Source organism: Micropterus salmoides, unplaced genomic scaffold (assembly GCF_014851395.1).
Source record: "Micropterus salmoides isolate LMB-PRFRI ecotype aquatic unplaced genomic scaffold, ASM1485139v1 Ms_hic_scaffold_16, whole genome shotgun sequence".
In the NCBI taxonomy this organism is placed as follows: Eukaryota; Metazoa; Chordata; class Actinopteri; order Centrarchiformes; family Centrarchidae; genus Micropterus; species Micropterus salmoides.
In genome coordinates, this window is record NW_024040707.1 from 20,422,150 (window position 1) to 20,566,328 (window position 144,179).

Here is a 144,179-nt window from a genome sequence, read left to right on the forward strand (position 1 = left end):
CAATAGGAACAAGACATTTATGACTCTTCGGCCACGGAAAAAATGGAAGGTTCACACTCAGGACACTCACAGCTCTCGTACTCCCACCGACACACTGGGAGAGATGCTGCCCTGAGCAGTCAAAGCTCACATTTTTGGGCTGTGTCTGAAAGGCCAAAGAAAAGGTCTCCCCTGAATCCAACCAGGCTGTCCCATTTGGGGTGATTTAAATGGCCTGTTATTGCCTCTCTCAGCCATTGTCTCTACTGGCATCCCAGTCTTATGATAGTTTTAATTATTAGTTTCACCAACACTCAATGGACAGGGGCCAGAAGAATCCTGACTTGGTATTTCAGTGGCACGTAAACATTAGTAGTGATAACCCAGGCAACCAAAGTGATATATTCAGACTCACATGCGCCAAGTAAGGCAAATTTAGGCACACGTTCTGTGTATAAACGGTTGCTAAAAAATCTAATGTAATAAGAGGGCTCATCAGTATATAAAGGGGTCTTTTCCCCCCAATATGCATTAATTTATAATTTCACTCCAAAAGTGTAAAAGTATTGCATTTAATTACATAGAATTGTTGAAAAGTATTAAAGCGTGCAGCAAAACTAAAAGGTTAGTCGTAGTGAATGTGATGATCAATGCCAGTGTGTTATTGATAATAGTGATAAATAGACTATTAATAGTCTATTATATGTAGCAATATGTATGAATGTAACTTTTATGTAATGTATCTATACCGATGGCTCATTTGGGGTTTGACTGTATCTGTAGTTTGTGTTGTGTTCTAGGGCTCAAGACATTCACCTTAGTCTGGGGACAGATTAACATGTGGCAGGTCTTAATTTCAAATTACTCACTCTACAGTTAAATACAAATGAACTCTAATGAAATAATAAACATATTGAGATCCATGTAACAAGTATGCAAAAGACCAAGTGACACCATATACACACAAGAAAGAAACTTAAATTTAGTACTTCAGAAGATGGAGACAACTTTAAACATCATTTCTTGATTCTATTATTTGTACATGCTAGTGGATTAGTCACATTATTTGATCTCAGAGTGATTATTTTGGGGGATCATTCAAGCTGCTGCTCTGTGTTGAGACCAAACACAGTCTTGTGACCTCATAGCCTTCAGGCCTGGAGTGCCACCTGCTGGTGTCACATCAGAAAAGCAGGCAAAACTGTGAGTTGGACAAATTCACAATTTAAAACACGCTGTAGGATCAGATGTAAGAAATCTAGGTTTATTTTTTACTATTTACTTTTATTCTTTGGCTTCTGGGAAATATATACAAGATAATTTCAGTTCCTAATGTTCTTTTTTTTGCTAAATAGAAAGGTGTGTAATTAGGTGCACCTGTCAGTAAAAGCCTCTTTTCATGCTCATTACACCTTCATACTGCCAATTAGGAGCATGGATGTACCGAAACCTTTTCATGAGTCTCCCATTTCCTCAGTGATATCCATTGTACTCTTCAACTGGCCCACTGCTATTTGAACCCCATATCCAGACCTTTCCCAATTAGACCCACCTTCCACTTTGAGGTTTACTTACTCCAAGACGATGGAGAAAACAGAGTCTTTTAACAAGTGGGCCCCATACTCTTGTTCACATGGGGAAGTTTACCCACATCTGTCTCAGCACCTAACCCCTGGAAGACAAGGGGTCAGTGCCAAAGCCAGAGGTCAGCACTTGTCCCATTGTGAGCTAGAACCAACATGAACCCCAATTGAACACAGCGGTCAGCGGGAAACAGTGCCCGATTGGTTCTTAGGGCCACGGATGTGTGAACTGAACAGGAGTTGAGCTTTGAGGCGGCTTGCTGCACGAAAGCGTTTGAAAGGGACTCTTGCGGTTTCTTAATTAAGTACAGAACAAATAGTTGTCCTGCTTTGTCTCGTCCTTTCTGCATTATCAATGGCATGGACACAAATAGAAAACAAAGATGTGGTTTGAGAATTTCCAGGTGTGCACGGATGCGTGTGAAGCAACTGGGGGGAGTGTCGCCACGTAAAAGATAATACAACAAAATTAAGTTTATATGGCACTCAAGGGGGAGGTCTGCGTGAGAACAGATCTTGTTAGGAGCGTCACAACAGATCTGAAAAAACAGGCGTCCAGGTCAGGCCAGACTTGCTGCAGTGACCCAGCAGTATTCTACCAAATGATAAAAAAAACAGCAGTCTCACTCCCTCTCCCTGTTACTCCTGCATTCTCTTGCTCGCTTTATTTCACTCATATCAGCAAGCCACCATCCATAATTGACCTGATTCCCAGATTTCTGTCCCTCTGACCACCCTTGCCGTAGCATAAAAGTGGGCAGCATAGGTGGCAGAAGACTGCCTGGCTGAAGGAAAAAGGAACGTAAAAGAAAGTATTCTTCTAACGTCTTTGAAAGAAAAAGGGAAATCAGCATAATGACTACCACACATTCAGTCTCTCACGCACACATACACACACTCCTTCCTCATGCATGCCCTCCTCCCACTCCTGTCCACATCCAAATCTTGATTAACCTCCTCTCTCACTCCCCCTTTCCCACCCACTCACATTCACACATACACATGGACACAAAGTGCCTCGGAGGCCCCCTGACAGATGGGGAGAGGGGTTTCGGGGGGTTCCTCTGAACAAATGGCACCCTGGTTTAGTGTGGTGTTGTCAGGGTTTGAATTGATCCCCGGGACTACAGAGGCTTCTCTCTGCCAGTGTGTCACAATGGCAACAAGTGTGTAGAGCTGGGAGCAAGCTTGTACGGGCATGGGACCCATACCTCATGAATGATAGCTTAGCAAATGGCCCTCCTTTCACTGGCTTTCATTGTAGGGCCATCTCTCGTTTTCTTTCATACCCTACTCAAAAAACTTGCCCAGCTTTGTTAGTTTTATTGGGTTTGATTGGTTTGAGATTCTGAAACGTGTTGGTTTTTGTGTGATTTTGTATGTGTGAACTTTGGAGTACAGCGGGGGAGTGTGTGTGTTGGTGGTGTTTGGTGGGTGGGTGGAGGGGTATTTTTGTACATTTTTGCTTGTTAAATTGATGGGTGCTGTGGTCTCACGGTATGCCCAGTCTGTGGAATGATGTAAAGCTATCTGTCATTGACGAAAGCCTGTGAATGTGATTCAGTTTAATATGAATGGCACTTCCTGGGAGGTCGTGATGTTTTTCACTCGGTGAGATAAACACCATGTGTGCAATTTTCACAACGTTCCATAAATTCAACCAGATACACAGGAATGAGACGTTCACACAGTTATAACAGCAATATGTCCTTTGTTAGCTCAGATGCTGCTAAAGACTACCTTAAAGTGCGTCACTGCTGTAAGTAAAGATCTGTTTGTTCAGAAAAGGCATAAAATCCCAAGCATTTACTTTTGTCTTTTTAGTCTGAACTTCGGATATTTGTCTAATATGATCTTTTATATCAACATAATGAGCGCCTGTCTCCTCTAGAAGATAAAGCCTGGCTGAAAGTCCACCATGACCCCACAGCTGACCTCGGGTAGCAGTTTACAGGCTCAGAAACAATAGTCCCATTGGTAGATAACAGCGGCATCATCCCTCCAGGCTCATTTCATCACTGTCACTTCTCTGTCTGGTTAATGTTTCACTAGTCCTCTATTTTTTTCCTCCTGGGTCTGCGAGAGGGGGAGAAGGAAAAGGAGCAGAGAAGGGTTGGTTAATGACAAAAGGACAACAGAGGGTGATTGATTGATTGGTAAACAAACAGGCTAGACAGGCAGTGGCAGAGCAGAAGGGACCCGGAGAGCCGAGCCTCCTTATCTACCACATGTGACATGTCTATCCATCAAACCTCATTATCATAGCTGTATCAAGAGGTGTTGATGGGGCTGATTACCTGCCTGCTATCAAATCTCAAGATGTTACGAAACGAGGATGAAATTCTCAGCCTGTCGCAACCATGGAGTGTTCTATGTTGCTTTTCTGATTGAGTGTGTTTTTCTTTGTCAGATGCACAGTAAATAACTATCCACTCACAGATAGCTCTGCCACCCATGCATTTGTTTGTTTTATCAAACCACAGGAGCAGCCAGAAGCAGCACAACTTGAAATGAATGATGATTTAATGGGGTACTCATTTTATTATAACACTTCTCTTTATATTTTATTTGGGGGACTCACAAGAGGCAGATTTAAAAAGAAAACACAATGGTTCACATCAGGGCAGCAGAGGCCAACTTATCCTGACCATAAGTCTCTTATCAGGCTCCCAAAAGCTGGATCCTACATTTCACATAAAGTGAGTGGATTACACCTTTAATTAGACTATACTTGCCTAAATGGTCACCCCACACCTCTAGTTGTAAATGCAGAATTCTCAAGCACAAGCTAACCCTAATGACATAATCAGTGTTATGTATTCAAACTTTGGAAAGCTCCCACAGAAGACATTAAACGACTGTTTTCTCATGCTTAATAGTACTGCTCGTGATGAGCAAACGTGATGTTTACAGTTGGAGGAATGTTCCTTCCTTTGTCTTTTCTCAAGGACCCAGCAACTTATTTTTACACCTCATTTACGTTACAGCACCTGTTTCATGCCTCCTAGGGTAGCCTGTGACCACAACCGGTTCTGATGTGAAGCCCTGTTCAACCTGTTCAAGAGTCTGAGAATTTAATCTGTTTGTTGCTTAACTATGCTGCTAGAAGTCAGTCATGGTATTGGTAGATACTGCATGATGAAAGTGTCTGAAATTAGCATTTGCCAATTGCTAAATGGCAGTAAAAGTTGTCTTTGGTGGATAAATCAGTAATAGCCACATCCTCTTTTGAAGAAAATGCAATTTCAAAGCCTTGGCTTAATCAAACTCTTTAAGGTGGATTACACATATGACCCTGTGAATCCGCAAAATGCCAGTTTGAAATCAAGATTCAGTTCGGTATCTACTTGATGAAACTGCTCTGAAACTGGTAGGATTGCACACAGTACATTATTTATTATGGCTGGGGAAAATCGCTTTGCAGGTAAGTGAAAAACTAAATTTTGAACTCTGCCTTTTAACTGTTTAACAAGTGGGCCACACCCCAGGCTATGGTCTGGGCCAAAGAGCAAAGGTACACATCTCATAAATACCAAGGTGTCAGGGCAATGTGCTCCCTTGCTCGCTTTTTGTCTTGTCCACTCTGCATAGCAATGGCAAGAACATTGCAACATGTTGGAATAGTTGAGGTGGAGGGGCAAGCGTGTATTGTTGAAGAGGCAAGGTCTGCATATTAAGAAAACACGGAGGGAGAACAGGCAAGTGAAAAGGCCTTAGAATGAGAATCAATTAATTTTCATTTACCTCCATTAGCACTGGGCAGGGATTTGCATCTGTGAACCCATTGCCAAACTGGCAGTGGCCTTTTTAGTTGAGGGAGAGAGCCACATTAAGCTAATGATGGGGGGCAGAGGGAGAGACAATAGGCTGTATGTGTGGTAGGAGAGGCCAGGCCGTCCTCTTCTCTCATTAGCACCACAGTGCCCTGCACTGCTGTCACACAGCGAGCCACACAGGCAGATCATTAACCACTAGCTGGGATGTGAAAAATATTCTGCCTTGTTCTCATCTATCAAGCACACATTTTTTAGTTTGAGTTACTTTTACTGTGAACATCTGAAATGCTGCATATTGGAGCAAAATACAGAACATACAATGGCTGTTATTTTGGGATAGCTTCATCCTAAACATATCATAATGTGTGGATATGTTCCTTTAAAGTGACAACAACATTACTGAGTGGTACGTTCTAAATAAAAGGAATAGGAATGGGGGAAATAGGAATATCAAAAAGGAATATTGCATCTACATTAATCATTATTCAAGGTTCAAGGATCAAGGTACTGAGTACTGCTGCTAGGATGCTGCACTGTAGCTGAAGAAATGTGTGTGCATGTGTAACTAGAGACAGTAGACAAAAAGGCACAATTTAACTGCCTTGACAATAAGCATCACAACACTGTATAATTGGTAGGCTACAATACTGTAAGCTCGATTTTTATCTAGATTTAACTCCATTATCGGGAAATGTCCAAGGACCCTATTGATATGCAAGGAAATATTATTGTTCCTCCTAATAAATCACATTTTTGACTGCTTAAACATGCTCAAAAACTCACGAAACTTTGCACACAATTCAAACGTGGTGGAAATTTATGTGTCACATTTGTCGCATATGGGTGTGGAAAATATGCTTGCTTCCGCCCCAGGGCCACATTTCAACAAAATGTACAAAATTTTTGCAAATCTGCACCACATTTAACATATTGGATAAGAATCCCACCGTGAATACATCCATGTGCCAATGTTTATTCAGAGTCATAGCGATACCTACTGGCAACAGGAAGTTTTACGCTGTGATGTATTATGGTGCGTTCCATTTGACATGGGAAGTCGGAAATTCCGAGTTCCCAGTTGGAACTTTCAACTGGAGCGCCCCCTGAAGTCGGATTTCCGACTCGGGAAGTCGGGAGAATCGCACTACCCCGACTTCGTGATCCAAGATGGCTGTCGGGGTATCAACAGTTAGTTGATAAAGCTGTAGTTTATACTATTTATTAGCACTTCTGTGTACTTGTGACTCATATAAATGTTCGTACACAAAGTCTGTGGACGTGTTGCTACAATGTTTAACTTAGTGTGAGTAAATACACAATGCGTTTTTTTAATCAACCGTCGTATCAATAGCTAACCCAAACAAACCTAAACAAACAGCTGGCCGAGCGAGGTTTTCCGACTTGTTAACTGGAACGCCGTCAACTCGGGTGTGACGTCATTCCCTGCTCCGACCTCCAAATTCCGAGGTAAATGGAACGCAGCATTACTCCTAGCAGGTTGGCCACACCCACCTGAAAACAGTCTCAGAAGAGCCTTAAGACGGGGATGGTGCAATGCTAAGAAGCTTGTGAGAACGACCGCAAAGCTTGGTGCTTCGCCATTAAATTGGAAATTGTTATAACTTCATTGTACATGCTCAGATCTGTACCAAACTGTTTGATAAGGATATGCACATCCGCAAGCTGAAACTAGGGGGGAGGCTTGAGCTTTATAATTGGACTATTGCCTCTTAAGATACAAAGTGATATTACGAGACAGGACGGGGCTAGCTCGTTAGCATGCTAACTTCAGTAGATATCTCTGTAGCACAATACATAGACATCTTTGACACACCTGTTACATCTTTATTCTGCTGATATTGTTTTGTTCATAGTGTGTATGTTAGTGTTGTCTATTCTGTAGTTTGTGTCTGATTTTATTTTATGATTATTTTATTATTGTGTTATGGTATTATTGTATAAGTAAGCACATCGTGAGCAATGTACAATCCTGAGTCAAATTCCTCGTATGTGTACACATACCTGGCAATAAAACTGATTCTGATGTTAGTTTTTGAATGTTTTAAACAGCTAAATCTCTTAAATTATTACACATTAAGCCTTTAATAACTGTATATTATATTGCATATTTAATAATATGCTGTCATTAACCAACAACTGAGGGAAGTTGGGTGGTTGTTTGTGGATGCCTACAGGTTGAAAAAATGACCTGGTCAGCAGTTCTGTATCTGTAGGAGTAATCCAGATGAGAGAGGCTAATTTACACTTTCCCATCCATTCACACGCATTATATTTTTTAACCAAGAGAAGAAAGAAAAATATCCCCCTATTCACTCTCACTTTTCCCCCTCTAAATAACCCTTAACACACAGACACTTTAAGACAAACACAACAAATATATATGTATAAAATATATATAAAACAACATATAAACATATAAAGCAACAACGAGTAACATCAATGCAGTGAAGCAACCATACAAATATCCATTATCCCACCATTGTAGCCTTAAAATCTTTACATTTTAAGGATTTTTGGATGGACATTGGCAACAGATTCTGTAGTCATAGCATGTGTACATGCTGATAAAAGGCTAGGTTTAAAGTTCTTGCTTTTAAATGACTGCTATTAGCCCTATTAGTTTGTGTTGTTTTTCAGCGGCGTAGCCTACATCTAATGTTGGATATTATCAGAATAAATTAATTCATTTATTATTTACTCTAAGATAAACATACATCAGGAAAGCACATAGGTGTAAATTGTGAAGCATATCCATAGCATATGATTAACATAATTTTCATACACAAATCATTCAGTAACCCCTTATTTCCGGTATGGAGACATCTGCATTTACATTTTTTCCCCTTTATTTGCTCTGAAGATATAAGACAAAATTTCAGACCTGGTAGTCAAGTTGACAGAAAGTGTTTCCGTGGCTACTTCAGTCTAGGCACTAGAGCAGTGATCCATCCCAATACGACAAATCTACAGGAAATCTATATCTATCTAAGACTGTGATTGCTACAGCTTGCAGTCTCTAACCAAATGTCAGAGAGTTTATAGTTTACATTCCCTGTTTTTCAATGTGGGAATTAGCGGCACGGGGGTCAAATTAAAATAGGATTAGACATGAGGGCCTGGTCGTCTTATTACAGCACTACGGTACAGAGCCTTGCCTCCACGCGTTGGGAGGAACCTAGACAGAATGAAATGAAGCGGAAGGTATGAGCTGAGAGGAGGATGAAAGACAAAACGTTAGAAGGGAGCAGACAGGGTCACAGATGTGACATTACACTAACAATAGGAGCGCCGGGGGTAAAAGTGTGCAGACATCCCATCGTGGGCAAAGCTGTCTCCCAGCTGTTTGGTTCACCTGTCTATTAAAAGGGAGCATATTTCTTGGTGTCTACAGAGGGAGAGACAGATTTATTGGGCCTACAAGGGAGAGGCCTTAAAGTGGATTGATTATTAGAAAAGGGCCAATAAATCACTTTTTCTCTTGTGTTGGGAGTTCCGACTCTCCACTTTGATAAATCAGAACAGAAATTAATATACATTTTTAGCTCATTGTAAGTGCAGCAGATTATTAAGCAAATTGTCAACAGCAAGACAAAAGTAAAGGGGTTATGTGTCATATCTTAGATGGACCTCTATCTGGGAAGCTCTGTGATATTGAGGACCACATGGTGGGGGCAGACAGATATTGAAGTGACCCCCAGCCCTTTCCTGTACTTGGACGGCCCCTTTCTAAAACAAAGTGCACATGACAAGAGGAGAGGGGAGAAATCAGATGGCTTAATTGTTCCTTGACAATTAGACCATCACTCAAGCGAACATTGAGCAACCAAGCAAAAGTAGCAAAGGGAGGAGGCAGCTGAAGAAAGGGATGAAAGAAGAGGGCACTAAAACACCCACTGAGTAAGTGGGAAAGAGGGAGAGGGCCCTGCTATTGAGGGCCCGACAGGGCAAAAGGAGCACAGAACAGTTTACAATCCTGTACAGTGCTGTTCTGCTCCATTAAGTGGCATGGAGGGCAGGGCTGGGACAATGGGCTTCTGTCCCAGAGGAGAAGGCCAGCAGCTCCAGAGGAGTCCTCCTTTTCAGCCCATATGGTTGTGGCCCCCTCACAGGATGCTCCTCTCACCGCGGCCGCATGCTCAGCATCTGGACACATCAGGTCTCTCCTCAGTGACCACTGCAGCGTTAGGGAGGGCAACGGAGTCTCCCTGGTAACGCTGTGGTGATACTCAAGGATTCAGGGCAGCACTCAAGAGATTAAGGAAAGGAAGTACTTCTGGATGGAGTGAAATCCCAATTTTGTTGGATTTAGAGTCACAGAAATCACACAGCAGATGCCCCAACAGGACTGAAATACTGGTAGGAAGAAGAAAACCAGAATTAGCCCCATGCAGATAATAAGCTTGGTTTAGTCAAATGAAGCTCACAAATACATCCAATAAAACCTTTGTAGAAAGTGTTTTTTGACGACAAAATTGTTGCTATTCCCATTTATGGTATTATGATGTGAAATTACACTATTTTACTAAATTAGATACTCAATAGAAGTTAACACTGTAATACTTAATAATTCTAGACACTATTCCAGATTGCAACTATAGCTAACTGACAACCACATGCATACTTTTTTCAAGAAACGTCCAAATGCTTCTAAATAGAAGCAGATGTATGTCTAAACCATTTACATTACTTTAGCTAGGGTATTTTCCTCCATGCTCAGAGCCACTGTGACTCCTGTCTCCTTTGGACCAGTGACAAAGAGCTGTCAGAATGATGGATTATGAAGCTGCTGCCTGAATTTCAAACAAGGGACCTGCCTTTACTCCTGTCCATCCTTAAACAGACCCACAAACCTCCCAAAAGAGAAAAAAATATAAGCCGAGCGGCTGAGAGAGAAAAGAAGATGGGGGTGAGCGTAGAGAAGAAGAATCTTAACAAGTGTTTACCCTCTTTCTGTTGCCAAGCTGTGGCGCAATAACCTACCGTAGCGAAAGGCAGTGCCTGATCCAGGAAGAAAGGCCTCAGCCTGCAGGGTCAGGGGTCACTAACTCTGCCATTGTCTCTGACAGGGCAAGCACACTTCAGCTTTTCTTCGGCTTTCAAAGGCCTGTGATGGGGGTGGAAAGATAGGCCTGAAAACACTGGGTCAGGACCAGGGGCTCTATGGTAGTCCGGGAAGAAAGATTTGGATCCCAAAGGTTAAATGAAGAGCGAAAGGGCCCTTCTGTCCAATTACCGAGGGACAAATGCTTTCTGTGACCCATCAGGGTCAAAGTTCAGCAGAGCCATTGGTAGCGGCACACTCTGGCTTTTTGTGGATCAGATGAGATGAACCTCCGCGGTGTTTATTTAAGTGACACTCTGACCAATAGTAAAAGTATAAATAATTCGGCTTGTGTTCTGCCACTTAGCAGAATTAATTTATAGACCTGGGCTGAAGCAGGCTGGAGCAATTAATGAAAATGCTGAGAATTCATGTAGTGCATTATGTAGTGGAGATATGTAGTGGACTAAGAAGTAAGTATTATTGCTTTGACTAATTAAAATAGGTTCTGAGATGCAGTCATGGAAAATAAAAGTTGTGCAAAGTTATGCGTTGCTGAATGAAACTTGCCATCAAGTCCCCCTTCCCAGTGCTTTCAGCCAATCATGTGCCCATCTCAGTCTCAGCCAGCACTTGTGGTGTTAATACCTGCTGTTACAAAGGACCAGTGGAGCGGCATGGTGAGAGTGTCGCATATCCGGAGATGGCTGGATTAGATTGTTCCTGGACCACTTCCTCCTGAGCCCATGGGCAGCCAGGGATTATGTCAGTGAATTTAATCATCTGCACTTGTTAGGTTAACAAGTACAATCATATTACAAGATTTAGCCCAACTGCTTTCTTTTTCCAGGCTCTTGCATAGTAAAGAGTTCAAGACTTAGCGCTGAATTCTTAAATTATATAGTCATCTGTCATATGTTTGTATCATCTGTTTATTTATTGTTCACCTGAAAACGATGTTTCTCCTTGTTTTGAAGGTTGGCTTGCAGGAGTCTCCATTTACAGCTAAACCTCTCAATCACAGTTAAAGAAGTTATGTATATGTTTAACAGGCAAGATCAGTTACTTTGCATTTATTTTGCCATTATTTTAATAGAAATGAATGACAGTAGAGTGGGGTTCACCTTCTTCATACTTCTCCTGCAAGATGTATAGAGAAAGAAAAGCAGTCTTAAAGGGTCAAAACTCCACAAGTACATGTGTTGCTGGATCTGTTTAAAATTTACATAAAGGACATGCACTTTGCACAAAATTGAATCCTGTGTTCATACAAAGCCCACTAAACCCTGGCAGCACTGAGTCATAGCCAGGTCACCACTGCAAAATCTCTCAGAAAATCCAAAAATGAACCTGAGAACAATCCATCAAAGCCCTGAGATGCGGCCGCCTGGAAAACACTGAGCACCATGAAAGCTTTAAATCTCTTCCTCTGCAGAATCCATTTTGCATGGTTCTGCCACACTCCACCATGGGGGTGCTTGGGCTGGATACTAGGCGTAGTACCACAGGAATAAATTATGCATCCAGTGTTTGTGTGTGTATGTCCTTGCATGTGGTTTCTGTGAGTCTGTGTTGTGGAGGATTTTCCTCTTTCTGGGACTCCTCTCGGCAGGTCTTCTCCGTCCCTTATGACCCAGCATAAGCCTGTTGGACACACATTGGAAGGGTGAAGGGGAGTCACTGGGAGTGAGCCAAGCTCCCAGGGTTTTACAGGCCCTTAGAAGGAGCAGGATGACCTTTAATCAGGGATCAGGATCCCAGCTGCAGCTGGAGGCCAACAGGAGCCCTGATTATGCCGGAGCCCCCAGGTCACACTCCCAGCTGGCCATCCACCTTGAGCCAGGACGCGGGGGCAGCCTTAGGCTGGATGAACCTCTCAGTGCAGGCATGAGGTGTACATTTATGGTGAAGTCTTAACATTAATCTGCAAGATCTTCATCCACACAGTCTGAATAAAACCCACAGACATGAGTTTTGATCTGATTCTGTGTTATAGCCAAACAGACCTCTTTCACATGAGGGTTTTATTGGATTTACTAATTCTCAGACTCAACTTACACTTTGCGTATTACAATGGAAGATCAAAAGCAACAATTCAAATGTTCTGGCTATGATTTAGTGAAAAGCTTTTGGATGAACTTGCTTTTATTGTTATCATGACTGAAGGTAGCGCCAAGGCTGTTGGATGCATTGCGGTGATGAGATGTAAAAATGAAGGAAGTAAGATACTGCAAGCTCCACTACGTGGGGGTCGATGTATTTGCCAGATGAACCAGCACTGAATTCACAAACACCTGGGATGAGCACACACATTTTGTTCTTGCATTTTTCTTTGATTAAGTACTCGAGAGATATGGTATTACACTTCCATAAAGTTAAAGTAAAGCAGCAGAGGCCAAAATATCCTGACTGTTAGTCTCTTGTGTGGGTGAATCTCCAAAAACAATGGATCAGACAAGATAAGACAAGATATTTGTATAACTACGAAGGATGTTTCTATTTTTATCGTGTTTTGTTCTTTTTGCATTCCTCTGTGCTGCTGTGCCAACTTGATTTTCCCTACGGGAAAATCCTACATTCCCCACAATACAATTCAATAGCATCTTTCATTAGGCCTATTCTGCGTCCTCAATAAAACTGCCCTAAAAATTGTTTTAAGTCTATTTGTTAAACATCCCTTCTGAGCCAAAGAAGACATTATATAAGTGTTTCCACAGGCTGAGGTTACCACTATGTTTTTTTGATTTAAAAAAAATCTCCGTCCACACCAGCGTTTTAGCTACAGAATTTAGCTCCGTCCAAACTAACATGACATTCCTTTCTCTCTTGCTAGCCCAATCTTTTTATCTAAAAAGAACATTCACATCAATTATCCCTTTCTGTGCCAACCACACACACACAAACACAGACAGACAACCTCTCCCCACAGACACACTACCCCACACACTCCTGCCATCTAGGGGAATGCAACCCCCTTCTCTCTCCATCACCCACCCCGAGGATTAGCCCTGTACTCTACCCCCACCTCTACATTACGATCCCCTCTTGCCCTATTATCATATTTGATCCACCCCCCCCCCCCCTTACGTATTCACCCTCCCACATGCACCACCAGCAAGGCATGCCCCCTTTTCTTTGGCCACTCTCAGGGAGAAGAAGAGGAGGATGAAGAGGCAGGGGCTTTCACGGGGAACAATCTGCCAGGGAGATGAAGAATGAGCGGGCACTCAATTAAGGGCTGCCCATTGAGGCTACGGAGTGAGCCTGAATGTGGGCCCCTCCAAAGGAATGGAGTCCCATGAATAGATTGTGGGCCTTCATGAAATATTAAAGAGCGGACAGATTTCCCACAATATTTGTACACCTCCCTTTGTGGGGATTTCTCCCTCCATTGAGCCTGAAACTGTTAACACATCCGCTCTGAAGCACGGCCCGCGGACTGCGCTAAAGAGCCCCATGGTCCAAGCATCAAACGCTCCCCACCGTCAAATCTCTCTCTCTCTCTCTCTCTCTCTCTCTCTCTCTCCTGTTGCACTGTCTGTCTCTTTGTCTTTCTCTCCCTGTCTTTCCATCCTTTGCTTTCTCAGTCTGTCATCTTGCCCATGAGCTATTCATGGAGGGGATTACAGCAGTTTTAATGACCACCTGTCCTTGCTCCAGCACTATGCTGTGCCATGCAAAGCCAAGCAGCAAGCATCCCCATGGAATTAAAGGGTCATATTGCTAACTGGTGACCCTTGTCTCCGCCAACACTAGCCTAGACAGCCAAAGCCACCCAGACAGGTAACAAGCACAATCACTCCAATCATTAATCGCCTCTAACAAAAACAAAGCTTTAAGATGCAGAACGAGGAACAAAAGTGGCTTTAGCTGGCTTTAATCAACGTGCTTATTAGTGTAAAACACTGCATTACTGCACTGAATAGCAACCCAGCAAAAGTTAACAAGTGCTTTCTCCTGGCATACTCATCTTGTCACTGTTCTTGCTCTCTATCCAGTTCCCTCTCTCCTTCTCTCTCTCTCTTTCTCTCTCACAAACACACACATGAGCACACACACACACACACACACACACACACACACACACACACACACACACACACTGCGTTCAGGCTGAGTGGAGCTGTATAGAGCGAGATGGCTATGTGGTTAAGTAGGTGGTTAAAGCTGCTATTAGCATCAGAATGGCCACATATTCCTGCCATGAGTCAACATTAGTTCATGTCAGAATTGTGGGGTGGAGGACAAGCTGAAAACTAAAGACTCTGACTGCAAACAATAAGTGTACTTCGTTTATAGTTTAATTCATGGGGTCTAGATGATTTTATAAAGTAAGTAGCAAATAAGAGAGTTAGTGGAGCTCAGTTTACAGGTCAGTACTGTGGTTTTTTGATGTTGACATCAAAGCCATTTTCCCCTTTGAGCCAATATGGACGTGCATGTATTTGTTCATATTGTTCAGCACAAATAATACTGATATGTTCCTTAAATTTTCACTTAAGATGATTGAGCGTTTTGTTTTCAGACATCACATACTGTGCTCTGTTCCTCTGCATCTGCTTGTTCTTGTGCCAAATTGAGGCCATATTAAAGTTGTATTGAGCAAAATATGAAAATAATGAATTGATTCTTATTCTGAATTTTTTTATTCACCTTCATAGGGCTTTCTCATGAAAGACATTCTGACACAGTGCAGGAAAAAGTGTAAATAATAAAATGATAGATGAATGAATTACATTTAGTTCATTACAATCATTTCAGTTTTAAGGTCCTAGTAATGTGCATGCTGTTTCACTAGGTTTGGAATTTCATGGCATATGGGACACTTGAATAGAACAAATACATTGTTAATGTTACTAGTAACGCTTGTGCTTTTCCTGATATGGCAATTCAAAATATACACTCACCAGCCACTTTATTAGGTACACCTGTTAAATTGCTTGTTAACACAAATGGCTAATCTGCCAATCACATGGCATCAACTCAATGCATTTAGGCATGTAGATGTGGTCAAGACAATTTGCTGAAGTTCAAACCGAACATCAGAATGGGGAAGAAAGGAGATTTAAAAGACTTTGAATGTGGCATGATTATTGGTGCCCATAACAACTCGTTACAACCAAGGTATGCAGAATATTATCTCTAAACGCACAACACGTTGAACCTTGAAGCAGATGGGCTACAGCAGCAGAAGACCACAAATTTCGCACAGGCTCACCAAAATTTACAAATTTGGCACAGGCTCACCAAAATTAGACAAAAGAAGATTGGAAAAAAGTTGCCTGGTCTGATGAGCCTCGATTTCAGCTGCAACATTCAGATGGTAGAAACAACATGAAAGCATGATCCATCTTGCCTTGTATCAACAGTTCAGGCTGGTGGTGGTGGTGGTGTAATGGTGTGGGGGATATTTTTTTATATTTTTTGCACACTTTGGGCCCCTTAGTGCCAATTGTTTAAATTCCTACCTGAGTATTGTTGCTGACCATGTCCATCCCTTTATTACCACAGTGTACCCATCGTCAGATGGCCACCTCCAGCACAATAGTGCACCATGTTACAAAGCACAAATCATCTCAAACTGGTTTCTTGAAAATGACAATGAGTTCACTGTACTCCTGTGGCCTCCACAGTCACCAGATCTCAATCCAATAGAGCACCTTTGGGAAGTGGTGGAACGGGAGATTCGTATCATGGATGTGCTGCCGAAAAATCAGCAGCAACTGCGTGATGCTATCATGTCAATATGGACCAAAGTCTCTGAGGAATGTTTCAGCATCTTGTTGAAAGTATGCCACGAAGAATTAAGGCAGTTCTGAAGGCAAAAGGTGGTCCAACCCGGTGCTAGTCGGGTACACCTAATAAAGTGGCCAACGAGTGTATATTTTGGTGTGAAAATGTATATTGTACAGGTTTAACTGAAATTATAAGTCATATTAAAATAACTAAAAGCAATGAGCTATGAAAAGTTGAAATATCTGCTGAAAAGGGCCTTTTGCATTGGGGAGGTGGCAGAAATCACAGTATCTCCATGGCCTGAAATCAGAAGTAAGTGAGAAAATGTTTTTCTTTTCATAATTTGGGTGAACTGACCTTCTACTTCTTCTACGTGTTTGGGTTGTGTCCACCAGTCAATAAGTATAACATTGTGGGTGAAGAGAATCAGCAGAGAGCATGTGGTTGCATGAAGCTCTGCTGCCCACTCCAGCAGAGCCCCAGCAGAGCCCCAGCTGTGGAGCACGTTGGAGAGCAGGCCTCTTGGTCTGGCCTCCATATGCTGGGGTCTGGGGTCCAGGCTGTCAGCGTAGCTCCGGCACATGGAGGGCAGTTGGGGGGCACAGGGGTGGGGGGGTTCTGGGGTAGTGGGGGTGCAGCCGCTCCACCAGCATTGTACCAGGAGGACAAGAGCTGAGCAGGACCCAGCAGGAGAGTGGGGGCCTTTTCTAAAGAGCGATCAACTGGAGCTCCTTTTCTCACACCCCGCTCACTCAGCACTGCTCTGTATCTCCTCCTCGCCCTCCCTCTTTACTCTACCCTCCCCGCCTTTCCTTGGCAGATTGATACACTGGCTGAAATGTGATTTTCTTGTGTCTCTTTTCTGAAACTGCATTCTTCCTCTCGCATCCCCTTCCCACCCACTCATCCCACTAACCTATTCTCCACTGGAATTAAATCGAGCCATGCCGCTTTGTTTTTCAATCATCTTGTCCACATCAAAGTCACTCATGAGAGGTTGGTAAAAAGGAGGAAGGGGCCAGGGACGAGACAAATCTCTTTGGCTTTTCCCTCACACAATGCTTCTCATTTGAATTCCCCCACATATTGCTGATTACCGTTCTGAATGGTGCCCCTGATGAAGTGTTGTTTTTGTGGTTCCTCACATGAATTCCAAAGACCCCAGGGATACATTTTCCTCTTTTTGTCTTTGACTTCAAAGTTATCTGGAACGAGACGTGTAGGAATGACAAAACTGAGGGGTCACCAGGTCCAACACTGGATGTTGTTTACCAACCTTCTCACCAAGTCGAGGAGCATTAAAACTATGGAGCCACCATGGGGCATTACACAAAACATTTTTCAACCATTCAAATTTTTATTTGTACTGAATTCATGTAATGGGCAAAACATTCTTCTTACTTTTGCTTGGGTAAAAAGAAGGCCCCAGATGTGGGCTCATAGTATGGGGGTTACGAAGGCATAAACCTGCTGCATTTTCTGTATGTTGAAAAACAAGTACATCGGCCCTATGAGTCTGTTGTGCTGCATTCATTGGTGTGATACCACAAGATAAACCAAACCTGTAATAACAAAATACATTATGATAAGCATTATTGTTCGATTCCAGTATGTTTTAGTTTGCTGTTTATGATCATCTTCCTTGATTTTTAGTGTGCACTGTGGTTACCAACAAACTTAATGCATTACACTACAACAAGCATTTTACGCGATCTCTCAACACATTGTAGTGACAAAACAATCCTGACAATCAACATCAGCAGGTTCTACAAAAATTTAAGGGATTCACGGGTTCATTCTGCATCCTTGAAAAGTGTCAGTCTGCTGCCCTCTGCTGACAGAATTTAGAAATGCAACTGAACCAAGAAAGTTTGTCATGACTTCACTCCATTCCTTGTATAAACGCAGAAACTTTTTTAAAATGTTATTGCAAAATAGTTCATACATTTTTACATGTGATTTTAAAGTGATACACGAGCACATCTTTGACATCAAGATGTATAATAGATGTAATCTCATGTGATCCTTTGTCATACTACTGACTTTACCGCTAATAATCACACAACTATGTCACTTTGATTAAAGACTGGTACTGTGCATATATTGCTCTTGTATAGTTTATTTTTATGTTTTATTATTATATAATTTTATAGTACTTCATTTTTCTTTCTTTCTTACTTACTTTGTCTCTATCTTTACTTACTTCTCTGCCTTTGTGCTGCTGCAACACCTGATTTTTCTTGCCTTGTCTTATCGGTAAATTTGAAATGTTCATTTTATTAACATTGTGATTGGGTTTGAAGGTGGCCTTGTGGCCTTTTCTGACCCTCCTCCTCAGCATTTCATCCATGGTGCACTGACATAGTTGTTCTTTCTATTCACCTCCACAAGATGGCAGTGGAGAGCAACAAATGGACGATTGTATGGCGTAAGTAAATGACAATACCAGAGGCTTTCAAAGAAAAGAAGGTGGATAGTGTGCAAATCCAACCCCAACTTTTTAAAAAAAGAAATGCAAAACAAACGCAAAGATGATGAGACAAATGTATATCATATATTCTGTTTGGGCAACAGACCTTTCCTTAGAACATTATGTGTTTAATAAATTGTTTGGGGACAATGGATGTTATCTTGTATCTTGTGGTCTCCTAACTGTAGGTGGAGATGTCATTTTTTGTCTGCGTGTATATAGCCTGCTTTGGTTCACATGGATGTTTGCCTGACAAAGTCTTTGCAACAAAACAATCCATCAATTAACATTTTGGAAACTTGAAAATTCCAGTGAGTGCACAACCTCTCCGTTTTGAATACTAGAGCTTTTACTTATTGGGGAATTGGACTAAGTAGGAAAAACATTAACCTTGTTCTTTTTAATAAAATGAATCTGTAATCTATTTTTAACACAGCAATAAACGCAAGTAAGTCCATCCATCCATCCATCGTCAACCGCTTATCCTGCGTACAGGGGCTGGAGCCAATCCCAGCTGACATTGGGCGAAAGGCAGATTACACCCTGGACAGGTCGATAAACGCAACTAAGTGCAAGAGGGAATTGAAATAACTGCTAAATAAATAATATTCTCATGTGGGAACACGCAGGTTGATAATTCAAGCAAGGCTGGTATTTGGCAGTGTCCTTATCATATAAGATCTTTGTCACGTAAATCATGCCAATTTAGAGGCTCAGTTGAGATAGAAATCGTTTGTCAGCAAGATGTCACACACCTCATCACTATCTGAGATCAGTATTCCCAGCTGTTCTGTGGAAATAGGCAAGAGCATACTGTGGTAAAACTTTGGACAACAGATAAGAATAAAGGGCACACATGTGGCAACAGGTTGATCTGGAGTGAGGAAACAAGTCAAACAGAAAGCTTGTCTGTTTGATTCTGTTCAGTAATTATTCGATAAGAAGCTGAACAGTCACTGTAGATGAAATAATCAGCAAATTTAAGTACTTTACCTGATGAAATATTATCTGTGAGAATTTTAACCTCTATGTGGATGATCATTTCAGTAACAAACAAGCTGTCAGCATGCAATCTGTCACTGACGAATCCATTTTAACTTTTTCTTGGCAGACATCCTATTTTGGTAATTGACAGGAGAGTGCAACAATGTTGTTTTTACTTTTGACTGAGACATTTGGTCTCCACCATAAAGGCAGGTATCAGTCAATGATTGATAATGGCTATCATAAGAGACCTATTCAAAGAAAACCATACAAACCGTGAAATAGTAGACCGTGGAAATGTTTGGCGTCAATCAAAAGATTCACTCCATGTGACAAAATATGTCAGACAACAATAAACAAAGATCTGACAAAGTGGCAATCACATAACGTCCTCTTCTTCTATGAGTTCGGAGGCTCTGTTAGTGTTTTAACCCGAGATTAGGTATGCAAACAACAGAGAAGTGGTGGTTGGAGTTGGGAGTGGTTTACTTGAGATGTGGGCTGCAATGCCAGACTGGCACAGGGATACCTGAGAGAGAGCCACACCTAGCACTAGGAATTCAGCCAACAAGCAGTGCCAAGGAAGTGAAAGAAATTATCACATTTATCACCTGTGATGTGTCCATACCGAGAATCATGTTCAGAATGGTGTGCCAAACAACATTTGTTCCTTGAAAACATTTTGATCAGCCCTTCTTATCTTTATCTGTCTGAGTGCCCATCACATTAGATCAAGTGTGCTGTTTGGTCTGTCACTAACAGAGGGAAGTCAGGTTTCTTGTAATCCATGGATTATGGACATCTGGGAGTGGTGCCTAAAATGACTACTGTAAGTCAATGCAGCTGCAACACATACTGTCATTTCCTTTTATCACTGATCACAGCTTTGCAGGTGCCCTAGTGAGTCAGACTTCATTACTGCTCACCCCCCTTCAGTCAAACTATGCATGTTTATTTTCTGCGCATAGATTTTATTCATCTCCTTATGAAACATTTTAAATGTCACTGGAAGAACCTGACTAAAAACAAAATAAAATCATTAGGTGGAAGTATGATCAATATTATTACATACTGATCATATAGTAACCTTTTTCACAGGTGTAAATAATAACATCAATGATGGCTGACTTCCATTTAGTTGCTTCAGTTTCAGGGTCCTGGTATTTTACACGCTAGCTCACTGTCACAGCTTACTGAGACACCTGACTACAATGGAGTCATTGTTAATGTCATTAGTAACACCTTTGCTTTTCCTACTGCGAGAAGTCAAAATGTCTGCTGTGCAAAAAGCTAACCGTGTAAATGTAACTGAAATAATACAAAATTTCAGCCAAGAGCAAACAAATGATATCAAGCGATGGTATTACTTTGTTGCATTGGCCCAAAATTGATTTGTAAAAATGCATCACAAATAATGAACAACTTTTAAGCCTGAGCCACCAGGATGGTAATACATCCAGTGATCTGTGTAGTGACATTCTTAACAGGCCAATGGAGAAAGAATTTCAAAGCCAGGAGCAGAGAAAAATGATGAAAATCATTCATCTCACTTACAAATGTCAGAGTATGCTGTTGCCTCAACTTCAACAGTATGGGACCATTTGCAGCCTTGTAGCACTGGCACATACCTTCAACCTTTCCACCCATGTCAGCCTGCAGGAAGAAGAGAAGTAAAGGTGTTGAGCCAACTGATCTGTTAAGACGAGTTGATGTTCAGGACTAGTGCAGCTGTGTAGTCACCTTCTTTGCATAAAAGGTATTCATGGTATGACTGTGGGGAAGTTCCCCAAAGTCAAAAGTTGAAAGTCAGTCTTTCAAGTGCTCATCCTGACTGCTGGTAACTTGAGCGATACTGGAATGTGAAATATTCCATTACCAGTAAAAACACATGAAATGTATTTACTTTACTGACTTATGACTAGCAGAAAATTCAACTCTAGAATACAAATATATATATTAGGAAGAATAGACCCTGAGTATTGCAGCATTAACGTATAAATATCTTTACCATGTTGGATCAGGTTGGGCAGTTAGCTACTTAATTTAGTTAATTTGTACAAAATAAATGTGCTACTGTGTAATTTATTATCTTTATAAACTATTCTAGCAGTGACAATCTGCATTTAATTAAAAACAGATTTCCCATCATTTAATAGAAGAAGAATCCTTATTTGTTTATAGTTCCCTTTTCAAATGCTAATTTTCACTGTACACTGATCTGAAAAAAATCATTTTCAGCCATTATTTTTACAGATGATGTCAATAATGGTGGTTTGATTTGACCACGCTAATGCACAATAGCAAAATGTAGAGATATTTTGCAATAAACAGCATACAAAACAGTCAATATAGAGCTGTATGTTTTATCAGCTTTGTCAGGTTCTTGTTTTAAATATAGCTTCTCAGTCCCTGACCACATACTAATGTTTGCTTTTTCTTAAAATTACTGCTTTGTTTGTTAGTCAAACACAAGTACACATAATCAAATTATATTTAACTGATATTTTGGCATTTATTTTCCATAGCAACAGTGTGGCGTGTTTACTGTAGCTCTCATTCAAAAGAAATAACCAGAGAACCTCAAGGTCAAAGTGATTTTTGAAGCTCTATTTTAGAGATGTGCTCCAGGGGCTGTTATTCAAGCTTCAAGTGTTTATTGTCAGATGTTCAAGTTTCCCTGTACACTGAAATTCCTAATTTGCAGTCCACATCGAATGCCCACAATAATAAATTTAATAAAATATATGTATAAATAAAAATACAACAAAAATACAATAACTAGAGAAATAAATGAGCTTCAAATCTAAAAATGTAAATATCAGATGTTAAAAAAAACAAATATATAAACTTCATAGGGCAGTAATTGTGTGAATTGATGTGGAAATAGAGAAAATGCTGTATAGGATACTTAAACTATTGCAATTTATTTAAAATAAAAAAAGAAAGACTTTAAATACTCTGCATGTTCATAAGATATTGCACCCATGACATTCTGTAGTCAGCTTAAGTAATTCACTTTAAATGCGAAGGCTGTGTATCACTTGAAAACACGGCTAGAGTTCTGAATACAGCTTGAATTATTTTTTTTCTGGGTCAGACTTGAGGGCTGTTTGAGGATGTTTGTGTGATGTAACTCCTCATTTCTCCTGTTGTCAAACCCCATCAGTCATGATCTTTGTTTTTGGCAGTTTAGCTGCATTCTTCTTTAGTCTCAGATAGCTTAAACTACACAGATTGTGTTTAGCCTGGCGCCTCGCTTCACTCATATGACATCAGGAGGTAAATCTAGCTTTCTCAAAAAGGACAGTGGGCTGTCCAGTTTCATTTTGTCATTTTTTATTAGTTATTAAAGGAATGAGAAATCAGAGAGGGACGTTCAGTAGAGCAAATGAGACAAATGTCTGTGGGGATTAATTCCTGCCATCGTGTGTGCACAATTTGCTCCAGAGTCAGGAAAAGTAACTCTTTGACCTAGCCATGAAGTCTGAAATATCTCCTAAGCAAAAAGATCCTGTGATTGACTATACCATTTTCATCATTTCTACCTTGATGACATGCTGAATCTTGTTTCCAGTGAATCAGAATCAGATTTGCCAAACTGGGTTTTTACATACACAAGGAATTTGCATTGTCATATTGGTGCATAACTATAAACACAGTAAAACATTTAAATAAAGATGAAAGCAATAAAATAAATGTTGTGAAATGTTAAATGAAAAAAAAAAAACTGAAAAATTAGTGGCCTGAAACGTTCCTTACGGAAACCATGCATCAGAGTTTACAATACATTTCTGAGGGTTTGAATAATTGCTCTGGATAGAATTGTTGTTAATAATGATGGACTACTTCAAAAACAAAAAATGAGTGGTAAATAGGCCTACATCATCTTCCATATTCTGAATAATTGCCTGTACTTTCTTCTGGTTTAACAAAGGTATTCAGTGTAACTCCAATTAATTACCCTTACAGTGATAACAATTGCCAACCCAAAATGCCCTCTAATCCTTGCCAAAGGTGTAGTTGCTTTTCCACTTGTTGCTCACATTTTGAGATCTGTGTTTCCCTATCAGTTCAGGGGAGACAGGCTGTCTGGCGAGAGCAGGTGATCATTATCTCCCATCCTCAGCGGACAGACAGGCTGTTCATGCCTCACTGTATGTGGGTGGTATGCCGGGCTTTGATACCTGCAAGCTTCAGTACTTACCTGTAGCATACCAAGTGCTGGAAATACCCAACAAGAGTACAAATCAATGCGCGCGCGCGCGCGTGTGTGTGTGTGTGCGGGCGTCAGTGCACCCAGCTTAAAGAAAAGTCTAACTTATTAACACACACTTAACCAAAAATATAAGGCAAGGTTTGGTCATTTCAGAAAAACTAAAAAGCCCTTTACAATGATAAAAAAAGTCCGCTATGTGTCCATATGTTGCAAATGTGGAACATTAAATAAAATGGAGGGGTCTTTGATCATCTCCCTCCAAAGTGAATATTTTGATACCTGCTAAAACACAGTTTGCGTGACCCCTGTTTCAACCTAAACAGACTGTACAGTAGTCCCATACAGAGGCATAAACAGTGTGAGAAACCGGCGAGATGAAAGAAGGAGATAACCGCTGCGCTCTGCGCCTGTGGGAGGAGTGTTTGCACCTGCGGACACAGCCACATCGCTGCCTTGCTTAGCGGCAGACTACAGCTTTTTGCCCACTAACAGGACTCACAAAGCGGATACCTTAGCCATGGATGCAGAGGAGAAATCCCCCGCAGACCCGGGGATGCAGCCCCTGGACACCAGCTCCAACTTGCCCCCTCCTGAGCCCAAAGGTGCGGAGGAGACCGGCCAGCCGCAGAAGCCGCCTTATTCATATGTGGCTCTCATCGCCATGGCCATCAAGGACAGACAAGACAAGAGACAAACCCTGGGCGGAATATACGACTACATCATCTCCAAGTTCCCCTACTATGAGAAAAATAAAAAAGGCTGGCAAAATAGCATTCGGCATAATTTGTCTCTCAATGAGTGTTTCGTCAAGGTGCCCAGGGAGACCGGAGGGGACAGGAAAGGCAACTACTGGATGCTGGACCCCGCATTTGAGGACATGTTTGACAAAGGGAATTACCGGCGGCGGAGGAGGGTGAGGAGACCCTACAGACCCCCTAGCGTGCCTTACCTGTCCGGGAACCCCGCGGACTATCCCGAGCCACTCTACATCCAGCCTTACATGAGCAGCTCCTGGAGTCTGTGCCAGCCCAGCTCGTCCCAGCCGAACGGATACCCAACACCCCAGGTCATCCCTGGTCACACCCGCAGCGTGTCCCCCAGCGGCCCGGTGAGCTCGTACTGCCCGCCCCCCCACTTCCACCACTCTCCGTACGGCGCTTACCACCGCCACCCGCCGGTGCTGGTGCCCCACAACGGGTGTCCCTACGGCGGAGTGACCCAGCCGGTGAGCCCCGACGGAGGCACCGTGTCCGTGGCGTGTAACTACCAGCAGTTCACCTCCTATGCGAGGCAAGCGGAGGCGCCTCTTGCTCACTCGTATGACCTGTAGGGGTTTAAGCTGTACTAACCATTGACAGCCAGTTCACAGACTCGAAGTTCATCTGTTTCACCATTTCAGTTCAGCTGTCATAAGTTTGTCAGGTAAAGCTAGCCTAGCTTAATTGTTTTGTAGGCGAGTTTGGTAAGGTGTAAAGTTGTTGACAAGTGATTAACTGTTAAATAAGCTGTTTGTTGACTTTTTTTTTTATTGATGTGCTAGTTTCAAATGCCAAGGAATTTATTGTCAGTAGCCTCATTGAGTTGCTTCAGAAATGGCACCGACGTGAACTGCAGGTTGACAGCTGATTTAAATCGAAAGCTTAGTTTAGTCCATGTCTCTTTTAATAGAGAATTATTTTGCAACCAAATAAACTTTTGTTTTATTTTTTATTTTTTTTATTTTTTCAAAACATTTTTTCTTTACATTTCTTATTTCTATCCTTTTTCATTATGCCAATACATTTGTAACTAGGTTATTTATTTATTTTCTCTGGTTTTATCCCCTCCCCGAGCTGCTATGCAACAGTTGGTGACAGGGAAGCACTGGTCAGTTTTCTTATTCGATTATGAATGTTTAGGCTACTTGATGTTAAATACATCATGTTTGTTAAAATAAAATGTTATTTTTGCATCAAATACTCTCATTGATTTACTTATTCGTCTGACAATGTTTTAATAATAATGATAATAAATGTATGTAGCCTAATTCATTGTAATAGCCTACTAGTGATAAACAATGTTACCTCTAGGCTATATGAGCATAATCTTCCATGTCAGAATTTGAGACCTATAGTTTATCTCAAGGTAGCCTATCAGCCTTGTTGAAATGAAGAACCATCCTCAAAACGTGGGCAGATTAATTTGGTAATTTCAGTGTTTTATCTTTGCCATGCATTTGATTTTTGACATAAAACTCGCACCTTATTGACAGATGTCAGTTAGCCTACTTGTCTTTAAAGTGACACACGTCATATAGCCTAGGCCTATACAGACTATAGTTAGGACCTGTCTCCATTACAGTTTATCATTAGGCCTACTGTAATCTGGCCTGCTATATTGCTGTTTAACGTTTAATTTGATCTTTAAATTGCGTGATTTATTTTTATGCATATTGTTTGGACATTTTGGATGGGAGATTAAGAACAAAGAGGTGCCAGGTGATAGGATGCAGCTAAATCTTTTGTTTCAGAGGCTAATTATTTTTGACAACATACACATTGAAAGGCCGATTAATCTAATTTCTATAAAGAAAGGCACTGTACTGTAATAGCCTATCAGGGCTTCAAACCATGCGAGGACAGAAATTGTCCCCTCTCACATTCCAACACTATCAAACTCCCCGTCTACAACACTACGCGTTGTTTAGAGACAAACCAAGGAGTGATTGATTTCGATACTGATAAGCACTAAGACAAAAAACACTCGACTTATGGCTAAACATGTAAAGTTTAAGTAATAGTTTAATCATGACATGGGTGTTTTTAGTGAATAGTCCAGTCGACAAGAAAGTATGAATTAAAGATGTTGGAACGCGTCCCGGTTCTACGTAATTTCCGTTTCCTTTACATGGGCGTGAACAAAAGGGGGTCGCTTGCCGCGTGTTTTGCTGTTCGGTTGGAACCACTACGTTTCTCATGTTTTGTTCGATACATTGCTGATAATTTCAGTGGAAATGGAGGCGTTTAATCAGCTTCTTTCGGAATATCCTGAACTAATGTACAGTGGAGTTGGAGCTACGGCGTTTGTCGCCGGTGGAGCGCTGATATACAAAATTGCCACCAGGTAACTTCAAGGTTTTGCACCGCGGCGTTGTGCTTTTAGCCACATTTACGGTGAATTAGTACAAGTTTTCAAACAGCGTTTAACATTTGCATTGGTGGTTCAGAATGGTGACATTCAGGAAATAATTTTGCCAACAAAAATGTCTAAATATGTTTTATATGTCCTAAGAGGGACCAATTTTTCCACGATAGCCGAGTGCTAAGTTTGCTAGCTATGATGCTAACTAACTTTAATGCTTTAACGTTACTTGGATAGTTTTGAGGTAATAAAGTGAAGATAAATCGTGATTTACTGTTTGAATGCACATATCTATTTGTTCTTGATCTTGCTGGGAACTATTGCATGCATACGTTAATAAATATGTGATTGTTTTGAGTCTATGCTTGACCAACCTGCAGGGCTTCCCAAACTTTTTCATGTCAAAGAATCTGAACCATCTCCAAACAGACTGACGTGATCTTAGACTATGTACTCCACTTCCTCAGTATATAAGAAAAATAGTGCCTCGTTAATATAATTGTAATAACGTTACTTCAGTGACCAACGGTGGGAAACATTGGGAAATCAAAGATGTAACGTTATCCGGTTTGAATAACAGTGTAATGTCATAAGAACTCCACTTCTTACAGAAAGAAGCCGACTTTTGCAAATGTGAACTGCTGGTTCTGTAATCAGAACACAGTGGTGCCCTATGGGAACAGGAACTGCTGGGACTGTCCCAACTGTGACCAGTATAATGGCTTCCAGAAGGTAAGTTTTAAATTACACGACACATGTGAATTGTTTTCTTGGCATGTCAGTAAACTGTATTTTTCATATTCTTCATTTTTGTTTATCTGTCTTGTTTTCAGAATGGGGATTACAACAAACCCATCCCGGCTCAGTACATGGAGCATCTTAACCATGGAGTATCTGGTAGTCTTCCCTCGTCTGAGACACCCAAGACACTGCAATGGGTCAACTGTCAGATGCTGCTATGCAGAAAGTGCAATAACAACCAAACTGTAAAGATCAAGCAGTTGGCATCATTTATTCCAAGGGATGACGTATGTGCTGTGCTATTTTCCATTCACTGCAACACTATATTTATTGCTACCTTGACTGACAACTGTAAACACTTACTTTATAATTTTTGTATAATTTTTAGGAAAACTACGATGAGGAAATTGAAGCTTACAAGCACCACCTGGAGCAGACCTATAAGTTATGCAGGCCATGTCAGACAGCAGTGGAGTACTACATCAAATATCAAAACCGTCAACTTCGAACAGTGCTCCTAAACCATCAGCTGCGACGCAGCCGAGAATCGGACAAGGGCTTCGTAAAGGTCAGTGTGATCCAAAGTCCAAAACTAACAACTGTCTGAATAAATGAATTTTTAATTTACATTAAACACTGTAAGGCTTGATGTGTAACCATATGCTGTTGCATGCATTGCGATGCAGGAACAGTTTGTCGCACAATCACACTTCTGTAGGAAAATGGTTGACTATAACAATGAATGACATGTATATAAATTGCACTGAAATTCTGTCAGATAACATTCTCCATCACTGTTGCTCACTGAGATGATGATGATGATGATTATAAAGAAAAGAGCCTTCCCACTGTAGCATTTCATCAGAAACGACATCCTCACATTGTTTACAAATGTTTTTATCTTACTGAACATTACTTTATGCCACCACAAGATAGTACAGTACCCACAGGTCTTGCCACCTTCGTCTTCTCATATTAAATATTCCTCCTCTTGATCTCATCTGTTTATGTTGCATGTGCTTGTTCTGTAATTACAAACTGAACCTCCTTTTTATGTGCACATGCCCAAAGCCAGAGGTTAACACAGCCAGCTGTCAACCAGCTTTGTAATACCAGTTATACAGCTCCACTGATGTCAGGCTTTATTAAAGGTCTGTAACTTTCAGAAAGGATATTCAGATGGAACTTATTCATCTGGAGGAGGTTTTGTGATTTTTAAATATAACATGTTTTTATTAAAGAATTGAATATGGAGTGCGTATGGTTGTGAAATATTGTTGTAGGCAAAATGTGTGTCAAAATACCAATTTAAATTGAATATTGTCGTGGTGCAGAGATGTCCTGGCCTACACCTCATAAGACTTTTGAAAACATCTTTGTTTGGTACAGATCCTTGCAAAAATCACACTATAGCCATTTAAATATGTATTTCAGTGAAAATGAGAATAATTATGTAAAATTAATCTTTTCCTCCAGTATTGTTCAAAATTATTCAGCCCTAGTCAATTGCATATTGTCTGTTTTTAGGATAATATGTCAACATTAGTCTTTTCACAGCTTATTAAAATGTGTTAATGTTATGAAAATGTAACAAAATATTCACAAAGAATACATTTTCTTTCTCCTTCAGAGCTCCTACTCTGCGTCTTCTCCCGTGGGGGTCATACTCTTACGGGCCCTCACCTTCCTCATATGTGCTTTCCTAGTTGCTACATCTTTAAGTGAGTTGAGGGACCAGCCTACTCCGCCTAGTGGCCCACAGACATTAAGTGGTGGGGTAATTCCTCCAAAGCCTAACGTCTCCAATGAATCCCACCTGAACAACGAAAGCAGTGGAGGCGTGCCTGCATGGCAGGATCTGCTGGAGCTGCTCCCAGGCCAGGCCATTGAAAATGTCAAGCTGGTGTGGCAGCATGGAAGGAACAACCAGCTGGCTGTAGTCTCTGTTGGCCTGTTGACATGTCTCACCGCTATCTTCTTAGCAGGACCTGTGAGGTAAGCACTCATCACCCCTTTATTTTCCCTTGGAAAGGTCGTCACAGAGAAGCTTAATTTAGTCGGAAGCAAACTCTTCAAGATTATGTGTCTTTTTTTCAGGTTGAGGAGAATTGATGCTGTGGCCTCTGTCCTGTGGTTCCTCATCCTATGCCTCTACCTGGCTGAGAGCTACTTGACTGGAGCCTTGGGCTGGATGGACACAGCCAAGCTCAGTGCCATCTCCCTCTGTTGCCTAGTCAGCTTTGCCGCTGCTATGGCTACTCGCAAACCACTGGGTCCAAGAAGAGCCAGATATCGAAGGTCAGAATCTGAGCAGTAATGTTAAAATTGTGTTTGACACATGGGATTTTATAAAGAGTCCTCTTTCCATGAGAGGTGTGCGTTCATTAGAACCAGATCAAAGCACATTAATCGGAGTGGTGTCATTACCAGAACAAGGAACATGCTTTTTTTTTTAAAATTCAATGTCCATTTTTAACTTTAAGACCCAAATTTTCTGGCGTGTACATACGACTGATATGACACGTGAATAGCAAACATAAAGGCGGGGGGGGGGGACAAAAGACGTCCTTAATCGCATCAAAACCTCACCTTCAAGCGCACATGGCCAATAGTTGCATGATGTGTGTAAAATTATGGAGGTTAAAGTAATTTTGCAGCTAGGGGTATTGTTTCAAATTCATGCTGTTTATTAACCTTTGCATTATTACATTGCTAATGCCATATTAACCAGAACAAATGTGTAATGGACTGACCTTGAGGGTGAATAGAAATATGCAGTTAAAGTCATTTTTAAACCAATATAGTGGGACTTTAACATTCAACTACCTAACTAATACTATTAGCATTTTGGATGTACTCATTTATTTATTAACACTATGGTGTAGCTGTAGGTTGAAAGTACAGCTCATTGCCTAAATACTCATTTGTGAAGACACCGCAAGCCACACTCAAGATTTCTTCACATCGTCTTCAATTTCTGAACAAAGGGTGATCTTGGACATTTCCAAAAAGTGTTCATCGTGAGTACTTTGACACCACTATGTATTTATAACCGATTTCCATAAGGAATCTCTAAGGAACACTATCTGTGCTGAACTGATCAGTTCGCAGGGCAGCGCTGGAAGGTTTTTCCATGTGTGATATGTAGTTATCTTTTTGAGTAAAGTGGCTCCATTGCATTTTTATTCTGACAGCCACTGTGTACAAATTCTTTGTGTAGAAACAGTTGTAACAGAAGCCGTTTGCCAAAATGCTAAAACATGGTAAATCTAAACGCTCAGCTGTCAGGGAAAAGTAGTCACTAGTTCATCAGCTTTTTTCCCCAAAATTCTGTCATTCAGAGGTCTTGCTGTTAGCTGCTCTTCTCCCATCCTCATTGCTGTGATCTTGTTTCTCTGATTTCCATTTGGATTTTGCTTCAGGTTTTCCCTCTGCCTTGAATTGATGCGTGAATTTGCATTGTATACGGCACTTTTATTATGCTTTAGTTAGTCTGTTGTGCCGAAAGCTAATGCTTAAAACTAGTGGCTACCTGACAGATACTTAATTAGTTTGAGGTAATCATTTCTAAGTAGTATTTTCTGGCAGCCAGGTCGTATCTGTGCTTGAACTCTGCAACTGAATATAGTCATTGGTCGGACATTTTTCAAGTGTAATGTAAAGCTCTAAGCAAGTGCTCTGCTGAGTGTAAGAATCAAAGTGAAAAGAGTCAGTGTTGTTTGATGATTTGAAAGAAGCTTTTACCTCACATGTTGCACTTGTGCAAGATACGCCAGTGCACTACTCTGCACTATTACTGGACTTGCACGGCCTTCGGTTACGTCCAAGTAGGATGTACTTTCATCCTAACATAGTTTCAAGTAAGCCTCAAGTGAAAGGTTGGACTGTCATCTTTTTCATATTCTATTGGAATACAAATTTGCTATGTTTAAAATGTGAAAATGCATTTTGCAGCTAAAAAAAAAGACTTTGCACTCATGTATCGCTTCCTTTGATCACTACCAGTAATACTAAACTTTCCTTTTCAACATTTTAACATGTTGATGTATTAAAAACACTGATGGACGTACTTTCTGCATGTGCTAACATTTCACCTCTTATTTATTTCTGTTAACCTGTTTGTTTTTTTACTCTGAAGTTATTTTGTGAAGGGGGTGTTTATTTGACTGTAACGTGAAAAGGTATTAGAAACTAATAGCTGTAGACAGTGAATGTAGATCACATTTAATGGGTAGAGTACTGTATCTGTGGGATTTGAAAATGTAAAAATACTCCTGTAGACTAAGTTATGTTATCAAACCAGCACCTTTGGTGCAAGAGTCATAAAGCTTTAAATTGTGAATTTTGGTAACAAATGTGTTGCCAAAGGTAAGACATTCAAGATGCCATTTGTAGGTTATGAGGAAAGTATTACTGCTCATACAGAGTAATTTCCATGTTTTGAAGCTGTGATTTTACTTTTCTGCCTCTGGAAAAAAAATCACATGCAAATATTGCAATGCTTGCAATAGTCCTATAGCAGGATGAATCTGTATTATTCATCCATATTTTTACCTTTTCGTCTGTATATCTAAGGTACATATTAAAATTGTATTATCTTTTTGTTTTACATGCTGTGCTAAAAAGTTTGTTCCCTATAAACCACCAGTGTGCATGTTTGTGTTAAAATATATAGCCTGAGTATATGGCTATTTGTGTGGTTTTAAGAGAATTCTTGTATCTACCTGCTGTATGACTGTTAACACTTTGTGTCAAGCATTTATCTCTAGAAACACTACATTCAAACTTGTATGTTAATCCATACATTTCATCTGCCATATGCAACTACAGCATTATACCATTGCCTCAAACATATGTTGTGGTGTTTTTTAACAGTGATAGTTGTAGAAATACTTTATATTTTTATTTTACTAATAGTTCTGTCAATCTTGATGATTTTACCGCACTGTTACTAGGCACATCCAGTATGTAGCTAACAAACATGGTTGTGTCATACCTAAATGTTTTATCAATGTATGTTGTAGAAAGACTGACTCAGTACTTAAAAACAATGAGAGCTTACTGTGCCAAACATCGGTACTTTTCACAATTCACAATTTAAGCAATAATTTGCTATGCCAAACTATATTATAAATAAGCTAATGAAATGTATCTCAATTTGATCAGATACTATGTGTTTATATACTCTGTAGCAGCCTCAGAAATGGATCTCCATCCATGCTGAAAGGTTTCCTGCAACACACCCAATGAAACAGTGTATTTGTGCCTAAATGCTGTAATTGGGTGTATTGCTTTTAATGACAGGCTCCAGTTTAAAGACTTTGTATGAATGCTTGCTGTACATGGATTATAATAAAGAACTGGTCAAACGATATGCCATCTCTGTTTGTTTTCAACACAAACACACCATCTTATCCACTGCGCTATGTTTCTCTCCAGTTTTTGTAACAGTACCCTGATTACACAGCATTGGGAGTTAAAGTTTTAAAAAAAAGTTAGCTTAAATTTAGTGAGGTCTCCTGTGATTATTTCTCTAGAAAGACCAAGCTTGAATGCCCCTGAGTAAACCTTATTCTGACACGTAATGTGCCATTGACAGTGTGTTGTGGAAATATGAATGAGTTGAGCTAAACTGCTGGGGCAACTTCTCCTGTAGCTGTAGTTCTGTTGGTGCCGTCAGCTGCTGTGTGTTGTTGTCCAACAGCTGCAGTGACAGCCTTCTCCATGCTGCACTTGTTAATAAAGTGCTCACATTAAATGGATATCGGAACAGTATGGTACAAATTTTGTGCACTGATTTGACTTTGGGCACGTCTTGTACCTGTTATGCAATTCAAAGTTTATATATTTTCATGTCAGTGTTTTAATTAAATTAATATGAAACATAAATCACACTTTACACTTGAAATCGTAAATTGAATATTCTGTCCTTACCGCACAATTTCTAATGTTCTTTGTGCTGCCTGTTTCTGTAACAAAACAGTTTGTGTTTGTGCCAAATGATGTGCTTTTTCTGCTGTGTAAAAACCTTTTGAATCAAATAGTAGCCTGTTACATTGCTCTTGTTTTGCAGATACCTTGCAGGCAACTCTGCAGTCCCCCCCTTCAGCAGCCATCCTCCTTTGTTCTCTCCTGACCTGGCAGACTCTTTTGTCCCCATGCCGCCCCCCAACCTCTCCCTGCTCATCAAACGCCAACATGGTCCTCGCGAGCGCAAGGCTTCCCCTTCCTCTCTGCCTGGGCGCCTCAGCAGAGCCCTTTGCCTTGGCACCATCCCCTCCCTAACCAGGACAGGTAACTAAAATTATTTATTCCGGTTTGAGTTTGATAATCCTCTTGATACTGTTAGATTTTTGTAGGCCTTTTAGCATGATCTAAAAATGACTTGTTTGATGAAATTAAGTTCCATTTAATTGGTTTGTCAATTTCCTTTTTAGATGGTGAATTTTTTTTGAGTTATTAAGTTTATTAAGTTATTTTCAAGTAGCTTCCTTCAGCAAAAATATTCAGCCAACTTCTGCCTGCAGTTCTTGTTGCGTGGCTTCCCTTAGCTGCTCAGACATGTTTGATCTTGAGTTGCTTCTTGCAATGTTGTTCCTTCCATGCAAACAAGATTTATAATTGATAAGATTCATTAGCTTTACTTTCTGTTTCTGCTGCTTGTCACACAATTGGGTCTCTCTAAAGACTCACTGTTATATTGGGAAAAATATGTCGTATGTATGCAGTGTATGGTTTATGATGTGCACACACAACAACCACAACAGTTCAAAAAAGACAAAACACTTCTGTATTGCAATTTACTTATTTCATTACTACACTTGGATAAATTTGCATTAAGCTCATTTTGGCTGATATTTCTCTGTTTGAGTATATTTTATGGTGACATTTGGGCAAGAATATGCATTTAATGTTTATTATAGAAGTAATATGATGCTACAATGAATCAGTTGGTTGATGGACAGAAACTGTATCAACTATTTTGATCAATTAATCATTTGTAATTTTTAAAACACAAATTATGTAACAATAGTTTCAGCTTCTCAGTTGTTTTTGCTGCTTTCCTTATTTTAAGTGATTGTAAACTAAGTATTCGTGGATTTTGGTCTGTTGGTTGGACAAAACAAGTTACAGGCATTAAGAAATTGGCTTCACTATTCTGTCCCTTAATAGACCAAGCGATTCATCAAGAAAATAGTTAAAGTTGCTGCCCTACCTGCATGTGTTATGGTTTTGCCACTAGGGGGCAGAATAACATCAAAATCGCCTGACCACCACCACATATCACTAATTTAGGATTGTTGAACATTTTGGTTTAAACCTTGCCTACTTTTAATTTTATCACACCCAACAACATTAGCTTTTATTTGGACTGGCCAACAGACTGATGCAGGTTTAAGGAAAGCCCTTGGTCATGGTTCTTGTGAATGGTGTGATTTGCATTTCTCTTCATTTTCAGATTCTGGTTACCTGTTTAGCGGAAGCAGACGAGCCTCACAATATAAAGACTCCCCGCCCTCTGGTATTAAAACTCTTTGTGATTTTTGTGATGTCCGCTCAACTCTGTATTTTAAACAATTCCTAACCCTTTCAGAGCACTTGCTTGACATTTTCCTCTGCTTTTGTGGCACAGACTACTTCTCACTGAAGTCTGCGAGCCGCCCATCATCTCCAGGCCCCTCTCCGACTCCTTCGGTAGCTGGATCAGTTACATCCAGTTCATGTTCTGCCAGACAGCGGCGTCCCCTCATCAGTCCTGCTCGCCTCAACATCAGCGGCCGGAAACTCCGGCTTTTCTCTGCAGAGCCAGAGCCCACACTCATGTCCCCACCTTTGTCCCCATCACATTTTCATGTAGAGCCAGCCTCTTCAACTTACAGTGGCTGCTTTTCACCTGACACATCACCCTTCCAGAGCCAAAACGGTAAGTACAGCTGGGGGGTGGGTTGTAGCAACAACCTCAGTGCCATTTGTGATACTACCACCAAAGTAAAACATTTTCAAATCTGACAGTGTCTTTAGGTAGAAAAGATTACACATTCATTAATAGCTTCATTTTTTGATGGTTTTATCACTGGCTTCATAATTTACTTTGCTCAATTGTTTTGCAGATTTGAGTTCTTTGTTAAGGGACGGCAGCGTGATTGAAGAGGAAGAGAAGCGAGGCAGCTCCTCAGAGTCCTCCGCATGCCTGGTTGGCACTACTACACAGGGGCTGGAGAGCACAACTCCTCCAAAAGGTAAACATGGCAGTGTCCACAATCTGACAGAAATCACCTTTAGTTTTGGTTTTATGCCTGTTGTCTAACTGGGTGTCATAACCGCATCCTGTCACTACTTGTAAATTGTAAAACAATACTCACATGGTGAAATGTTCATTGAAAGCACAATTGATCACTGCTTCTTTCCATACTGGGAGCAAAGAGATTCGCTCTTAGAGCAATTTCAATCTAAGTGACTGGAGACAAAATGCTATTAAAGGGGCACGGTAGGAATTTCTTTTCGTTCCCTCGTAATACATCTTGCATTCTCTCTAATCCATAGGACAGTTGGACCTGTCCAGTTAAACTGCCCGTTTAGGGAAACTCTCTGCAGATACTACAGGGAAGAGAGATAATGTCGCTGTAATCAGTATGTGGTAATGGTACAGTGTGAGTCAGAAGGCTTGAGTGTCGACAAGAGACCAGGGCGAATAACCGTAATGAAATTGACGCACATGACTCTTAAGCGTTTGAGGGCATATTAAACATTTATATCACATAACAACAAGGTGGGACCCAATATACCTCTAGAGGTATGTTCTAAGTCCTAATAAAAAACCAACCACCATTTCAGTAAGAAATATTACAAAACTAAAAAAATTTAATGTGCGCACATAACAAAAACAAACGGGTATGTTTCAGTGTTGAGTCTAGCTGGTGCACTGAAATGAGGAAAGGTATGAATGTAGTCCGTCCCTGGAGCAATATGTACATATACAGTTTAATCCTACTGCACTTGAAGTCAGCGAAGTAGTTCAAAGCCTTCTAACTGCGGGCAGCAGGCTCTGTATCCAGTACTGGGAAAAGGTCTCTGGCTGAAACTCTGAGATCTCTTCTAAAGGGATTCCATCTCAAAAAGCTGACCTATGAATAAGGTCAAAATATAGTTAGATTCATGCTAATACTACGAAAATAGTGAATGCCGTGCACTGGTGTGTTCACTGTTACTTTTCCTGGTCCATGCTTGTAAAATATCCAGTGTCCTTCGAATGTAATACCAGATAACATCTCTCTCACTTGTTTCTCTACAAAGTGCTAAAATGGGTCGATCAGTGCATCTCTAGAAAAAGGTGTTTCCCTTAGAACTTCTTTCAGCAGCAGTTCTGTTTTGCACGCCGCATGTCCACGAGCATGCAATGCCGGCCCGTATTCGTGTGCGGCAGACCAACCTGGTTGGTGTGCAACCAACCTGTTTCAACTAGACTCATCCGAAAATTTAAATACAGTTTAACCATAAAGATGTTGTTGTTGTTGATACAGCTCAGTTTCCAGACTGTAGTCTGTAGTCACTTTTCCAGCATTTTGGAAAAGTTTTATACTGTACATTTACTGCCAGAATGACAACTTACTGCTAAACTTTTTCTCTGCTCTGCTCGCCCTCACACTCGCTATGCACACACATTAACCAGTGCCCTGTTCCTTAAAGGAGCTACAATATTCTCATAAAAGTACTTTTCACGAGTTGTCTTTCGGATAATGAGGAGGGGGAGCAAGCCAACCATTGGATGTTATCATGCCTGCACAGTGTGCCAGTGAAATCACTAGTAGCCCATTGATATTAATGGTCATTTGAAATCTTAGAAGCCCCGCTCAGAGGTGCACTATTACTCATTAAATATAAGGGAAACGATACCACCAATTTTACACCTTAAAGTCTTGTGGAGTACTATTGCATATCTGTAAAAAGTTGCGTAAAGCCTTTTGTGGCCCCAGAGAGAGCTGCAGAAAATCTGATCAACTGCCTCAAGTGATGTCACTTGGGTCAGTTGGTTGTGGAGAGTTAGGCCCAATCCCAATGTCCACACTCACAGACTCACAGACTTTGAGGCGCATTCCCGGGAAGTCCGTGGGGGCTTAGTGCTGTTCCGCTGTCAAATCGTCAAGTCCGCATTTCTGCAGACTTTGGCTGAGGGAATTGGCCACAGTTCATAGCGGTATGACGTGAAACCGTTTGAGCAGACACATGCACATTTGTGGCCTGCTGGAGGTCATTTTGCAGGGCTCTGGCAGTGCTCCTCCTGCTCCTCCTTGCACAAAGGCGGAGGTAGCGGTCCTGCTGCTGGGTTGTTGCCCTCCTACGGCCTCCTCCACGTCTCCTGATGTACTGGCCTGTCTCCTGGTAGCGCCTCCATGCTCTGGACACTACGCTGACAGACACAGCAAACCTTCTTGCCACAGCTTGCATTGATGTGCTATCCTGGATGAGCTGCACTACCTGAGCCACTTGTGTGGTCTGTCTCCTTTATTGGGGGTGTCTTGCTAATTGCCTATAATTTCCACCTGTTGTCTATTCCATTTGCACAACAGCATGTGAAATTGACTGTCAATCAGTGTTGCTTCCTAAGTGGACAGTTCGATTTCACGGGAGTGTGATTGACTTGGAGTTGCATTGTGTTGTTTAAGTGTTCCCTTTATTTTTTTGAGCAGTGTATTTATTTTAGTTTTTGCTTAATGATGCTATTTGACCAACAATAGTGTATTGATTAATTACAAATGTGTATATATGGACAGACGAGAGCCTGCAGGACTTAAAAATAAGGCAAAAACATAAAATAAAAAGTATGCAACGTGTTTCTGTCTCGTCAAGGTAACGTGATAAAGTGGCCAAAGGGCTTTCCCGTTCCCATTTACAGCATTTTGAGCCCTTGCAGCCTCTTAAATGCAATCACTTTCCAAGTGATGTCAGTAAAGTCTGTGAGAGTTCAGGGGCGTAGGGCGTAGAACATTGGGACTGAGCCTTTGAAAAAAATATTCCTCTGTAGTCTGCCACTCACCGCTGCTTGAAGCTAGTGGCTTGAGGCTATACTAGCAGCAAGTAGCGCAACAGAACTAAATCTCTGACCAAAGTGTCAGTGGCCGAGTTGCATTGTGGGTCCCATAGGCACCAAGTTTTCACTAGGAAAAAGAATGCACAGAGTAGAGATGATTTTGATCCTTTTTTTTTAACTGTCCATTCTGAGTCTGACATTGTTATAAGATTGCAACGTTAAATATGTAGAGTACTACTTTTAGAGAGGCAGGGGGCATGTGATTGGCAGGATGTGGCAAGTATTCGTAGCTTTACTTATATTAACTTCCCCCTCTAAATAAACAGAGTCACGCTGTCATGGTCTTATCAACATGTACCTAAATTTAAACTAGCTGCCATCTGCATCAGTTTTGAAGAAAAATGTGTTAACAGTCTGTAATTTAACAGTAAAAAACATGTGCAAAAAGTGGAAAGCCTGTATGCCAAGCTAATGATGGTGATTCTGATGAAATTAACTTGCTTTCTCTGTGACGTCCCCAGGTTTTGTGAAGCGTCTCATCTGGCCAGGGCTTTTGTTAGTGAGCCTGACCACCAACCTGTTTTTCACCTCCCTCTATATGTACCAAACCTGGCGATGAACTGTTGATGGGTCTGCTGCTGTTCTCTTGTGACCTGCACAGTGTGAGTCGGCCTCTGGCCCTTCACAACCCTGTCATGTCTGTAGACTTGGAGGTCATTCAGCAATGCCAGAAAACATCTTTTCTAACGGTTACTTATTGTTTGCTGATGCTTGGTGAAAAAACAGATGTCAGCTGGCAGATTTTCAACAGCTTACCTCCCACTTTAATGGAGCTATGAAAAAACTGTATGGTCAAATCAGAAATCACATCTCTTTGAATTTGTGATTCATGATTGCTTGAAAATGTTTTGGCTTTTTTGATCTGGCCTTGTTTTGTCTTTTGGTTTGTCATTGCTCCTCTTACATGAAGACAGGTGCATATGTAATTGATTTAAAAATCTCAAGTGTTGCACTAATGCATGATGGCTTTTTCAAAACCATTGTGTGAAATGTGCAATAAACATGTACTGTTTATTCGATGCTGCTTGGACACAGAGGGTCATGTCTTACCTGCTTATACAGATTGTGAGGAGTGCGTTACTTCTCCCTGCTGAATAACATTACTGGTTATCTACAATATCCAAACATTGGAAAACATTACGCAGCATGTTATGTCTGTGATGTATAGTTACAGTTTTGCATTTTGGAAATTTGTACAGATTTTCTCTTTGGAGTCTCATAATTTCACTGCACTTGTGTTTGCCACCTACTTTTTATGTATATTCAGCTGGGAACGAGTGGTGTGTCAAACTCTATTCAGTTGTGTTATTTTGATATACAGTTTACAGTCAAACATTTTTAATATTAATGGTAATTTATATCTCATACCATCATTCACTACAGAAATAGTTCTCTTTCACCAAACCGTTTAATTTTGTGTTATCTCTTAAAGATCTACTGTTCACAGGCTGGTGAATAGTGAGGGGCAAAACTTCATGCTCAAGTGCAATATTTTTTATTTTATTTCCAATCTATAAAAAAAAATCACATTCAAATGTACATATTTGCATACGGAAGGCACATATTCAGATAGAAGTTGTACTCCTAATTGAGATTTGAATTAATATATACAGTAGTTTTCTTACAACTTGAAACATCACGTTAAATTGGAATGATTTTGCACTTGTTTTGGTTGTGTTGAATTTTGAATATGAGGTTTGAAATTGTTGTAGTAGAGATAAGAGCACAGATGTTTATTTTGTGTGTGTATTTGTTGAACATATGAGCTACAAAAAGTTGTACATTTGGACATGTGTAAGTAAAAATCACATGTTAGGCTTTCGGGTGTGTATTTTCATTGTTGAATGACCATGAGCTTGATTGTTGGGAGGAATTACTGGCTTAAGTGGTTTTTCTCAGATACTTTATTTGAATTTGTAGTCATTTAAAGTGCATTTGTCAGTTTGTTTGAAGTTGATATTTTGAGCCAAAGTACTAATGAATGAAATTAAAGTTTGAAGAAAAAAAGCTTCTGAGAAAACTAAAACTTACTACTGAAAGACATCTAAATGACTGGGAATTGTCTAATGATCTAATGAACTATCATTAGACAATCTTGTAACTAATAGTAGTTTGTAAAAGTTATTGTAATCTTTCAATACACTGTAAATACAGGCTGTTGCATTTGTACCTAATGTGTAACCTGGCATGTATTTCTTCTTTGAAGAAGGCTCATTCATTGAAAGATCATGTACATGTTGAAATGTAAATGTTCCTTCAGCCATGTTTAATTTTTCCTGAATGAGACTAACCATCATTTATCAGTTAGATATAAAAAGAATTTACTCTTGAATTTGTATTTACAGCGTAATGAAAGTATGTTGTACTTTTTCTTCGCGCTTCACATTACCATTATGTCAAACCAAGAGTCTGTCTTAAGTTCTCTTTAACAGTTTCACCAATTGTTATTCCACTGTGTTCAGAAATGCAATTGGTCTGCAAAAGCTGTTTGGACTGTGTGATTGTAAGGAACAACATTAGCTTGTTTTATCTGGACCCATACATTTTTAATAAAGTGTTTTTTGCAATTAGTTTTGTGTTTTGTCTCCAGGTACAAAAATGTTAATTCTAGGTGATAATGAGTTTGCTTTGTTTGATGCTTTGATAAATTCGCCCCCTTCTGGTAGTAAGGGCACATTGTCATCTCCTGCATTTTTCTGTCTTTTTAAAAAAAAAGCCTGTGAGAAGCCTTGAGGGAAGTCGGACATCTACATTGTTGCCATAGCAATGAAAGACTCTACTTGACACAGTGGATGGGGGAGCCACTAGAAGTGTAATACTGTCAAACCGTCGGACAACAAAAAAAGAGGCTTTTATTGATTAAGATAAATGACGCAATTTCCCAGCATCCCACAACCCAGTTATTTTATATCCCTGCAGTGTAATCTGTCAGGTACATTGACCTCAAATAATCAAACAATCCATAATATGCATGATTTCAATCTGATTAAAAAACACAAAGTTAGTAGAAAACTGAAAGATTTAAGAGATTTCTATTCTTTTCTCATTTTTTTTCTCTTTTTCATCATACCTAGATCTGACAGAATGTAATTTTTGGTGACTTCATGACAGTCATTCCTTCTGTCTGTTCATGAGTTTATCGATCGACCAAAATCATTCAAACATTTGATGCATGAAATAGGCCATACTTTGAACTTTGTTTTAAAATGTAGTTCAACATGTCCAAATTTCTGACATAGCAGTCTTCTCATCACAGGTCCTCTGTGTTTAATACTTTATTTCCTTCCCTTAACCCTAAGCTGAGCTTTTTTGGTTTTTGGAATTTTCACAATTTCTTCTAAGTTAACATTTTTGAAATGAAACTGAAAATTTGGTTTCTGGATATTTTGCCCTCCCCTCTCCCCCCCGGATTGTTCAAACAGGCTTTGGATGCTGTAGCCTCCAGTATTCTCTGTCATGTCAACAGGTGTTGTATTACTCTACTCTTACTCTGTTTACAATAATTAGTGGTGCCACCAATGGGAGTGGATCTATGTTCTCCCACCAATCCTAAAATAAGACATCCATATTAGCGGCCCAGTAAGGATGTACCTGAGCAAAGCAATGCAAACACTAACATTCTTACATGTTTATAATGACATTGTTAAAATGATCCGGTATAATATTTACCATTTGTCACCATGTTAGTTTAGTGTGTTAGTATTTGCTAAGTAGCACTAAACACACAGCTGAGGCTGATGGGAATGTCATTAGTTTTGCAAGTATTGGGTAACTGGTCATTTACCCTACAGACAGAACTTACTCAAGGAACCATCTTAAGTCCTATCCTTTTCTCTTTTTACAGTATGCTTCATCTTTGTCAAATCATTCAGAAGTAGGCCTACTGATGTATTTCTTTGGACTGTTAACACTGCTGTTATGCTTTGATATCTCCATACTAAACCACACTCAGTGCAATTTAAAGACTCTTGTTATTGTCTAAAAGACATCCAAATTTAGATTGCTGTTCCCTGCTTTATGAGAACAAATAATGCACAGCGAAAATCCTCAACCAGCGATCTGCCTACATCAAACAGACAGCTAACAATCTTGTCTCCTTTGATTCTGAACATTGCTTGGATCAACAAGTTCATTCATAAAATGAATAGTTGGACATTTTATCATTCACCTTTATGCATACAGTATTGTGGTTCATACTGGATTCCTATCAAAGATCAAAAGCACAACTCTACCGGAGTGCTTTTTGTCAGAACTGAACTGAAGGTTCAACTCTGTACCTTGTTTACTGACAGGGTTTTTCTGGCTCAGTTGAAAATAGTTAACTTACTGCTCAGGGGCGTAGAAGTGGGAAGCGGGTTCATATTTACAGTCTGCAGCTCTGGCCAATAGTTTCTCTTCTGCACAGTCACTTCCTGTTTTTACCAGCTGGTCTGAAGTGCACTCACAAACACACATTGCGTTCAAAATACATGAACTGAGTCTGTCTGATCGTACGCGCTCATGGCAGTAGCCTCTACACCATTCAACAGGAAACCAGAGTTTTCAGAAGTACTAGACCACCAAGACCCAGAAGAATGCGCATATGATCAACACCTGCAAACCAAACTGACAAACAGACACAATTATTATGTATTTATTTACCTGTCATGTGTCTTGCTAAGGCATAGTCTGGCATAGATATCAAGTCAAAAAATGATGCATTTTTGCATCAAATAGCTAAACTTAACTAAAAAGCTGTTTGATGATGTTGGCCCCTCCATTTCCCCTTTCTACAGTAGTACTACTGTGGTTTATACTCCACTTCCATGAGAGTGGTGTCATTGCTCACTGACGGCTGCAAAACTAAGATTGTCACTGGTCTTATGATTAACATTTGGAAATATGAAATGGGAAGGCAAGTTTCAGTTTAATTACAGACATCCATCTCTTAAAAAGTTGAAATAGTAAAGTTCACTGTGGTTAACTATGAATGTCAGGGGTCTATGAACCTTAGTCTGAACTGACTCAAAGAATTTTGTCATTTTTTAATTGTTATTGGCTAACATTCATGAAACAATAACATTGTTAACAAAATATTGTGTTTATTAAAAATGATATGTTCACATATCATGATATGTTTACATATTTACATTTTGGAATTTATAAGCAAATAACATTTATAATTTGTCTTTACTAAAATCTTCTCACTCCTTTTTATGATGGGTTGCATTTTCTTAAATGCACATTAACACAATGTTTATAATGCGCAATTTAACCTCTTTTTATTAATAGAAGAAGAGTCGAGTTAATAAAGAGGGTTGAACTTACTTAAGGGACACAATACCTGGAAATATACTTAACCTCCATCTGACTTACAAGAATTTTGAAAACTAGGAGACACTGCTGGTGTATTTTGGGTCACAGTGCGTGAAGACTTGTGAAACTTGCGATGGTGAAAGGAAACAAAAGTTGAAAGTATCTACTGTGTTTTTATCTTTGCATGCCAAGAATTGTCAATTACTCCTTTTTATAATTTTCTTACTGTGTGAGAAAGAAAAACTGATAAGGCTGTCTTCATGATGATGAACAGGACCTCCTTAAATAATACATCTGTGCTTCTGTGCTTTTACTTTAAGTTAAGTTTTCAAAATTGACTCACTCATTCACTTGTAACCGATTTTTTTACACTGTGATCATTTTACTCACATCTGAATACCTCCCCCAACACAGTCCAAAAGCCCCCAAAGATATTCGGTTTACTATCACATAAAAGCAAGCAATGATTTTGAGTCGTGTGCCTTTCCTACAGGCTATGGATAGAGATGAGTAAAAAAAAAAATCTTATTTAAAAAATAAAACATAAAACCAGCAAACCCCATATTTGGGAAGCTGAAAGCAGGCAAATATTAGACATTTTTGCTTTTAAAAAAGTAGGTAATGACAGAACAGTTATCAAAATAATTTACTGTTATTTTCAGCTCTTCATGAGTTATACTTTCATCCCCAAAAAACCCACAAGGCTACCAACATACAAGTAGGCTATTTAGGAGGGATGGAGGGCGGGAGTTAGAGAGTGAACATTTTTACTTTCACTTCGCGCGAACTAAGGTTTTGGTGGACGGTCCCTTGGAGTGCGCAGGGAGCTCGAGAGGCAGAGCGCAGCCACTTAGTCTGGGTCCAGTGCAACAACATCACTGCTTGAATGACCGCGCACTTGTGCGACTCAGGGAAACACTTCACCTCTTCATTTGAGCCGTACGAGCGCTTCGTCCGTTTGAGACGGATTTATAAACCCTCGGCTCACTTCACGGAGAGACCCGCAGTCTGCAGCCGCCTGAGCGAGACATGACAGCGTAACGTTAGAGCCTCCATCTTCGCTGTTGAGCACCATGAAGAGATGACCGGCTCGTAGAGCTGAAAGGCAAGTGTCTTCGCTAACAGGTTGGCAGGGCTTTCGCTATGATAAATGTACAAGTTTTTGTCAGACAGCAGAATATCACATCTTATAACTGTTTCTGTAGCCTGTGTGCTAGTGTTTTTCCCCCATTGCTAATTTTAAAGATGTTTCTTGTTTATAATGTGCTGAAATAACCATACTGTAGGTGTTCTACAGTGTATTCATATACATTTATATATATAACTGTTAGGCGTAGGCCAGACTTTAGGCTACAAGTTTCCTCTTACCAAAATCAATAGTGTAGAATTGCTTTATGGCAACGTATTGGATATTACACTCAAAATGCAGTGTTTCTGTTTGCACAGTCATATGAATTGAGTTACAGGAAGCGGGAAATCATATTTCCAGACTGTATGAATTTTTTCTAGTGTGTATAATTCAGTCAATTGAAGTTTCTTTTTAGTGTGCCTTCACCTTATTTGACCCCTGAGCACTTCTTTCAGCCAGAACATTCTGTCTGTTAAGGTGGAGCTGTATTAAACCTGTATACCTTAATCTGCATATTAAACTGATAGCAGCACTCCAAAACAATATCAATAATATTGCCTCAGCTTACCATTTTATGTCTTATATTAATATTATTATATGTGCATGAAACCTGCATTATAGAGATGGAGGATGGGATCAGGTGCAAAGAAGGCCCTTTCACTACAGGCTATTGTTTATCAGTCATGGTGTCAGTCACTCATTGATGTCATAGCCGCTCTGCATGTGTTTTCTGATTCCATTAAACACCCTGTAAGTAGACCATTCAGGGTTTTAGGAAGGAAAACCATGTCGAACACAGCACACGTACATGTACTGTAACACTTGTTGAAAGGGGACAAATTAACCCCGGCTCTGTTTCCTCTGTGCGGACGGGTGGCTTGTGTTCCGGTGAGCAGCAGAGGAGCTGACGGTAAATGAGAGGCCGTCATCATGCCCCCGGGGAAGTATGGGATGCAGGAGGAATGGGAGAAGGAGGGGGACCAGGAGATCGTGATGGACTTCCTGCTGCCTACTGGGATCTTCCTCAAATTCCCGGTGTCTCGAAATAACACCATCAGAAGCATCAAAAAAGTGCGTCCCCTCACCTGCTCATTTATTAATCAGTAACTGCTTTTAGAGACCAGAAACATACAACATGTTTTGCAACTGATATTTGATGTATAATATCACCATGCATCTGTTATAAGATAACAAGATTTTTAATAGACTGCAATTAATTGACTGCAGCACAGCGCTGCGGCTCTGATGACCATAGTTGTGAAATGCTGTTGTTATTTACAATATTTACGCAATACGCTTTTAAGCAAATTGGTTGACTTAATATTTCCGTCAGACATTAAACTAATTAAAAGATCACACAATCCGAACAATGCTTGCTCGTGCTTTTGGTTCATCTTGAAGTTTTAATGTAAATGCTATAGAAGGAGCTGCAGCTTTCCTCCTTGGTATACACGGCCAGCTCTCTGCTGAAGCAGATCTGCTGTTAAATGTGAATGTGTCAGTTTCTATGCCAACAGTTCTGCCACTTCAGACTGTTTGATTTAGCTGTGTTAAGTAATGATACTCTTGGAAGCTGTTAAGATGATTAAGAGATTAAATGTCTTTCCAATTGGGATAGCTCACAAGGAATTTTAGAAAAATGTTCAAAAACTTTCAGGGTCATTTTTTGCATAATAGGTTATCATTTTAGCTCATTAAGTTCATTAGAGTAAATAGTTATGACAATGGTTGAGGTGTTTTGAATCAGTGTTTAGTAGGCTTCTACACAACCACTCAAGCACACATTTTATATGCACAGAGAACACACTGTACACTGCACAGGCCTTAAACACTGCGATCTCAACCGCATGGTTTGCTGTTGTCTCAGATGGTTTGGAAAAATGCCAGCAGTGAGGCCCTGTTTGGTGCACTGGGTGATCCCGACGCATACGTCTTCACCTGCATCAACCAGACAGCAGAGAGGGAGGAACTGGAGGAGGAATCCAGGCGTATAAGCGATGTGCGGCCCTTCATGTGTGTTCTGAGGCTGGTGGCGAGGGAGGGCGACCGAGTGGAGAAACTCACCAACACCCAAATCAGCCTGCTAATTGGCAAAGGTCAGCAGGATCCTTCTCTGATAGAGCTGAGAGAGAGTGGCAGTGGGGCCATAGAAGTTTTTGGTAGTTGGTGGTATTGTTGCATAGTTACTAAATATAAGATATCAAAAAGACGGTGAGAGTTTTTGTCATGTACATTTTTCTGAGGCAGAGCTGCTCTCGCCTGGTTCCAGTTCTCTGAATCGCTGTCCACATCTCTAATTTTTTAAACCATGCAAACAGAGTAAATGATTAATATATTGAGTTCAATAATGAAGTGAAATTAAATGGCAATTTCAGATTGAATTGCCATTTCATTTCACTTCACACTATTCTGTCTGACACTGTGTTCATGTTTTCTGTTTGGCACTCACCGATCAGCACTAATTTAACAATTGATATTTCTGTAAATCGACCTATGACAACCTATACAGTGGCACTGATTTTATCAAGTTTTTGCCATTTTCTTGGAAAACCGTTTGCCGCCATTTTTCAGGCTCTAGCACAAGAGGGTAGCAGTCCAATTCTTAATCCTGTATACAAAACTGATTGGCTCAGTTGTTTTTCCAACCAGGGAAACAGCCATTTTCACACCGGCAGCATTATTAGAATGGATGCAAAAAAGATGTGACAGTGATTCCTAAGTCTGGGACTGGACTAGGTTAGAGCTGCTCTGGAGGAAGAAATAAGTTAAATTCTTAATGAAGGAAACCAAATGGACGCTATTTTTCATAGCAGTTAGCAAAGTTAGCAAACCAACACTTGATTGAAAAAGATGGGACATCAATCAAAAGCAGTTATTTCTTTGTTGGCTTTTATTCGTTCATAATCTTTGACCATTGGAAAGTTAAGAGCTAGCTATGAGCTAATGTAAATAACTTAAAAATGGAGCAACTAATGCAAATTCCAACTTTCCAATTACAGTTACATTTTTGACTTAACAGTAGAGTTCTTGACTTTCCATAATATATAAAACGTCTCTCAGGCAGATCCAGTAAATGTTAGTATAAGAAAATATTTCATTTATTTATTTGACGCTTTAATTATGATTTTTCAGGTCTACATGAGTTTGAGGCCCAGAAGAACCACGAGGTGAATGAGTTTCGGTCTAAGATGCGCACGTTTTGCGAAGAGAAGGCCCAGGAGCGGCAGATGTTGCCATGGCACCAGTGGATGGAGTACAGCTTCCCATGTGACCTGGAGCCATGCAGCTCTCCCCCCGTGTGTGGGAGCGTGAAGTCAAAAAGCACCAAGAAGATTTTCATCAACGTCAAGTTTGAGGCTTGCGAAGTGAGTTTATCTCCTGTTTTTATGAGTCATATATATATTTAGTTAAGAGAAATCAAACTATATGGTATGGTGAGGCAGCAGTAGGGAACCCCACAAAGAGCACACCAGCTTTGATTGGAAAAACTGTGTTTCCACCATGTGTAGACAAATTGTGGAGGATGATTTTAAGTAAATGCGAGTACCCTTGGAAATCCCCCTCCCACACCACAAACACCACCTTCAAAACATCACTCAGGAACAGGATCCACTGACAATGAAAGCAACATTTTGCTGTAAAGCTGGCACCTTTATTTGTATTAACTTGTCCGGGGCTCTCACAGGAAAGCTTCATGCTGCAGCAGGACCCCCAGGACCTCCCAGTAGCTCTGATGAAGAGCGCCCTGAAGAAGAAAGCCACTGTCTTTCGCTCAGTGCGACAGGAGCCAGAGGACTACACCTTACAGGTCAACGGGAGGTGGGAGTTCATCTATGGGAAACACCCCATGTGCCAGTTCAAAGTGAGTGACCACAACAGTGTATTTAAGCGGAGCTGTTTTGTGTGGAAGTACAGCTGCCTTTTTCATATTTTATTGTTTTGTTCATATTTAGTTGTTTTACACATGTATTCACACCCTTCATGTCAGCATGATGTAGAGAGGCACCCTTGACAGCATTTAGTCTTTTTGGATGATAGGTCTGTATGAGCTTTGCACATTTTGGACACAATGAAGAGAACACCACAAATTCTGGATTTGGACATTTGGACCTTACTGTGCTTCATTGTTGTGTTTAGGGTTGTTGTCTTTCTGAAAAAGAAATCTTTTCCCAAGACTTGTTCACACTCAAGCTGGTTTTCCAACATGATATGTTTGTATTTTGCTGCATTCATTTTAGCCTCTGCCCTCACAAGCCGTCAGGACCTGCTGCAGAGAAGCATCCCATAACATGACACTTCATAGTTGTGATGACGTCTCATGTTGTGATTATGCCAAACAGCTATTAAAATCATGAGGAAAAAGCTAAATTCTGGTCTCATCAGATCATAAAATCTTCTTTGTTTCGGGGGCCCCCACACGCCTCCAGGCAAAAATGAATCCGGATGTCACTTGAATACTTTCCAACAGTTGCTTTGTTTTTGCAGTAAAGCTGTGAATTGTAAAAGCAACTGGGCAACTTGATGAGCTGCTGTTGACTTCTTGGTGGCTTCCCCCATTAATGGCCTTCTCATATGGATACAACATTTTTGAGAATACAACTGTGCCATATTTTATGTTATCTAACTAACCAAAAAATATTAATTGCATTGGAAATGTCTTCCCCTGGTTGGTATTTTTTGATTGCCTTGCCGTAGATTTATTTGACATCCCCTCTGTCTTCATTAAGTAGTTTTTATGAGAAAAAAAACCCAAAATCACTTGATGATTTGAGTCATAGTTGATGAATAGCTATGCAGTCAATTATGGAATCAAACTGTCAAAACATATGCAGTCAATTAATGTACTTTGTTTTAGATACATTTGTACATTGTCATTTTTCAGAGTCCTTTTCTGTTGATCTGTGTCAAAATGCCTACTTACAAACGATTGAACATGAAAAGGCCCAACAGTAGTGAACACTTATTTTCTCAGGGAATGTAGATCCTTTTTTTTTGTTCTGTGTTGTTTGTCTGCGTTGTGTTTGTGGGTTTGGCCTGTGCAGGTGGTCCATAATAGCTGAAATGACTGTCAGATGCGGAGTGATGGTTTTGGTGGCAGGAGACCCCATTGTTGATTTTGAAACTCCAGCTACCTGCAGGGGTGACTCATATCTGTCTAGCAGCCCTGCAGAAGGGAACTGCATCTATCCACACATAATGAGATTTCGGCTGCATTAACTTACAGCAAATGAACAGCCTCCAGGAGTTAACCAGTGCTTTCAGAACACTGGGAAATGTCTGTGGGTAAACTGACTGATGGCTATAACAGTAAACAAAACATCTCTTCTTCTTCTGTCCCCCTCTCTTGGCAATCCCTTTGTCTTTTTTTCTCCCAGTACATTTTCATGTGTTTGAGAAATGGCCTAAACCCTCATCTGACCATGGTGCACCGCTCCACCATCAGCAAATATCAGGAGGAGCAGGGCAGAATGTGCAGCCAAGTATATAAGAGCCGCTCCTTGTCCAGACCTCCTCCACTGCCCCTGAAGAAGGTAAAAGTCAGTCAACGGCTGTCGTCTTTCATTAACAGAGCTGCCTCTTTCTTCCTCTCTCCTCCATCTCTCTCTCTCCTCATCACAGTTGTTCCTCAACCGGACTGTGCAACACAATGTTGATAATTTACACTTTAGTGTAGTTGAGCTTAGAGCATATACATTGCATTTCCTACTTTGGAACTTTGGCAAAAATGAAAGCTATTAAAGTAAGCTTTCATCTTAAATGATTCACAAAAGAAATCAGAAATATGAGCAATCAAATTACATGTTTTTCAGGCTTTATCAATGTACTTTGGAGAGCTTTTTTGTCAGTTTCTGCCAGTTTCCATGTTTGTTCCCCTTTTTTACTTTCTTTTGAAAGTGTACAGTGTTGAGTTTTTCTTTTGACATGTTGCTAAACAGGAAATTGTAGCAACCATTTGACGACTTTAGACTGAAGTGAATGCTATAAATGCAACTTTAATGTGAATTAAAAATGAATGGTAATTCTCCTGACTCCTTCCTACAGCAAAATACCTCCTCTCTGTGGTCCATCAATGAGCCTTTCTACATTCACCTGCTGCAGGGCAGCCGAGTGAATGCAGACGAAGGAATGAAGGTTGGTGTGGTTTTGTGTGGGTTTCTCTCACTTTGCTGCTCAATGAAGTGTGGCATTCACTTGTTTACCAATATCTCAATTTCAGTTGTAAGAACAGCGGAGTTGATATGTAAATGACAGGGAGGTCACATGGTCCAGACCACACGTTTCCCATAATTCATCAAGGCGGTTGGTTAAAACTTCAAAACAGGAAGTGGGGAGGGCCTATCTGATTTTTACGTCTCATTCTGAGGCCTAGATTCTAAGAAAAAAATACTTAATGCTGTCTCTCACTCTCGCACTTTCAATGCACTTCTTTTTTTGATGCATGCATTTTGTTACTACTCCATACTGCGTTAGTGTCAGTGTTTGTTAAAATTGAGACGTTTCCCTGTAAATGACTGGCAAAAGCATGTAGAGTATAAACCATGTAAAAGTATCCATGTTTCATATCCATTTTGTCCATGTCTGTTTTTTTTTTGGTTTTTTTTGCATAATCAGTTTTCTTTTTCAACCAATCTGACAAACAAGTAAAAGAGTGAGAACACAGATAGGGAACTCTGTTAATGTGTGTCTGTGTTTGTGAGTCAGTTTCATAACTATGTTACTGGTTAGATGGGTTATTAAGGGTGAGCGCACTTCCGGCTGCTGCCTTAGAGCACATCATGACTGATGGCAAATTTGTCCTGTCACTTAATTATCGGTCATGTCTGCAGTTGACAGGCAAATGTTTGAAAACACACCCTGCAGAAGAATAGTCACTCATATATTTTGTAAATATAGATTCAGACTAACTTGATTTGCCAAAAGGCAGGAGCTTAATGGTCGTACAATATTGAATTTTGCCTCTGCATTGCATTTAAAGGCATCGCGACCTGCTTACATTATGAATGTGTAGACCCTTTGACTCATAGCCTGAGTGACACAGGAAACTCTGAATCACCTAGTTAAGTCTCCACAAACAATCTCCCTCACACAAGTGCTAGTCTCCTCAGCTTCCAAATGACATATCATGCCTTCATCTAATCAATACTGTGTATGTGTGTTTCCCCATCCAGCTTGTGGTGCAGGCTGGTCTGTTTCATGGCAGCGAACTGCTCTGTAAGGTGGTGACGAGCTCAGAGGTGACGGTGTGCTCGGAGCCGCTATGGGATCAAAAGCTGGAGTTTGACATAAACGTGGCTGATCTGCCTCGCATGAGCCGCCTGTGCTTTGCCCTCTATGCTGTAATTGAGAAAACCAAGAAACCCCGTGGCACCAAAAAGAAGAATAAGAAAGCGGTGAGTCCATCAGAAGCTCATGCCGTTTTCTGGACTTAGTGTACAACTTGTGAGTGAGCAGGCGAGTGTTTGGGCTGGTGGGTGTGAATTTGTTAGCAAGCACAAACAGATCTGTTTCCTCTCGAGTGTGTAGTGTGCGGCGTCAGTGTGTGCTGTGTGGGTGTGTTTTGCTGCTGCGTCTGGTTGTGCAAGTGTGTTCAGTGGCATGGCTGCGGTTAACATTTCATCCGCTTCAGCTCTTTTATCTGTACATCACCCCAAGGAAGGAAGGAATTGGCAAACATTTTCAAGGAATTCTAATTTCATCTTCACAGTCCCCATTCGTAGTTACAGCATTCACGCCCACTGAGCATTTAACCTTTTAATTTACTTCTCATCTTTAAGGCCTGTACTTGGGAAAGTTTAGAGTTGAGGCCTAAAACCGTGCAAAGCAATTTACTGCTACTGTCATTCTTCTTCAGCGTGGAGACCTAAGAAGCCAAACCCATACTTTTTGTTTTGCTGTGGTACCAGCCCACAGCTGCGGAATCTTTCTATTTTACATGAGACACTGTTTGTACATTATGTAGTTGCAGATATGCAGAATGTACTCTCGACGTACAAGGCTGTGTCATCAGCATAAAATGGATATGTCTGTTCGGAAATAGTATAATTTATATAAATTATAATGGACGAAGAATGGAACCTTGTGGCACCAGCTGTAAAAATATGCATGAAACCAGACCTGAACAAGATGGTCCAGTCCAAAACAATGTTATTTGTTTGTTTGTTGTAAAATGCACTGATCCACAGTATTTAAAACCTTAGCTAGCCAGTTATACATACGAATGTTGATAACATTCACTTGACAGTAATACGAGTATTACATTCAGTACCAAATTGACTAGTGTTTTGTCAGAAAATGGATGTGCAACTATTTTGATCGTGAATAAACGTATAAATGTCTATATGATTGTTGCCGGTGGAATGTAATGTCTAGTATATTTACTCAAGCACTGTACAATTTTTAAATATTATTTGAGTATTTCCATTTTCTTTTCAGTGGCAAAATTATTTAAGTGCCTGGTTACTTTTGCAGATTCAGATTAATTTAATTGCTTTTAATTAAATAAAAGATCTGAGAACTTCTTTCATCATTGATCATTGAAAGTTGAATATCTTTGAATTTTCGGACAAAAGATGCAATTTGAAGATTTCATAGAAAAAATTGTTAATCAAGAAATTAATTGACAGATTAATCAATAATAAAAGATTATTATTAGTTGCAGCCCTAATTATATTTATGAATTTAAAAATTAGTAAGTTAGTCTAGACCTGCTCTATTTGAAAAGTGCAATGAGATAACTTCTGTTATGAATTGGCACTATATAAATAAAATGTAATTAAATTGAATAGAGTAGGCTACTTCATGCCACGATTAACATTAATAATATTCCAAAAATAATAAAACAACATAAAACAACAACAGCAGTAGTACTACACTGAGAGACTGCATAGGAAAGAGCCTCCACACGCCCACTCACTGTACACTGAAAAGTACAGTGAACAACAACAAATTCCCCTTTTTCGCGGCTGTGATCTCAGCCTCTTTTGTTTTGAAGCGTTGCAGCAGTTGTGGGCAACCTGGAAGGTCCGCGCAGGTGGGCTTATTATGAGCATCAAGGCCACTTCTGCTTTCTCAGCCACACTCTCTCTTCTTTTGCCCGGAAGAGAATTCCTGCAGACAGACAAGTTGAACTATTTAGCCTCTTGTTTTATGAATATCTCTTTTTTGCAGGTGCATTCAGCCTGCGTGTGTTTGTTTTGTTTTTAACACCTTGGATGGTCAATATATTTTTTTCTGCTGACCTGCCTTGCTCTTATTTCCCTTTTTGCTGCTTTAAATTCCAACTTTAGCCATAACACTTAAGACCTTATGAATATAATGTCACTGCCATGTACATTTTTACTAGAAGCTGGACTCCTTTGCTTCACATTTTATTATTGAATTTTTTAAATGACAATAAAAGTTACCACAAAATGCTTTAAACTTTTTTATGCCGTAAAAATATTTGTCTTTTCTTAAAGCTACTTGATTTGAATTCTAATGAACTTCTAAAATAGAGCAGATGTCATACAAGAAAGATTTAATAATTCAATACATTTTAGATTAACAGATGAAAATGCTTTATCTTTAAAGAATCCTGTATTCTGGATGCTACTGTTGGCTGCATATTTTTGACAGGAGCTTGTAAAGAGCTGATAGATGTTAAAATTGATCTTGAGGTCTTATTTTATATCCCGCAAATTACTACAGTTGTAGTAGTTGTTTGCATCAAACCTTTATGTAACTTATTGAAAATGAGAGTACTCCCTCTTTTGTCCCTCTTTTGCTTGATTTTACTGCTTGTGGATGGTCTTCAAATTGAATCAACAAACCTAATCATCCCTGTCTCTTCAGGATTGTCCAATAGCCTGGGTGAACACCATGGTGTTCGACTACAAGGACCAACTGAAGACTGGGGAGTTCCTCTTGTCCACATGGCCATCTGTTCCTGGTACCTTCAGCGTTGCATCTTCTCACATCTCATTCTCTTGAAAAACAACTCACTTTTTAACAGCCTCCACAGCACCTGCAGCACTCAGCGATGGCTGAAATAACCAGAGTGACATGTGGTGCCAGCAAAACCCCAAATATTCACACATTTATGCGATTGCTGATGAGATAGCCTTTTTAAGATGAGGAAGTGACTGTTCGTTGGTGTCAACAACATGGCTGTAAATTGGGGCCACATGTTTATTCACTTGAGATGTAACATGGAATGATCTTTCTCTGCAGTTCAGAAGAGCAGTACATTTAGCACTCTTTTTAGAGATATGGGAGTTATTTGATATATACTCATATATGACATTTTCATCACAGATGACAAAGGTGATCTGTTGAACCCGATGGGAACAGTCGAGAAGAACCCCAACGTGGACAGTGCTGCTGGGCTTCTTATTCGCTTCCACAACATTCGGCCACATCCTCTCTATTACCCCCCACTGGACAAGGTAGGCCTACTTATTTCCAAAAGGCTATATTTGAGAACGTACTAAAAATTTCGATTTGTATTACAGTAAGTCACAAAATCCTCATCTGTTTTCAGATAAGTGACATGGAGAGGAATGGTGATGTAGCTATTGCCACTAAAGAGGAGGTGAGACTTTACACATCTGGCACAGTTGAAGTTAACAAAGCAGCAGCTTTTTCTTGACGACTGACACATTTGTATGAATATGTTTTCGGGTCAATTCCTCTTATGTAGTACATGAAACTAAAAGAAATCATGGACAACAAAAACTACACAGAGTTTTTTGAGGACGAGAAGGAGCTCCTGTGGAAGCTCCGTGCAGAGGTCCGCGACCGTTATCCTGAAAGTCTGTCCAAGCTGCTCCTCATCACCAAGTGGAATAAGCGTGAGGACGTAGTTCAGGTATAAATTGAGAGTTCTGTAACATAATTTCCCCACTTTGATCAATTTTGTTTTCTTAATTGTGTTGTCTGTATACAGGTCTGGAACTGTTGGCCAAACACACAAAACACTTAAGGCTGTGTTAATGATATTTTTTATTTTAACAATTATTGTAACAAATATTGATTGAGGGATTGTACCAGAGCCACGTTGCTAGCATGGCTAAAAACAAAATTACAGATGAGGTAAGGTGACAACCTTGAAATTGCTTTTTTTTTTTTTATTGCTTTTTTTACATTGAATCAACAATGGTATAAACCACAGAAAAGCAGCATATCGTCACAATGCTGAAACTGTAACCAGAAAATGTTTTGAAAATCTTGATTATTATTCATTTGTCTACAACGCTGTGTTATGGCCATTGTAGGTTAAAAAAAAAAAATTAAAATGAATCCTGGGGTGGGGGGTAATAGTCTGAGAATAAACTCAGAATTTCCAAAAGTCATACATTTGTGAGACAAAACTCGGAAAACACAAAAATTCACATGTGTTGTGTTATGAAAGGCTCTGTACTCTTAATTAAACAGGGTATGCAGATGTTAATAACAACAGCCGTCACATATAGTAAGTTACTTTCGCCAACCAGTATTTTGAGCCTACTTCCTTCTGTTCAAAAACCAAAAGCATAAAAAATTGGGGAAGAACTGCATTTATAAATGACTAAGATGTGACACATGCTTTCTGGTGGCTTTTCCTCACATCTGTCTAATTGTCTGAAAGCTCCACCTCCTCTCTAATGTCTGCACTGACTCTTGTCTTATATTAGTAATGACTGGAGAAAAGTGTTTTTCTTATAAATTTACAAATTTATACTACTCACCGGTCTGCATAATTCATTTTTTATGTGTGGTCCTAACACGCTTTTGTAATTATTAAAGTAGTTTTAGATTATTCTATTCAGCACTACCAATCAGTAAAGGTACTGAAAATGTTTTTTCAAAGTAAATATACAGTACACTGACACACTTAGATCTCATGAGACATTTAATCATAGTTATTTTCATTTTCATAGAAATGTATTTTTTGATTTTCCTCAGATGGTGAGTTTACTGAGGAACTGGTCGGACCTTCCTGCCATCCATGCCTTGGAGCTCTTAGACTACAGTTTTCCCGACCCAGCGGTCCGTTCTTTCACTATCAGATGCCTCAGGAAGCTCAGGTACACACACATTAATGTATATGTTTTTGCTTATGTAGCATCAGACTTTTTTTAGTTCGAGTTTTACCACTGTTATAATTTATGGAACATTTTCTCTGCATACAGTGATAATGAACTGCTACAGTACTTAATCCAGCTGGTCCAAGTCCTAAAGTACGAGTCCTATCTAGACTGTGACCTCACCACTTTCCTGCTAGAGAGGGCTTTGTCCAACAGGAGGATAGGACACTTTCTGTTTTGGCATCTGAGGTGAGACGCAGTCCAGCTGAAAAAAAACAAGATCATGTGTATTTGCAGCCTTTGGTTTGACTGGCGAGTTTGTGTTTATTGTAGGTCGGAGATTCACGTGGCATCTGTGAGTTTGCGTTTTGGCCTAATTCTGGAGGCCTACTGCAGGGGAAACATCCACCACATCAAGTTTTTAACCAAACAGGTAATCTCACACACCTTAAAGCTCAGAAATGTGTGTTTTGGATGAAATCTCAGCCTCTGCCTTACCTCTCCCACACAGAACGAGGCTCTGGGCAAAATGAAAGCCCTGAGTGACTTTGTCAAGTCGGGCTCCCAGAAGATGACAGTGGACGACTTGAAGCTGTGTATCAGGCAGGAGTCCTACCTGGAGACCCTGTCAGACCTGCTGTCACCACTCAACCCCAGCATCATCCTCGCTGAGATCTGGTTAGTACAGTACAAATTGCATATTTTGACTCCTTCATTGGATTTTCAGGGGTAGTTTTGGTCCCTTTCCGGGTTTACTAAATTACAAAATAACACATTTATGTAGCATACTGACAAATTAACCCTTAGTTGTTACAGAATCTGTAGACATTGTTTTATTTTACACTTATTTTTCTGCTAATGAGGATGTTTTTTTTTAACTTTGTCATGCCTTTGAGCAGGGATTTTTAAATAATATTGGCTCAGCCTATTTGCCCTGCACTGAATTTCCCTATTTCTTACAGTAGCCCACATGGGACAGTAGCCATTGATGCATAACAATTTAACAACTCAAAAAGTAAAATGTCCCCAGGGTGAAAAACTAAAAATGGCACAGTGTTTTGTAAAAACAGACAACTTTCATGTGCATTTTGTCCTCAGTCTGTGAACCTGGCACAGTTATAATGATCATGTGTTTATAATGGGTGTTTTTGCTGTTGCAGTGCAGATAAATGCAGGTTTATGGACTCCAAGATGAAGCCACTCTGGCTGATGTATAAGAACCCCAGTGCTCAAGGAGACATGGTGGGCATCATCTTCAAGAATGGAGATGGTAAGAGACCAGAAAATCCAAATACATGGCCACATGCATTCAGTACATGTTAACATACAATAGCCACACAGTGTCAGGATTTAAGCTGTGGTTAACTTGAAACACGAAACGAACATACTGTATATTAAAATGGACCAGAAAGATAAACATACCCAGCAGGTTTTGAATGGGATGTCCCCTAAATTCAGAAAGAGCAAGGTTAGAAGTCAAACAGTACCAGGGTTAAAGCTAGCATGAAATTAAAACTCAAAAATCACTTGTGACAATGAAATGAAGAGGGGGGATTTTTCACCTTTTTCACTCATCACCTTCAGATCTTCGACAAGATATGTTGACCCTCCAGATGATCCGGCTCATGGAGAATTTATGGAAGAAAGAAGGCCTGGATCTCAGGTACAGTGGGAGCACTTGTTTGCAGCAGCTGTTGATGCTTTTGTACAAGGAGCACCTCTAGACCAACCTAATACTGCTGATTTCACCCCACACTCACAGGATGATCCCATATGGCTGCTTGTCTACTGGGAACAAGATGGGGCTCATTGAGGTAGTGAAGAACTCAGACACCATCGCCAATATCCAGCGTAACAGCAGTAACAGTGCCGCCACGGCTGCCTTTAACAAGGATGCCCTGCTCAACTGGCTCAAATCTAAGAATCCTGAGTGAGTAGGATGAACAACTACGACACATTGGTTACTACTGGAAGCCTTAAAATGTCATCCTCTACTGTGTAGATACTGTATTGATCTCTCTAGAAGAGATGACCCTCTTGTACCCCAGGAACCCAGCACTGGGTCATGATCAGGGTCACACAGTGGCAACATGGTGTAGTAACACAGTAATTTCCCCCAGAGCTCGTGGGGGATCCCCAAGTGCTCCCAGGGCCAGCTGTGTCATAAGCTGTGACCCAGATACATTTGTTATACTTGTCATGTTTTGTAGGATAGTCAAGTGAAGATTGTTTTGTGTGATGCAAAACATTACTGCTCCATAACGTAATGCACAACAGATATTTTAGAGCTAGCCACAGCCACAATTCAATGGTGGAACGAGGAGCTCCATAGACATTATAAACAAAGGAAAGTATTAAACCTGCAAACAAAAATGTCTTTCAGTGCTTGTTATTTCCTGTTAGTATGAAATGGTAAAGTATATTTATTTCTTGTATACACCTACCTCACTATAGTTGGTGGGGGGGTGGGGGGGGTGCATCGCAATATGTGTGAAACTACCAAAATAATGCAACAATTATAACACTTGGAGTATTTTTATATTGTAGGGAATTTCAACACAGTGATGTTGTGAAATGTGTCACATCCGCTGTCTCTGTTTTGAATACTTGACTTTAACGCTTCCCCCATTTAGCAGTTTTAAAAAGTATAGGAAGAATTTATAAATGCTATAACACATTATAATAAATATTTTTCCATCGAAATTGATTATTATCACAATAAATGTCAAATTATTATTTCTTTAAAGTTTAAAGACTTATTGCTCCTGAGTGAAAGTTGAAGAAACCAGCCAGTTAACTGGTTTCTAACTTTGGACAGTTTGTGCAGCGGTGTTTGAGAGAGAGACAGACAGAAAGAGCGAGTGAGCGAGAGGAGGTGCTGCACTAGTATATGCTCCTCAATACAGTTGCTCAATCAAATATGATTTTAAATACGCCTAGTAAAAAAATTTGAAAATCAATATGTGGCCATGTGCCAAATTATAGGCTAATTATGGGAAACACTGCTTTCAGTACCACCCCCCTTCACCCCCAAACAAAGCAGTCTCTCCCGACATTTTAACTAACATAATATCCATGTTAGACAGCAGCAAGGAGTATGTTTTTTTCAAAGAATATAGCCTAGGCCTAACGTTTCTTAATGCCACCGGCTGAAATAAAAAAATTAAGCAAGTAAATCCTGACTTTTGAACAGCTGTTTTTCTGCACATACCCTGTTTAAAAGAACAGTATTCAGAAGTTACAAAACATTACATTAACCCTCACTCTCTCCCGATGAGTCCAAGCAACAGTGACAGTAGCTGCCGGATTTAAATGTTGTTCGCGGTTGAAAGCTTTTTGCTGGTCCCACAGAGTTTACAACAGACAACAATGTTCTTTGCATCTTAGACTGTGACACACTAATGGCAGTAGCTACTTACAGCTGTGGAAAGAACGCCTCTCTCCCTCGTTCTCCATTCTTCCTTTAGTTTTTGGCAGTTATTGAACATTTGTTATATTTATAGTGAAGAAAATTATACCATATACTAATAATATACTTAAAATAGGTGAACATATGAGCATTATATTCAGGAACACACAGGCACAGAGTGTGTAGGTGGTTTCGCTTGACAGTTTTATGCTTTAAGAAAATCTCTCTGGATCTATCTGTGTGTGTTTTGAATTGTTTACTTCAAAGTATTTGTCGTGTGCGGCATTGTTAGAGCTTCAGCAATGTTAAATGAAAGTAGATTTTTATTTGGTGCCAGACAGTCTGAAGGTCTTGTCTATTCTAAAAGCTCCTTGAAGAGGGAGGGAAGAGGGAGAACCATTCAATGTAATGAACAAGCCTTTGTACATCACTTTGGCAAGACAAGTCCAGCTGACTGCACAACAGAACAGAAAGGTAATTAGCTTGAAATGCTGCAGCACCCAAAACGGAGTGGAGAAAATTAGCAAAAGCTTGACACGATGTACCCTGTGCGTGTGTAGACCGTGAAAGGACGTGACGGTTGATCATTAATCGTCCACAGGAAGTGTGTGACTATTTCATATAGCAGTAAAGACATTCTGTGTGTGTGTAGTAGTAGTTATGCGAGTTAAAAGAGAAGTGTAAATGTACTGTAGGAACAAAACCCACTCATGCTTCCTTGTTTCTCTTATCTTTTTTTGGCACCAGGGACAAACTTGATCAAGCAATAGAAGAGTTCACACTGTCCTGTGCTGGCTACTGTGTAGCTACTTACGTCTTGGGCATTGGAGATCGTCACAACGACAACATCATGATCAGGGAAACTGGACAGGTGGGGTTTTCGACTGGGATGTTTTTCTATCACAGGAAATTAGTACAACACTGAAATATACCACAAGGGGGCGATTAGACATAAAGTGGGAAATGGGTGGTACGTTTAACCCAGTGATCAACCTGACTTCACTGTTGCTTTGCTTCATAATGATGTATGTAGTAGAACACTTACCACAGTTGCCAACATCAATGATAAAGTAGTTTTCACTGCTGAATGTTCAAAAAACTAATTATGTGTCCCTTTGAAATGCAATACTGATTGGTATGTCAAGTTATGCAAGTTCCCAGTTAGTGAAAAACTGTAATAATTCAATGAGTTTTTTGTCTTTGACAAGATGGGCTGAAGTCCTTCAGGTCACTTGCCAGTGAATGTATGTTTTAAGAGTAATTTTCACCTTTGCTCCTCAGCTTTTTCACATTGACTTTGGGCATTTCCTGGGCAACTTCAAGAGGAAACTAGGCATCAACAGGGAGCGTGTGCCTTTTATCCTGACCTATGACTTTGTCCATGTGATCCAGCAAGGACGGACAAACAACAGTGAGAAGTTTGAGAGGTACAAGCTTTTTGTTTCATTCTGTTTTCTGATCTGGGATTCTGTTATATACATCTGTTACATATTTTTATAACCGATAATTGATTATTGCATCCATGTTGTCAGGTTCAGGGAGTACTGTGAGCGGGCCTATAAGATCCTGTGTCGTAACGGGATGCTGTTTGTCAACCTCTTTGCTATGATGAAGGCAGCAGGACTGCCAGAGCTCAGCTCCTTCAAAGACATCCAGTATCTAAAGGTATGCAACGATGATGTAGGGCTGCAACTAACGATTATTTTCGTTGTCAATTAATCTGTTGATTATTTTCTTAATTAATCGATTAGTTGTGTAGTCTATAAAGTGTTCAAAGTGTCAGACAGTTGTCAAAAATGTCAATCACTGTTTCCCAAAGCCCAAGAAGACGTCCTCAAATGACTTGTTTTGTTAATAAGGCAATAAGGATATTCAGTTTACTGTAATCGGGGAGTAATGAAAGCAGAAAATATTTACATTTAAGAAGCTGGAATCAGAACATTTTTCTTTAAAAAACAAAAGCCAATTAAAACCAATTAATCCATTATCAAAATAGTTGGCGATTGATTAAATAGTTGACCACGATTATTTGATTAATTGTTGCAGCTCTACAATGATGATGTTAATGCTGATGCACTGCTGCTGCTGCTGATGATGAGGATGATGATAATTTTGACAATGTTTTTGGTTCTTGTTTTCAAAAGGACTCTTTAGCTTTGGGTAAATCAGAGGAAGAGGCACTGAAGAATTTCAAAGTGAAGTTCAACGAAGCTCTGCGGGAGAGCTGGAAGACGAAGGTCAACTGGATGATGCACTCCTTGGCCAAAGATAATAGACCGTGAAAAACACTGCACCAAGGTGACCAGACGATGACGAAAAACGATGGATTTTAACTTATGGAGATATAAATAAATATTTTACTTTATTAATGGCATTCAAAGACACTCAGCAAATGTTTACATCTGACGGGCCTGTCTGTGGTAAATAACTACTAAGTGGAGGCATCCAAAGACAATGATAGAATCATGGAGCATAATTTCAACACAGATATTTTCACAATGAAGGAAGGATCCATCACACTCGTCTTTCTCCCGTGAAACAATGGAATGCCTTTGCCTTGAGGACATGTCAACAAAAATTATAAACAGCAGAGATTTTAAGTTAATTTCACCGACTGCATTACTCAGCAGAGAGAAAACAGCAAACAATGACTTAGACGACGCCATTCAGTGACGGAGTACAATAACAGGGCGGCAGTTTCACCTCAAGTCGTTTGTACGGTTTACAATCCTTGATTGGCTGTGTCATTTCCTCTCATTTCAACTTCCTCTTTGCAATTGTGTTTTTTTTGTTTTTTTTTATTTTATTGTATTTTATTTAATCTGATAACTCTGAAGTACTTTTTAAACTTATATATTTTAAAAAGATGTTGTGTTTTACTGCGATATCACTTATGGATGTGTAATACTGCCTTGAAGTACAGTATGATGCCTTTGGAGTGCCAGTAGACAGGAAGCATTGTAACATTTACAGTTTAATGTAAGATGAGAAAATTATTTTAAATGGGAACTTTATTTTGATAACATCCCTGTATCCCCAAACCGCTACTACGCATTAAAGGAATAGTTTGAAATTTCGGTAAATACGGTTACTTGCTTTTGTGCTGAAATTTAGATGAAAAGGTTGACACCAATCTCAAGTCTGTCTGTTTAATGTGGAGCTGGAGCCAGCAGCCTTCAGCACATGTTGCATGTCATGCCCCTCTCTCTTCCTCCGTTTCATGCCTGACTCTTCACTTTTACTTTGTCCAATAAAGGTGAAAATATGCCCCAACACTGACGTTTATATAAGTTGCAGTTTTCTGTCAAACTATTAGCAGACACCCCTTCCTTTTTCCAGTCTTTAAGCTAAGCTAATTGTCTCCTGGTTGTAGCTTCACATTTAATGGACAGATATAAGAGTGGTATCACTTTTCTTGTCTAACCCTCAGCACAAAAGTGAATAGGAGTACTTCCTAAAATGTTAAAGATATTATATAGATACTTGGTCAAAGGATGTGACAAAATATTGAATACATGAGGCATTACGACGAATTTGTGGACTCATATAAGCCATAGGCTTGTGGTTGTGTTTCTCAAAACGTGGTACTGTACATGTTTGCCATTTGTGTACCATCTCAGATGATGCAGTACCTGTGTGTGTGTGTGTGCGTGTGTGCGCACGCGTGTGTGCGCGCGCCTGTGTTATTTTGTGATATTTAAGTTATGCACTGTGATTTCTAACTAATGTGCCAGGTGCCATGAAAGAGATTCCATACTTGCAGTGTCAAACACCTCTATGACACATCTAAGGCTGTACAAAATGGTGTTTGTCTGTTTAAGGGAGCCCGTATGATTTAACTTTATGGTGCATTCAGGTTACTCTAGATGCTGTATACTGTATCTTGCGGTCAGTCCTGCAAGGATGACGTTGTGCTTTAGCCTTTTCATTTTGCATAGCAGTTTAAATTATATGTACCGTTTGTATGAGTCTTAGTTTTACAGAAGATCCAGTGTAGCTGTAGATTACACAGCAAGAAGATTTAAAAGCTACTGAAATATTTACTGTGGAACAGACTTTAAATACATGTCGTCAATGTCCCTCATATGGGCTCAGCTAAACACTGCTGCTTTAAGCCAAAGAGAGGTGACAGTATTGAGTTTATGTGCTACTTTTGCAAATTGTAAAATGTACTGCTGCCTTCTGAATTGATTGTAAATTCATGAATTATGTCTAATGGTACAATCCTTTTAAGGCTCAGGCCTTATTTTCATGTGTGCAGCTAAAATAGATAAATCATCCTGTCAACAAAGGTCTGACATAGACCTGTCCTGTATCTGCATCTTGTTTTTACATTTGCTTCATTTGCTGTTGGGAGGGAAACATACACTTAATAAACAGTTTGCTTCACAGAGCGCACTGAGGCTTCCTGGGAACCAAGCTCATGTTAGCTTAATTTTCTACCTATTTTTTTTTTTTCATCTTAAAAGAGGCTGATCGTGGATAAAAGCCAGAGTCACCAAAGTCACCCAAGTCACCCTTTGTTTCCAGTTTTTCTTTATTAGCCACCAGTGTTTTAGAGCAGTTGCCTCCTGGACAGGTCCATGGGAGTTCACACATAATATAGTTTTAAGAGAACATCAGCCTGATGTGCAGTCTCTATACAACCGAACACAGAAACAACTGTTAAGTTTATGAATCGATCTATGCACAAAAGTAAAATCTGGGTCCCTTTCATTTTTAATGAAAGCACTCAATGTTACTTTAATTTGGAGCTGTAGCAATTAAATTAATTTCTGATTATGCATGGTGGTTTTGGCCAATGTGATGAAGTCTCTCTAGTGGGTCCACACTTTATTGAACACAGAACCATATCATCAATACACAGGATGTGGTGAATCCATGTAAACATACTGTATCCTAAGGTGGAGATATACCATATATATTTACAACACAGATTATATGTTTTGATCATTTTCCTAATATGAGTATAAGAAATAGCATCAGTGTATGGTATAGCGTTACATTCATATAACTTTTTAAAAAGCATACAAGTAGGTTCCTATGAGTAATATTTCCTCATTGGGCATCAAACAAGTAAATCGGTTCAATACAGAAAGTAAAATTCGTATCAGCAAGGTTTTTGTATTTTCTGAGATGTGTGTTTACAGGATCTATCAGTTTTGTGATAGACCCTAGATACCGTGTCCACAGGGCCAGGCAGCGGCCCCTGTGGCCGGTAGCGGTACTGAACAGCCAGTGGTGCTCTCGCTGCGTTCAGTCAGTCCGCCGTAGCTTTGCCGAGTGGAGGGATGTGACCCCGGAACAGGACGCCCTCCTACAACAACACACCATTCAAACAGAGCACTGAAGAAAGAAAAGCTGGAACAGGAGGGGTAAGCTCATATGTCTCGTTTTCTTGCCGAGGCCCTCGTTGTCAGGGTTTTTTGAAACGATGCGTGTGTTTGAATCCCGGCGTTTGCACTTCTGGCAGAGCAGCGGTAACAGTAACGTTACCTGGATGGTGTTTGCACCCATAGGAACTTCATTCAGGCTTTTGTCTCGGGCGTGCTAGCGAGCTAGCTCGGCTGGTTAGCACTGGCCGCTTTGCCAGTAGTAGCGCGGGTTTGGTGGCGACTAAATTAAATGTTTGCCATGTTAAAAGGAATGCGATTTGTTGGTCACTGATTGTACTGCCCATACCCTTTTCCCCACGACGGATATTGCTTAAGATTCATATCGAAAATGCGTTGAAGGCTTGCTGCTTGCTAGCAAGAGCGCTGCTACAGTTTGAACGGTCTGCGTCCCGCAACATGATAACAAGAACCGTTCACAGTCATGTGTATCCATCTCTTAAAACTGTTTCTGTTTGACTTTGCTAACGTTACGTTTGGTGTTCTGTCATTTTTGTTTTCCGTGTTATTCTTCATTCAGTTTGCCGTAGAAGAAAACATTGAGAAATCACCTACAGTCTAAAACTACCTATCTCAGCTAACGTTAGTGCAGCTACCTTATGCAGACCCCTGCTAGCGTTAACGTTATAGTTTGGTGTACGTGTGCTAACGATTATGATGTTAACAATATTGTTCTTAACGTTAAACATCGACATCAGAAAAGTTTTCTGTTTCCAACTGGCAAGACCATACAGCAGACTACACGTACATGATGCACGCCTACATTTAAATACAAATTACAGACCCATTTGTCCCACTCATCAAACACCTACCCGTCAGCCAAGGCAATGCTTAAGTTAGAGAACAGTTAACGTGCCTCATCCACAAAAGCTACTGTAAATGTAGTGACTTTATTTCAATTTGGTTTTCATGTACAAGATTGCTTTTCACATAACTCCTTAATTGGTTTTTCTATTTTTGGATCATGCCACCCATGGATGCATTGTGCCACCCTGCCTTTTACAGTGTCTGCTTTCCCCCGCACATGTCAGATAGCTGACAACCCTTTGAGTGGTGAGGCTGGCACCCTGCCGGCAAACGGGGCATTGATGAGTGCTGCAGCCAGTGGGTAACAGGGTTTGGCCACAGGCAAGCACTCTGAATCCTCCTGGCAACTAGCAGAAGGGGTCATGGACCACAGTACGTCAAGCCTGCCTTAGTTTGCACATTCCCCTAGTTGGCTCGATTTTTGGAGAGAAATTGGGGCCCCTGGCCCGGCCTCCCTCCCCTCCTCGCCTCCTCACACTGAGGGCAGGTGCTCTTCAGCGGCTGTTCAACCCGCTTGAGCCCCGAGGGGATCTCATCAGCTGCCTGTGAGCACAGTTTGGGAGGGTGGGCTGGTTTATGTCACAAACTCTTGTGTTTGGCACAAGCGCATGTCAGCCTGTCAGCATTAGCCAGCCCACGTAGTAGCCTGTTGTGGCCTGTCACTATGACACTAAAGCTCCTTGCGGCCATTCATGGTTTATGCACCCAGTCCAAATGGCAGAGGACTCTAGACGACTTGAAAGCATAGCCGTCTTTTCTGTTTGCAGTTCTTTGTCTGTTGTGCATGGTATCCTGCACATTTGCATCGTATTGTTCCATGCACACAGCTCGTGTAACTTTCAGAATTTTATGCTCTGCCTTGACGTTGACTTTTGAATTCTTGCAGCCACACCCCCAAAGGACCAGCTTAAGGCAGAAGCTTATGTTTCAATTCCTTTGAGGGACCCTGACGAGTGAGCTAAGATGTTCTGAGATCATAGGCCTGATTTAATTATATTATCTAGCATGGTCTGTGAAAATCTCTGCTGGAATCTTACTGTAAAATAAAAAAATATTTTCCTAAAATGACCTGAAGTAGTATTACAAATTTACAAGTTAATATATTTAGCTTTATAGGAGCCTAAATAATGGGGGGAAATGTTTTTAAAAATTGAAAAAACCGTAACTCACTCTCTGGTCTTAGTATCAACCTAATGTGGCCCCGAAATAGTGAAAGGACAGTTAAGCACACCCAGAAATCCAGCTCTGAACTAAGCCTGTACAGTTGAGCAGGATTGTTTGAGTTCATGCCTCACGTGGTGACAACAAGACATGACCTACTTATCAATCATGTCTGCACAATCCAGTTCATCGCCATTGTCCCCAAATACTGTAGGCATTGTTGTGGACACTATATATGTGAGGAGATGGCTTCACACAAATGCAGCATGCAGACATCCAGTAAGTCCAAGCCAAGACCCTTCTGGCCTGTAGTGTCTGCTCGTCTGGCTCTGGACCCCATGCTGCCCCGACCCAGAGGGAGCCAGTCTGCTGGATGTACTGCTGGTCAAAGCCTCACCCATAGACTGTATAAAAGAAGGCGTTCATCGCTGTTAAAACGATCATGCAGACTAATTGACAACCATTTTGATAATCTATTAATCAAGCAAAAATGCAGAACATAGACTGGGTCCAGCTTCTGAAATGTGAGTATTTACTGCTTTTCTCTGTTTTGCATGTAAATTTATTATATTTAGGTTTTGGATCGTTGGTCAGACTAAACATCTGATTTGAAGATGTGGACACAGGGATCCTGTGGAAAAGATTTCACTATTTTCAGTAATTTTATAAGCTAAAATTACTTTATTAATTGGGGGGAAATTCACAGATTAATTGGTTATTAAAATAATCACAAATTGCAGCCCAATTTCTTCCATACCAATTGTACAGTATTAGAGTTTTGCTTAAAAAAATCACAAGATAAACAGTCAAACTGATGATGTTTTTTTTTCTGAACTGCAGTGCTGAATGAGAATATTGTGATGTCCCAATTTCAGTATGACTGCTAGTTGTTCCATTAGGTGTCGTGTCACGGCCGTCACTAGAAGAGAGCATGTATGCGTGAGTATGTGTACCTGCAGTGACACAGCTGCTACAGAACCAGGCCAGGTTGTTGGCAGCTCAGCTGGCAGTCACACCAGGCTTCTAGCCTACTTGAGTTTCTCGCACATTTGCTTGGGATGTTGGCACAGCTCTTGATTTAAGTTATTTTTCCTTCTCAGTTTTTCCTGTTTGTAGAGGCTTTTAAGCTCTCAGGATGTTACAGAATTCTGGCTTTTAGCGGTATTTGTGTAAAGCTGAACTCTGCTCAGACACAGTTTGTCCATCAACCCAAAGGCCCGTTCTTCTTGGGTTTTTTTTTCTGCTTGCTGGGGGAATTTGATTTCTAAAACGATCAGACATTGTGCATCGTGTGAGCAGCTATTTCTTGAGCCAATAACAAGCTCGACAAGTGGACCGGGCCATGTGTGAGTGGGCCGGTGCACTGTGGCAGCCTCTGCCCTTCATGACCCTCAGTAAATGTGAGGGCCTATCACATTGCATTCTGTAATCCCTGGCAGCAGACTCTCCCTTCACTGCACTGTGTGGCCTGGTCAGAGTGTGGAAGTCTTCTCAGAGACATTAATGGACACTGATTCTCAAAAGTACACTAGAAATGTGGACTGCTCAGGCCATGCAATGAATAGGCTTATATTATTTATGTGGCATACAATTTGCAGTCAGTAGTTTTTTTTCTTTGAATAACGCTGAGTAGGGCTGAACAGTTAATCGAAATATTATCAGAATCGGAGTGGTGTAAGTACAATATCCAAATCACAAGAGCTGCAATTTGTTGATAAAGGTAAAATGTGTCACAGCATACCACTATATAAGTGAAGCACTGGGGTGCTACATAGATGCCCCAGCCTCCAAATCATATTGTCCAGACATAATGAAACATGCTTTTTTGGTATGCACAAAATGCATGTTGGTATCTGGGGAACAAAACATTTGTACTAATATTGTGATATTGATTACAACTAAACTCCAACCTACTACAGCAGTAGCATATGTTCAGTCTCCTGCCATGGTTTAAGAGGGCAGGGAATCAGACGCTGTCTTGTGATACCATAGTATCTCAATACATTGCTCAAGTTGACAATGGCATCTCTATACATAACTCAGGATGATAAAAGCGGCTCTGAAATTATATCATTTTTCAAAAGTCAAAAATTGATCATATGTATTTTAAAGTGGTCACATGATGCTCATTCATAATTCATAATTGTATTTAGGAATTATTCCAGAACAGGTTTACATGGTTTAATTTACAAAAAACACCAAATTTTTGTCATATTGCACATTGCTGCAGCTCCTCTTTTCACCCTGTGTGTTGAACGCTCCGTTTTAGCTATGGAGTGAAGAATTTCACTACTATTTGATCTTTGTTGGGAGTTGCACATGCGCAGAACCTTGTTAAGGACTAGGCTACTAGCCAGTCAGAAGCAAAGTAGGGCAGGTCCTGACAAGCCGGTAACCACGGCTTCGGTTCAGCTGTAGATGTTCCCGAACCAGCTTCGCAAATTTGACTGGAGCAAGACGTTTCAGAGTGGTGAGTTATTAATTTGTAAATTTACAACATTTTTACTGTGCACAACTTTATGTCCATTGACTGCCTGGAGGGTATCTAACATTTGGTACGGAGGGTAAGAGTGATGGGAGGCAGCGGGTGGATGTCTTGTCACTGCAGCTCAGTGTGTTTCTCCACCAGCGCATTACAAAGTGTCGCAGATAGGTTGCGGAAAAAAGGCTGGACTATGGTCGAGCTGTTTTCAGGCAGTTCAGAGCAGTGTTTTCTGTGGGAGATGGGAACTCCTTTTAGGGTGGACTTTGGGCTTTTTCACTTTGCAAACCTATTACATGCACAAAAAAGATATAACTCAATAAAGGAAAGGGGAAAAGAAGAAACACATAATATGACCTCTTTAAGAATTAAATATGTTGTGATTTTTTTATACACAACTGAGAAACCGTTTATCGAAGCACATTATCTAAATACTTGTTTTTAAGTGTTTGTAAAACACTAACGCGGTGCAGCTTATGTCTTTGAATGTAACTGTAAAAATGCCATAAACTGACACATGGCTGAACTTTTTCAGTCTTGATACTGACACTAATACCTGGGCTTTGGAGACCCCTCAACCTCAATCACAAATATATTTCCATATCAATTATGTGTCCCACCACTACCATCTGTACATATTGGAGACTTGAAGCTGGCCCTCGTTTTTTTGTTTCTTTTAGATTTCTCAGTTCACTATGTGATTTAGCCGGGCTGCCTAGAGGGGCTCAGCTCAACCCAACATCACAACACTGATAAGAGCCCCAACAGTGGCAGAGAGGGGGGATTAGGCCTAGATCAGCATTAAAGAAAGCCTTTGATTACGTCTGGAATATTAGCCGCATGCGCCTGAGGCTGGCTGAGCATCCCTCTAGGGATTAGTGTTGAGCCAGCCCACCTCTAGAACCTAACATCAGGCACACACAAAGGGGTCTGACAAGATCCTTATTGTGCCTCTTGAAATGATGTAAGACATGTTACACCTCAGAATAATGCTAGAATGGTACTAGTAGGCTACATACAGGAAGGTTTCTTTCTAAAACACTGTTTATAGTTTTTTGTCAGCTGTGTCCCTTTTCCTTTGTCACTGCATCCTGATAAATCTTATGTCTGCTATCTTTTTACAAGAATGTGTAAATATATACACACACATATAATAAATATTGTCTTTCTTTTGAGCAGTCAAAAATATTATTATATATATATATATATATATATATTATATTATATTATTATTTATCAGAGTATATTTCACACTGTGCAAATATCATATAAAAAGCATCTTAAGTCTAAACTGTAAAGGAGTGTCTAGATGGATTCTGTTGTTTGCTGAAGTGGCAAACATATAAATCAGACATTGGTCTCTATAAATAGAAGAGTTTTGTGTTTTGTGTCTTCCCAAAAGAGTTTAATCAGAACACAGCTTGGAGAAATATTAATATGACAGAAAAATCAAGTCAATCTTTAGCAATGAATTTATTTGTTGGTCTGCATTTTTGTGTAATAGAAAGTTGGCTGTTTGGAGGGCTAGTTTTACTAGGCCACTTTAGCAAAATGGTAATTTGTGTAGTGCTGAAACGATTAGTCAATTAATTTAGTAGTGGGGCAATAGAAAATGACTAACAATTCTGATTGATTATTCATTTAAGTGATTCCATTAAGCAAAAATTCCAAACATTTGGTGGTTTCCGCTATTCAGATGTGAGGATATACTGCTTCTTTGTTTTGCATAATTAAAACTTAATATTTTGGGCTTTAGACCATTAGTTGGACATAGTAAGCAACTTGGAGATGACACCTTGCGCTTTGACAACCTGCAAGGGACATTGTTCATAGGACTATTTCTTACAAATTACAAATTTAGCAATTTGTGCCTCACCTTAAAGAAATTCACTTTTTTAAGTGAATCTTTCACTAAAACAATGAAGCAAATCATTAAAAAATTCAAATAGTTAGTTGTAGCATTTATATTGTTAAAAATGTATGAAGGGCACTGATAATACACCTGACTATGATGAAATATGTGATTTTTGGCATCATTTTCAAATGGACTTTACCTTGACCCCGGGTGTTTGAAATGTAATCCAGCAGTGATACATTGAAGACATTATTCAGAGGTTAAGTCTGTGGCAGTGAGACATTATACGCCAGGCACCCGAGTACCATCTGGAGCATTGTTAGAATTATAAACATGGTTTGAAAGCTAGTTTGTTCAGCAGGATTGGATGGATGAAATTACAAGTTACATAATCATATGCAAAATGTGTATCACTGTTGTATGCACGTTGTTATCCGGTTCACTGAGTACCAGAGTTGCAATGATTCCAGTTCTGTAGCTACGCCAAGAATAGTCATCTACAAACTAGTCTTTCTGCCACCCTCCAGCCTGAAGAAAAATAGGTTAAATCCACAAAAGAATGAGATCATCTGACTCCTTCCCTCTTTTATTTAAAGTGACTAACAAACATGTCACGACAATAGTAGAACATCACACAATTCCACATTCTTTCTACTTCCTGCAGAGATTTTCCCAACAGGATTCCATCAACTACATTCGTTCGTCTTTTAGCAGATATCGCTCTGAAAGTGGGATAAGATTTAAAAAAAATTCATGCTGGTAAAAATACAAATTGCAGCCCTCAAAACAGTCAACAGCCTGGGCAATGATGGTACTAAATATGGCCAGTTTCAAACTTCAAAAGCAAACATCAGAGGATCAGAAATGCCTCAGCCATGAAAGCACTAGGTCTATTTATACAGATGATGAATGTAGAATATATCAGCCTTTTTTTGTGCAGTTGCAGACATGAAAATGGTGAAGTTGTCAAGTCTCAAAATATGACTGAATATTAATGGATGCTTGATGTATCATCCTTGTCTTTTAAAATCTCAAGACAAGATGACACCTTTTGGCAATTAAAGTAATCCAGTTCTTCAGTCATTCTCTTCATCCTCTACTCTCTCTCCACTCATACGCAGTGAGCGTTTTATACCCAGCGAGCTTCTAAGGCAGGCAGATTGGCCCTCCTGAGTTTTAACTTTAAATCATTCTTCATTCTGAATGTCGTCTCTCTGGTTGGCCTCTCTGCCTGGAGCTTTAGTTCTTCCACCATTGAGCAACTGACACCGGCAAGATCTCTCCATCCTTTTATTTCTGTCTTGCTTTAAGTCTTCAGTGGCTCTCCTATTAAACTATGCGTGACGCTGACTTTATTTATACTATGCATTGAATCTACGCTGTAGCCTACGTGTAAAAAAATATAACTACACGTCTTGGCGCCACAGACCACAAAGAACCGGAAAAGGCAAACCGGCAAGGGGGCATCACAAGGGAACATAAAAACCCCTTGACTCAATGCAGAAGTATATATATCACCCTCACTAATACTCGTCTGTCCCTCATTCGGTGTCCTGCTACCACTTTGTGTGGCTGAAAACAGGCAAGTGCACAAAGTCATAATTATAAGGACTGTAGCCAAAAGCATGTTCTCCAGCTGCTCTGATCTGGATGAATCCACACGCTCACAGTAGCAATGGCCAACGGTCCCGCCCCCCACCCCCCTGCTCTGGGAAGGGGGGACGACGAGCCAGCTCCTCAATTAAATATAACCCCACATCAAACAGCCTGTCAACATGCATTAGTGCTCCTTTGTATAGATAAGAGGCCAAAATAAATTGCCAGAACTATCATAGTCACTGTGACTCCCGTAGGCTTTTTATGAAAGATTCTTGGGGGAGAACAAATCCTGACTTGCATACTGATATTCTCCATTAAAGCTTTTTTTTTTTCTTGCCAGATTTATCCTTTTAAAGATGTATTTGTTGCTATTTCAATTAGGCTGGATACAACGGCGCGCTCTATGCCTCGTCTTGTTGGCGAATTACTACGGGGATCTAATGCGACACAGTGTGTGCTATTACAACGGAGCCTATGCCTTTTCTGTCATCTGCATTAGCAGCTCGTTTTATTGCCTTCACTCCCCTAACTCCTTTTCCTCCCCCTTTGCCTATATTTTGCATCTCTGCAGACTGACAGTGAAAATAGGTCATTAGTTAGATGGAGAATAAGAGATGGAAAGGAGCAGGCAGGGGCGAGATCTGTGTGAAAACTGCCCTGCAATATTAATGACAGTCATTCACGCTGTGAAATGTCAAACCTACACTGTGACTACACTGAGACGAGGCCGCTGACTTCTAATATCATCACTGTTTGGATTATTTGAATGAAGGGCTTATCATGCAGACTAGAGTCTGTATTATTTACCCCAATAGTAAAACATCTAAGTCAAGCGTAGTGCTGTACGTCTGAGAAAACATTTGATAATTAAATGCAGTCAGTGTTGTTATAATAGCAATACTCCAGGGAGTGTTCACTCAGTGCTGCTAATGATATAAGCCTGAACCTCATATCTGCTGAAGACCGCTGCCAAGGATAATGCGACTTATAAAGTGGTTGTCAGTGTTCTGTTAAAAAGCTTTTGTCTGTGTTGCATTTAGCACAGAACTCATGTGTAATACCATAGCCATACAGAAGAATACAAATCAAACTGGTTGAAACAGTCTTAACTGTCACTATCAACTTTTGGCCAGTCGGATTGTGTGGCTGAAACAGCCCAGCGTATAAGTATTTTTAACTCCAAATAACACAGTGAGTGTTTGCGTAGCTGTGCATTTTCGCAGGTCTTGTGTAACATGGATTTGTTTGTGTCCAGAGCCACAGGAGCAGGGGGGATGAACCGCGAGGAGGCCCCGGGGAAGTCTCCGGAAGACATGTACATCCAACAGAAAGTGCGGGTCCTGCTCATGCTAAAGAAAATGGGATCAAATGTAAGTACAGTGTCTTGACTAAAACAAACTATGGTGATGTGACATTTTTAAATTTGGATATTCATGTTTTAGGATAGGATTTGAGGATGTGATTTTTCTGGATTTTCCGACCTGAAAATCTGACCCACGTGAATCATGCAGATCTGTATTAAAAAGGGAGGGGAGGGGGGAGGGGGGGTTGCAGGAAGGGTATAGGAGCTGGCCGAGTGAAATGGAAAGGAATTGGGGACATCTATAGGCTGACGTGTGCGTCTGCGTAGTGTGTACCACAGTCGCTCTCGTGCATCAGTGGTACGTAAGGTGTTGGGCAGTAATACTGCAATGTTACATTTCCTAGTAAAGAGAAATGTAACGGATTACTATTTCCAGAACAGTTACAGTATATTATTACATTTAATAATCCAAGTAACGCTGCGCTACTGAACCCACCATCCACTGACGTAAATGCACGACCGCGCTGCAGGTCAGTGGCACCGGAAAACAAATGTTGTTCAAGTCAGCTGTTAGCCAAATAGCTAAAGGAAGACTGGAGAACAGGGAGTTATATTATTTAGTTATAGACTCAATTATCACATGTTGCATGTTGCACATTTAGCTGTTGAAGTTCAGTAAAAATGAATACAAAGTAATTATTATAGAGAGGTTGCGATGGCGCAGTGGATTAGACACTTGTCTATGATTCCCACTGCAACACATCCACCAAATAAGTTATTGTCATGGGTCCTGCTTTACCATCCATGTTATAATAGCCAGTATTATCGAGATGTGGGGGGGTCTCAGTATATTTTCCTTCTTTTTTGCTCTTTGCCAATCATATGCCTGATGGATTCTTCCAGAAGGAGAAGCTAAGTAAAGTATGGCACAATTCAAAATAGATTCACAATAAATAAAGACCTCCATCTGAGTTATTTATGCTATTGTGTAGAGGAGTGTAGCACATGTCTGTTCTAAATCAATCGAATTCCACTTGTGGTCACTGGGGCAGTTTGGAAACCAACATTTTGTAATTTCTGGAGGGGATACACACTTATTGTCAATTTGAACGTCACTCAAATATATCCACCTGATTTATTTATTTATTTATTTTTTATGCCTGCCTCCGGTTAGGAATTGAGCAAGATTCAATAACTGATTTGCCACATCAATCGCAGTTGATTTGAATATGTTTCTTTCATAGTACACACAATACAATACAATAAAACAATAAAAAGTATTTGGGGTGTGGATTGCTTCAGGATAAGTTATATTGTGGAAGCGAGATGTTCTAGTCTTAATTCTGCGTAGTCTTTTACCCAAAGGGAGAAGACCGGATAGAAGGTTTGCAGGGTGTGAGGAGTGCTTTTAAATTTTTCAAACCTTTCTGCTCAATGCGGATGTGGTAGAATTCAGAAACGGTGTGGAGTACACACATCCAATTATTTTTGAAGCTGTGCAGGCAACTCTGTCCATCAGAGTCTGTATTCTAAATGATTTACAGAAGCAAGTATATTATGCAAACCTGTCCTCCTTAAAACCTTATTTTAAGATAACAAGGAGATTCAAAGGTGAAAAATGCTCGTATATTCAGGTTCTTTATTTTTAAACCCGTGTGGAGGAGAATAGGAGAAACCAAAGAGTCAGAGAGACATCTCCCTTACACTGATCATTCTGTTGGTCTTCTGAACAGCAGCTCAGTCCACAATATGGTTCCAGCATGCAAACGAGATAAGAGTTTCAATTTGTGATTAGTGCAACTCTCAGAAATAATGTTGTATAACTGCAACTGATTAAGTCACTTTGTGATTGTTGTCATTTTGGGCAGCAAACCCTACAGTTGCTGGCTAAAATGTGAACCCTGAAGTACTTTGGATTCTGTTGCACGTGTTATATGATAAACTATAGGCAAAAGTCCCTTAATTACCTCTGATCCTAGTCAACTAGTAGTCTTTAGTTCAAACCATTAGTCAAGTAGTCGTTGCATCTAGACACCTAACATTTAACATTCAAGCTGACGCTTTTATCCAAAGCGACTTACAGTTGCTGTATATAGGGACACATTGGTGGATGTGTCACATGGCATGTGTCTTATCCATTGCGCCATCACCACCCCATAACTCGATTATGATTCAGAGGACTTCAACTTCATTTTTTTAATCGATTCTGAATTGTCCATATTTCAGTGCAGCTAGAAATCAGTTCTTTTCCAACCCCTAATCATCACACATTTATGACAATTGAATTATTTAAATATTTATTTTGGGGTCATGAGAAAATGGTGGTTCCACAGCTGAGAAAGAATGTTATATGCGGAGTTCCTACGTAGTATGGAAAAGTATGGATTTTGATTTGCCAGGTCTGGATATGTATGGAAAAACAAATATGTATTTTTCGTGGTGTTTGGAGCAGGCAAAATGTTTGCCACAGTGTAAGAGAGCACGAGCCAGAGCGGGCATTGAAAGTAAAATATTATAGTATTATTTGTTAAAAATAATAAAATAAATATTAATATAGGTAGCACTGGTTAGTTTACCGTCCAACTTTCTGCGTAGGAGTGTGGACTGAACAGCTATAGTATGAGCTACAGTACCTAGCTACAATCTTCTGGCAATTATTGTGCAACATAATAGTATACCTAATCAAAATGTAACATACATGTAAACAGTTGCATTCGGAAAAAAAAGTTATTTACATAACAAACATCTAGCTGGTTTGTACTCAGATCTCAAATATGGTCTGAAAAAAATACAGGGAAGTTAAAGTCTGGATGTATGGAAGTTTGAAACGGAGAACGTGTTAGTAACTCTGTTCATTGTTAACACTGTGCTGCATTACAGAGAAAACCAAAACAGAGCCTTTTTAAAATATACATTTTACAACGGCAAAAGCTGTAATGATTCTGAATGTGTCGGTACAACCAGCAAGGACACATTTTGTGAATTTATCTCAACACAATAAACCGTCACGCAAGTCGCCTTGTTCAAAACACGACAACTTCATAAGATATACAAATACTTATGGACTAAGGCACTACATTAGAAGGAGTTTTACTTTCAGTGAGTGAGAGAGTGTGCTTTGTGATTACTAACACTGCAGCAGAATTACTTACTGCCTAAAAAATAACCTTTTTTCTGATTGAAATTTGATTTTGCTAATGAGCTTGGTAAAAGCATACTCGGTCTCCTCCTTTTAAGATAACGTTTTGTTTGTGCTTTTATTATAATTTGGAACATCTCTTTGTTTACTCCTCTTCAGCTTACACCGAGTGAAGAGGCTTTTCTCCGGAATTATGCAGGTGTGGTCCACACTCAGATGAGCCAGCTACCACAGCACAACATAGACCAGGGTAAGGCTGTCACACACGCGCACGCACACACACACACACACTTAAAGTGTGTTATTATAGTTGGAACTTTCCATTTGCTTCTATGCAAATTTTGTTCTTCTTTCATCCAGGCCAATAGTTGAAGTTTAGATAGTTTTAGTTCTAGTTTCAATATTTAGATTTTTGAAAGTTAGAAGGCGTTTATGTTGGTGTGTTAACACTTTTACATTAGTTCACACACACACACCACCTTCACATGTGACAGAAGTGCTACTTTGCCTGGACTGAAAACAAGGGAAAATCCCTCCACACATCGCTCCTCTTGAGGCTTTACCCCAGACGGCCTTACGGATTCCCTAACTGTGCACTGAGGTTGACTCAGCGGCCTACCAGCGCTGTGAGATTACTCATACAGCAAACAGTGTGGCTGACTGGAACCAGGTGACTCATCATGTGTGCATCGCTAGTTTCAAGTGGCCTAGGTAGAATCAGAAGAAGCCAAGTATTGTTTTACACATACGAGGAATTTGCTGTGGTGATAAGGTGCTACACATAGACAAACATACTGTCAACATAAATAAATGTAGAAATATATAAATATGGAATGGAGTACAGAGTTTGAATATTGATGGGTTTATATTTTTATATGTGTTGTTATAAGACTCAGTTTGCTTAGCAATACCCCAGTCTATTCTTCCATATGATGGTCATGCTTTTTTCCGTGCACCAGAGGGCACTGTTGAGCTTTCTTTATCTCCTCCACAGTTTTCACATTTTCACACCACAAGAGGGTGTTAGATCAAACAGAATAGTGTATATTAGGAGGCACTGCAGTTACCTGAGACAGCAGCAACACATTGTTCCAGATTATTATTATTTGCTGTAAGTAGACTTATCAGCTGCTTTCCAGGCTCAGTCCAAACACGCCTGTCAGATAGGAACCCTGCTGTCCTCCTGTGGTAAACCTGCCAAAGCCCGGGCCTTGCTTTGTCCCTTACGATATTGGTCCCTCGGGGGAGCTTTAAATCGGGAACGCATTGCCTACAGTGCAGTGTTGTGTCTCCTTGTCTGTGTCCTTTATCTGCAAGGAAGCAATCAGTGTTGGTTGAATTGATAAATATGTGATTTTCTGTGTTGGGGAAGGATTATGATTTATACATGGTATTAAGAAGGCAAGTAAAAGATGCAATGACTTTGCCTTTTGCCCTTCTCTATTGCTTCTTATTATATTTGTGTTAACCTGCAGGGTGTTTAACTGCATTGTCATAAATTCTGCCTTACTCTGCAAGAAGGCATGCGTGTGTGCAGTGTAGGTTGCATTGTTACAGTGTTTCTTTCTTCAAGCAGAAGCAGAGCATTGCATCAGATAGTAAGGATATCACATCTTTAAAAGTGCAGCATCAAAAGTGGTGCATAAGTCATTCATCGATAAAGGTTGTTTTCTGTCTGTTCAAACAACAACAGACTAGCTGTTCGTTTGTGCTGCATGCCCTTGTTCTCTTTCTTCATGCCCTTTTAGTAAGATACCGGACTCCATGTCTGTGCTTTGTCAATACTGCTAAGAAGAGCATCATTAATTATGTACGAACACGGCTAGTGAAAGGTGCTCCAAGTATGCATTATACATCACAAAAACAGACACATTTAGTGTCATTTGGCAGCCTGCCACCTCCTCGGTGTGCAAATAAATTATTTGCGGTCTGCGTGTCACAGTATTGTGATTAGGCATCGCGGAGATAGCTGAGAGTTAATCACTTTTAAACGCTGCAGTGAAGAACATTGGTTTGTAGGCATCAGCACATTCGGGATCCTTTTGAGATGGTGAAGAGGTTCGGTTACATGAAGAAGGGAGGCCACTATTTGATCTCATTTGGACTTGGTAAGAGGGGAAAACAGTGGATGAAAAGAAAAATGTTATTGCCTAGCAACTTGCACAGTCTTTGTGCCTATTAAAATATAATTTTACAGAAGACTTCAAACAGCAAATTACAAGTGTCAATTATGACAAAGTACGATTTTCTTTGATTCCTCTTTGAACAAATAAATAAAATGTTGGTAGTGTAAATGTGTGAATTCTTTGTTGATTGAATTTCTGTGTGTTAATTGTCCTGGATATGGGTGTGAAGGTAAATCAGGCTCCCTGTGGTTCACTCTGTTCTCACTTCATTATAATGACAGTAGACCTTTTTCCCTCATTTTACTATATGCAGCAGTAGTACTGTCTGTCCCAGTCGACCATCACACAGTATAGCAGCCAGATAGATACCTCCAGGCAGAGGTTGTTTATCTGATTTTGTATCATTAATGTTCCATCTTCATACCTCTCACCGGTCTAGTTGGTCTCTGCAGCAGACACTGAGGTTGTAGCTTCAGGTAATGATGTTGTGTTTTTGTACAGGTAAGCTTGAGCAACATTTTCCAATTGAGAGAAGGATGATTTAAAGAAAAACATCATCCACTCTTAGAGTGTTTTTATTGAAAATGTTTTAGTTGAGCTGTAGGACTTAAATCCACCTTGCTTTTTGGTACCATTTGATAAAGCTGTTTGGTTTTTTTGCAGCATTTTTAAAGGCTCCTCTCCTGTACAGACAAACAGCTGTAATAAAAAGTGCACTGATTTGTATCTTTGATGCATTCGTCATTGGTTTATAGAATCTTCTGTCACCCCTTATACAATTTGCATTGTTTGAATATTGTTAAATTAGAAAAGCATTAAGCCACTGAAGCCACCATTAGACGTCAGATGGCTTCCAAAGAGATTTTTCAGCTCTGTCCAGCCACCGCAAACAGAGGACAGGTTTAACATGCTGATGCAGGATACGTCCTCAAGGATTCTCAGCATGGAGCAATAGTGTCACCTGTCTGACGTGGTTTCATCGATCGAGCGGCGGGATGCTTAGAGGGCGCTGAGGACACAGTGGCGTAGTGGAGGCACACTCAGATTTTAAGTTAAGACCAGGCTATGTTCACACAGTGTTAAATAATAGTGTAGGTGCGAGAGCGCACAAAAGCTAATGTGTCAAATGGATAACATCATTGCTGTTGTCAGCCTTGCTTATTCTGATACACATTCGTGGGTGTTGCTGTTTAATCTATCTAGAAAATGTTGTCATCCTTTATCACATCTGATCAGAACGAGTAGAAATGTGAAACCTGAATCACTCCTTCAGACTTCGTTCAGCTGTCTATTGTTGGTTCCTCCTTGTAAGAAACAAGAAAAAAACAACTTGGGGGTTGCCACTTATATTTCTTTTAAGACTAGGGGTCACTGAATTTGCATTTCAAATAGTTTTAATTGGCTGATTACCATACATGCAAACACAGAATTTAGTTTTGCAATTTTAATCGGGCCTAAGAGGAATTCTCTGCCAAAGGCTCTGGAGATGAGAATATTTTATTTCATTCAGCTTTTCTCGTTGTGAATACCTTGATGTAGCAGAATTTTGGTGCCGCAGAGGAACGGAGGATAGTGGGCGAGTTGGACTTTGCATGTTATGTTTTAACGCTGTTGAAATTATGATTTGAACTGAAGCGTGAACTCATTAAGTGAAGCTTGTGTTTTGGGGGGCTCTGTTTCAGTGTAAAATGCTGCTCTTTGGGTAATACTGAATGAGTCTCTCTGTGGCACAGCGTGTTTTCTGCCATACAGTACTTACAGCATAATATGGGAAATAAAGAAGTTTTGTCTTTACAGTCAGCCTTCTTCCCCCTTTAACTCTCTTATTCACGGCTTTCTGTAACTGACGACATGTCACTTTAAACAATTCACTTTGTCACACATAAAGCCAGCAATCTCAGGACTCGTTATCCTGTCTGACTTGACGAGGAAAGTTTACTCCTCCCAGAAGGACAAAAGAGGATAGACGAGGATGCGGTTGCCATAGCAACCTCAGTTGTCCCAGGAAAGCTAAGCTTCCCTGTGGGCTTTGGTGTTGCTGTGACATGCTGCATTGGTAGATTGAAGCAGGTGTCATTAGGGGGCCTGGAGGCGAGCTGCAGTGCTAATTACACAGCCAGAGTGTGATATTCCAATCTCTCTGTCAGTCCCATCACTTCTTACAGAAATATGGCCTCTCTTGTTTCAAATATTGCTGCAGCCCTGCGCAATCAATATACCACCTTGTTCTTTTTGTCTGTATTACAGTTCCGTTCTCAACCTTTAAACCTGCCTTTTAGAGTGAAAGCCATGTGACACAGAGCAGGGACCCGCCTTTGTTTGGTGGCTCGGCCGGGGCAGAGTGGTATCGATTGTTACTTTATCCTGTTCCTCACTGCGGCATGAATCTGAGCCAGAGACTAAAGATTTATGAAGTACAATGTCGACCTAACTCAACTCACTGAAACACAGAGGCTAGATTTCTCCTTAAATACGATGTCATCTCTATCCCAAATGCGTCAGTATGTGTTGAAATAGGTTAAAGGTTAGTTTTATGACGAATCAACCACTGATCTCTGCTCTATTGGAAACCGAAACAAAAAGTTTAACCAAACTGATTTTGAGCCCTGGATCTGCTCTGCTCCATAAAAATCTGCTGCCGTATAAGCAAATTTACTTTCTGGACTTGGCCTATAAAATGCCAAATTCATTAAATCTGTCTATAAAGGATCTATTTAGAAAAGAAAAATGACTCTGAAACCTAATTTCAAAGCTCGTTAAATTTCTGAAATATCACCATGTGAACTGAAAAGTGTTAAAAAAATCTGACATTGTACATTTTGTATTATGTACTAGATTTCACACAAAAAATGGTGGAAAACCCTGCACTTGTATAATTTTATAATATTATGATAAACATTTGGCCGAAGCTCATTAGAACAGTCAAATGGACATCACTTCCTAGATTTATTTTTAATCTTTACTAAACCATGAATGTGATGGAAAACCACAGAAATACATAATCTCTTTTCAAACAGTGAACTGGCCAAAATAGCAAATCTACATATAGTCAGAAAAACAATCAAAGGTGCAGAGGTCTGAACTCACGTGTCCCTGTAATACTCATGTTTAAGGGAGAAAGGGTAATGGGGGTAAATGTTAGCTTTCAAAACTAAGTTTAAAAAAAGAGATAAATGATGGGACTATATAGTGGAATAAATTGCTAGTAGTACGTAGGTCTGTGTGTGTGATAAATAGATTGATTAATCCTTAAATGCACTGTAGACCCACTGTGTTTGTTGATGTGAACATGTTAAGCTAGAACACACGCAGTCCTCTGGTCTGTGTCGTGCTTATTAACTTGTGGGTGGGGGCATGTCTTTATCCTCTCTGCTGACCTTGCACAGATTGTGACCTCTAATGCTGTTGCTGCTCTGACTAATAACTCTGCGCTCCATCACTGCGACACTGGAGTCGTCATACTGCTGCTTATTCATACCGGTGGGACTCGAAGGCCGCAGCATGATGATGCCTTTAACTTTTATCAGCTTCCTTACCCTTAGAGGTTTCAGCAGAACTTCCTGTTTTTGTTTTGTTTTTGGTGGTAGTTTCAAACTAGCTTTTCTCAACCACATATTTAAATAGTTACAAAACTTAAACAGTTGACCATTTACCCAAATTTACGGCAGATCAACCAGTGGAATGTTTTTAGCGCTGATTAAAGTGCAGAGCATTGTGATGATGCATATTGGAATTTGAGACATGGCTTCATTTCTTTTCATAACCACTGCATTATTTATTTAAAAACAAAAACATGTTACCTCCATATTTTTTTCTTTTCATGGAAAGAATTTCTGTAATGCATGAGGAGACTTTTCTCTATGGCGGACAAATCGGATGACATGCTTGTTGTTGCGGTTATTTGTGTAATCCACCGTCCGGAGCTGCTCTGTTTACCCCCATCAGGCGGGGTTGAGGAGGGGATCAGTGCACGTTGGAGGGAGGGGCCAGAAAGTGGACACAGAGCTGCATCCAAACAAACTAAAAGCTTTTTGCTCATGAGCAGCAGCAGCCGCCGCCTGCCATCTTCTCAAGCAGTCGGATTTTTATCTGTCGCTAGGCAACAGCTTTGAGGGACCATCGTTTTGGCTGGAGCTTGTTTCAGTGTGTGTGTTGTATTGTATGTGTGTTTGTGGCAGGGCGAGGTCTGAACATAACTCTCAGGCAAAGTGCTAAAGTTAAACAGATATAGCCCGACCATCCACTTGGCTCTGTGGATGTATTTTGAGAGTATTGCTGCTGGCTGTTGGGTTCAAGTTGCACAGCGTCTGACACGTCCTTCCCCTGAACTGCCCGTTACACAAGGAGAACGGGTAGGATAAGGATGAACTCCTTAGCACAACCACAAAATGAATCAGACGAGCACGTTCCTTTGCCAAAACATCATCTTAACCAGCAGTGCTATTCAGCGGGAGTGTAGTTCAGGTCGTGTTCCCTATTGTGTGGTATTACATAATTGTCTCATGTTCGAGGATCATTATCCCTACGTGCAGTCTCAAAGCAGATGAGATTTATGTTATTATCTGAAGTCGAACAGCATGTCTCTGCCAGGTTTTTTTTTTTTTTTTATCATTCTGTCTGTAGTTTCCTCTCCTGGTGCTGCTTTTGCCTATTGGCTTCTTCTTTGCCATAGCCTCATTTGGTAGGCCAGTGAGCTCCCATGGGAAGAGGAACTTGAAAGTTCATATTAAAAGGCGCCCTCCCCCCCAAAAGTCTCGATCATACCAAGCTCACAACGACCTCAATAGAAACATGCTAATTATCTTCCCCGCAGAGATAGCTGAATGAAACACAAACTTCTGCGTTTGGAGGGTCTGTGCTGTCTGATGAGGAGGGTCCGCCCTTTGTGCCGAATACATGTGGAAGCTCTCAGTCCCTGGCCTACTTTCATATCTCCACAATAATTAAATCTAACAAGCACACAGGGCTGTGTTGAAAATAGTTTATTATTATTATTTTTTATAGCAGACATGCACACGGGTGCTGTTAGGAGTTCTTTCTCCACCGTCTGCAAAGCTGTGGAACTTGGTGTTAATGGTATTTATGAGATCGTAGCTTGTCAAATGTTTTTATTTCAATACACGATCAGGCTAACTGTAGGCTACGGCACCTAGTAAGTCATTTGCTCCTCTCTTCTTTAAGAGATGTGTTTTTAAATTAAGGGTTTGAGGAGACTGGAAAGGTTCCTGTACTTACTTTAGGGTCTCATATATTTCACAATCAATTTGCTTCCATTACCGAGAAGCAAATGCATTTCATCAGGCTGCCAAGCATGACAGTGCAAGTGGGATTTTAATACTTTCCTACTTCATCTGGCAGAAGCGTTTTTAGCTCTCTCTCTCTCTCTCTCTCTCTCCCTCCCCCCCCCCCCCCCCCCCCCCCCTCCCTTCCTCCCTCCCTCCGGACGGAGTTGCTCAAATAAAATAAAAATTGGGGTCTTTATGGAAGAAAAGTTGGATGTATGAAGCGCTGAAAGAGCATTGTGTATTTTATTGAATCTTACTCAAATAGAATTAGAAAAAATGTGTTCACTTATCAGAGAATAAACTGTCTCAGCAGGTGTGGGCAGGCCCAAACGACTTGATGAATCACAGTTGGCAAGAGACTAATGAATGATTGCTTGTTAAACAAAAGCTAGCTGACTAAGTCTTATGGTGCTGCTTGCAGGAACCATTAGTTGGCTCAACCCAGATGAGATTGTAATTATGGGATGGTCCTGATTAACTTGGTAAAAGTGAAAGAGGCTCAAAAGGAGAAGAAAGAAATCATACTATAGATAATTTCAGTCCGTTTTCTTTGGCCCAATTGTTCTTTTTCCACGGCTTAGTGAGGTTGATATCATCAGCTGGAAACTGGTATTGTTTACTCACAGGCCTGAAATGCAGCAGCGGTATCGAAGCCACAGATCTAAGCATTATCATGGCAGAGCAGGATGCTGCTCTCAGCTGGCCACTCTCTGTTTTACAGTATCTCCCGTTGGGGAGCTGCGATGGCAGACGGTCGCTTTCCACAAGATGTGTTTGTTGCAATAGGTGAAATTTACCTGCATGCACCAAAGGGATTTTCGTGCTGGTGTATTCCCTTTCGGCTTTGTAGTCACAGCTGACAGGATTTAAGAGATGCTGACAGGATCCGAGGACCTGTACACGGCTCAGCTTGCTTCACACTTTGTGCTAAAATTCGTTTTGGGTGATCCGATTACAAGTGGATAGTTCAAAAGATGGCTTACCGGGATCCAGTGATTAGAACAACAAAAAGACAGGTCTGGGAAATGACTGCAAATGCCTCCCACAATGAACGGCCTCACAACCTGGTCAACTTGCCAGTCCATAGCCAAGGTCATCTTCTCAAACTGCACATGATTGATTTTTTTGTGTAGTAGCAGCATGTGTAGCAGTTGTCGCACTTTCCCATAGAACACAAATGTCAGCAGAAAAGCATAATATATATATCTGAATGCAGATGATCTCTTTTGTGTGTTTCTGTCAGTGTATGGTTCAATTGGTAATGTTAAATTGCCCATTACAGGTGACGCCTATTATCAGTGTGAAGCAAAGAGAAGAGACATTAACAGTTAGTCATAAAAGCAAATATAAATGTTTCTCTGCTGGACTAATGAACTCACCAGACAGAATTGGTGAATCAACCGGAATAAAAGTCTCGATTTATCCTTGTCTTCAGTCTATTGATAGGAGCTCACACGTATTTTCTAGATTTTTGGTTATATCAGATTTTATCTTGTGTAACACTTAATTCTCCTTAAAAGCTCTTATTCCCAAAATCTACAGCAGTTGCCGCAAAGTAGAATGTCCTTGGTTTTCAATCATGTTTTATTTACTGCTGCAGAAGAGTGTGTTTGATAAATATCACACAAATGAACTAAAACACACCTGACCCTCTGCTGTTGGTTCTCAGGTGCAGAGGACGTGGTGATGGCGTTCTCACGGTCAGAGACGGAGGATCGGCGACAGTGACCCTGGGCCCCCCCCACCCCACCCCGAATTCCGCCCCACTGCACCCTGCCCCCCCACCCGTCTCGCCCCGCACGTGATCCACAACAACCCAAACTCCACAAACACAACACTGAGCTCAGGAGGGGAGGGGAACCTGGAAGGGACAGAAGAGGAGGGGAAGAGACGCCAGGAGGTGGCTGCCTCGCTCTCCCACCAGCCTTTTCCATCCCCGACACCTCCTCGTACAAGCTGGCACGCCATTACCTGAGATGCACTCAGGTGCTTCACTGTGGGTTGAAGTCTTGGCAACAAGGCAGTCAGTGAAAACACTCACAGATTGTATGTGGATGAATATCAAATGTAGTTTCTTTTGGGGGTTTTTGGTGAGTGGTTCGGTTTTGTTTTGTATTATTTCGTCTGTGTTGAGACTTTAGGCAGTGTTACGTGTTACATCGACTGCAGTCACTGGAGGAATTAGCCAGTCAGCAGCTGATCGAAGCAAAGAGAAATATAGTTTTGGTCAAGCAGCAAGTGTGATGATTGATTGTGTTAGGGGACAGATTTTAATTATTTCTGCTTACCCTAATGGGGCTGAAATTGTTTTTGATTTAGCTGTTGTGTTAAGGTAAAGGCTTGTGTAAAGGCTTTCATATTCTGTAGCATAAGGGGCCTCATTCATTATCCCCATGCAGATATGAAGTTTCTGGAGAGCGTCAACACATTTACTGGAACCTGCATGCTGAAGGCCAAGTAGTAAAATAAAATCTAATGGATTATTAAATCTTTTCAGGCAATTAATTTCACTTTATATCAAATTCTGGCCTGTTTATATATCACCTTCTTGCGGCAGGAAGTCAGTTGTAGAACCCAGACGCATTTAAATGCATTGAAGTCAGCTCAAACTTTTGGCTCTTTTTCTTTAACAAAATGTTCACAGCTGCTGTGAGTTGCTGATAGTCTCTCATAAAACCAGAAATATGAACAAAAACAAAACAGGTGCAGATCAGTCTGACCCTTTGCTATCATGTACAAATACTAGAACGACACCCTGATTGATGTGTGTACTAACCCTCACCACAGGCCTGTCTTTAATCCCTCATGTTTAATTATGGGAGTTAACAGAGCGGTGATCCATTTGACTGAGGAATGGAAAACTCCTTTAGGTGAGGGTATCTCTGAGTGAACACAGTTTCCTTCTCGCGTTGAACTCCACGCACCATTTTATGAATGAGGCCCCGCTTGTTCTTCTGCTGCTTTATTTTGAACCCATAGGCTGTTGAGAGTGCAACAACGCTCTTCTTGTGAGGAAAGCGTAAGAATTAAAGACACTAGCAGACATAATCACATGAAACACAGGTGTACACTTTTTCCCCAAACAAATACTGGCTTTGGGTTATTGTGACATGTAAAACCTTTTTTTTTTTATTGTACAGATAGTTGGAAAAACACAATAATGACTTGATTGTGCCAATTGTATTTTTTGTTGTTTTTTTATCTGTGAGATAAAATTAACATGATTAAGAAAATTGATAAGAGACGGGCTGTAGTTGTTATTTATTGTTTACTGAATTGACTCCCTGTTCCTCCAACACGTCATTAAAGATGGAGAACCAGTAGATAGTGAAAGGCTACCTTGAGTCACTCTTTAATGCCATCAGCAGTGGCTCTTTATTCACACTAAAATCACACAAACTCTAATTTTTAACAACCTGTAACTCAACACGTGAAGCCAAACATAAGAGCTGTGTGCTATTTCTGACTTTACTGTATCTCTTGCACTATTATCAATGGGATATTTGCAAAAAATACATTTTGATATTTAGCACAGGGGATTCTATGTTTGGATCAATATATAACTTTGTAACCATGTTTTTATTCCTTCAATGATTTTAAAAAGAAAGTCTTCTGTTTGTTAATTGACTCAACTGGAATAGCTCAATTGAATATTTGTTAACAACCAACATGTTTTTCTAGTGACATGCTCAATATTTAATGTGATTTAAGTACAGTTTGTTATCTTGTATAACTTAAAATAATTGTAACGTAATGTTTTAAAGCCAAGCATGTCTGCCTTGTGGTTTATAATGTTCATTCAAGTGGAGCCGAGGATCTTTGAAGCCTTGCCACAATGACCATTGTTTGTACATTCTTGACGTTTGTGGAAGCTACTAGCTCTTTAAAAAAAAAGGTTTCAGAAAAAAAAAAATCATTTTTGTATGGGTAAAGTGTTATCCATTATATGTTGTTGGCAATAACGTCTATTTGAATGTCTTCAGCAATCATCGCAATGTAATCAGCCAACAGATCTGTCACGCTGTCTGCCTATGACAAAGAAATTTGTCTTTTTATGTTTACTTTTATTTTAAAACCTCTTTATTTGTCTATGCATTGTTTTTTCCCCCTCTCTAAGGCGTCTTACTGTACATTTTACCTATCAGGGTTGTTCTACAGCTGTGTGTGTGTGTGTGTGTGTGTGTGTGTGTGTGTGTGTGATCATCATTGAACTTGCTACCGGTTTTGATTTATAGCATGCTGTTGAGTTTGACTAGGATCAATGTATCTTTTTACTGTGATGACCTGACATTGCCTAATTGTCCTTTTTTTTTCTTCTTTGTTTTTGTGTTGACTTTGTATTTTATTTTCCTCTCAGTCGACATTGATTAGTTGGTTTTGTTTTGTATGGCTGCTGACCATGTCTTGACTTAATGCTTCCAAATCCTATACCAACTGAACCATTAAAGATATTTTAAACAGTGATGAGTTACATTTACTTGAACTTCTTCAAACTAGGAAGCTCAGAGATGAGAAACGTATTCTTATAGCCCAGAATGGCTGCTTGTCTTCAGATAAGGCCTGGCGCCCAGGGAAGAAAGTATTCAGCAAAGTCATAATAAGGGTAAAGTCATGATTTATTTCTTATTCTTATCATGTGCATGTACAGGACAAATTTATCCTTTTGTCCAGTCTGATAAGTACAAAATGTAGTTTGTATACAAAGACAAGCATATTTGATTCAATTTGAAATCTTAAGACCTTTGAAGCTTCAAATGATAATCTCTACTCAAGGCCCACTTCCTCGCTTGTTCTGAAGCTTACAAATATATTCCACTGTCTTCATCAGTTGCTGAGTCCTATTGAATTCTGAGAATGTCTATAGGCCCAAAAAAGATCTCCGAATTATAGTAAATGTACATGTTGGTTCTCGTACATTCGCATTACATTCAAATGCCTTTCTGCTCCACAAAGGCTGACTGTAATGGCAGTGGCACTTCATGTTGTGGTACTCTTAAGTACTGTAAATTTACTTGTCATATTAAAACACAGGCTTTTTACTTAACCCTAACTAGCCACAGCCTCGTGCATTTTCCTGTCGGGTGTTCAGGCAGATGTTTCAATTGGGTCCTGTCTGGTCATCAACTTGGAAATGGGGCTCCATGTTATTCCTCTGCTAATGATGAGCATCTGTTCGCTGTTCCCATGCCGTCTTTCACAGATGCATTAGAATCCTGCAATTTACAGGCAGCGAGCTCTGGGAATAACACGCCAGCTGTTGGCAGTTTATTTTTTTTCATTTTTTTTCCAGTGTTCGTGTGCCACTTCAGACTGTAGCTGTCATTTACTGACATTAAAACTTCAGTATCTCACTAGAACAAGTTGAACAATTGTTTTGGCTGCTGCTGAGTATTCAAGCTCAAGCTCACATTGCGGTATGATTGCAAATGTGTCGAAGCATCATTTATTTACGCCACAGTTGTGTGAAAGCCGTCCTCCTCGTCACGCAAAAACAGATTTCTTTTGAAAGACCTGATGAGTTTGTGAACATCCATAACAATTCCATTCCACATCCATTACAATTTTCTTCTTTTTTTAACACAAGCTCTGAGACACATGGAGGAACAATTGTGTCCAGTGCAGTCTTCAGTGGACACAATTGACTGATGCTGCCTGAAATGTAGACAAAGTGCAGCATGTGAGAGCAGCACATTTCTCCTTCCAACCACATAAGCTCCCCCTCTCACTGTACACGTGAGCCTTGACGTTGTGTTTATCCGATGTCAGGCAGATCAGACCCACAGCAGCCCGCCTGTGCACCAGCCAGCCGATAACTGTCACCAGCACTATCACATCACGTTATACAACAGCTTGGGTGTGTGTGTGTGTGTGTGTGTGTGTGCGCGCCTGGACAGTATGCTGAGTGTCCACACACTGAGGACATCTGTTTAAGAACAACACGGTGAAATGTGGTCACTTTTGATAAGTGTTTTGGAAGTCAAGGCTGGTTGTTCAACATGTGCCTAGTTTGGGTTCCCCTTCCAAGATTTATCTTTTGTGTGTCAAAATGCACCTTCCCTTTAGGCTGAAGCCATGGCTGTAAAAAGAAAAAAAAGTATCAAAAAAATCTATAGGAACTGTCAAATTTTGGCAGAACATAAATAAATTCCCACAGAGCTTAGGACCTTATGTGACAGCATTACACATAAGCAGTGTATTTAGCCGTATTTGGGCATACATAAGGCCGCACATATGGATGAACAGCAGTGATTATTCTGAGTGGTTTGAGAAAAATCTATAGATATTGTGATACTATTCCCCAGTTTTTCCAGATAGCGTTTGGCCATGTTGTAACATAGTTTACATATTTCTGTTTTCAGATTGAGATTGTGGGCAGCAGATCATGAACTACAAAGATTAACCTTTATACAGTGTTAATTGTGTGATTGTTCTTTAATAAACTTGTAGAGGATTTGCAAATGTTACAGTGGGTCATGGCAAGGGACAGCGGCATTAAGATATAATACTTTTACGCATTTAAAATTTAGAATCATGTTGGATGGAGTCTATGCCATCAGTCATTGGGCAGAAAGCAGGGAAACTCAATGGATGGATGATCAGTCCATCACAGAATGAACACACACAGACACACAAATACAGTCAATTTCAAATGGTTTTCCTTTGCTAAATACAGGCAATGTACAGTCAAAGCTCCTGATTTGAATGTTGGTTAAATGAAACCCAAACAAACAAAAAGGAAATCACACATGTGAGGAGCAAGGCTGAAATTCTTAAAGTCACCGTGACTCAGAATGGACGGCAGGACATTTATGCGCAAAGAAAAGTGCATGTAAGGCTGTGGTTAAGCCATCTAAAAAAATTCACACACACTGTCTGACAGCAGTAATCATCTTAAGAGCAGCTCATTGCACAGCAGTTAGAAAACAAACAAATACTAAGTACTCAATGATCTCTGAATAGCCAAGATAAACTGGCCAATCCCTTCACAGATGGGTCTGAAAGATGTTTGTCCACTCTGAGTTGCCAGAAAAGCTTTAGTGCCCCTCCACATAGACTCTACAAGTCTTTTGAACTCAACTGGAGGGATGAAGGATATAAAAAGATTTTCCCTCATTTGTTGTTCTGATGATGGTGGGGGAGAGCGCTATCTAACACGTCGCTCCAAAATATCCTATAGCTGTTCAGTTGAATTAAGGTCTAGTGAATGTGAAGGCCATAGCTTTTTTTATTTTCTGCATTTTTTATGTTTGTAAGTTTTGTTTCTATTTCATGCCAAACATTTGACCCACACCCCTATTCATCAAACAACTAAGTATGGCATGTATCTTCAGGTAAAACATAGGAAACTGCAATATAGTATGTACTTCTATAGGCTTTCAAATAAAAATGTTTGTGTGAAAATGTTCAAATTAATTGCACACAAATATATCAATATCAAGAGAAAGAAAAGAAAATGCTACAAGCCTACAGTTTTTCCTTATAAAGGTTTTTTTTTCTCATGTAATCTGGCTAATTTAAATGTTTTGTATGTAAATAGCCAACTCAGTCTTTGTGCATCATCCATGTTTACCGAGTGCACACAGGAACCAGGTAGTTTCAGTGTGACTTCAGTGTGCTTAACATGCAACACTTGTTTAAACATGATGGGAAGGAAATTATTCACTCATCAGTGTTGTAATGTCAAAAACCTTATCAGACATTTTTCATCTACTGATTGCAATATTTACCAATTCAGAAGAGAATCGTTCTATAAAAGGAGTTCAATACAGGTCAGTTACGTATGCAACCTCCTGGCCAGACAGAGATGTGATGTGGAGAGACGCTCAGGTTGTGCTGCAGGTTTATACTTCACAGTTCCACTGAGAAATTCAAGAAAATATGGCAACTTACTTTCTAAATTATGGTAGAACTGCTGTAGGGCTGTAGGTACTCAATTAGAACAGTTTAGCATTTTGTCTTGGTCTTTTGTTTTTGCATCTTTCTCTGTGATGGCACTGAGGTCATGTCCTCTGAATATATATTTTTTAGGAATTTGGGGGTTTTATGAACATGGGGGCAGGTTATATGCTACATTGATATATAAACATTGGTGATTTCGAATTTTTCAGAGAAAAAATAAATTTCTTAGGCTAATTAAACACTTGTGACACCAGTCACTGGATTATGTGAAAAATGTATTCTCACAAAGATGAAAAAAAGGCATTTCACAGCTAATGAAAAGCTGATGTCTTATGTGGTTTTCATAAGATAGGATCCCTCATGTTTACAGACAAAATAACTGAACATTAATAAATGAAAGCTAAGTAATTAAAACATTTTCAGACTTTATTTCTGGTACATAGCCACATTTTTCTGGGAGAATCGAGGCTTGGACTCCTGACCTCGGTATTTAAAAAATCTAGACAGTTTAAAATCAACATAACATGAAGGGAGGCCTTATTTAAGAAAGTTTGAAACCACATGACTCTCCTGATCCGGTGCTAAAATAACTCCACCCCATAAATTTGAGAGGAAGGATATAACTTTACAGCGATCAACTCCACCTTTCATCTTCAAAGCAAAAAGCGAGCGTGCAGCAGCTCCAGGAGCGAGGGAGGTGACTCTCCCTCCCACCTTATGACTCAACATTATTAAGCAAAGCCAAGAGGAATCCAGAGAAGAGGAGGGAGAAGCATGCAGGCAGGGAGGGCGCCTGCTGTGGAGTAATGCAGCAATGCACTACCACTCACAGCCCTACACAAAGCTCTGCAGATACACTCTAGTCCTCCCGAAAACCTCATGACTAACTGATTTCCCCTCAGTTCCTCCAACTTGTAGCGTCTAATGAACTCTTCACAGAGAGAAAACTTCACTTTATGAAACGCTCATCGTTGACAGCTATGATCTGTCTTTTGCTTTGGCACATTTTTACAATAATAATAATAATAATCCTTATTTGTAGAGCACTTTTCGAAAACAAGTTACAAAGTGCTTTAACAAGTGTAAAGAATAATACAAAAAAACAAGATAAGAGCATGAAAAATTAATATAAAATTAGTAAAATACAATAAAATAAAAGGGATAAAATAAAGTCAAATAAGATCGGGAAAGGCTCTCCTATAAAAGTATGTTTTAAGAAGGGACTTAAAAGAGTTCACTGACTATAGTTATATACATGAATGTATATTTTTACGAAGAAAATAAAGGAGTCTAATGACAGATGAATGATACTGTCCCAGGCTCTGTATACTTTAAAGTGACATTATGTAAGATTTAGGTTTTTGTGCAATTTGGCACCCCCACTGTTTCAGAGAGTAATTCGTAAATAAGGACATCTACATGTGCATTTGTTTTGATTACATTACTTATGGTCAAAAATTAGCAAATCCAAACATCAAGCAAAAATACAAGGCATAGCAAACTAGCTAATATCACTTACTAGTCCAACAGAAAGAAGGTCAGCTCAGCGTTTGTGTTGCAGGCTTTTATTTCACAAAGCTTTCGCCAACATCTGGGAGCCTCTTGCTTGGTCACTCTTTTTTGCGTCTTACCTTCCTACATCAACGCCCTCTTTGGTCTCTTTGCCTCTATCATTAGCTAATGTTACGTATATAGGCTGCTATGCCCGGTTATGTTGCCCACTCTCCATCAGCTGTATTTTATGGTAGAAAAGTTACATGTTACTTGAAACTTGGACGGCAAGCTAGCCAACAAAGCTAAACAGCAACTGACACAAGACCATACAATACTGTTACCAGTGTCCAAGTGTATAATCTAGAAGTTTGCTATAATGTCAACTCGAGGTTTATAGCTAGCAGCTAAACCTTCATATAGTGCTATACCAAGTGCGCTGGGCCCTGAAGTGGCAATGACAGACTGTACTATCAAAATGATTTTGAAGATGTTATTTTAAGACAAAAATACTACAGGATGTTGTTTTAACTCAGTCTGATTGCAGCATGGCAGACTACGGAGCCTAAGAAATCCTGAAATATGTTTTATTTTGTGTTATTTGTTTTTCAGCCGTGCCAGGGCTCCAGGGATGGCAATGTTTGTCCACCACTTTGGTCTACACTAAAATATCTCAACAATGATAGGATGGATTACCATGAAATTTTGTACAGGCATTCATGCTCCCCAGAATGTGAACCCTGCTGGCTTTGGTGTTGACTTTTCCTCTGGTGCCACCATGAGGTTTACATTTGTACTTCAACAACAACTGGATGAATTATTATAAAGTTGGCACAGATATTTGTGGTCCCCTCTGGATGCATTCTAATAACTTTGGTGATTCCTCTATCGCCATCATCAGGTCAGAATTTTATCTTGTCCAATACATTGGTTTATGACCAAATACCATGAAAAACTAATGACATTCTCATCAGCCTCCACTGTACTCCAAAACACAAATTAGTTTTTTAAAATGTCCTTATTGACACCTCGCGGACTCCGTAATGCTAACATGGTGAACAGGCAAAACATTAAACTTTATTATCACGTTAGCATTGTCATTGTGCACTTCTAAGCATGCAAGCCTTGTCACAAAGCCCACCACTTTGAAACCACCTTATAGTTCAACATTTGACACCTCCACATCCAGTTTGCACTTTCATTTCCTCCTTACCTTAAAGGTTGGAAAAATAATCATCTTCCACACAGTCAAACTATATCATGTATGTTCTGTATCAACTTTTTCCAGCTTTTGATTGATCTTTTTTGGATGGATTTGGCTGGATATCATAGATGCATAATTTTATACACATTTCCTTACAACTCAACCTGACATGTTTGGTGACTTTGGAATCTTTGGGATCTCTGCTAGAATTTAAAAGTTTGGAGTGTGTGAAAAATGTTTGGCTGCACAGCTTGAGTTTGTAATGGTTGACCCTGGCAGGTCAATGGAGTTAAAGAGGTCAACATGAAGAACTGATAATCTCACTGTATTATTAGCGAGGGTTTGGTTGCAGGTGACCACTCAGCAACTGTGACACTAGAGGGAGGAATTCTCACCACCAATATCTGCCTCAAACACATACATATACACTTTCAGGACCTGCTGTCCATTTTTAAAGGTACAATTAGACAAAGTATATTTTGTTTTGCTGACCTGACAGTGTGGTCTGAAACTCAACAGTGCAACAGACCCTCTTAGTTATGACCTTTTCAATGCGGCATCAGATTCCTACTGCACCTGGTCACTCCAAATTCGGGCCATATGTTGGTTTAGCTGCTGTGGGGTCGTGAGTTTTCTCTGTGGACCACCTGTGTTACCAGTCATCTCATTTTGTGAAACAAAAAAAAAAAGCATGCATCCCATTTTAAACCCATCAACCACTGACCGCAAGAGACTGTATTCATTGCAACAAAGATCTGTGGCTTCCACTCTGTTTCCCATCTGACTGTTATGGCACACTGCTCCCCTGAAGGCGTACCGACTCCAGCCATCTGCTTGAGTTCTTTCTAGCTGTGATATTACTTTGACAGAAGCTTATTTTCCACAATACACTCTCAGGATCAACATACCTGTCCACCTCCAGGATTCCCACTCCATCGCTTTCGCTGTGTGAGATTTTATTTCCTGTACCTGATACAGTGTGTAGGCTAAATGTATGGAGATGTCATCTCTGTTTTTTACATATGACACCGAAATCAGAGAATTCATAAGTGTCCAGTCTCCTTTGACTCGTACTACCTTAGCAACAGTAAATCTAAAACTTGTGAGGTTAAGGACAGTTAGATTTGAAAAGATCTAATATTTCTTAATAAAATATTATTATATTTTCCATCTCCTTTGTGTAAACTTCTCTGTGATTCAATTCTGATAGCATGATTTGACAGGTGCTGAAAATACAAATCCGGGTGTTCTGGAAATGTCTCCAAATCTTATAAATGTAATTGCTGTTTGTGAATATAGACACAAGTTTCTGCTCTAGTCTCAAAATATCCAGAGAGGCCTGTACTATAACTAGCTGTCATAATAAACAGATTCTGGCTGTGCCCGCATTATGTTGACTGAAATAAGCATGAGTGACTGCTGTTGCTGCAGGGGCAGCATATACTTAGACAGTGTTTAGAGAAGATCCAACTACAACAATAACACAAGTGCTGCAGCCAACTGCAATAGTGTCTCAAACATGAAATCTCAATAGGAAAGCATAATACAAATTCTTTGTCTCATTTTGGTAAAGTTTTTGTCCTTTTTTCAAGCTGAAGCATTTATCAGCCAACTGAGAAACATTCTCCAAACTTGCTTTCTCATTTGAATTCACCCAGTGCGGGAGGAATCTTAAAAAGCTGAACCTTAAAGCGATAAAATTCTTCCCTGAGGAGGTTGGGGAGGGAAAAGAAAGATGCACAGCTGGCACCAGCCCTGGCATTGATTAATGAAACAGACTCCAAACTCTCAAGTTCAAAGCCGCATTTATTACTCTGTTTTCTTTCCAACGATGATGGAGTCTGTAAACCAAAAACATAAACTCTTCAATATATTTTAAGAGGCAGACAAATCTGTATTTGTATGACTCCTTTTCCCAACTGAAACTGTGGTTATAATAGGGATGAACTGATGATTCAAGTGCCTCACACCACCAGATCAGACATTAAAAACCAGGATAACCAGTCTCAGTTGTAGCCGAGCTTTTTATGGACTTTGACCCCCAGATAAATAATTGGAGCAGTGAAGCCAATGCAGCATCCCTCTTAATGCTGGGAATGCGTAAAATGACTCAGCGTTCTCGGCAGGAGTGGACATCCATCACACCACTGCTACGGTCTGCTCTGACATTGTAACTGTTGGCTCACTGTGCAGACAGAGCAGACAATGCTGACAGGCACTGCTGAGGAAATATAACTGACCTTGTTCTGCCCAGGGGTCAAGTCAATCTGCAGTGAATTGAGGAGGAAGAAGTGATTAGTGGAATTGGCTAAAATGTAAACCACGATTGTGTCTGGAACAAACACTGATAGCCTCAATGAAATTTTCTCCACCCTCATAACCAGGCCCTGAGCATTAGATTTTGCCTTGCACCGTGGAAGCATAATAGCAACTAAAATAATGAAGGTATCAACACTAGAATTTCATTGAGGGCCAATCTGTAAGATACAACTTAGCAATTAGGTAAAATTTGTGATCATTTCAGTTTATATTGTGCTTTAGTGATGCTAAACAAACGTGCAATTAATCAAATTATTACATGGTCAGTGCCACACATATTGATAATCCTGGGGTCTTTGGGGAGCCTCATTATTCAGTTGGTAAAAGATTGTGGGATTGTGAGCATGTTATGAGCATTATGTTAGCACAACGTGACACTGGTGCCTGCACCACCCACAAACTTTTTAAAGTAAAACTTTTCAAATTAAAGGACAAACCACTGTAAATGGTCACATTATATTGCTTACATTGATACGAGGTTTTTTTATACTGTAACTACAGTACATCAGGTTTTGTTGGATCTCATAAGACGGTTAACAAGCTCTTCTATCCAGACTCAACATTTTTCACTGATGGTGAGTAATTAAGAGAAATTCACAGACGAAGAGGAAAAGAAGCCAGTCTCTCCAGTGACAGTAACTTCAGTTGAGTCCCCCGTCATGAGGGGATGGGGGGCGCGTTTTGCTATTGTTATTAGCAGCACTGCGACTGGCTGTAGCCATGGCTACTGCTTTCTTTCTATCCAACTACACATGTCAAGGATGGACAAAATAACAGGAACAACTGTACAAATTAATGTTATTCTAATCACGACAACACCACAAACTACAGCCTCCGAAATTACCACTTTGTTGACCGCTCTGTCAAAGCATCAACAACATTTTGCTGTGTCAACCTCCTGTAGGCGTGTGACATGATAAAAAAATATACTTTTATATCTGCCCCTTACTCTGGTCACAAACACAGTTTTACTTTTGAGCTCTTGCTGATATCATCATCCCTTTTCCATTTGCCCTCCACCACAGGCACCAGAGGTCAGGGTCATCTACAAAACAGCACCCTACAGTTTCTTGTTTAAAGAAACCCTTAAGCATGGTGGCTGTTGGCAGACACGAGGACTTGCACACCAGCCTTTGGAGCTCCTCCTTACGACGCCCTGCATGACCTCCACATAAGAATTTGCAAATGCATATGTCAATACTAATCCCTGAAAGCTTTATTGGCATGAATGGAAGAGAACCAACTCTGCCAAAGCATTTCAGTACATCAATAGGCTGATGCTGATGCACAATAATGAACTGGATCTTATGCAACAGTATAATTGATGACGGACACAGCAGCAGGTCTAACCAGCAGCACCTGTTATCATCAGATGATGATGCAGATATTATTGGCATATTGTCTAAACTATATATTTTCTCATTTGATAATTACTTTAAAACACACACACACACACACACACACACACACACCCTTCAATCATGTGCTCACGACACAAAGGGGGTGTTTCTGAAGTGTCACTGTGTGTGCTTTCATCCGTCTGCAGGTGCTGTTGCCATGGCAACAATAGATGAAATTCTCTAAGTGAATCATGAGTTGACTGTCGGTTCACTCTCCGCCCTGAGATCAGGTCTTGACCTCCTCGGGGCTATCAAGAATAGTGTGTCACAGAAGCCAGTGAAATGAGATTCTGCCCTGCACGTGCAACATGCAGCTTTTTTAACCAACTTGAGCATCCATCAGCTCTCTCTGTGACACCCGTATCCACGGGCCATTCACTTAAAATTAGAGAGCAGCTGTCCCTGGATTATCTTATCCTGAGACAGATTCCTGGAATACCCTGGACAGAATTATCCTGGGGGCAATCAGAGAGGAGGAATGGAGCTGGGAGCCATTTTGGGGAGTGGGTGTATGTAAATGCCTATTTTGAACTGTGTCAGTCTCCTGGCAGTGGCGTGGCATGCATGAGCACTTGCTAGTTTGTGTTCCTGCATGAATATGACAAAGTGAGGGCATTGTATTTGACCACTTCTCCCAACAAAAGGGTTAAGGTTAGAATTAGAGCATGCTTCAAGTCAGGGATTGCAAATTAGGGAATGGATGTTGTCGACAAAGGTGTGTTTGGTTATGTATTTCCTTTTGTGTTTTAACATGTGTGTATATTGTCACTCAGTGGTGAAAACTATTTTACTCTAATTGTGTTGTTTCTAATCACAGCTCCAGCTCCTCTGGTGGTTGAAAACCAATTACAGGGGTTATGGGGTTTGGGGTTCATATAAACAATTTCATATAAACAATTTCCAAAACCAATTAAAAGACTTGAAGAGGTTTTTTGAGAGAGTGGTATGCGCATTATGTGCACGTCTGTGGATTCGTATTTATGCACTTATTGGTGTATATTTGTCTGTGTGTTTTTGTTCTTGTCACTGGGAGTGTAGCTGTATTTTTCTGTGTGTGTGTATGTGTGTGTGTGTGTGTGTGTGTGTATTTGTGTGTTTGTGTGTGCTCCTAAGTTTCCTAATAGAGCCCAAATAAAACTGGTGACAGCCTATTTACAGTAGCATTCCACAGGGCTGGGTAGGTACTCTGTGGAAAATATACCCAAACCTCTGGTGGGTGTAAACACGTTGAGGGCTTTCCACAAACTGACATCCCTGAGCAGGAATCGCATCTCCTCATTGCATCATCTCCGCAGTGAAATTTGACCAAATAATATTATTCATTCACACCTATAACTGCGGGGGTTTGCTGTTGAGGGGAAGACACACATAAAGAGATCTCACATTCATAATCTGAGCTCCAACTGTACAAATATGGCTGCACGACGAGCATGCAGTGTTTAATGAGACTGTGTGAGGCTGTCGTTAGTGCAGGCAGGGGCGCTAGATTATTGATGCCTCTGAGCTCCACTGCTGGGCTCATTTCTGGCTGTCTCCTCAGGGAAGAGGTGTGCTCGCTCACCTCCAGCCCGGCTGACAGCCGGGTATGAATTACCTTCCCCATTCCCCCCTGCTGACACTGCAGCTAGTGGCCAGCAGCTACGCATTTTAATATGGAGACAAGTCAGTGAGAAACGGAGGAGGGAGAAGCGAGTAGGAGAAAAAAGACGAGAAGAAGTGTGTGTGTGCTCATAAATGCATCTGCAATGGTGCGTGCAGCTGTTGTGAGTGATTTTGTGTTGGAAGAAAATGAGCCAGAAAGATGAAAATGAGAGTAAGCGGCGAGGAGAGGAGAGGAGAGGAGCAGAGCAGAGAGGAGGGATGAGGCCTAGCGAGTTGAAAATCAATAATTAAAAGGTCATGTGGAAAGATAGAGAGAGAAAGAGAGTCCTTTAACATGCAGCAGCCAAAATCTCCTGCTTCCTCATCACGTGAGGTCACATGGGATGCCAGCACGAATGTACCATGGGATTTATTTATGCAAAACGTTCATCCTGCTGTATGAATGCCCACATGATGTATATACTGAATGAGTTCTGGGTTGACGTGTGTCGGTGATGTACAGAAATTGCTGAATAATACATACAGTAGCATGCATCTGTCAGCTAGCACATACTGATTGCAACCTTTTTTATAGTTATCTTTAAAACAGGATCTTTGCCATTCAACATGTTTATTACACAAACATATTGAATGTGACCATTTTTGTGACCAGTGTGAGCTTCTGTATAAGTCCATCTTAGTTTATTGGTCACATGATGGATCAATGAATTATTAGGAAACCGGAAACAGCCTGAGACACCACCCTGTTGAAGGGAAGATAGCTGAAAATGTTTGGTGAATAAAGCTTTGTGTTCTGCGTAAGAGTTCTGTGATGTGTTTTGATTTTAAGTAATCCCATGAAAACACCAAAACCAACAATGAATTAGTCCTTGTAGCACCCAATAATGTAATCATTTCCTGAAAATGCAATAAAAGTTGCATTTAACTTCAACTTGAAAACCCAATAATGTAATAACTTCACCAATAATTCAATAAGATGTGCTGACTGATACTGTTCAGTAATAACATTTTACCAATAATGTAATATCTTCTTACATTATTGGAAATGTATTAAATTTTCATTTTTTCGGTTTAAAGGAATGATAAATTGAATAATCTTCCAACAACTCTAGTTGATCAGTGAGTATAGTAATTAGCCTGATATTATGAAGAGAGCTTGGAACATGTAAGCCTAGCCACTGCGCAATTGAATGTTTATGTTCTTATCAGGAGCTACAATTTGTGTTTGTTGTATTTATGTTGTGCAGCATTTTTAAACTATCAAATAAATTAACTTTGTCAAGCAAATACCCCATGGTGCATTTAAGCACCCAGTGTAATCAGTAAGTGCATCACTAGCTGTTTAACTTGGACAAGAGTCAGACTTTTGTAAGGAAAAGGCCAAGCTCAACAGAATCTATAATGAATGAACATAATTAACCAAATGGATGCATTAGGAGAAGCTTTCCACCCCTGAGCATCACACAGCACTGATGTGATGATTCTGATAAGCTTGGCTTATCACACAAGACAAGCCTGAAGATCATATGTCAAATTTTATCAAAGCTCAAAGTCATATCCGGTTGCTCTAGCTTTTGGCGACGGGGGGATCATGAACTAAGCATGACCAGGGGTATTCCTATTGCTCCCTGTCTGTGGCGCTGACCTGGCCAGTTAATAAACATTTATCTCGGTAAATGGCAGGCTAACAACATAATGATGAGCAGCTAGGGAACATGATATAAATACTATAATGCGACCCGGCCACAGTATAGCCAAGCTGTCTGCAGAGACCCTGATATGTTGGTGTGATTTACTCCTTTAACGTACACCAGGTTTGCAAGTGTGCATATGAGTGTGAACTCAGAGGTCAGTTTTCACTAATCTCCAGCTATCGCAGGAGGGGATCAGACGCTGTTTCAAGGAGGAAGAGAACAAATAACCATCATTAGACCTAACTGTCTAAGACTATGGGCAGAAGGGAATACTTCTCAGATTAAGTTTGGAGGAAGAAATTTGGACAAAACAGCATTTAACCCTTACATAAACACTCAAGTTAATCCCTCAAGTGATGTACCTCCTGGTTTGAATTAGATTTTGCTTGGATATGATTTGTGATCTTATCATCGTTGAGACCAGTTTCAGCATTTGGGTCAGCATTCTCCCAGCTGCGCGGCACACTCGGTCAGAGACGAGTACACATTGGCTCCAAGCCATTTTTAACCTCCTCCACTTTAATATCACCCACTCACCATATGAGCCCCTTCAAGGGTAATGAGGGAGCAGACCGCTCACTTCGCTGTCTGGACAGCCGGTTTTCCCATACACAGGGACGCAGATTTTAATCACAGATGTCTCAACTTGGGGGTTGTTACATCGGGTGGGCAATGTGTCTTGGGTCTGCGTCTGTATTATTAGCTTTATCCGGTGTGTGGGTGTACACATGCACGTTTTTTTGTGTGTGTCTGTAAAGTAATATGTTTGTTCAATAAAAATGGGAGATGGATTAACTGAGAGATGTGATGTCTCCAGCAGTTGTTCCCAATCTGATTGTATCCAGACATCTTAATCAGAAGTACCCCTTTAACACCACCCCTCACGTTCCAAATGGGTTTATTTAAGACCATTATAATACAAAAATGCATCAATTGCTGCTATATATTTTAACATGTATCCAATACTATTAGCATTTTCACCATTTTCCCAATGCTTTTAGCTACTATTTCAAGTTTATCCATTTCTTTTATTTCAACCATTTATCCATTCCTTTTAGCTAACTATTTCTTTTCATACCTAAAGCTAACTATTTCTTTTCATCAGAATCAGAATCAGTTTTATTGCCAGGTATGTATACACATATGAGGAATTTGACTCAGGATTGTACATTGCTCACGATGTGCTTACTTATACAATAATAAAATAATAATATAATAAAATAAAATCAGACACAAACTACAGAGTAGACAACACTAATATACACACTATGAACAAAACAATATAGACATATATTGTCTATATTATTATTATTATTATTATTATTATTACCTTAGCTAACTATCAACTATTTATCCATTACTTTTAGCTGACTATATCAAATTTTATCCATTACTTTTAACTATCTTTTTCAAGTTACAGTTAACACTTTTAGCTAAAGGTTTAGACTGCTCTGCTCGCTTGCTAACACATTTTCACACTGTCACAATATTTATGAAGTGTTGGTTTTACAGTTCAATATGTGGATATATCTTTCCATAAATTTCCATTTTGTATCCCCCTGGGGTAAGTACCTCTTGTTGGAAATCACTGGACAACAGTACTGTATATCTACACACTTTTCTCATTAAACTTCATTGAACGCAACAACTTCACATGTCCAACATATATTCATCAGCTGCCATTCGCCGGGCCCTAATTTTCAGTGTTCAAAATTGGAGTCACTGGGGAGCCAAAGGACCCTGCCTATCACAGATGAATGATTGGACTCATTGTGACAGCCATATCAGTGCCCCCTCCCTAAACTCTGAGGCAATATAGTCAAGGAGGTGAGAGTTTGACACCAGCTTGACCCACAGCATGAACCCTCCTCATTGCATGTCAGAGGTGACCTTCTGTGGGGGTCAGGTGTCAAGGTCTTAAAACAAGAACATCAAACACACGGTACTCATGCTCCTCTGAGCAACCTGATGCCCATCTGTAGGAATCTGCCACTCACCGTTGGCAAATAGGGACATTTATTAATGAATTCGGATTTTAAATTCTGGTTAAGGTGAATGCAAATTAAATCAATCATGTTTGACATCTGATATCAGTGATAAGACTAAGATATGGCTCTCATGAATATGGATGTGGCTGAAGGTGTGGACTGAAAGCTTAATCTGCAGGGTCCTTGAGCCCTATAGAGAGGACTGAAGTAATCTGTGAGGTTTTCAAGCCTCCGTCTGTCAGATTCCCAGTAACTCCTGCCATGTGTTTTAGTGTCCTGTCAGTAACAATGGGGCCTGAGAGACAGCTACACCGTTGGCTATTGACAATCAAGAGGGCCATCGAATGCCCAGAGGCTACTTCATAAGCTAAAGAGTTGCATAATAGAATGGCTTCGGGGGGAGTGTATTTTTTTCTAAAAGTGCCTTGATAAGAAAGTGAATATAGCAGGTATGAAATATAGATCACTGCTGTCAGACTACATCAGAAAACAATTCCCTAAACAGCTTTTTTGTTCATAAACCTAAATAGACAAGCAGGATTCTGCTTAGCATCAAATGTGGAAATTAAAAAAACAAACTGATTTCTTGTCTTATGAGGTGAACTGCAAAACCTGCCTGTAGTACTGCCAGGAACTGTAACATAGCCTCTGATGAATGAGGGTGGCTTCAGTTTAAAAAAAGACAATTTGACAGGGCATTTTCAGGACATTCATAGTGAGAGTGTGTGCACATGGAGGAAGAGCCAGCAGTTAATAAATGGCTGTGAGCAACAATTGAAGCTGTAAGATAAATGAGAGCAACTTAAGTGGAAGGGATTCAATCACAGTGGGTAAGTTTTAAATGTTCCCTGTGGAGAATGTATGAATTAGACAGCAAAGGCAGCTTAAAGGTGCATGGGTTCAGTTCCCTGCATGAGTTGTTGCCAGGCTCCTGCACGTACAGACCCACTGGCTTAAGAATTTCCTGTGAAAGAACTTGATAACATCCGGAACTTCGAAAGTGAGCTTTAATTTCCCCCAGCCAAGGATTTTAAAAATGTATTCATGAGCAAAGTCCAGGAGACATCCATACTGAAGCAGAAAAAAGATGTCTCGCTGTGTATAAAATTAATCTTTCAACAAAAATGTTCACTGAAAATTGAGGCCTAGCAATTTATGAGGTGACACACATTCAGGTTTCACGGAATATATTTTTGATTATCAGATAAAGAAGTAGAGAGTGAATTAAAATTAAGCCTAATTGGCATGAAGAGCTGTACTCCTGAAATTAATTTTCTTTCTCACCCTTCCCTTGGGCCAAATAAAAACTGGCACATCTCAAAAGTAAAAAAGACACCGATAAACAAATTATTGTACATATCATTAATATAAAATCACAAATTGAAGAAAGTCATTATAAAAAGATTTGGGCTCTCCAAACAATTACCTTCTGAGCAAGTATGTCCAGTAAAATCTGTGCCTATTATAAGAAAAGTGGAACACATAATGGACTGTCCACATAGTCTGGTAGCTGAGAAGGGAAAACCAAAACTCTGCAGTATAATGACACAAGCTGCAGACACGAGACAGGAAAGAGAAGTTTAAGGAACGGTTGCGTTAAATGGTCACGACCACTTTGATTCCTGTGATAGCAAAGTCTTTTTCATGCTCCGTCTGCTGCCAACCACCCACCATGATTGGAGCCCACAGTAATGTCTCCAACAACATGATTCCGACACAGACAGTATCTGAGTATGCAACCCCCAGTGTATCCACCCTCTGTCCATACTGGCAGAGTGTATGACGCAGAAGGATGGAAACCAAGGTTGAAGGATTTTGAATAATGTGAGCAGCCGTGAGGCATTCATGACCTTCGACCATCCAAATAATGTGGTGTATCCAATCCCCAAATCCTTGTCTAGGGGCTCGAGAAGTGAGCTCATCTCTGAGACGGATGGCAAGTCAGGTTCTTTTTTTAGAGGAGTAAAACATTGCGAATAAAAAAGTGCTGTTCATACGGATAACGCAATACCTGTATGTACAATAACTCTATCTATCTATCTATCTATCTATCTATCTATCTATCAATCTATCTATCTTGTAAGGGATGATTGTCACTATTTTGTGACATTTTATAAACCAACCAAAAAGCAATCAATAGATTAGTTGATAACATACAGAAGCTTAGTTGCAGACAACACAAACACATGTGCTTCTAAAGCATTTTCTGCAGCAGGTCTAGAGGCTGCAACTGAAAATTGTGTACATTTTAAATTAATTAGGTGATTATTTTCTCGATTAGTTGTTTAGTCTATACAACATCAGAAAATGTAAAGGTGCAATGTGCAAGAATTTAAGATGTTTAAGAGTTTTAAACAATTAAAGATGAACTAAAATTATCAACAGAACTTATAACAGTAAGTTCTGATGTTGTGTCAAAGAAGTCTAGTGTGTTGCAGAGACATCCACTGAAGTTAGCATGCTAACCAGCTAGGCCCAGCCCGTCCTGTCTTGTAACACCACTTTGTACCTCAAGTGCTGAAAGTCTGATAGTATAGCTCAGGCATTAAATGTGAGTCGAGACTCATGTACAAATATATGAATACAAATAATCAAATCTTCATATTGAGCAGCCAAATCCGATCTGATGTCTTGACTAAAAACTTGTTAATCAGTTATCTTTTCGGTTGTTGCTTGATTTTCTGTGGATCAACTACTTGCTGCAGCTCTGCAGGGGATACAATATCTACAGAAAGACAAAATGAGTGTAACATGGGATCAGAATCTGACACCTGCATGAAATTGCAATTGTGTTTTTGGTATTTTTTGGTATTTCCCATTTTTGTCACATGTTCGCACTTGGGTCCCATCCACACCACTGCTTTTTCGTTTTAAAACGGAGACCTTTTGCTACATTTGCGCCTCCCGTCCAGACTAAAACGGCGGAAAAGTTCGAAAACGTTTTTCATTTTAAAACTCCAGGTAGCGTTTTAGTTCAGACGGGCAAAAATGGAAGACTTAAGAAATTAAGTCTTCCATTTTTAAAACGCAGACGCTCATCGTATAGGTTTTAAACGGAGTAGTGTAGATGGGGCCTTAATCACAAACACCTTTACTGAACTATGAGGCCATTTATCCTGAAATAAGACTTTACTGTTAGTCCTAGGTAAAGGTGTTGCTGTGGGTAATGACAAAGAGATACATTTTCTTTTTTTTCTGTCATCTTTGAAAAATTGTGAGATATTTTTTTGTGAATGAATTTGAATATGAAATGCTTAAAGGTTCAGTTCACCCAAATCACAAAAAAACATACTTCCTCGCTTACTGCTGGGCATGCACATAACTTTATTTTCATAGTCTTCATATGGACTGTTTCTAATATTCCAATGAAAATTGGTCACAGTAAGGTCTGTGGACTCTCCAGAGTACCTGGGACATTGCTTGAAATATGACACGTTGCTGTAGAGTTTTTTGGAACTACTGAGCACCGTAAACAAAATCTGATTCAGCTCCATCGTATTAATGTGAACAAAACCTGGTGAACAAAAACTAAAAGTACCTCCGTGGCAAAATACTGCTAAAAACATGTCTCTTTGTAATTTTGGGGGGAACTGTCCCTTTAAAATGCCAATAAGCCTATATTCACAGCAGACAAGAAACCATCAACAGTCATGGAAATCCTTTGAGAGTAGCACTCACTCACAGCAGGGGGTAAGATGGCCTGGAGGAAGTTAACGTTTGTCTGTTCTTTTGTTGATCTCTCACACCTATACACCAAGCCCTCCTATTGCCTGCCATTGTCCCCCAGAGGAATGATAATGGCCACTCTGTCTCTTCCCCAGAGTGCTAGATATCTGGGGGGGGGGCTTCCACTTTCTCTTGGCCACTGCCAAATTGGAAACAAACAGGCATTGTGCTTCAGCTTTGCTACTGCCCTGATGCCCATAGACTGTCCCTGTTTATAGACCCATCATTTAATTGTGGCCTCACACAACTATGTCCATTATCTGCTCTCCATGATAACTGCAACTATTGAGACTGCACTCAGATCTAATGGTTGGCCTTTATACTTGCAACATTTATATATATTATTGTTTGGTTTGTTTTGCGGTTTCAAATTTTGTCATTTGCAGTTTTTAAATTTATTTTTATTAGAGAAAGTGAATTGGACAATATATGCACCAACGTGGCACATAAAATAAAGGTTGTGTATGGTGATGAAAGCAAGATATCGGGTCTCATGTTCATTTTTGATCAACAAACTCGCAGCAAGACTTTGCATTATGGACTGTTGACCCTTTCATTAGAGCCTGTATGATTTGTGAGGAAACAAATTAAAGTTGCATGTGTCTGAATTTGCATGAGGGGCAGCAATTTCTTCGCGGTTGCTCGGTATTATTCAAAAAACTGATGTAGATTTTCATAATTCTCTGATTACATTGCCTCTCCTTCTCCTCAGGAGTGCTATCCATAGCTGAGAGTGTTGATTAGATAGCAGCCCCCACCCACATTTGCAATTCGAAGTCTTGCTATTCTCACATTGCCTGCACTTGTTGTGTGGTTTTTCTGCAGGGTGAGGATAGTGGTTAACTCATAAATGATCAATATGATGCTCATTTTTATTGAATGCTGGACCAGTTTTTTTCTCTGTGGATTACATTTGGGATGAAATTAAAGCATGGATGTACTTCTGATTTACAATTCCCATCTTGCCTGTCTGGACTAAAGGATTAAACAACTTATTGGCTACAGAGGCACATAAGCAATTTCACACATTTTAGTTTGTCACATTCTGGTAGTGTCATGTTGTTGAAATATCGATTTCAACATGCCTGGATTATCTAGCCAGGGTCTCAAGGCAGCCGGCTGTATGGGTCCACGCTCTGACAACAATACCCTGCACCCTGAGCATCTGTCCAACCCTTTAAGATAACTGAGGGGACTGATACTCAAAATGTTCCATTTCTGGTCTATACTTATAATACAGCCTGAATGACCATAGGTGGAACACATTTACAATGAAATTGCAAATGTATCTTTGTCTTCTGGCAAACAGAAACCTAGGAAGGTCCTTGTTGGCCCCTGGGCTTCATCTGTAAGTGTTGTGTTTCCTTCGGTCATGCACTTCACATTACGAGGATCACTGGGTGCCTATGTCCTCACAGACTCCTTTGTATCACCAGAAGGCATTTGGCCCCCGACCTCAGTCTTAGTTTAGCCGTCTGTGCTAAACTAGCTGCATGAGCATGAAATATTGACGTCACTGGCCATCGTTGGACAGATGCTGCCTTCACGTTCCCCTCTTAATATTCGACATCTAAGCACTTGAGTTGTAGATCTGACCTGGAATGGCTGGTAAAGAAAACAGGCCTAAAAAGTAGATATTGTTGCTTGACAGCTGTATTAGAGATTAGCAGAGACAGACCTGTTTTCAGCAGAATAAAGAGGAGTCAAAAATGACTTCATCACCTTTACACTAGATTAACACATTTGGTCGATGCTTTTATCCAAAGCGACTAACATTTGAGGAACAAGCATCAACAAAGCAACAATACAGCAAGAGCTCTACAAGTGATACTAAACATACTAGTAAGATCAGCAATAAATAGGTACTGGTAAGAGAGCTAATAACACATATAGCATAAATGGGGTAAATACCTAAGGAAAAAATTCAAGAGAATTGTAAGTGGATAGGGGGATTTACTGGCCTGTACAATCCAGTTTTTTTGATAAATACTGACCTTTTGGTTTGAGTATAGTTTGTCTGAACCACAACATCCTCATATATTTAAATACAACCTAGCAGATTTATGGTCAAGTACAAAGGATGCTGATTTAGGCTATATTTAAGAATTATTCTGCAAATGTGAATGCTTTTGCAATGTATGCACCTGTCATAAACAAAATACCTCTTGGTGTGTCTGTGTTCCTACATACAAAATGTAAATTACATATATATAAAGTATGACAGAATACAAAGATGGGGCAAATTCTCATCATAACCCGCACTCTAGATGCTAGCTTAGCAAACTTCCACTGATCACCCCCTTTTTTGCTTGTAAATTGTGATTCAGAGGTTGAATATTAAAACTGTAAAACCCCGTCATGGGGAGGGGGACGGAAGAATGCTTAACAACAGTGTGCCTGATTCAGTGCGTGTTTTACAAATGTCCGACAGTCCCTGAACGCAGAGAGCTGCAAAACTGCGAGAGAAGCGGTGATTGAAGAGGATAGCAGAGCGGCGGTGGCGACGACGGCCATCTTAGAGCTACCGTGGTAACCGACACTCATCTTCTGGATTTTATTTTTCTTGTTAGAGAAACATTCCGCCTGACTGACGGGGGGAAAAGAAGGCTGTCTTTTACTTCGCCGCGGTTGAACTCGAAGTCGGGATGCGGTTCCGAGGGAATAAACAATTTGCATCCGCTGTCGGACTGGTCCTTGGACTATTATGTGCGGTGGAGGCAGCTAAAGGTAACTAAGCTGGGATTTATATCCCGTCGTGTTTGTCTCCCTGTAAGTGTCAGATAGGTTTCTCTGCGGTTTGGAAACCTTGGGGCTGAAGGTTTGCGGTTCCGCGGAGCTTTCTGTTTGTTTCCAGACGTTGAGCGTTTTAACAGACAGGTTAGCTGTGCGGCGCTGAGAGATGCAATGTTCAATAACCTGCTCAGGGATGGTCAGCTCCGCAGACGCAGCGGATGGATGTCGCGAAGTATCCCGCTGGCAGCAAGTGCATCCCGAGATATTGTTATCTAACGTTATTTAGCCCAAAACAACCCAACATTGCACATTATATTCTAACTATTGACTTTATCCATGTGTATGGTTTAATCCTAAAGCGTAAATACCCGAAGTGGGCTACTTTTGGAGATCATATCAAGGCCACGAAACGACCCCCTTCTGTCATCTGCATTCAGTCTATTTTTGGGCACTTGTCTCTTCTAGTCGATTCTCAACAGTCTGAGTTATGATTTTGTTTAAAAATCTCTGCCTCTTCGGAGTTTGTAAGATTTTTTGTCTAACTTGCCCGTGTCTGGTACTACTCGTCTCGTTTGTAAGGATATTTGATGATGTGTTTCTTTACACTTTAAAAAAATACATTTTTTTCACAGTTATTAAACCACACAGGTTTATTCTTGCATTAGCAGGCCCAAATGCTTTGGTCTGGCAGCGTTGTGGCCGCACCAGGATGGAGCTGGGCTGGCTACGCATTGCAGATCCTCTTTACCAGCCACTGTTTTGTCAGTGGATTAAAACTGTGTGTGCTGTGATCACAGGTTTAATAAATAAAAAACAGTAGGTCTGGGCCTGCTGAGACTATTGTATAAGAGTATAGAAGAAGTAGTGAAAGTGCAATTGCGCTCTTAATTTTCAATGTCACCGATGGACACCATGACACACTGAGGAGAGACAAGCCTTTATTTGCTGCAAGGCGGTCCACCTCCCTCCTTACAGCAGCTCACCGCTCAGACATGAACACCCTCGTTGCATGAATTTATAGGCAGTGTTTTAACGTTAAGAGAGCTTCCTGTTTCACAGGGTGTGTAAAGGCAGGTGCATATTACTCACTGGCCATATCAACATGCCCGGACAGTCACCAGCGCTGGAGGCCAGTGTGTGTTGTTGTCTTTTAAAGTTACGCCCGTTTTATGCTCTTGTGAACAAAATAAAGACCATGAAGGGGATGTAGATGCCCATAAAAGTCTGCACTAATCGAGCCATATTTTGTCCTGTTGCCATGTCAAGCAGCTGAGAATGCGCTGCAGTGGGAGACAGCCATTTGTAAAGCAGTAACTTAATTTATTTTTTCATCAATCAAAAGGAAACGGCCTGTAGCAGATAGTGAGTCCTGGTTAGTGTGTGTGAATTTATGTTGTAGCCCTGTGTGTGTGTGTGTGTAAAAGTGCACCTGCTGGCTTTCCAGCCCTTATCAGCAAAGGAGACCTGTGAAATCACCATTGGTGAGGGCTTATCTTTTCTTAACCAAAGGTCACTCACTTATTTTGTGCACCACCTCTTGTCACCTGCAGTTGATTCTTTATTTTCTTTTTACCAGCCACCTTGCAGGACGAGGAAGTGAATACCACTTGTTCTTGGAGCCTCTCATTTAGTTGACAGCAAATGATTTGATGTTATCACTACAGAAACGGCGAGATCGAGCTTCAGCACATTTAGGTGAATTTTTCCAGCATTGGCAAAGGCTGGTACGGTCCTCAGCTATTCGCCTACACAAGCTATCTATCACTGATGACATGGCTACAACAAACCTCGAAGGATCTGTTGAAAAAATATGTTTTTGATACACATGAAAATTCTTACCTAGACTGTATGATTCATCACACTGCCAGCAATGAAACGTCAGTGTGTGTAAAACTGGTGCCAGCTCAGATCGTCTATGGCAGGCATGTTGAACCTCCAAAGTGTTTTAGGCTTTTAACTCTTTGGTGTTGTCCACCGCGGAGTTTCTTGTCTTGTCCATTCTGATTTTTCTCATTTTTTTGTCAAGGTCTCGCCCATGCAGTATATTATTTCTTTCTGTTACCATGAGCAGCTGCTGGGTGTCTTAATGTTCTAGAGTCAAACATTAGGACTGCTGAGATCCATGAGCTTCCTCTGTGTGAGCACACACAGCCAGACAAAGGAAAAGCTGGCTGCTGGGAAGTTTTTTTTGGCTCATTCGTCATCGAATTAAGACATTCTGGTTGAACAAATTGGGAGCCCTGGTTTGTGTGGTGCTGAGTAAACATAGGCGCTCTCCTAACGTGGCTGTAAAGAAGTAGACATTGCAGGTTAGGTGCAAGTGTTCTCTCCCAGTCATCCTCGTCGTACATTCACTGGAGAAGCCATATTGATCCACTGAAAATTGCACTGTCAGTATTCTTCTTTTTAAAATTAAATAGTTTATTAGTCATGTAACACACCTCTGTTGTTCCTGCCTGATCCCAGCCTCGTTGAAATATTCAATTTATGTTATGTTTATGGATAAGGCATGCAGGAAAATATTTTTTTTAGTGCAAAAAGTGGCTCTATAGCGTGTTTTTGATGTTTTATAATAATAACTTTTATTTCAACTTATTTATGAATTTACTAATCATTTCAGCAGTAGTCTAAATGCTTATTCACAGGCTTTTCCACCCTTACATGTGGCCATCAGCAGCTTCACTTTAAATGCATTATTGATATTGGCCCTTCAAAAACCAATGCTGGTTGGAACCTTTGGCAGCATGCTGGCTTATGAAACTCCTCCCAAATAGGTTTATTGATTAGAGGAGAAACCAAAACGTAGGATGACTCCCATGAGGGACCTGGTTGACCCTGGGGAAATAAGCATGCTCACATGTTATATTTGTTGTAGACACTCAGACTCCATATTTTGAGCTACCAACCATCTGTATGTCATCTTGCTACGTTATGGCAAACAGAAAGTATGTGGATGCACACAGCTGACAATGACTGCATTGTACGCGTCTCCCATGCAGCTCTAGTAACACCCATCGTTCAGCGTCAGTTTACAGACTCGTTTTTCCTCAGAAATGACAACATTAAATAGCAACAGGGTGATGGCTAATGACCGAAAATGTGATAACACTTGGAAAGAAGTGAACCAATTCAGTTTCAGATGTTTGACTTTGAACATGTCAGGGGTTTATCAGCTGGTAATACAAAAAGGAAAATGTCACCGCGTCACTCTAGTTGCTTTTGACTGATAGGACAAATTTTAATTGATGTTTAGGGATCTGCTCCAAGTGTTCCACTGTGTCCTGTCACTACATCATACATCATTGAACACAGATAGAACTAAAAATGACTCCGAGAGCACAGGCCCTTGCTCAAACTACCATGATTTTATGAAGAATGCCTCAATTGCCCAGGAATATTAGGGAGGAACACAAGGAGGAATTCTGCAAAATCTTCCAGTAAGCAGACTCTTGGTCACTGAGTTATGGCCATTTATCATTAGTGTTGTACCACCTATATTGCAAATGCCATCAAGGTTTTGCAGGAATGTTTAGAGTTTTATGTGCACGTCCTCAAAATTTGATTGCAGTTTCACAAAGTGTTGAAGAGTTATGGTAGTCACTTATGGGATATTTGACTGGCAGCCAGTTATAGGAAAACAGAATGAAATATCAAAAAACAAATGAATAAAGTTTGGGGAAGATCATGTAAAATTTGTTGGAGGAATGGTAAAAATTATATTAGAGAAAAATTCTCTACATTATAGAAAAAACTGTTAAGGCAGAAATGGGTGAGACCAACACTCATAGATTTATTACAATGCAGGGAATCTGTGGGAGGGAAAATATGCTTCTACACCTCATGGTACAGGATTTATGAGCCACCAAGTGCCTTGTAACTGGCTGCATTGTGGTGCTATCCACAGTCAGACCTAATCACACTTTTTGGGTCATATACACCAAGTTTCATTGGAATCTGTAATATTTCTGTGTAACTGTTATTTATTGAAATATCCTGCTGACAAAAAAGACAGTCAGGGCTGAGCTAATGAAGGAACACTACGTTGTTGATTACTGCTTCTGTGGAGTAGCATCAGAACTGTTACCAAACATTTTGCCCTGTATTTCCCTGAATAACAGTTTGCTTGCCCTACACAGAGTTCCTGGAAGTTAACTCTTACATGTTTTCAGTATTTATTCAGAGATTTCTCAGAGGAACAAAGGGCTTTTAGGCACAGACTTCAGGGTCAGGATCTTGACTAAGCACGTCACAATGTGGCCACTGTTCGAAGGATCGCCACTCAAGCCCCCAAAGAATGTGTATATGAGATAATCCCCTGAAAGTGCAAAATTGTTGAAGCTTTTTTTTTCTCGAATTGGTGATTTGGCACTTAGATAGGCCGTGATAATACTGGACTGAATTTGGGTCGGTGGTGACTTTCCTCTCATTGGTGCCTTCAGGAGCTGAATGGAGTCAGTGAACCGTCCAGAATGGGTCATTCAGTTGTGAATATTAAGTTGTGCCAGATGACTGGGAAGTTGTGTCGGCCACCAAGAAAGGAGCTTGCATGAATGCGTCACATGATGTCACAAACCAAGATCTTGATTTTATACTTACATTGAAGCTGCAAAGCAAAAAGTAATTTTCAGAAATGAAAACTCCAATATGAGGAAGTGTCAGAATATCCAGGATTTTTAATTTATCATTTCATTGTATAATGGTATGAATTATTTTAACATCTGCTCAGATAAGTTTAGTCAGTTACATGACTTTACAGAAGCATGACCTTGTGAAGAAAATGTTGCAACAAACTCTCACTTTATATTAAAATTGCCATAACTCTGAAAGTAATAGCCACTGGTGCACAGCTCATTGTGTTATGTTTTATTAAGAGAGTGTAATATAAACCAGTGTATAGGTTTTCAACCCAGATCTGCAGCTTAGCTGGCTGTGTTCCCTCCTCCCTTGAGTCCCGTTGCCTCCAGGAGAAAAACTGGCACTGTAGAGCTATTCACATTTGGGCGTGTCCACATTAAGATTCAGGCTCCATGGGAAACCTGTAACCAGAGAGCACATTACCTGCCGCAGGTCGGCTACACCCGAGTGCCTGTGCAGAGCTCCAGCCGCCTCACTTCACTCTCACTGGCTCTTTTGTGGCATTCACACAGAGAGATGATTGAGTTGCATTCAAGGCTCTGTGACTCCCAACCCCCTCTTCAGAGGAGCACTTACGGCCTGTCAAGGGTGTGATCACTCTGCTGGGCAGTTGAGACTGCGTAGGGCACAAACAAATGTTGTTGCCTGGCAGGGAAACTGAGAGGTTGTCCTGTGTGAGCAGGGTGTTTGGGGAGTGAGGGCCCCTGAGGCCTGGGTTTCCTTTAAGGGTCTTCAAGGCTTCCAAGAACAGTCCCCAGTCTGTGGTGGAGGTGGCTTGCATCAACAAGCCGAGGAGCTTGTAGGGCAGGACAAACAGAAGTGTGCCCACTGTTTCAGACCATGAGCAGATTGTCCATTGATTATTCCTGGTCTATGGAATTAAGAGAGCCACTCACCAGCGTAATTAAAGTCATTGCTTGACTCAGATTTGCATGCATCAAATACCTTCACCTATTTGGCTGCAATTTGTGTTTGTCTCTGTTGGATATTTCTGTCAGACATCAATAAGGCCTGAAGCTGCCTTCTAACCTGCCATGAAGGGGTCCTGTGGTGGTGGTGGTTGTTGTTAAAAGGCCTCTGGCAAGCACAGAGATTTTGAATAGGCTAGTTTGAAATCAGTCCATAGCCTACTGCTCGCATATTCAGGTAGTTGGTACAAGTGGTGCATTTTGCATATTCAGTATTTTTGTTTTCACAGTTTGAACTGTTCAAATGTTCCAAACTCTTCTTTTTTTGCCAGCTCCCTGGAAACACCTCAAGGTCTAAGCACAGACACTCCCTTCTCCTTTCTTCAGCGTACTGCTGCAGCTTATGGGACAAATATGAATAACAACCTGGCAACAGAGAGGCTTTATTTAGTCTCAAACAGTAATAAGACAGCCGCACACCTGTGCTGCTACTTACGTTGCCTGTGATTGGCAGGTTTTCTACAAATTTTTTATTTAATTACAGTTCTGGGTTATCAAACATTTGCATCAGAGCATAGACTGGTTATTCAGTGTTTTTTTTAATTTTTTTTATCAAAGTTAAACATCCACCAGCTGCTCAGTATGTGATTTAAGATTTGTACATGTTAACATTTATTTAAACAGTTTTCACACAGTTTGCAGTCAGTATGATAGTTTATTAGTTTGTAGGTTTTCGAAATGCATACTATATGACGTAATCTTCCATGTAAGTCACCGGGTATTAAAATGGTTGCAAATAGATACTTGAATGATTAGTGTTGCTTAATGGTTGCTCTGCCTTACTGCGGGGTGTAGTGGGCTTTGCATTGGCTTGTAATCAAAGAAGATGAAGGCTTGTAGGTTGTTGGATATCAAATGTGAAATATGAGCTAAATCGATGAAGCAAAGCATTGCAGGCACTGACACTTGGCTGCACCATCATCATTACACAACATGCCCTCAGAGGTTCCCAGGCATTATCAGGCTTCATCTGATAATTACAGACTGATCATCTGCTGCAGTGATGCTGCTACAATCCGGACAGCTGTGGTGTATTTCTCTGGTTCTCCCAGGGTGAGCAGTAGCCTGCAAACAGTCTGGGATCGTCGTATTTGGTTTAATCCGTGGCAGTAGTAGGAGGTTATACAGTAGCTGGACACGTGCAAAGCTTTTGGCAAGCTTTGGGGAGGCAGAATGTTTTTTATTCCCCCTCCATGAAGAAGCGACATCATAGCAGCGGTGTGGTGGGAGAGTGTGTGTACAGGCATCCTGTTGGATCTCAGGATTAGCAGGACCTTTTGTGGCCCTATCATTCTCACAGGAAGTATTTTATCACGGTTAATAGGTCAAACTGTATAGGTTAGGCTTCAATAAAAGAGCTACACCACCGTAAAGGGCCTTTTGTCTTTGTGCCCATGTGAATGGTCCGTATGTTACCCCATTCTTTGGGGGTCATAAAAGAAGTCTGTGATGGCATCACACTGTTGAAAATGTGCCTCCACAGAAAATGTGGTAATCCTAAAGTTTGCTTTGGAGTTTCATATTCTTGATCTTAGGCGTTGTTATATAAGTGATAAATCAATTGCCAGACAAACACAAACGTTGAGAATCACACCTGATGACAACAAATGGTTTTATTTTACAGAGGACTTGACTTTAAAGTAAGAAGTAGACACAGCCGCCGTCCATAATAGGTACACCTAGCTAAATTGTATTATGTTATACTGACTGTTTTTTGTTCACACCATTTATAGCTATGTGGGTAGGCCACAGACTGCATCCTCCAAAATGACCATACAAGTTAATCAACATGGCTCTTACAGCTTCAACAAAAATGCAACATTATAACTTTCATGAAGGTAGGATTTATTGCGCAACTCTTGTATTATGCTGCTTTAGTTTTAGTTAGGTGTACCACCTAACTTGTAAGAGGCAACTTGTACTTACATTTATCAGCATATCAATATATGTCTTCCTCTATACTTCACAGGCAAAAACCAAGACAGAACTGCAGGTTGAGAACCAATCTGCACCCATTTCTAGACATGACGACCTGCATTATTTTAAGAACCAATTTGTTTGAAAGCATTTATGGTCTCTTAACCCAGTCTGGTTCAAAACTGTGTGCGGTGCAAGTGGGAGACATATTGCTGATCAGTAGATGGCTTGGCACGGCAAAAATTGGCATACTCTGTCATACAAAGTATTTTATCCTTGCCCACCCGTGTCAGAAGTCAGACAGTTTTTCTCTGTATCCAAAAATGTTCTCTCTCTGTTTATTATTTGGAGACCCTAAAAGTGGATTTCAGTTGTTGGTGGTACAATTTTACGTGATTCGTTGGTTCATGCTCATTGTTATACATGTATTATAAAAACTTGGCAATGATTTGTTTTTGGCAGCATTAGTTGCTTTGTTTGATGTCTTGATCGTTGCCTGACCTTGTGAGTGAATGAAAGACACCCATCCCATTACAGGATTAAATGTCATTGGCTTTATTTGCTGCGTAACAGGATTGCAGACCAGGTACTGTGTTCTATGTGGGTCCAGTAGCCTGCCATCTGTGCATGTATAAGAACGGCTTGATATGTGCGTTTGTCTGAAGCTTCTGACGTTCATTCTTTGCCTGTGTCTGCCAGAATTGGGCTTCTTTTCTTTTTTTGGTATACAGTATGGTTTATTTGCTGTTTACACATGGTATTAAAATGCATCTTGGTTGATCCAATCACAAATGGGCAGCTCCACGTACATCATTTTCATTTGTAAAGACCAAATGCTTTGTCGTTGTTTTTAACTTGAATTTGATGAATTTACTGTTTATGAGACCACAAGTGAGACAAGAATTAGGTTGGAAATAGGGCTGAACAATTAATGGAAATATTATCGAAATTGCAATATGGCCAATATCCAAATCGCAGGAGCTTCAATTTGTTGATAAAGGTACAATGTGTCACAACATAACACTAGAAATGAAACATTGTGGGGCTACAGAAGTGCCCCATCCTACAAGTCATATTCTCCAGACAGGTTACATGCATTTTTGGTTCATCATCATTTTTAATTTTTTTTTTTTTTCATTGAAACAAAAATGCAAAGATTAGCATTCCCACTAAAAACGTGACTCAAGCCACAATGATTTTTTTTTTTGCACATCATTCAGTCCTAGTTGGAAAAGCTATTCTTCTGGAGCAGAGTTTTAATGAACAAAAACACAACTTCAAACTTAATTCACAAATTTTGGTGAAACTGAATCATATTTTATGGAGAAAACCTTTTGTGGTTTTCCCTCTGATGTTCTTCCAGCTGCTCTGTTATTTATGGAAGTTCCTGTTTGGCAGATAGCTTCACTTGTTGCTAGGGTAACCGCTAACTGTACTTGCCGTTAGCTAGTTAGCTGTGCAGCTAGCAGGCCTATTAGCTTGATAGCTTAAATTAAAAGTTAAGTTTCCTCCTCTCTGTGGTCCAAAGCTCCTATGCTAGCACCCATACTCCCCTGGTTCTCGAACTCCCACTCCGTACACTGGACACGCGTGTGCCGGTGTAAACATGAAGCAGATGTTCTACTCCGCATCTGCAAAAGAATACAGACGAAGGACTACACGAGAAATTTCTTCTGCATGGACCAACATGAGCTGGAACCCGTTTTATGGACGGGAGGTGCAAACGTAGCAAAAGGTCTCCATTTTAAAATGAACACGTAGTAGTGTGGATAGCCCCTGAGAGCTATCCACTTGTGCTTGGATCACCTGAGACACAGGTTAATGCCAGGTGTAAACAGGGCCATAGATGCTGGTAAAAACTTTATTGCTTGTTTATAATTTTATTTTTTTAAAGGATGTGGTTTATTGTGTGTCGACCTGGGATGACACTGCCTGATTCTGGATCTATTATTTAGCAAGAGGCAAATAGCAGCCCATTATATTTGTGTATTTATATCCTAACTCTCCATCTAATATTTATGTTGAAACAAATGGTTTCTCTTTGCTAGAAATAGAATGGTGGGTCACTGTTATCTATTTTTGTAGTTTGGTTGCACTGATCTGTAGCCTGCTCTTTTCTGTTTACCTTCCTTTAATCAGTCTTCACCTTAGCAGGAAAATGACTAATGATGCACATTACTTATTGTTTGTTCCTTAAAGACATCATATTATCGTTTAGTGTCTTTAAAATGACCCCCAAATGGTACCAGAGCATTGTCTTTTTTTCTTTTCAGCAATTAAATTCGATATACACATATGGCAGTTGTAATGGTAATGTTTCCTCTTCTACAGTGATGGCACAGCATGTTTTGGGCGTCACCCCTAAGACTTCACGACAGGAAACCCCTGTTAATATGACCTCAGAATCATTACAGATACGACTGTTCATGTTTGCCTTTTGTGTCTTCATTTTACAGCTTCTGACATTTATCTGTAGACATTAATGTGAAAAATAGGCAACATGAGAAACCTCCTCCCTTCTGAGGTACATTTTATTTGCACATTAAAATCCAAAAAGAAACGTCTCCTCATTAGCTTAAAAGGACTAGTTTGCATCACTAATTAGCTTTACTAACCTCAGCTCCTCCGGTCAACTCCGTCCTTTCTTTTCCAAAACCGCTTTTTCAGACTGAAAAATAATTGAATCAGTCTGTACAGGACAGAGCTGCAGGCTACACCACTTTAGTCTAAGTTTGTACCTGATGTTCTCAACATTGGACAAGTAGGCAGTAATAAAATACAGCTTCCAGTTAGTTTCTATAAATTGAGCTAATGTTACATAGCAGCTATGTAGCTGCTATAGAAGCTTTCCTGCTCAGCTGCGCAGTCTGAAGGGGAGGGGAGATGTTTCTTGGTCTTTTCTTGGTCTTGAGAAGCTGACACACTGTAACAGACACCGTACATTTACTGCCATTCACTCCGTTCGCGTTCACCGTCACTTTCTTCGGACAATCAAACACTCGCTACGCACCTCCTGATTCAGAGTTACGCTGCTCTTATGACACCATCTGTCACGTATGTTCTGCAAAGAACGAGAAGAGAAAGCGAGCCGAGCATCGAGGGCTGCCATGCTCTCACAGTGTGCGTGTGAAAACATTTGTAGCGCATAGTTTAATGATTGTGGGAAATTTTAGTAGCGGCGGTCGTGATTGCATATAGAGGAAACACTGAATGGGGGCAGATCTTCACAGGATTATTGTGCTCCTCTCATATTTAAACGTTCTTTCCACATTGTTGGTCCACTTTTGACAGTGATATCTTTTGACAATCCTCATTTAGAACTGAAACAATCCACTGATTAGTTGATAAACAGAAAATTCATTTTCATAATTGATTAATTGTTTAAGTCATTAATCGAGCAAAAATGCCACTCAATCTGTTTTCATTGTAAATTTTAGGATTTTCTGTTTTATATAATTTTAAACTGAATATCTTTTGAGTTTTGGACTGTTGGTCAGACAAATATAAATATCAAAAATAAATATCAAAATAAAATATTCCATGACAATTATTTAGACAAGACATTGTCAGTTGACAGTGGATACAGCACACACAACACTTGCGCTTTTCAAGCATTTTCCGCAGCATGACAGTGAGGTCCGTCAATGTTTATCAGTTTACTGTTGATTAATTGTTTCAAGTCAAGCATTTCCTCCTTAATTTTTTATTTTTTTTTACATGAGCAAAGGACTGAGTCTGCAGATTGTAATTGGGCCATGAGTGAGTGTGCATTGCAATAATTAATTCAAATTGAGAACATGGCAGTCTTCCACACTAAACATCCTCGGTGCTGCAGCAGCGGGCTTCTCTAAGACCGCTTCAAACATTTCAAAGCCCCTTTCCTAATCTCATTCCTTCCTAAATCTAGAGCCACCCCTCCTGAAAAAAATAAACTAGTACCCCCCACCTACAAGAAGGATCTAGAGAGTCTCTCCCCTAATGGTTGTAGACATCTTATTGTAGAGGTAGTACAGTCAATTTCCAAGAATTATGGTCTCTGTATTTGTGCAAATCACATCTTTGTTGCTCTGTGTCAAATGTTCTCTGCCAAGCAAGTCACGGCACAACAAATGTTCTTCCCATTCACTGCAGGCTTGCAGGGGGATGATGAAGCCGTCTTGTCAAAAGGGCCTTGTTGGCAATTTCACACAATGTATGTGAGAATTTCACAGTTTGAATAAAATCGTGTTTTAGATTTCATTTCATGAGAGGTGTGTGTGAGTGAAAGGGGCTTCCATTTAAACGCCGATGCACAGTGGTGGTGCAGTTTGCTTTTGAATGTGTCAATGGTGTCTTTTGTCCTCATACCTACAAACCTAACTGTGTCACGTTTTTCTGCTCTGCAGTTTGCTATCTGCGAGAATATCTGCATTAGGTCTTCTTTGAATTGATTTTTGCTAATTGGTCTCTTCTGTCAGACTTTGCTTGTCTTAACAGCTCAAAGTTGATTGGCTGTGACGGACTTGTCTGACTTCCAAAATACCACATTTAGTTTTCCTGTGCCAGCAGGTATTTAACTGGTGTGCTTGTTTAAAGTGGATGAAATGCACTTTCTAAAGTAACTCTTTTTCAAATTGCTTTTTAAAAACTTGCTCATTAGTCAAGGTGGAGATGCATGTTAGACAAATATACCTAGTGCTTTTTAGATTAAAGGAAATCTCATTTAACCAGACCAGACAGGAAGGTCACAGACAGACTTGGTTAGTTTATCTGTAATTGGTCAGGATAAGACCGAAAATGTTTTGCATAAAGCTGCAGGAGCTTTGAGAGTATAGATGATTAATGTTGGACCATTTAGTGTCGGCAGTGGTTTAGTGCACCTCAGTACTGAAGGCCATGGACAAATGTGAGGCCCACATGTGACCTGGCCAACAGTAACTGACTCTGTGGAAGCTAAAGCAGATTATTGTAGTAGTCTGGCCTGGCAATCTGTCTAAAGACACCCACTTCACTTCAGGCCACGAGACGCTCCGCTAAGACGATTTATTGGGCTTGATCAATACCAAATGCCTGGCAAACCGAGCAACTTGTTCTTACTAAGCACTTCTTCTGTAGCACAAGATTTAAACAGAGATGTAAAGTGATATCAAATCATTGTGCAGTTCTGCAATATGTGTAATAGATTTAGTGAAAAAGTCTTCATTTTGGCAAAGCCCCCACTTAAAATAGAACTTTTTGTGTAACTTTTGAATCATCTTGTCATAACAGAGTTTGTTTTGTTTTTTTGACAAATGTGGTTTGTCTCTCTCTGTCTCGATAGATAGATAATTGCAATGACAAGCAAATATATTTCAGCCAAGGAACTAGCAATTGTAAAATAACGCCATTATTTAATGCTGCAGGTGACACATATTATTTATTAAGCCATAAGGTATAGAGGAAGAATGTTTACTTTGTGCATTGAAAGCATGTGTACTTCAGTCTGAGGATAACTCTGTAAGAAAAAAATGTTTGGTGGGTTACATTCATTCATTACAGAGCCCACAATGCACCAATCCTGTGCAAGTAGCTTGTAATTAATTTTCATTGATCGTGTAATCACTGAGAATTACACAAAATTCTGTAAAGACACAACGCAAGTCATTTGCTTCGCTGAAATTAGATTTGGCAGACTGACATTTAAAGTCGTCTGAAAACATCCTCATCATGTATTTATGCTTGTGTCGGTTTTCTTTTATCCGGTTACTGTTTGAAGCTCATAATATAATTATTAGCACAGATTGTGTTATTGAACATCAGGCGTCTTCCCATTAGTCAGATGATGAATGTGTGCCATGTAGGCTTTCTGCAGCATGACACGGTTGTGGATTGAATTTCACTATGCAAAACATATTGTAAGTAGGACTTAAATGTAAAGTGAAGATTGTTTTACTGCCATTAATTATGGGTGTATTATGTAACATAAGGAACTTTTTGGATCAGCTGAGGAGAACTGACTAATAAAAGTTTTTGTAATATTTAGGTGTTTAATGAAAGATGTGTATCACTTTGATTTTCAGACATTAAATTACGCAACATTGCAGGCCATATATTCAGTTGTGAGAGTATTAAGACCGCGCAGGTGCCAAAAAGGCTTTTTTCTGGCAGCCTCTGCAAATACTTGAATGGCACCCACATTTTGCAGCAGAGACACAGTAATTAATCTACTGTCTGTTTAAATAATGTTGCTTGTTGAGATGAATGTTGTGCTCAGAATGTGTCATTGTGCCCTGGTAATTGGATAAACGTGGGTGGGAGGATGTGCTTCACATAGTAATGAAGCCAGTAATATTGAGCAATTTTAACCACCGTTTCTCTTTCAGACAACAGAAGAAGAGTCTGGCACATGATATACTTATTACACGGTGGTGCTAATAATAAATAAAGGCCTAATACATATTTGAGTAACTGCCTGTTTTGTCTGACAAAGCTCAAATCTGACAATAATTGCAGTTTAGTTTTATGGCATAGTTTTTTGTATCTAATAAAACGTGTCTATCAGTGTGCATTTATACAAAAATAAAGCATTGTGCTCTTGGATTAGTGATAGACTAGTCTGCCAACTGATATAATGACCAATATTTGGTATTTTGAGATGATCAGCATTGGCCGATACCCCCACTCACGAGGCCGAGATAACATCCTAAAAGAAAGCACATCTAACCTTAAACCATTACAGGTTACCATTAAATATATTATTATTATTATTATTATACTGTTGGGTAGTTGAATGACGTCACTTCGGACAAACTGTACCCCATTCTCCCGTAAACACCAGTCACGTTCTGTAATCTACAGCATAACCCAATGTATTTTTCGATTTCATTAATTAATAAAAAATACATCTAAAACGCCACGATACTGGCTAAAATAACCATGTATATTAGATTGTACTGTGCATGGAAAAATGGAATTATACGTGAGTTAGTACTTAGTTTTGATATCGGCTATATATTGGCCATTGGGTGCCCTGCTCTCAAAATAATGGCAACTGCATCATTGAAAAACCCATATCGGTTTGTGCTCCTTGGGATTTCCTACTAAAATAGCATGAATAAGTTGGAAATATGATTTGCTCATGGGTGGCTTTTGGTAGTATGATAAATGGGCCTTTAAAATAACAAGCATAGCTGTTGGAGGCTCTTTTATTTTAGAAGCTCGGCAGGGCAACCTTTTCCTGCAGTGGTATAATTAAGAGGAGAAAGTACTCATTAGACATGTAATTGATGTTTGACTTATTTGCTAAAAGTCTTATATTTATGTCAGACGTCCTCACACAGAATGCCAGCATTAATCAAGACTTTAGCCATCAGTTGTAGCTTTGTTTATATTTTGTTTTTAAGAATAATAATAACAGACTTTTACAGCTTATTTCCCACTGCCTGAGATCTGAAATGGAAATATTCCTTCAGAAATCAAAACGTAAGCTTCCATATAACTACTGTCAAGTTATGATGCTTTATAAATCATTAAATTGATTATTGTTAACCCCACATGGATTATTTATGTAACAGTTTCCTACATTACATTTGGGCCACATACCTGTTGTACTGTGGCCAATTTCTTGCCCGTTGATTGTTTAGGCTACTGCTGCAGTTCATTGTTAGCATGGATTAGCTTGAATGCATGCTATGGCCACATTGGATATATCAGACTGTTCACTGTGATGAAATGACCTTCTGAAAAAGGATGGTGGGGATTAGGTGAGGGCAGAGGGGCAGCATCTCTGAACAGAATAGATGATTTAAACAAGCTCTGGATTTCTTATTAGCTTCAAAAAACAAAATATTGCCTGTTCTCCTTTGAGAAAATACTTGCAGACTTTCAAAGGTTTGACTCAATCATTATGACTGAAGAGTAAAAAATAATGGAGCTGCTTGTAAATAGGTCTTGCGTAAAGCAATTATGCAATAGTTGCAGTGTGTAGCTGTGATTGACTTGGTGGCGCAATGGATAAGATGCCTACCTTTGGTGTGAGAGACCTGGGTTCAATCCCCCACTGTGACCCATCCACCATTGTGTCCCTGAGCAAGACACTTAACCCCTAGTTGCTCCAGAGGTGTGCGACCTCTGACATGTATAGCAATTGTAAGTCACTTTGGATAAAAGCGTCAGCTAAATGTAGATCTTTTATCTATTTTTTTTTATATATGCCTGAACTAAAACATTTCAAAATAAAGCCAAAGAGTTGTCATTTGCTGTGTAGTAAATGTGCCTGGTCCGCTTACTTCCCCCTGTTTCTGTCCCCCTCAGCGCGCTGTCTGCCAGAGCTGGCGTCACCTTTGCAGATCAGTAGCACAGAATGCCATCCTCTCCCCTTTGCTCTGGAGTGAGCACATGTTGGCTGTAAGAGAGCCGCATCTCCCCTGCGTCAATGCTGTTTTCAAAGCCAGCCCAAATATGTCACTCACTGCAGCTTTTTCTATAGCCGCAAGCTACAACACAGTCCTGTCTGCAGCTGGGATGCTTTCCAGGCCGACCAGCACACAAAGCTGTAAACGGCCCAGCTACAGCTACACAAACCGGCCAGAAAGTCAAAGCCAGAGCCTTTATCATCTTTGTGATACCCCTGTCAAAGCACATTAACTGATACGGGTTGTGGTTCTGTCTGTCTCTTGGTGTAGAAATTGCTATCATAAAATCATCTTGAACGAATTTGTCTTCAGTTTGGATAAATATACAAGCAATATAACTTGTATTTAGGATGGAATGATGTGGAATGATGTGATTCTGATTTGTAGTTTTGTCTGAAACCCTGCACATACTTGGTCCTCACGGTACTTCTAAAAATAATTTTAAAAGCATCCAAAACCTCATTAAAAATGTACTTTAGCTGCATTAGGGGAGAAGATAAAAGCCAAACTAGCAATTTGAGAAAACACAAATGAAATCTGATTATTAAAGGCACGCAAAAAAAAAGATCAAAATTTCTAATTAGTGCTGGTGAGGTAAAAATAATTTGCCTATCAAGACATCTCACCTGAGGACAGAAATGATTTGTAAAGACCTTTCTTTTTTTTATAGACACTGACATTCCCTCTCTCTGTTTCTCATAGTCAATAAGCACAAACCATGGATCGAGACGACGTACCACGGGATCATAACGGAAAATGATGACAAAGTACTTCTGGACCCCCCTCTAATTGCATTGGACAAGGATGCTCCTCTACGCTACGCAGGTGAGAGAGGAGGTTTAATGCTGTTGCTGCTTTTCTTTTACTCCCTCAGCTTCACATTACTTGGAATTACTCTCCTCTCCTTTTCACTAAATAAAAGTACTCTGGGCCGTTAAAGCTTTGAGATTGTGTTACACGGATGCAGAAAAACCGTTCATGTGTGAAAAGGACATAAAATATCTGTAGTCACTTTTCTTATGGATTATTTATAAACTGAACTAATTATTATTATTATTATTATTCAAAAACAGCTTTACTCAACATGGAAGTACAACCCTAAATCTAGTCTCAGCATATCATGTCATGGTTAATACTCTCTTCACTGTTTTTTATAACTGTCAAGTCTTTCTGTACAATAGGTTATATTTTAGATTACTTGTGCACTTGTATGAATCAATTGTTCAGTGACTCGGTCCTGAAGGAGGGATTAACTTCTGATCATTGTTGAATAATCATTTCATGCACTTCTGGTAGCAGGCGATGTGACTCAGTGCATTATATATTTTTTTGACCTGCCTGTCATATGGACATACAGCTGGCTACCACATCCTCCAGATTGGCTCTTTTGATATTCAGATGAAAATACTCTTTCATGTTTTTAGTTTTTTTCCCCTCCCAGTGGAGAGGCACAATTAGTGTGCTTTATGTACCACGGCAGCATTAGCTCTGGGGGGTTTTAATCACATCAGGATTGACTTTGGCCAGGATTCAAAGCACCACAGCACTGGAAATGATTTCCCACCATTTCACATCACATGAGCTGTGTGATCTTTTGTCTGCTACTCCCTTCACACTCAGCGCCCTCACTCCACTTGAAATGGCCTATTTTTTTTACTATCTCAGATTTAACTCCTGATTTAGCAAGTGAGTCCTTAACATCTACATGCCTGTCAGAGGTGATACCAAATAATATTCTTCAAGTTATGTGAAATGCTATGGTTCTCGAGCTGATTGTCGGCCTGGCAGCAGACAGTTTTTAAAGTGGACAAACTTCAGCAAGAGGCCTATCCATTCTGTGGGGCAGAGAATTGCATAGTACGCCATTCTCTGCATGATGTGTGGCTCCTTTCACAGTAAATTAGCGTTGTATACAGAGCATGGTGCTCCCACTTCTTTAAAGCTGGGGCTCCCTTTTTTGATGAGCAGTGCTTTGCAAACAGACTGCGTGTCCCTGCGAACTAGCTCTCTCTCTCGAGACAGGGCGAGCAATCTGGCTTCACGTGGCAGCAGGGGTGACTCCTTCTAGTCCGGTCCATCTGTGCCAACAAACAAGGTTCACTGTAAAGCTGACCCACAGGCCAGTGAAGCCCAATCAGAGGCTCTTATTGGTCAGACCAGTGTGATTAGGTGAATATTTACCAGGAATGAGGAGCCTCTGTGCAAGTTTGTGTGTACTGTGGGACTGGCTTTAAGCGTGTCTTTCTGTGTGTTTGCGCATATGTCCATGGTGAGTTCAGCCAGGTCGATCTGAGCTGAAATAGTCAAAATCAAAGCCCTTGCTAACTTGAAAATGAGCTCAGTGTTCATGGATGAAAACAAGTGAGGAACACAAAGCAGGGAGCATTTACCTACCAGATCTGAGTTATTTGATTCATGTAGGAACATTAGATAAAGAAAATATCCTTGTTTCTGCAAAACAATTCCTGCAAATGGGTTACACAGCTGCCAGAATATGCAGCTTATTGACCTATTAGCCAAGTAGTCTTCGCAGATTATAATTCACTTTATTTATTAAGTAGCAATGGTTAAATGACCACTGCAGGTCAAGACTGTAAAATCAATATGTTAATCGTCATGATGGCTGACCCGACCCCAAGCTGAGAGACCCGTGTGACGAGTGAAAAGCTGGGGAATTCCTAAAGCCCTAGTGTGAGCTGCTCATTAGGTCTGTGGTGAACACGGAGGCCCATAACTCCCACTGCATGACTGGCTTTGAACAGCAGCCCCTAACGGCAAATCCATTTCTAATTGTTTAGTAGGTGAAAACAAAACGACCACATCCAACCCGCTGGAGGCCCTGACAGGGCTTTAGCAGAAAAGGACGCTATAAACTTCACCACTTTATTAATTTGTACTCCCAAGTTTTCTTATCTTTATTATAGGTCTTTTTTAATTCCCATCAAATTTAATTGATCAGTCCATCAACTAGTTTTCCAAAAAATGTATGTGCAGTGTCGATGAACATGTTGAAAGAAAGACTCTCGATTTTTGTCGCTTGCTTGATGATCTGATTTTGACTAGTTGTTTCTTCTGAAAGGATTTGTTGAGCAATTAATAAAACCGGCTTTCCATGAATGTTTTAATGCTTCCTTCTTTTTCAACTGGCAGAAGACTTTTTGCTTATGAGAAACTGGATACGAGCTTCTCTGATGGCGATTTTGTAAGCTTATAGCAAGAGTTTGTTTCCTTCCTGTCCTCTGTGTGTTTTCTCTGAGCTTCTAACTTTTCTTTTAACTGATCTGGGTTTATCTTCTCTCCCTTCCTTGTAGAGAGTTTTGAGGTGACCCTCACTGAAGAAGGTGATCTTGGGCTCTTTCTTCTGCCTTGTTCTTAGTTGTTACTATTAACCCACTAACGCAACGAGCAGCATCCACACACAGAAATTCCCGCCATGCTCTGTAATCTCCCCATTTGGTTTTTCTCAGCTTTTCTGTTTTTCTCACCCTGAATTGTTTGGAGTTCCAAAGCAGCTGGATGAAAAGTGTGATGTGGGGCTGACAGTACTTAGAAATATCTGTGCATGAGACATCCATTGCAGTTTGCAGACCCTAACAGTTTTTCAGCTGTCACCAGGAAACAGAAAGCTGCTTTAAAACAGGAGTTTTCAGTCACTTTGCTGCCATTTTGTCTAATCCAGTCCTTTCAGTTAAAACAATACGGAAGGAAAAGCCAATTTTTAACACATTTCATAATGTGCATTATAAAAGGACACACATGATGATTTCACACACATCGAAATTGGAGCACAAATTGACACTAGAATTGGTATTTAAAGATAAAAGTTCTGTAAACGTCTTAAAAAGCATCCTCTACGTTTGTGGTGCCTCTCGGATCTATCAGATCGATGCAGGTACAGTGACTCCTGTGGACTTTTCTGACATTTAAGTCTTCAACTGAAAGCTGCTGAGATTGTTAACTAATGCAAACTCTCTCTCTGCTACAAAGTTTCTGTTGTCGCATCTTTGCCTCAGTGGATCTGTTGAGTTAATTCTCCACCACTAATCTCTACCATTAGCATGGCTGCAGTTGTCATTTGATGTGGATGTCAAGCAAGTTGATATTTCTAACCCCAGTTCTCATCCAGTATTTATTTATTTATTTATTTTTTGAAAACTGTTGGTTACATTCTCTATGATTTCTTTTTTTATTTGGACTCATTATGCAGTAGTTTTGGGCAAGAGGCAAAATTAAACAGGAAGACTTTCTTTAATTAATAAATAATATATTTTCGGAAGTGTTGAGTTTTTCTATCTTTCACAGAAGTTTTTGGGTATTGATGAATAATTGGGTGCTGGAGAATTACAATGCTATAGTGCTCTATTTTGAAGATTAAAATATTGTTTTGCTTTTTGGTTCTGTTTATTATTATTTCTATCATAAGATAGGCTGTAATTTTAATACAGAGATAACTGATCTTCACTTCAAATACTGTACTCTGTGTACTTCCATTTTGGGCTTGGTTTCATGACTTTGCTTTGTAATATTTTAAGTACTCCTGTGAAATGCCTGTCCACATCTTTTCAGTTTCTGCCTGCATGACTGGATGCAATGTTTTCAAGTGGCTTGGAAAAGACACTCTGTCTTCTATGATACTAAATGTCCCACACCCTCTCCCAACCCCCCCAAGTACTCACCCATATGACAGTGCTTTTGGGCTTCCTCCACAGACACCACCCACCCCAATCTACAACTCCCTGGCACCCAAAACCTGTGGCTGATCTTTCTTTTTCTTTTTTGCGTGAAGTTTTGGTTTTGTTGTTAACATAATTTTTCATTTGAACCATAAAATTTTCACCCCTGTCATCAGTTAATCTGAGAAAAATCCCCCTTTTGGCTCTTTGACGTGTTCAGGTGAGATTTGCGGCTTCAGGATCCACGGGCAGAATGTCCCCTTTGAGGCAGTGGTCCTGGACAAGTCCACTGGTGAGGGGGTCATCCGGGCTAAAGACAAGCTGGACTGCGAGCTGCAGAAGGAACACACCTTCACCATCCAAGCTTACGACTGTGGAGAGGGACCTGATGGCGCCAACATGAAGAAATCTCACAAGTGAGTCAACCTCTGCCAGTTCAGAAGTGTCTCTACTCAAACTGAACCCTGAGTTTTCCTCTGTCTTGACCAGATTCTGTTTAATTTGACTGCTGTTGAAACCGTCAGAGTGCAGTCAGTTCTGTTGTATTACTGTATTCACCTCACAGCAGAAGATAAAGAAATAAATACTGATTGTTCTTTAAACACAAAATGAAAACCTGCCCTCTCATATTTATGTAGAATAATTTAGTTTACAATCATTTCAGCTCTGTTGCGTTTGCCTAATTGTTTTGGTTTGTTTTTTATGTGAAAACAAAGACCAACCACAGGACTGTGTGATAGTGTAGATGTGCATTTACTAAGTTAAACAATTTATTAATTCAAAGCAAATTGTTTATTTAAACCAGTATGAATGTTATTTAAGAAAAACAGGTCTATCAAATACAATTCAATTACCAATCATTGTTGATCATGCGTGTAAATCTGAATGAGTTAGACTTTGGCTCTCATGGTTTCCGTAAATGGACTGACGATTGAATTTCAAAGAATCTAACTGTTTTAATGAAGTGTAGCATGTCTATATTAACAAAAGTTTAACATTTATATTTGTATGTGTGATCCAGGTAGCTTAGAACTAGCTCAAGCGGGCAACACGTTGGGTTTTAAGATGTTTTATACGTCCCAAGAACTTCTATAAAAACCAGACCCTGCGTTTGTTTGTGTAGCCCCACCTGCCCAGTAAAAGGGACCCCGCGCTTAATTGGGGCTCAGCGTTTAATTGAAATTTTAAGATAAGTGAGTATGTCTTTGAACATCCCCAGCTGACAGTGTCCTAACTTGAGCGTGTCTCTATCAGGGCCACAGTCCACATCCAGGTGAACGACATCAACGAGTATTCACCGGTTTTCAAGGAGAAGTCCTACAAAGCCACCATTATTGAGGGAAAGAAGTATGACAGCATCTTGAAGGTGGAGGCAGTGGACGCCGACTGTTCTTTCCAGTTTAGCCAAATCTGCAACTACGAGATTGTCACCCCAGATGTGCCCTTCACCATCGACAAAGATGGTAAGGACTGACACTTAGCAGCCTTGTCTTAGTGCCTTTCGGGGGGGGAAAGCTGCAGCACATGAAGAGCCAAACTTTTATTGACACACATCCCATTGTCTATTGATCTGGGTAAACAATGGTGCTGCCTGTTATTTAGAATTCACCGCAGCTTGTTGCCTTGCGAGGCGATGACAGTCTCCTTGAAATGTCACCCAAGTTGGTCAGTCATTCGTGTCGGACCGTAGAATTATTCATCTTTGTGTCTTGTAAAACTAAATTAAAGATGTAGTTAAAAAATGCCTCAGATATCCAAACTCAGCTTATATGTTGCCTTGCTCTGATTTTATTTTAAAAAAACAAAAAAAGGGAAATACAGACAGGTGATAATGTGAAGACAACGATCAGTCTGAGGATAGATAATATTGGGGAAGGTACTGAACTGTGACAGATAATTGATGTTGGTGTTTGAATCAGACAAATTCCATAACTTTCTTTAAATCACTTGTGTGTTTATTAGACTCTGTATACACATTATTTCAGTATAGCTCTCAGTAAAGCATCTAGAGGAAAAAGACGTCAAAATATTACGATGTGACCTTAAGTGATGTCAATCAATATATATTGTGATTTTAGTTCAGCTTGACAGTCAATCACGTTTTGGACTTTAGAGCAAAGTTTTCTATTTGGCAGCTCTTTTTTAATATTTTGAAGTTCTTTGTTTTGGTGTGCTGCTTATCAGCTCTAAAGGTTTTATAAATTTCCTAGCACAGCTGCAGCTTTGAAATTAAACAAAGAGCCGCCCTGGCACTCTTGTTTTGTCTTTTTTTTTCTGCTTCTATCAGGCTTCATCAAAAACACGGAGAAACTGAGCTATGGCAAAGAGCGCATGTATAAGCTAACTGTGACCGCCTACGACTGTGGAAAGAACCGTGCCTCCGAGGACGTTCTGGTCAAGATCAGCGTCAAGCCCACCTGCAAGCCCAGCTGGCAAGGTATGAAAGCTCTCCTTTACTCGCTGTAACACGCCAGCCATCACTGCTTAGGTGTGTCTCTGTGTCGAACAAAGGCGATCCACCGACACAAAGTCTACACAGGCTGACATTATCAAAAAGGTTATTTAACTCCTTTAAGCCACAAGGCCAATCATGTTTGAAAAAAGTGACGTGCTTCTTAATAATTCTTAATAGTAATTACTATTGACAGCCCCTGTATTGACTGCTCGCTGCTAGGCTGAAGGACATCTTTTCATTCTTTCCTCTGTGTCGCTTCATCTTTCAGGCTTCAATAAGAGGATTGAATATGAGCCTGGCACAGGTAGCCTGGCCCTTTTCCCCAGCATGCACCTGGAGACCTGTGATGAGCCAATCACGTCCATCCGAGCCAATATTGAACTGGAAACCAACCATATTGGGAAGGGCTGCGACCGTGACACCTACTCGGAGAAGTCGCTGCACAAGCTCTGCGGTAAGTAGCTGCTAAACTGGAAATGATTATTGTCAGCAGTGAATCAAAATTAATTTTTGATAAATACAAGTGCCCAATATAATTGCCTTTGTCCTCTTTGATTTGTTTTTTCTAGGGGCAAGCTCCGGCACTGTGGAACTTCTGCCGGCTCCCAGCAGCGCCACGAACTGGACGGTAGGGCTGCCCACCGACAACGGGCATGACAGCGACCAGGTGTTTGAGTTCAATGGGACCCAGTCCATCAGGGTTCCAGATGGACTGGTGAGCACCAGCCTGAAGGAGCCCTTCACCGTCTCTGTGTGGATGAGACATGGCCCCGGGGCCCATGAGAAGGAGACTATACTCTGCAACTCTGACAAGAAAGGTAACGTCCCTGGAAAAGTATTAAAATAAATAAATTAGCTGCACGTAGACTGTCAAAGCTCCAGTTTGAATTTTTGTTTAATTTTAGTTTTATGCGGTAAAATTGGTTTCCAGGTAGTCAACTGTAAAAACACACAATAAACATACATAAAAAAAGGCAGAATGCATGAGTCAAATATAAACAAAAGGGAAGCCGACCCATCATAATGTACATATGAACATGCTATCACTCCCGCATTGATTGGCAGGTCCTGTAATACTAAGACGATCACTATATACATCTAGAAGAAGAAGTACACATACTTTATTAAGTACTATATACACCTACATTAACTAAAAGTTATTTTAGTTCATTTTCTTGTTCCTGGTGTTGCATACATGCACCATTCAGAAACAAACAAACAAAAACTACTGATTTGGCTGTTGGACATTAATGCCAGAAACCCATTAAAACAGCACAAAATACACACAACATGTACCTTATCATACCATAACTTGTGCCATATAAGGCCCAGAAATTCACTCTCAGCTATCTGAAAATATCACCACCCTGTATTACATTAAAATATCTGGTGTCTGCTGAAGGAGTCAAAACCTGTGTTTAACTCTTTTGGTATCTAAGTAGCATACTCATTTTTGCTGGTATCTGGTATCACTATCAACATACTTCTAATAAAAGGTCTTGAGGCTGTAATCAGTGTTGGTGCCCTTTCCATTTTTGTCACTAGTTGTAAATTTTGCATGTGGTCACAAGCTCCATGATCTTGTTGACTGTAAAGTCTCTGGCCAGCAAGAGGCAGCTCATCAGCTTCTGTCCGACTGCTTATATAAGAAGGATTACATCAGAACGGCTGCGCCCTGGACAGGAAGCTCCCATACCCGTGATCTCAGCGCCACTCATGACCTCCATTCAACACAGTGTCTGTCGAAACGTCTCACATTCAGTTAATTTCTTCTCCATTTTAGTATTTTGTTGTTAATAGTGACACTCAATGTTAAACACTCAAACTGAAACATGTCACACCTTAGGTGTTCAGAGTCATGATTGTCCCCTAGTATGGATAATATAGATAGATGTACAATTATACCGTCATATTTCTAAATTATACTCGGGCCAGAGTCCTGAATCCTATTGATTAACTGATGATGGTTATCTGCATCAAGAGAGAAGAAGACACAGCCTTTGAGATCTGTTCAGTCCATTTAAATGATCTAGACCTGATGCTCTGATTAGAGCGCATGAAATCAAATGATTTTTGATTTTTTTTGTTACATATTGTAACAGACTAAGCCTACAGACAGATACTGAGAAAAGCTGTAATTCTTTGAATCTTTTCAAGGATTAAGAGCCAGTTGGTGTTTGGTATGACGATTACATGTGCAGATGAATCCTGTCTATGAATTCTGTTGTTTTTTTATGGCTTCCTCTAAAAAAGCATTTCCAGGTTAGAGAACATTACATTTGTTAATAGGAAATGCTTCTGAAACTGTTTTTTAAAATGATCTTTTTGGGTGCCAGAAGAACAAGAAATGGATGAATCATTAGGCACAGGGCTGCAGGATTGTGCTTGTAACTCACTCCCCTCTTGCGTGTCGTCATCAATTGTAAATATGAAACAGTAATACCATAAGCTTTATAAGAATGATCTCTTGTGTGTATTTTTTTGTGGTACTTTTTTTCTTTTCAGTCTTATGTTGGGGCAGTGGATAAAAAAAATCTGCACCCATCCTCCAAATATTAACACATTCAGTTGCACATTAAAATTTTAGAGTTGCTGTTTCATATCTTAATCTCCCCTCTCATTTTCTATTCTGCAGAGATGAACAGACACCACTACTCGCTCTACGTCCACAACTGCAGACTGATCCTTCTCCTCCGCCAGGATCCATCAGAGGCCGAGAACTACAAACCAGCCGAGTTTCACTGGAAACTTGACCAGGTCAGTGGCTTCTACTATCAAACTTTCAGCAAGTATAGAGAATGATGCATGATATTTAACTAAGAATAAAGTTAGTTACAGTGTACTGTGTAACCTCCACAGTCCCAATTTCAGCTTTTCACTCCGTCTGTTGTGTTCTTCACAGGCGTGTGACAAAGAGTGGCATCACTATGTGCTGAATGTGGAGTTCCCCACTGTGTCTCTGTTTGTGGATGGAACTACCTTTGAGCCCTTCCTGGTTACAGAGGACTACCCGCTGCATGCCTCCAAGATCGAAACTCAGCTCACCATCGGTGCTTGCTGGCAAGGTAAGCTCTTCAGTAAATTGTTTTTGGTGGTGTGCTGTAAAACTAAATGAGCCATGATTCTAGTGTGTGACAAAATGTATCAATGTTCAAAGTATTTTTGGCGTATAAAATAGTAAAACGATACTCAAATGCTACCTGATAATCTTTTATTATATTTGTTAAGTGCTTGTGTAAAAATGTAGTGTGCATGTAATATTATTAACTCTTTCTTAGATTCTCAAATGATGCCCCATGACCTCGAATGTAGCATCTGAATCTTTACCGCAGATCCTCAACCTTCCTCCCTGTCTCTCCCTGCTCTCTTGTTTCTGTCCTTTACAGACAACTCAGGACATGACAATGACACTGAGTCAGTCTCTGAGCCCACTTCAGGTTGCTCAAGTCTTTCCCTTACTCCTCAGATATGTCCATGTGTCCACAGTGTCCCACCACGCTAATTGCATCCTCATACCATTTTCGACTAGAATGATTCTTACACATTCTAGATGCAGAAAGGTTTCTTTCGTCATTACTGTTTGGAGCATGATGCAGTATGGATGAGATTGGAGTTTTAATGCTGCCTGCGTTCTCTTTTTTGTTTTTCTTTCATTTTCCATTTATACGTTCTTCTCACTGCAGCAGCCAGGCAGTTGTTTTTCACATAGGCAGAACAGAAACAGACTGATAATGAGCACAAACCTCTGAGCAGGCTCTTCTTTCAGAACATGACCTTTGGGTCAGAAGCAGTAACTCCTCCATATCAGATAAAGATACAGCAAACACACATCACTGGATGACTATTGGACCTTGAAATGCACAGGGTCCAGGTTTGTCTCTGACTCTGCAGTTGCACACACTTTTCATTATGGTTTAGCAGAAAGACACAACATCAGTACATCGTTTTATGTATTTTGAGCAGTTTGTGGGTTTTTTTGTTTTGTCGTTGTAATTTTTTCCCAAAGTAAGGCAGTGGTTTACCCTGTTAATGCAGATGTTGCATGTGTCTAAGGCGTGTGTAAGCTCATCCATCATTCTCCAGTCTCGCTCATTGGCCTCAGGCCTTGTAAGGGCACACACCTACTAACTTGCATGAACGCCAGCTTTGCACATTGAGACGGCATGCTTGAATCTCCAGCACAATGGTGAAGTCTGTGGAACGTACACTTGAGTAACCACCTTTTTATCTGTGTGTGTGTGTGTGTGTGTGTTACTGTTTTCCTTCTCCTCATCTCTATCCTGACCTACCCAGGTGGAAATGCTCGAATGGCTCAGTTTTTCCGGGGGAACCTAGCAGGGCTGATGATCCGCTCCGGCAAGCTGGAGAACAAGAACGTGATCGACTGTTTGTACACCTGCAAGGAAGGACTGGACGTGCAGCTGCCTGAGGAGGTAGCTGCAGCTGTCAAGGTAAGGAGGGCAACGTGTTTTAGAGACAAAAAGACAGTCAACCTGAGTCAGCCTGGATCGGAGTATATTTGTTCATCAAGAAGACGGTCTATCTCAGTGGTTTCAAACCTTTTAGACTTGTCATCCTATGAGTGGAAGCAAAGTGTACTCTCAACTTATTTCACAGGTTGCATTTATATGTGAATTATTAGTTGAACTGAAGAGTGATTTGAGCAGTTTGTAAAGGTCCAGTCATTTATAAAAAGCAGAGAAACGGTATATAATTTTCTGTCTTGTCAGGCATCTTGCAGCCCCTCAGATTAATCTTGCAACCACTGCTCTAACTGATAGGGTATTTATGTATGTCAGCCAAAAAAAGCGGTATGGATAACATTGACAGGTCCCTCTTGAGGTACAAGTGCTTTGTATGTGACACGTTAAATGACTCAAACTAGCTTGCCACATGTTTTATTAATGGCTCAGTATAACCCTGACAGCACACATTAACTAACACATTTTTTGAGTATAATAATGGCATTAGGAGACAATCTTGCCTCAAATCAGTCTGTCGCCTTGATTTCTTCTCTCAGGTGGAGTTCAACCCCAACCAGTCAGCACTGACTGTGGAGGGCGATGACATTGACGCCTTTGACAAGGTCATGCAGCACATCTCCTACTTGAACTCCCGCCAGTTCCCGACCCCTGGTATCAGGCACCTTCGCATCTCCACCACCGTCAAGTAAGCAGCAGAAACCTAAAAAATACTCCACCGGTTGTTTTTAATCTTTTCTGCTCGGTCGGCGTCGTGTCACCTCGTCTGCCAGTCAGCGGCAGCCCAACGTTTGTGAAACAGGTACTTTCTGCCTCATAGACATTCAGCGAGGGTTCGTCTTTCTACTTTAAATGTAAGGAGGGTTTGGCGAGGTAAAACAGAGGTCAATAGTTTGACATAATTTCCATAACAAAGAGAGTAAACATGAAAGGTTTTGCGGTTGGAGAATGACAGAGGCAGAAGAGCTGGAAGATTTTTTTGTTTTGTTTTTCGAGTTCTCTTTGATGTATTCAGAGACTGAAATGTGAATAACAAAACCGCATTACATTTGCAGATGATGCATGAGTATATTAAGACTCGGGTTTCTGCTGAGCCTACTCCTATATCAGTGCTAGTTAGTGTTGGAGTTTAACATTTGTTCTGATTTGCATATGCACAAATTTGCATCTTCACTGCGTTTTATTTGGGCGAACTGAGCAAGTAGACCAAATGATGAAATAATACCTTCAGTTTCAACCTGTGGGGACAACTTTCATCTTAGTAAATGTAGGAGAAGTAATGTAAGAAGCGTTTTATACGTGGAGTATAAAAATCGCAGTCACAGTTAAATGAAAAGTGACTTTTTTTAACCTTGCTGATTCTCCACATTATTAAGCACATCTGTTTACAAATACAAAACTAGAATATGTCCATGTGTTTTTATGTTTCTTTCCTTCCTGGAAAAGAGCACAGTATTCATAGTACTTTTTGTTCCTGAGACTAATTCTACTATTCACAGAGATTCTCAAGTGGAAATCTTTTGAAGGTGGTATAAATGTAGTAGGTGTTCACCCCTGAATTCCTCGTTTCCTTCCCCTTACACACCATTGTTGAAGCCCAAGTGGCTCGAATTTGTTCACTTTCATTTGTCATGTTTGTACACATACAGTCCATCTCAGTGTTGTTGTCCTCCCCCATCACCCTGTCTCAACCGGACATGCAACAGATTATGGAAGCACCTTCAGGGCACATTCAAAATGCTCCTGGAGCCTTTCAAAGCAGAGGGAGAAGCAGCAACATCATCATAAAATGACAAAAGACCCAGTTTTCCAGGTATTCAAACTTAAATCTCCCCCCAGGTGCTTCAACGAGGAGTCCTGCGTTACGGTGCCAGATACTGAAGGTTACGTGATGGTGCTGCAGCCCGAAGAGCCCAAGATCAGCCTGAGCGGCATTGACCACTTCGCCCGCAGCGCTGCCGAATTCGAGAGCCACGAAGGTGTGACGCTTTTCCCCGAGCTACGCATCGTGAGCACCATCACCCGCGAAGTGGAGGCCGACACGGAGTCTGAAGCGGCAGAGGGAGCTGATGATGACCCTACGGGTAAGAGAAATGCACCTAAGACCCACACATTAATCCCAGATAATGTTAAAGGCAATTTATAGATATTGTGACACTGAATTTTTACGTTAACATTACCACATGTGTAATCTTAGCCTTGTGCCTCCTGAGGCTTTGCGATGCAGGGTGATGCCACATCCGTTGCCTTGGTTGAATTACCTTAGACACTGAATGGCTGTTGATAGCTGTGTAGATGTATAGTGGCTGGTGACGGTGAGGATTAGGCCTGGAGGCCGAAGAGATTGGACAGTCAGAACGAGGGGGGCGGAGAAAGAGATAAGTTGTTTACTACTTTATGGGAGGGGTCAGTGACCAGCAGTGCCATCTGTTAGGCTTGTATATGAGCTAAGACGAAGAGAGACAATAGACGTGCACTGAGGTTGACACAGATACAGGAGATACGATGTCCTGTGGTGAACAGCAGGCCATATGGGACAAAAGAGCTTACAGTGATCTGTTGCTATTACCTGCCATTACCCTGCCCCACCTTCCACAACCGACAAACAAGATGTCACAGAAGATGACTAAGAATCACTTAATAGGAGCCTCCACAGAGTCAAAAGGTGCAAACTGTGTGTGCATGAAATATTAATATGTTTCATAAGCAAAATGGAGAAGACAGGCTGGCTCAGCTGGGCTATTTAGTTGGAGTTCCTGAGCTGTTTCCCATGTTGTACCCTTCTGTTTTAATTTCTTTTAACACTGATAGAAGATATATTATTAATCACATACTGACAAAGTAGCACCATACTGCTTTTTAATACTAAACATGGAACACATTTGCTATTAACGAAACTGTAGTCAACCTGCAGTGGTTCATGAAGGACAGGACAGGTGTGGGTGTGTGTGTGTGGGGACTGGACTGGACTATCTAACAATCAAACTGTCCCACGTTGTGTTATCTAGGATGCTTATCTTTCTTCAGTTCTTCATTCTACTCCTCTAACCCCTCACCCCTATTTCCAGTTATTGCTCTCTAAAATAAAAGATTTGAGCAACTCATTAACTAGTCTTTGTATTGGTAAAGTGTAGCCAGTTAAATTCACATGAACAGGAAGATATTTGAATCGCAAAGGTTGTTCTGCAGAACAGAACAGTGTGTTTGTAGTCTTGTATAAATTTCAGTTATTAGCGTGTTCTCCACCAATTTTACACATCAAAGTCTGTTTACAGGTCTCTGGGAGTATTGCTGCATACTAGTACTGCTCAAGTCATGTCACTTTGGCAATGTCGGTTGGAGCTAAAGACTGCAAGTTTGAAAATGGCAAAGAATCTGGGGTGCGGAAGGCGCTTGAGCCTAGAAGACCGAGGCTACATTAGCTGCTACTAGCATTCTAATCTCTGACCACTGTCTGCAGCCGAGTTGCACTGTGGGTATTGCAGGTGGCAGGTTAAACAAGGCAGTACAATACATGAAATATGACAGGTGAAATCTCAATTTTGATACTAAAAAAACAACAACTGTCCGACAGTGTTATAGGGGCGCACTGCTAAATCTGTGGGATATCCTTCTAACAGTTCAGAAAGAACGACAAACTCTTACAGTACTGGCCCAGTGGAGTTTTTACGAGAACTCTTTAGTCTAAATGTTTTTCTCCTGTGTTCCTTAAGTGCAAGAGACTGTGGTGTCAGAAGAGATCATGCACAACCTGGACACGTGTGAAGTGACTGTGGTGGGAGACGAGCTGGACGGGGAGCACGAGAGCCTGGAGGTGGACGTGCCCCAGCTGCAGCAGCACGGCCTGGAGATGACTTCCTCTAACCTGGGCCTCGTCGTTACCGGTACAGACCGCAGAGCTGTAGCACAAAGCAATGGTTTCTGGTTGGAGAAATGTGACATAATGATAGCTTTGAAGAAAATAACCGCTTTACATCAGAAGTCAATAATGAGTCCTCACATGTAAACAAATATAAATATATAATCTTGTGTAATGGACATGTGTAGGCGTTAAAAGTTTTGGCAATCACACTATCAGCCAGAGTGATTTGAAGTCAGTCACCAAATCAAAGCTGCTGATCAAATTTCTTCTTGACACGAGCTCCCCTCTGTGTGTTCCAGGTGTGAACACCATGGCCAACTACGAGCAGGTCCTGCATCTCATCCATTACAAGAACTGGCACACCGAGGCTCTCTTTGACAGGAAATTCAAGCTGGTCTGCTCTGAACTCAACGGTCGCTACATCAGCAATGACTTCAAAGTCGAGGTATGTCTGAGCATTTTTCGGTTACGTCACGTAACAGTGACTCATTCACAGAAGAGGAGTAGTGCCCTAATGTTACTGAAGCAAAGTCTTGTGTCCCCTAGAGCACATTTTGTGACCGTATACATGCATCTTTTCTGTTTCTTTTTATTCTTTCTAGGTGAATGTGATCCACACAGCCAATCCCGTGGAGCATGCCAACAATGCCATGGTGCAGCCCAACTTCATTAACCCCGTGCATCATGCCTCTGTGGATCTGTCTGGTCACAACCTGGTCAACGCTCATCAGGCCTCAGGTACTGCAACACGGGAGTCAGACATGTTTTTTTCCCCCTTCTGTCCTTTGCATCATACAAACCAGACTGTGTCCACTTTTTTACCAGGGTGCTTGAAGCACAATAGAAAGACTACTACTGAAGCATATCTGTCATGCATAATCATCACGTCTAAAGTCAAATACCAACAGCTGATCATGTTAACGGACACACAAACAAAGAATAAATTTAATTTACAGTTACAGCAATCTACAAATATG

The 144,179-nt window shown here is 40.3% G+C and overlaps 5 protein-coding genes across 9 annotated transcripts in view; all 5 read left to right on the forward strand.

Moving 5' to 3' along the window:
- The first annotated feature begins 24,199 nt into the window (after positions 1-24,199).
- foxl2l (forkhead box L2-like) lies at positions 24,200-25,762 on the forward strand. The gene has a single exon (XM_038722804.1). The coding sequence runs from the start codon at positions 24,324-24,326 to the stop codon at positions 25,134-25,136; it is 813 nt and encodes a 270-aa protein (XP_038578732.1). The 5' UTR covers positions 24,200-24,323; the 3' UTR covers positions 25,137-25,762.
- A 924-nt stretch (positions 25,763-26,686) lies between these two features.
- tmem201 (transmembrane protein 201) lies at positions 26,687-41,326 on the forward strand. 2 transcript variants are annotated; one of them, XM_038722802.1, is made up of 11 exons: positions 26,687-26,908; positions 27,538-27,658; positions 27,760-27,954; positions 28,056-28,235; positions 29,298-29,662; positions 29,765-29,965; positions 33,741-33,961; positions 35,127-35,189; positions 35,301-35,591; positions 35,779-35,907; positions 39,218-41,326. In XM_038722802.1, the coding sequence occupies exons 1-11, from the start codon at positions 26,799-26,801 to the stop codon at positions 39,313-39,315; spliced, it is 1,974 nt and encodes a 657-aa protein (XP_038578730.1). In that variant the 5' UTR covers positions 26,687-26,798; the 3' UTR covers positions 39,316-41,326. The 2 variants fall into 2 exon arrangements, with proteins under 2 accessions (XP_038578730.1, XP_038578731.1); XM_038722803.1 differs by lacking the exons at positions 33,741-33,961; positions 35,127-35,189; positions 35,301-35,591; positions 35,779-35,907; positions 39,218-41,326 and having other exon boundaries at positions 26,688-26,908; positions 29,765-33,041.
- A 3,519-nt stretch (positions 41,327-44,845) lies between these two features.
- pik3cd (phosphatidylinositol-4,5-bisphosphate 3-kinase, catalytic subunit delta) lies at positions 44,846-65,048 on the forward strand. The gene is made up of 23 exons (XM_038722805.1): positions 44,846-45,156; positions 46,077-46,251; positions 47,048-47,276; positions 48,313-48,545; positions 48,866-49,042; positions 50,556-50,711; positions 51,223-51,312; positions 52,350-52,571; positions 55,012-55,108; positions 55,474-55,604; positions 55,700-55,750; positions 55,859-56,026; positions 57,103-57,224; positions 57,330-57,473; positions 57,558-57,657; positions 57,736-57,902; positions 58,385-58,494; positions 58,809-58,887; positions 58,987-59,154; positions 61,381-61,504; positions 61,915-62,060; positions 62,166-62,298; positions 62,778-65,048. The coding sequence occupies exons 2-23, from the start codon at positions 46,111-46,113 to the stop codon at positions 62,913-62,915; spliced, it is 3,126 nt and encodes a 1,041-aa protein (XP_038578733.1). The 5' UTR covers positions 44,846-45,156; positions 46,077-46,110; the 3' UTR covers positions 62,916-65,048.
- An 806-nt stretch (positions 65,049-65,854) lies between these two features.
- On the forward strand, positions 65,855-90,247 carry ctnnbip1 (catenin, beta interacting protein 1). Its single transcript, XM_038722806.1, has 4 exons — positions 65,855-66,008; positions 75,186-75,300; positions 78,532-78,622; positions 87,453-90,247. Exons 2-4 carry the CDS (start codon positions 75,205-75,207, stop codon positions 87,509-87,511), a joined length of 246 nt encoding a protein of 81 aa, XP_038578734.1. The 5' UTR covers positions 65,855-66,008; positions 75,186-75,204; the 3' UTR covers positions 87,512-90,247.
- Positions 90,248-111,570: 21,323 nt separating this feature from the next.
- Positions 111,571-144,179, forward strand: part of clstn1 (calsyntenin 1) — a 35,859-nt gene continuing 3,250 nt past the window's right edge. The window contains exons 1-17 of one of the 4 annotated variants that reach the window (XM_038722807.1): positions 111,571-111,833; positions 128,434-128,556; positions 131,043-131,072; positions 132,625-132,820; positions 133,659-133,867; positions 134,692-134,841; positions 135,128-135,313; positions 135,429-135,677; positions 137,495-137,616; positions 137,762-137,924; positions 138,246-138,296; positions 139,153-139,310; positions 139,880-140,028; positions 141,180-141,424; positions 143,054-143,224; positions 143,502-143,647; positions 143,805-143,940. In XM_038722807.1, coding sequence (XP_038578735.1) covers positions 111,752-111,833; positions 128,434-128,556; positions 131,043-131,072; positions 132,625-132,820; positions 133,659-133,867; positions 134,692-134,841; positions 135,128-135,313; positions 135,429-135,677; positions 137,495-137,616; positions 137,762-137,924; positions 138,246-138,296; positions 139,153-139,310; positions 139,880-140,028; positions 141,180-141,424; positions 143,054-143,224; positions 143,502-143,647; positions 143,805-143,940 — 2,566 coding nt within the window. In that variant the 5' untranslated portion in view covers positions 111,571-111,751. The remainder of the gene's footprint in view (positions 111,834-128,433; positions 128,557-131,042; positions 131,073-132,624; positions 132,821-133,658; positions 133,868-134,691; positions 134,842-135,127; positions 135,314-135,428; positions 135,678-137,494; positions 137,617-137,761; positions 137,925-138,245; positions 138,297-139,152; positions 139,311-139,879; positions 140,029-141,179; positions 141,425-143,053; positions 143,225-143,501; positions 143,648-143,804; positions 143,941-144,179) is intronic. The other 3 variants (XM_038722809.1, XM_038722808.1, XM_038722811.1) reach the window with 3 other exon arrangements.

Bases quoted from the DNA above. Each gene is read 5' to 3' on its own strand.
- tmem201 (XM_038722802.1), top strand. From the start codon at position 26,799: ATGGAGGCGTTTAATCAGCTTCTTTCGGAATATCCTGAACTAATGTAC. The intron at 28,236-29,297 runs GTCAGTGTGATC...TTTCTCCTTCAG, and splicing joins CGGACAAGGGCTTCGTAAAG to AGCTCCTACTCTGCGTCTTC. The intron at 35,592-35,778 runs GTAAGTACAGCT...ATTGTTTTGCAG, and splicing joins ACCCTTCCAGAGCCAAAACG to ATTTGAGTTCTTTGTTAAGG.
- pik3cd (XM_038722805.1), top strand. From the start codon at position 46,111: ATGCCCCCGGGGAAGTATGGGATGCAGGAGGAATGGGAGAAGGAGGGG. The intron at 55,605-55,699 runs GTAGGCCTACTT...ATCTGTTTTCAG, and splicing joins ATTACCCCCCACTGGACAAG to ATAAGTGACATGGAGAGGAA. The intron at 56,027-57,102 runs GTATAAATTGAG...GATTTTCCTCAG, and splicing joins AGCGTGAGGACGTAGTTCAG to ATGGTGAGTTTACTGAGGAA.
- foxl2l (XM_038722804.1), top strand. From the start codon at position 24,324: ATGGATGCAGAGGAGAAATCCCCCGCAGACCCGGGGATGCAGCCCCTG.
- ctnnbip1 (XM_038722806.1), top strand. From the start codon at position 75,205: ATGAACCGCGAGGAGGCCCCGGGGAAGTCTCCGGAAGACATGTACATC. The intron at 75,301-78,531 runs GTAAGTACAGTG...ACTCCTCTTCAG, and splicing joins TAAAGAAAATGGGATCAAAT to CTTACACCGAGTGAAGAGGC. The intron at 78,623-87,452 runs GTAAGGCTGTCA...GTTGGTTCTCAG, and splicing joins ACAGCACAACATAGACCAGG to GTGCAGAGGACGTGGTGATG.